The sequence below is a fragment of the Podarcis bocagei genome (assembly GCF_964188305.1).
Source record: "Podarcis bocagei genome assembly, chromosome: 2".
Classification (NCBI taxonomy): Eukaryota; Metazoa; Chordata; class Lepidosauria; order Squamata; family Lacertidae; genus Podarcis; species Podarcis bocagei.
Window position 1 is genome coordinate 24,181,389 of NC_138126.1, and position 113,024 is coordinate 24,294,412.

Consider the following 113,024-nt stretch of genomic DNA (forward strand, 5'->3'; position numbering starts at 1 on the left):
TGCAGGTTTGGCTCTTTCGCAGCTCTGCAAAGGGCTTCTTTCAGGCAAGGGTGACAACTCCTCCAGGTCTTCTTGCCCACCGATGGAAACAGCATCATATTCTCCTGACGTGCAACTCCCAGTTTCTGAGTTGCCTTTGGGGGAAGCAGCTGTGTGTTGGTTCCTTTGCGGGCCGCTGCAAGTTTCTACCTCCTTGCAGGCCTCTGGGGAGCTGGGTTCCCATCTTTGCATCTCCGCCATGTTCTGAAGAGATGCATTCTGGAGTTCATCTGCAGGTTTGGCTCTTTCGCAGCTCTGCAAAGGGCTTCTTTCAGGCAAGGGTGACAACTCCTCCAGGTCTTCTTGCCCACCGATGGAAACAGCATCATATTCTCCTGACGTGCAACTCCCAGTTTCTGAGTTGCCTTTGGGGGAAGCAGCTGTGTGTTGGTTCCTTTGCGGGCCGCTGCAAGTTTCTACCTCCTTGCAGGCCTCTGGGGAGCTGGGTTCCCATCTTTGCATCTCCGCCATGTTCTGAAGAGATGCATTCTGGAGTTCATCTGCAGGTTTGGCTCTTTCGCAGCTCTGCAAAGGGCTTCTTTCAGGCAAGGGTGACAACTCCTCCAGGTCTTCTTGCCCACCGATGGAAACAGCATCATATTCTCCTGACGTGCAACTCCCAGTTTCTGAGTTGCCTTTGGGGGAAGCAGCTGTGTGTTGGTTCCTTTGCGGGCCGCTGCAAGTTTCTACCTCCTTGCAGGCCTCTGGGGAGCTGGGTTCCCATCTTGGCATCTCCTCCATGTTCTGAAGAGACACATTCTGGAGTTCATCTGCAGCTTGGGTTCTTTCGCAGCTCTGCAAAGGGCTTCTTTCAGGCAACGGTGACAACTCCTCCAGGTCTTCTTGCCCAAAGATATCAAGGGCATCGTAGTTTACTGCCATGCTACTCCCAGAGTCTGAGTTGCCTTCGGGGGAAGCAGCTGTGTCTTCTTCCCCGCTGATGGAAACAGCATCATATTCTCCTGACGTGCAACTCTCAGTTTCTGAGTTGCCTTTGGATTCTCTTTCCAGCCCTTCCCTTGGCCCCTTCTTCAATGCAGCCGTGGTAAACATCTCTAGTGCAGCACTTCTGATAGTCTCTGGTTTGGATTTTGTGGAGAACGTTGTCTGGGATGGCAAGCAGAAGCTGTGTTCTGCTGGTTCGCAGCCCTTTGGGGAACCTCTGAGCAAACTGGAGGAAGCAGCTGTGTCTTGGTTACTTTGAGGGCCACTGCAGGTTTTTACCTTCTTGCAGGCCTGCAGGAGGCTGGGTTTCCTTCTTCTCCCTTCCTGCTGACAGAAGCAGGATCTGGCCTGCTTACCAACTAGCTTCATCTTCTGCTTAGATCTTCTTAACATCATGGCCTGTGATCTCAACTGCCACTTGACACAGGCTGTTTCCTGCTTGTTACCCTGGAGACGGGCCCTTTTGGAACAGTTTCTTTGATGAACCTGCTGACCTTTGTTGTGGTCGTCTTGCATGTAACGCACAATAACATGGTCTTTTCCTGATAGCTTTCTCTTAGATTCCACTGGCTGGCTGACAGAGACGTTCTCTTCTCTGCAGTTGTGTAAGGAGTTTTGCTGGGATTGTTCGGATAATTCCACTTGCACCTGAACATGCGTTCCTCCCTGCTCAGAAACACCCAGAATTTCCATGTCAGATGCTTCTGCTAACGCCAGAGACTGTGTGTTTTCTTCCTCAGTGTCCTGTAAAATGTTTCTTTCTACTGTGCTTGATGCTGTCGGTGGCTCAGTGTTTACGGGTAGCTCTCCCTGATTCTTCTCCTCAGGGTGGACGCCATTTGCAAAATTCAAAATGGCACCTTCCCCCTCAGCCCTGAGGAGCTTTTTATGGCATTTCTTGTTCAGCTGGGTTTTTTCATGTCTCTTCAGATGCCACATCTCAACAAACCCTTTCCCACACACACATTTGAAGGGCTTTTCTGCCAAGTGGGTCTTTTGATGCCTGGTGAGGTGATATTTGTAATCAAAGCGTTTCCCACATTTAAAGCATCGCCATAGTGCTTTCCTTCTGTGAGGATTCCCACGCTTCAGGGAGCGGGGATGGTCTGTGGTCACTTTTTGGGCAGCGTTTGAGCGTTTGGAGAGCTTTTTCCTCACATGGCCTCTCTGGTGGGAAGCAAGGTAGTTCTTCTGATAGAAGCTTTTCCCACACTCCAAACATTGGTAAGACTTCTTTTTTCTCCTGTGGATTCTCTCGTGATTGACGAGCAAACTTTTTGTTCTTGTGTGCTCCCCGCAGTACTGGCATTTGTAGACTTTGCCCTCCGTGTAGGTTTTTAGGTGCTTGGAAAGGCATAAGCTACGAGCCACGCTGCGAGTGACAACGCCGTCCCTCAGGTCTGTATGGGGCTGCAGTTCTGTGTGGATTCTTTCAGATACAGAGAGGCTACTCTTCAACCTGGGCCTTCCAACAGGTTTTTGTTTTTTGTGGGTTGCCTTGTGTTGAAGAAGGTTGTCCTTTCGAGAGAAACGTTTCCCACAGTAGGGGCATTTATAGGATTTCCCTCTTCTGTGGAGTTTCTCGTGGTTAGTGAGAGGACCCCTTCCACTCAGGCATTTCCCACAGTACTGGCATTTATAGACCCGTTCCCCGCCTGGAGTTCTTGGGTGCTGGGAAAGGTTAAAAGCATTTGTGACTTTCCCCCCGTCCGTCGGGACTGCAGAGAGATTTTCTGCCGTGTGGAAGATTCTGGAAGGAGAGGGGGTATAGTTGGCGTTCATTCTCACGGGGCGCTCGCAGGCTGCCTTCCTCCAGTGGGTCGCCTCATGCTGGAGAAAACTGTACTTATGAAGGAAGCTTTTCTGACACTGGGAACATTTGTAGGGCATCTCTTCCCTGTGGATTCTTTCGTGATCAACGAGCAAACTTTTGGTCCGCATACATCTCCCACAAAACTGGCACTTGTAGAGATTTTGGGGCGTCCCCTGCTGTCTATCAGCGCCAAGGCCCGATAAGAAAGTTCCCTCAGAGGCTGCAGGAGGTCTCTTCTCAGGAGCATCAGGGAAAATGGCCACCCTCTCTTCTCTCTCTCCCTTGGGAGGGCTGCCCTCCCTCTCCCTCATGTGGATTTTCTGGTGTCTGTCAAGGTTCTCCTTTCGGGTGAAGGCTTTCTCACATTCGGGGCATCGATAGGGCCGCTCTGCCGTATGGCTATTCAGGTGCGCTGTCAGGGTGCGCTTCCGCTGGAAGCACATCCCACACTCGGAGCATTTAAAAGGCCTTTCTCGCAGGTAGGCCTTGGGGTGCTTCCTTGGGCTGGGGTGTTTGTAACCCCTCTCTTCCGCGTGGCCTCTCTGGTGACTGGCAAAGGCCTTTTTGGCTGTGAACCTTTCCCCACAGCAAGAACATTTATAGGGGCACTCGCCAGAATGAGTTTTCTGGTGACTGAGGAGGGATGCTTTCGTTCTGAAGGCCTGGCCGCAGTCCAGGCAGGTCCTCTGAGGCTCCCGTCTGGAAGCCTTCTTTTTGGCTGTGGACGGAGCAACGTCGCCGACTTCTGTCGCGCTACACTTTATCTTCCCCAGCTGGGCTCGTGGGGGCTTCTTCAGCTGAGGCCTATTCTTGGAGGCTTCCGTTTGCCTCACGCCCTGGCATCCATTCCCCTTGAAGATATCCAGTATGCTTCTACGAAGGATCGTCAGCTTGCGACCTCCACGTGGCCGTTTCTGTTCTTCAGCTTCACTTTCCTGCTCATCCTCTGCAGGGAACAGAAGGGAGAAGGATATACAAAAATGGGATCGTTATGAGAGCAGAGAAAAAGCCATCCAGTCCAACAGCTGCCGCCACATCTCACGGCAGTCAATTTCACAAATTATGCACTGCGTGAAATAGTTTTGTGCGTCTCGATGACAACCCATTCCGTTGGGGGTCCCACGCATAAAAACACTATGTGCTAGTAAGGGGAGTGGGGAGAAAACACTCGCTATTCACTTCCTTTCCCCGCAGGCAGGCGGCCTGAAAAATCTCTAAAACTGCTCCTTTATTCCATCCAGTCAAGACTTCTTTCCTCCCTCCATTTCTGACTTATTCTTCCTGGCTTTTAAAATGCTTCTTCCCTTCTTTCTATGTAATTTGCAGAAAAGGCAATATTTTATTTGGTAAAAATATTTTTTTATTTTGCTTTCTTCTTTGGGGAAGAGAAGAAGTTTTTTTTCCAGCAGATGTCCAACAACAGAAGGGTAAGTTGCCAAACATATGGCAGTGTGGCGTAATGGTTAGAGTGTTGGGCTATGACCTGGGAGAGCAGGGTTCGAATCCCCAGTCAGCCAGGAAGCTCGCTGGATGACCTTGGGCCAATCACCATCTCTTAGCCTAACCCAACCTCACAGGGTTGTTGTGAGGATAAAACAGGGAAGGGAATCATGCATACCACCTTGAGCTCCTTGGAAGATAAAGGTGGTATATAAATGCAATTAATTAATGAATATGTGCATGTTTGTACAGAAAGGAATTACCGTATTTTTTGCTCTATAAGACTCACTTTTCCCCTCCTAAAAAGTAAGGGGAAATGTGTGTGCGTCTTATGGAGCGAATGCAGGCTGCGCAGCTATCCCAGAAGCCAGAACAGCAAGAGGGGGTTGCTGCTTTGACTGCGCAGCGATCCCTCTTAATGTTCTGGCTTCTGAGATTCAATTTTTTCCCCCTTGTTTTCCTCCTCCAAAAACTTGTGGTCTGGTGCGTCTTATAGAGCGAAAAATACAGTACTTTCACTTGCTATCCAAAGCAGTATCTGTTTTGGTCTCTTGCACTAAAAAAAAAATCCTCAGTATACTTATTTGAGAGTAGCCCTGCCAGATCCCGTGGGTTGTATTCAATGTAATATTAAGACAGGGCACAAGGATTTCAGCTAGCAGAATGGTACTTCTCCTACCCCGAATGTCCCCTATGTCTGTTCTAGGGGTATCGGGCCCCCGCCCAAACACTCCAGAATAGATTTGGGGAGGAGCACATTCAGGGCAAGGAAAGCGAGGAAGCCCCACTGTGCCAGCAGTAATGTTTATGTTAACAGACTGAGCAAGTGGAATACTTGAAAAACAAACAAGGACACAGGAACATAGACTAGGAATTACCATAATCTATCTGGGGAAAGTTTATTAAAACTATGCATGGTTGGGAGAAAGTGGATAGGACAAAGTCCTGCCCCCTCCCACCCAGGGCCAAATATAGGTTTGATGAGGCCCTAAGCTACTGAAGGTAACGGGGCCCTTTATATGTCCAGCTGTCCTTTGTCAACAACAAATTGGCGCTGTTTTTTTGTGTTGAATATATGCTATAGGGTAATTTATGGACCTAATAGGTATCTAAAACCATTTGTACATGTTGCCATGCAACCAGTTCATGCAGAATGTAGGCACCCTATATATAGAAATGAGCAAACCAGTGATATTTTAGGGAGCAGGCTAGCAGGCGGGGCCCATTACATACATCATAGGAGCCTACACAACACAAAACACTGTTGCTGTATGTAGGTCTTCTTTTATTTGTTTTTTATCTTATATTTTGGAAATGTATATCCAGTTTTTCCCCCTTTAATTTTTCCCTTTAAATTTTTTTTGGGGGCGCAAGAGAGTGGGGCCCTAAGCTATAGCTTGTTTAGCTTATACGTAAATCCGGCACTGGACGCAAGAGAAGTGCCTCTTTAGGACTCGCCATATTTTCATGGTTGTACATTGCTTTAAACTGTTTCCATCAAGATGGTGCTTAAATGGTTGTAACATGCCCCAGGAAGGCTGGATAATAAGTTGAAATAATAAAATCCATCCATGCCCCCTTAGGAAGAAATGGTGGGATTTGGAGCACGGCCAAATGGTGGTGGCCTCCCCTTCCTTGGAGGTTTTTAAGCAGAGGTCGGGTGGCCGTCTGCCATGGATGCTTTAGCTGAGATTCCTACATTGCAGGGGTCAGACTGGATGACCCTCAGGGTCCCCTTCCAAACTGACAGTTCTGGGATTCTATGGTGTTCCGTAGGAGCTGTCTAAACAAAGGGCTTCCCTACACCAGGGGTCAGCAACCTTTTTCAGCCGTGGGCCAGTCCACCGTCCCTCAGACCATCTGGTGGACCGGACTATATTGGGGGGTGAATGAATTCCTATGCCCCACAAATAACCCAGAGATGCATTTTAAATAAAAGCACACATTCTACTCATGTGAAAACACGCTGATTACTGGACCGTCCGCGGGCCAGATTGAGAAGGCGATTAGGCCACATCCAGCCCCCGGGCCTTAGGTTGCCTACCCCTGCTCTAGACAATCCTGACCTGAGCTTTCTGATGTACTGTTGTATTTCACTGGGCTTCTGTACAGATCCCACCACATCCCTGCCTTCGGCCATCGCTTCAGCGTCGGTTTCACCGGGCCTTCCTCTGCACTCTCCTCAGAGCTCTGGAGATCTGGGACCCAAGCGTCTTCCCCTCGATCCAGCCGGCTGAGCAGTTCGGACCCTTGGGCAGGGAATGTGCCTGAGGTGGGCACAAAGAGGAAGACGGAGTTGAGTTGAGCAGAGCACATGAGAAAGAGAGAGAGCGCGCAGGGGGACATTGGATTAAGGGCAAATAAAATACTGACAGCAGTATTTTAAGTCTGACAGCAAAAGTCTGACAGCAGCTCTACGGACCTGACTGCAGCCACTGCCTGAGGGACCTCCATCTCCCCTCCAGCTGCTGGATCTGTGGCCTCTACTGGCTCTCCAGACCAGGACCTGCTTGCAGTTGCGAAAGCAGCAGGGACCAGGACCCTGGCCAGGCAAACAGCACTGGAAACACCTGAAGCCCCAGCTAGGTGTGCATCAGTTGCTGGGGAAGCTCTATAAAGCCTGCAAACCCTGGCAGCAGGAACATCCCTTTGATGGTGGAACAAGGGTGTTGTAATAATACAACAAAACAACAACAAACTGGCTTATAAGTATAAAACCAAATTTACTAGAATAATAGCTAGAATAGAGGTAGACTTATAACCATTCAAACAAGAACCATCCTAAGGTGCCATGTGCAAAACAAAGCCTGGAGATACTGTAAACAGGGAGTGGATAAATGTACAACTCTATCTTAACAAGGGACGCGGGTGGCGCTGTGGGTTAAACCACAGAGCCTAGGGCTTGCCGATCAGAAGGTCGGTGGTTCAAATCCCTGTGACAGGGTGAGCTCCCGTTGCTCGGTCCCTGCTCCTGCCAACCTTGCAGTTTGAAAGCACGTCAAAGTGCAAGTAGATCAATAGGTACCGCTCCGGCGGGAAGGTAAACGGCGTTTCCGTGCGCTGCTCTGGTTCGCCAGAAGTGGCTTAGTCATGCTGGCCACATGACCCGGAAGCTGTATGCCGGCTCCCTCGGCCAATAAAGCAAGATGAGTACTGTAACCCCAGAGTCGGCCACGACTGGACCTAATGGTCAGGGGTCCCTTTACCTTTTTATCTTAACAAGTTACATGTGCAGTAAACGTTATACAGGCTGGATAAATGAACCGTTCAACAAATAGCGTAACTCCAATCACAGAACGGCAACCCCGTGCCGCCACAATGGCAAGGGTAGCACACTGGAGAATATGAAAACGTTTTTCAAAGCTGTTTTTCAAAGACTGAACTGGATGAGATGTTCTTCAACGGGTCTCGAGTTGGAAACACAAAGCCGTATGCATGTTGTATTATTATTACTGTCACCACATTTGATACTTTGTGTTTATACGGAACAAGAGTGTTGGCCAGGCCCCTATGGTTTTAATGGGGGTGGGGTTTTCACTTGGGTGGGTGTTGTTTATTTGGGGTGGGGCTGTTTCAAATTGGATTTCAGGTCTTTCCCAGCCCCAACCCTGGACACATTGGGGCAATGCCTGCTCCAGATTTTGGCAGTCTCTTGGGCAAGACTTCCTCCATGGGCTGCAGCTGCAGAGCTAGGGGACTCTTGTCGATGTTGACATTTCCATTCCACCTTAAGGAGCAGACGTGTGGAACTGTTGTGGGTCACATGTCTGTTTACATTCCAGCAAGGCTTGCTGGGAACTTCCGTTGTGTATAGCTTTTGCTTTTTCCTGTTCTCTCTGAGATGATGACGAGAGAGAGAGAGACATGTTTCTTTGTCCTGATTTATGATTAATAAATCTGTAGTTGTAGTATGCTTCCACAAGCCTCACGCCTATTCTGTGTGCGCAGTTTGATCTGCTGATAGTGTGCCCTGGCTCAGAAGCCCGGGTCGCTGATTTACGTTGGAGCTGAGGTGATGGTCTTCGCAGCAGGACAGCTGGAAGGAGACAGCCCAGCAAGGGCTAGCCAGCTTGCCTCCCGTCCCTCTGCATGCTATCAGTGGGGTGGGGCCCCTCAACAGCTGCCAACCTGTGATGCCAGCCCTGTGCCAGCAGGAACTCATTCTGGGATCTTTCACGTGCCATCATCAAACTCTGCGGCTGAGTGACTGCAGGTTTTGCCTACAGGCGAGAGGAAAAATGCTCAACAACCTCAAACTCCAGAACAATTTGAGAGACGAGCCGGTGACTCGTGCCACCATTATTTAATCTGGAGTGGACTGATTTTGTGACTTATATATTTGTTCAAGAATCCTTACCGAGGGAGGCCATAGAGCTACAGCTCTCCTGCAGGGCGTTCCTGCACAAGGCTCTCTGGCGACGGCCCGCAAGCAGACATGGCCCTTCGCTGGAGTGCACGGTCACCTCTACCAAGGCTTCAGGTACCTGGAACAGCAGGAATGAAAAAAAAAGAAAGACCCTCACTCTGAGTCTGCATGATAGCTTATGAGAGACAGTGTAGTGTAGTGGTTAGGGCAAGGTTCGGGGTGGATGGGAAATGGGTTCAAACCCTCATGTGGCCATGAAGCTCTTGGGCAATTGTGGTAGCAAAGGTATCGGTGGATCTTAAACTTATACAACAGAAAATAATATTTAGACTCCATTACATTTACATAGAAAAGAACAGTCAAATACAACTCTTTGTTGGAGATGTGATAAGGATAATGCCTCTTTGAAACAGATGTTCTTACAGTGTCCTGCTCTCACTAAGTTTTGGGAGAAAGTGTTAAACTGTATAAATTTGACAGTACAGAAAATTTTAAAAAAATTCAGAGGAAAGTATTATTTTGAATTATATACCTATTATATGGAAGTAGACAACTGAACAATGAAAATGGATTCTGTGCGCCCTAACTACAACCCAAAGACTGGTAATTGATAAACTGGAAGAACAAAAATATGCTCCCCTTTAATAATCAATGGACTGTAGACATGACAGCACTCACAACATATGAGTGGCTTGCTTATTGAGGCACACTTTGTCTGGATAAATATATTGATATGTGAAATGAGTTTATACAGATCACAGTAGATTATTAATAATCCTATATGTATTAGCGCATATAAGAATCATAAATATATATATATTTATATATGCACATACATGCATATATTACTTTTTCACTTCATTTTGTATAACTGAAAAAAACTTAAAATATTTAAAAAACAGATAATGCCAGGGTAATACTTCAAGATTAAATAACATAATGTAATAATAATTATAGGGCACACTTGTTCTTAAACTGTACCACATATATTTTTATTGGCTCAGGTAAAGATGCATACAGCATTTCATTTAACAAAACTCCCTGGCTTTTGCCAAAGGCAATACTGTCTCTCAACTGCAGGAGTGTAATACAACAAGGGTGGTCTGGAAATCTGAGTGATCTGCAGTAGATCAGCAAATATTCTGACTCCCTCTTTTTTATATATAACAATAGCAAACAACAAAAAGTCTCATCCCCCCTTCTGAATTATGCTCTCAAGATTTAAAAAATCTTTTTTGGGGGGGTGGGGGAGCACAGGAGTAGATCTTAATGTGAGAGGACTCAGAGCTGAAGACCAGGAAAAAGAAGTACAGAACATGTAACCAACCTTCAGAGTGGTAATGGGGAGTCAGCCCAGCCTACTTTTCAGGGTTGTTGTGAGAATGAAAAGGCACAGGGTGGAAGAAAGCCAAGTTAGACTTAGAATGCAACCATAACCAAACCAAGAACTCATTAGGGGACCATAGGCAAACCATTGTTTGCTCAGCATCCATTCCTTAACTTCAGAATATGGCAAATCACGCTGGCCCATCTTAAAGGAACATGGCATGAAGCATTTTAGTACCTGAGATACAATACAGTGCTGCTCTTCCCCTTAACACCTGAATCAATTTTGACCTGATACACTCTTGGCCTGGCCCCCACCCCCACTGTCACCACACCTGTCCCCAGGGCAAACTTTTTCTCTCCCCCCATCTTTCACCCGCCCCACCAGAAACCCCCAAATCTCCCCTACTTGAGCCATCTTCGCCATTTCTCTTCCTCCGCCAGGAGTTTGGGATGATCCCGAATCAAGCAAGAGCTGGCTGAGTCAAAAAATATTCTTTTCTTCTCCGCAGCCTGTGGAGAAGCAAGAAGGATAGTTTCAGAAAAGGCTTTCCTCCCTTGATGGTTCCAAGTGAGGAGACCCCATAAGTCAGATTTCTATCCCTCCTCCAAACACCATACTCTAAAATCTTGCTGGTTCAGGGTGTCGGTTATAATAATAATAATAATATTATAGCCAAGTGAAGTCCTTTGAAGGTGCTTTTTTGCATCTCAAGACCCAAGTAAAAGGCATCAGTTAAAATCTGCATAAGGGTGCACTAGCTACAAATCCAAATGCTTCCCTTCCCACACCCCCTCTCCCTTCAAACTCACCCTCCGGAGTTTCACCCATAAGGACGCTCTCCTAAATTGAACTAATTGATCTGGGCAGAGTTAGAATCATGGAATTGTAGGGTTTGAGTAAACACTTACAATTAAGGGGGAAAGTGTATAAATTAAGGAGCAATAAATGGGAAAACTACAAAAAAAATTGCAAGATGTAATTTGGAATGATATGGTATAAAAAGGATAAGAACAGAAGAATATTTAGCTGAAAGGTTTTTTAAACAAAATAAGCAGAAGGAGCAAATATTTAAAGAACCAGAAGAGGAGGTTGGGGGAAGTCAAGGGGTGGGGGTGGGAAGACTTGGATTTATTTATTTTTATTATTGGGCTGAATATAAAATTGTAAAACCTAATAAAAAATACTTTAAAAAAGAATCATGGAGTTGGAAGGGACCCCACAGGAATCTCAACTGAAGCATCCATGACAGATGGCCACCATCCAACCGCTGCTCAGAGAAGTTGGAGAGTTTCCTCTTTCTCTTTCTCTTTCTGCCTTTCGGTTTCCTTCTGGTTCCCATTATGGCCACCGCCATCAGAGTCACGGGCTCTCCCCTTCCTGGTTTGCTTACCTGGAGCCTCCAAACTCAGCTCAGGGACTCCCTGGCTCCAAGAGAAGTGGATCCACTTTCCAAGCCGGATGGAGATCTTCTCCAAATTCCCAACGATGCTGCGGACGAGCTGCAGTTGCTTTCATCCATGCCTCCTTCCCCAGGAGAGCGAAGTCCCGGAAGCAAGAGCGTCTGACCCAACAGTCCCAGGATGGCGGGGAAAGGAGGAGACAAAAAAAACCTCTCCCTCGCCCTCAAATGGCCAACTGAGGTTGCCATCTTTCCCTTCCGAGAATTGCTCCTGTGCTCTCAGCTGCTGCGGGCGGCAGGCTGAAATACACCGGGTGCAGTCCCCCCCCCCCAGGACCGCGGCGCCCCTACAGACAACTTTTTTCATTCCTTCGTTCTTTCCCCATTCCCCTTTTCAACCCAGAGTGGCTTCCCCTTTCCAAAAGCACCTGAGAACAACAATGGAACAATGGAAACGCCAAAAAAAAGGAATGATAGAAAGGGATATTGTGGTTGCAGGGAAGTGTGTTTGTTGCCTGTCTGGCAATCGCCTCTGGCGCCTGGAAGTTGATAACAAAGACCAGTTTTACTCTCTCTCTCTCTCTCTCTCTCTCTCTCCCCCCCCTCCCTCTCCGGAGGCAGGAAGACCTTTTATCAGAGGAGTGTGCCTCTAGGCACCTGCAGAGTGCAATGTTTTCTGATATGCGTGCCCAACCCCCAAGAGATAAAGGTCCCATTGGCATTATATTTAAAGCAGTACAGTCCCACTTGGAAAAAAGCTCCCCCCCCAAAAAAAAAAGTCATAAGAGGTGTAGTTTGTTGAGGGTGCTGAGAGTTGTTAAAGGTAAAGGGACCCCTGACCATTAGGTCCAATCGTGGCCGACTCTTGGGTTGCGGTGCTCATCTCGCTTTATTGGCCGAGAGAGCCGGCGTACAGCTTCCGGGTCATGTGGCCAGCATGACTAAGCCGCTTCTGGCGAACCAGAGCAGCGCATGGAAATGCTGTTTATCTACTTGTACTTTGACATGCTTTCAAACTGCTAGGTTGGCAGGAGCAGGGACTGAGCAACGGGAGCTCACCCAGTCACGGGGATTCGAACCGCCAACCTTCTGATCGGCAAGTCCTAGGCTCTGTGGTTTAACCCACAGCACCACCCGCTTTACAGTTACTTTCCTTCAATCCTAGGCACACTTACTTGAGAAAATGCTCTGTTCAATAATCCCGAGAAGGCTTCCTTCTGAGTAAATATTTTAATCAGCAAATGTGCAGTTGTATACAGTGATGGACCTAGATTTTGGGGGCCCTGAAATTATTTGGACTGTCCTGGGGGCCCCTTCGCAACCAGCTAGGAGGTTTGTAGTAACTTCTTCAATGGGGTTGTTCCACAACAGATCGCCACACCATTGCAACATCTGAGCTCCTGACTCTCAAACTTTGGGATTGTTGAAATATATACAACAAAAAAGCAATCAATTTGAGTCACACGACTCAAATAGGGTCTCCTAGACCAAGAAAAATAATTAAGCAATCGGGGCCCCTCTGGGATTCAGGGCCCTGTAGCTTAAGCTTCATAAGTTTTATAATAGATCCGCCCCTGGTCCTATACTTACTTGGGAGTAATTTCCACTGGACTTTGTTGAATATTTTCAGACTACTTCAGCAAGCATGTCAAGGTGCAAATGAGGACAACCACTTTCACACGACCTGTTTTACTCCGAAATGAAGTATGTCCCTTTTCTCTTAAAGGCCTGACTGCATTACCTCAAAAGGGAAATGAATTTTAAATTGTTGTTGTTGCTGTGGTTGTTAATTTGTATACCACCCTTCATCCATAGACCTCGGGGCAGTTCACAACATACAAATACAAGATAAAAACACAAAATATATAATAAAAACAAGAACAAAGAAACCCACAAACCAATAACTCCCTGCTTCCACAAACACATTTTAAAGGACATTGGATGTTAATCAGCCAAAGGCCTGGTTAAGAGGAATGGTTTTTTTGGGTGGTTTCTGGCACCTAAAGGTATATATTGAAGACACCGGACAAATCCCACTGGGGAGAGCATTCCACTCATGGGTGAGGCAGAACCAAGCGTTCTGTGACGCAATTGATGAGTTAGTTGTTTTTATTTATTTACTTGATTTGGGGGGCAGCTTCCCCCTCCCTGCATCCATGCACCTTCTGGACCTCTCATGAAGGCAGACAATGAAGGGCCTCAGAGGATGATATCGGAGTCTAAATAGGTTTATATGGAGAGAGGTGGTTGTTGAGGTATTGCTGTCCTGAGCCATTCAAGGCTTTATTTATAGGACAAAGTCAGCACTTTGAATTGGGCCCAGAAACTACGGTAATTGGCAGCCAGTGCAGTTGGGTCAGGATCGGTGCAATATGCTGAAACAGTCTTGCTCTGCATGCTTTCCAATGTTTCTCTGATGAAAATAGAGGTGTCAATTATTATCCTGCAACAGCAAAGCACCTCATAAAAAGAACATAGCCAGAAATACAGTATAGATTCTGCTCCTGAAGAAAGGCTTTCCATATAGGGTGCTTCATTCATTCCTGAATAGATCATGTTTGCATACCGTCCATCATTTCTTCAATGCCCCTTCCCCCTATCTGATTGGGTTGCTCCAGCCACTCTGGGCAGCTTCCAACATATATAAAAACATAACAAAACATTTAACATTTAAAAACCTCCCTGCCTTCAGGTGGCTGGGGGCGGGGGCAGAAAACTCCATACTCTCCAACATTTCTCCAGTGAAAATAGGGATGTCCTAAGGAAAAGTTGGACATTTTGGGGTCAAGTCAGAAACTGGGACTATTTCTTTAAATCCGGGACTGTCCCTGGGAAATAGGGGCACTTGGAAGACTCTGGTCCCTGTGAGTAACTTGGCCAAATTCTGCACCAACTGGACCTTCTGAACCATCTTCAGAGGTAATCCTATGTAGAACACATTGCAGTAATCTCACTTAGAGGTTACCAAAGCATAGACAGCAGTAGTTACATTATCCCTGGGCCACCAGCCCAAGCTGATAGAATAAACTCCTTAGTAAAGCTGTTCAGATCTTAGTAAATCTGCCTGCTGGTTTACAGGAGATAACCACCACAACCACCCGGAGAGATGAAGTTTGAAAATCCCCATTAGGGCAATGGAATGCTGTTTTAACTTGTGCACATTCATCTTGGCCAAAAATGTTTTAATTCAAAAGTGAGCTGGTGTCTGGAGAAAACCTCTTTGACAATGCCACCAGCCATTACACCCAATGGGTTTTGACTATACATAATTCTGGCTTTATAGTGTGGAAGCTTTTGAGTTCCTCAGAACTCTTTCTCTTTATTCACCATTTAGCTTGATGCTAAGCGTTCTGGAGAACCTGAAGGCTTGCACAGAATTTTGTGAGGATTATGACATTTTCCTTATGGGCCAACACAGCTACCTTTGTTCTCAACTCACTCTAGCTAGGAAGTAGAGATCCACTGGGCCAAGGGGTCTCTGAAATGTGGAAAGTGAATGCTGACAAACCCTGGTTCAAATCCCCACAGGCCAGTTTATGCAGTGATATATTTGCCTTAAAATGCCACCCTTTGGCTCAGGACTTTAGTATGTTAAATTTTATGTTGCACTTGACTTTTATGGAGCCTGGATAAACTCATTTGTAAGAAGGTTCTTTTCAAACAAGGTCTTAAATTTATTTTTAAGGAAGGTGATAATTGTAAACAGTTGTGTATGTGAAAAAATAAATAGCTGTTGTTCAATACAACTTCTACTTTTTGAACCGAACAAAAATAAACATAGGCAGTGTGTGGGCTTGGTGACAGGGTTCTAGAAGCTTCTACTGGGTAGCAGCTCATTCCATCTTCCGTTCACTTCTTTAAAGCCCTACCAGGAAATATGGCAGCTGTGGAAATTTAGGAAGACTGACTATGGCCTACTTTTGACTGAATACCCCAATGCGTATGTTGTCCGACTCTTCGTGACCCTATGGACCAGAGCACGCCAGGCACTCCTGTCTTCCACTGCCTCCCGCAGTTTGGTCAGACTCATGTTTGTAGCTTCGAGAACACTGTCCAACCATCTCGTCCTCTGTTGTCCCCTTCTCCTTGTGCCCTCCATCTTTCCCAACATCAGGGTCTTTTCCAGGGAGTCTTCTCTTCTCATGAGGTGGCCAAAGTATTGGAGCCTCAGCTTCACGATCTGTCCTTCCAGTGAGCACTCAGGGCTGATTTCCTTAAGAATGGATGTGTTTGATCTTCTTGCAGTCCATGGGACTCTCAAGAGTCTCCTCCAGCACCATAATTCAAAAGCATCAATTCTTCGGCGATCAGCCTTCTTTATGGTCCAGCTCTCACTTCCATACATCACTACTGGATCACTACCCAAATGCGTATGTTGAAGCTTATATATTTAGAGAGAAAATTACCTTCATGGCTTTAACATCCTCTCATGCTGCTAGGTGCACAAACTCCCACAGAGGAATTGGGAGGAAGCAGGATTGGGGCAGGAGACATATTATTGGAAATTTGTGAGGAAAGCCAGGTCCTACTTGTGATGCCCTGGCTTACTTCTGCGCTCACAAAGTAGCCATCCTGAGGGCACTCACAAGATTCTGCAGAAGACAGAACCAGGCACAAAACATGGAGGAGAAATCCAACCAGCCTCTGAGCTTTGAAAATGCTTGTTGGGCAACCAGTGATGGAAGCAGGCAGCTGATCTGAGGCATTTGGCACCCTCCTTGGCTCCCAAAATGCAGGTAAGATGGAAAACCTGGTTCTAGGTTAAACCACTTTATTGACAGGACCGCGGGTTCCTCCATACCAAAACACACAAGTCACAGACAAATGAGGAATGAAATGAAGGATGGTTGGAGGATGGATGGCGGCTAACGGATTGAGGTTGAATCCTGACAAGACAGAAGTACTCTTTTCGGGGGACACGGGGCGGAAGGGTATGGAGGAGTCCATGGTCCTGAATGGGGTAACTGTGCCCCTGAAGGACCAGGTGCGCAGCCTGGGAGTCATTTTGAACTCACAGCTGTCCATGCAGGTCAATTCTGCATCCAGGACAGCTGTCTACCAGCTCCATCTGGTACACAAGCTGAGACCCTACCTGCCCACGGACTGTCTCGCCAGAGTAGAGTAGTGCATGCTCTAGTTATCTCCCGCTTGGACTAGCAATGTGCTCTACGTGGGACTAAGATGACCTGGAAACTACAACTAATCCAGAATGTGGCAGCTAGACTGGTGACTGGGAGCGGCTGCCGAACCACATAACACCGGTATTGAAAGACCTACACTGGCTCCCAGTACGTTTCTGAACACAATTCAAAGTGTTGGTGCTGACCTTTAAAGCCCTAAACGGCCTCTCCACCCCCATCATTCAGCCCGGACACTGAGGTCCAGCTCAGAGGGCCTTCTGGTGGTTCCCTTGCTGCGAGAAGTGAGGTTACAGGGAACCAGGCAGAGGGCCTTCTCAGTAGTGGCACCCGCCCTGTGGAACGCCCTCCTGTCAGATGTGAAAGAGATACACAACTATCAGACATTTAGAAGACATCTGAAGGCAGCCCTATTTAGGGAAGTTTTTAATGACTGATGTTTTAATGTATTTTTAATCTTTGTTGGAAGCTGCCCAGAGTGGCTGGGGAAACCTGTTGTTGTTGTTTTCCCCTCCCAGTCTTTAACTAGGCAGACAAATCGCTTTCCTACACTCAAGATAATTTCCTTCTTTTGCCATCCAGCAGCCATGTCTTTTGACCCCACCCACCCCAAAATAAAATCCAGAAAACAGATACCAGTAAAAAAAAAAGCTTTTATGAAGAAAAAAAGAGTGTATATAATTCATCCTCAAAGTTTTAGGCTCCAGAGGAGTGTCTGCAAGAAGTAAGTAGCAGCTGCTCCTATAAAACACACACACACACACACAAACAAACACACACACACAAACAATATATATATCCAGGTGAAAAACAATAGTAAATTGGGATTCCTGCAAAAGATGGACTTTGTAGGGCAATTATCCTGAATGATCTTGGGCTTTCCAGTCACTGTAAATTGTAGAAATCTGTAGGTTTTAATTTTGTACCATATTTCAGTACTTGGTCCTCTTGCTATCACTGGTGCTTTCCCAGTTTTTCTGAGTTTGCACCTTACGGTACAACCAGGAGCAGGGAGATAGATGTGCAAAGAACTTCCCTGACAGAGTCCTGTTGAATAGCACATCTTGCTACGGAAAATATCTGCACACATATATTTTACCTGCCAGTCCCATGCTAAGACAATAACCTGAGATATAGCTGATGGAGAAAGGAAAGACCACCAAAACAATAACAGCAGCAGCAGCATGGCAAGGTGGTGATTAAACTTTGATTTCTATGGTGAGTGTGCGTAACATGCAGTGTGCATCAGAATACAAGACATTCAAAATCCAGTGTGCCTAAGAATACTCGGAATATTTTGCCTTTTCACAAGATTCATAAATTACCAAACAGTTCAGTTGCTATGCCTCTCCCTTAAAAAAATATCCTAGTAAAAACCTTCATGTTCCAGAAGATGAAAGAGGGGCTTTGAATTATTACTTTTATTTATTTATTGCATTTATATACCACCACCCCCCCAGGTGACACACATGGTGTTGGGAAAAAGCAGCAAAAGCCAGCTGCAGGTGGCTGGAATGCAGAACAGGATGTTGTTGTCTGGAACTGTACTGTTGGGAAAAAGGGGCAGTCTATTCTCTGTACTGAGCACCGGATGTTAGCTCAGAGTGTCATCTGACCTGTACTGGAAGTACAGGGGTGGAGTGGTGACTCTACTGCTGGAGTCTGGAGAGTGCAGTAACGTTTCTCTGTACTGCTGAAATGACAGGAATAAAAGACATGTAAATAGACTCCTGTCTGTCTCTTTCCCCTCCCTGGGGGAATGCAGGGAGGAGGGAGGAGGGTGTGTTCTTCTCACGTCTGAGGAGGATCTCCGATTTATGACCTTGCCTGTATCCTGCCGGGAGACGCAGACAGGAAGGCCAACAAGTATCTCAGTCGGTTGCCCGGAGAGGCCAGTTACCTCTGACTGCGAGCTGAGATACTGACACATGGTTCCCTTGCTCCTCTGTTAATTCCCACAATAACTCTGTGAGGAAGGTTAGGCTGAGAAGCAACGACTGGCTGAGGGTCACCCAGTGGCCAAATGGGGACTTGAACCCTGGTCCATCAGGTCTGCCCAAACTTGGGTCTCCAGATGTTTTGGGACTACAACTCCCATCATCCCTAGCTAGCAGGACCTGTGGTTAGGGACGATGGGAATTTTTTTAATGATTTTTTTAATTTTGCTTTAAACAAATACAGGTAAATTTAAGCAACCAAAATTACAAAAGAGAAATCCTTAATAATAATAATAGAAAGGGATACAAAACTACAAAAAAATATCAACATACATGGCATAAAACATGAGCCATTATGGGAAAGAAGAAAGAAAGAAGAAGGAGAAAAAGAAAGAAAAGAAAAAAAAGAGAGAGAGAAACGAGCCAAAACACAAGAAAGCTCGTCTATTGTACGCTTCCGTCAACGTCGCAACAGATTATTCTTATCAATTCTCTCTGTCTGCATTCCATAGAAACCCTCATCTTGGTATCAGGGAACATTTCCCTATGTGATATCATTCTAAACGATGGGAACTGTAGTCCAAAACCAGCTGGAGACCCAAGTTTGGGGAACTCTGCTCTAACCATTAGGCCACACTGGCTCAGACCAGGGTGTTAGAATTCAGACCAGTTCAACATCAAACTAAGCCATGCCCAACTGAACAATATTCTGCAGCTCTTGTTTTCTGACTAGGGAGTGGATGTTTTAAAATTAATAACTACACAGTTGTTTCTCCCCACACCTCTTCTTTTGGGAGAGTAGACTGGCCTCTTGGTTACCACTTCCTTCCTCCATCAAGTAGTACCCGTGTTTCCCCAGTCAGGTCCAGTAATTCAAAGCAACCAAAATATCTACGTATCACCAGCAGCACGAAAGGTTCATTCCCTGAGAAAAGGTACCTTGAAGCTGCACAAAGTAAAGTTGATTATGAGGTAGATTATGACCATTCCTTATACAGTATAGAGATTCTGGGTTACCTGAAGACACAGGCATGTTTCAGCACCAATGATCTTAAGTAAAACAGACCCACAGCAGCAGACCATATTAAGGATCCTCCCATTTCATTACGTCTTGGGAAAACATATTAAGTAGGCTTGCCACACATCAGGAAAATCACTGATACGTCCTGGTTTTGGGGTGCCAAAATGGCGTCGGGGGGGGGGGATATTGCCAAATCGGCAAAATGTCAGGGAAAACACGGATGTGTGGCAACGCGATGGAAAAAGCAGCGGAAACAGTTCCAAAAGCTTAAAATCACTATTTTGTGAGGGGAGGGGTCCCCCAAAGAAGCTCAACAATTTTGGGACCTTCCTAAAAAAAAAAAAAAAGCTGAGGCGTCAGGAATTTTACTTTTTGGAAATATGGCAACCCTGTGTTGAGAAACCTGATCTAGCTGGTCTAGCTCTAGGAGGAGTTTGTTTTCAAATGGGTCTTCAAATGCTTTTTAAGGGACCACGGGTTCGGGTAATCTTTGTCGCACTCTGTACATTTATACGGCCTCTCCCCTGTGTGAAGCCTGAGGTGATACCGAAGATTTGGGCCTGTTGTGACCCTCTTGCCACAATAAACACAGCAGTAGGGCTTCTCTCTGTGGGTCTTCAGATGCCTGTGAATGCAGGACCTTGTTCTGAAGCATTTCCCACATTCGTGGCACTGATTAGGCCTGAAATCTGTATGCATGAGCTGGTGCCTTGCTAGCATTTGAGGGTCCTGGAAGCGCTCCCCACAGGTTTGACATTGATAAGGTCTCGCCGAGGTGTCGGTTACCTGATGTCTAGTGAGGGAATATTTCTCCCCATAGGATTTCCCGCAGTTAAGGCATGTATGTCTTTCTTTGCCAGTGACAACTCCCTCATGACTCAAGTGAGTTGAATTGACCCCAATGGGATCCTGACCATCTAACCCATTAACAGAGTGTTCTTCTAAGTGGGTGCTCTGCTCTTCAGGCAGCAATGAGCCGCAGGTCCTCACACTCCCAGAACTCTCAGGAGGGTTATCTCCCAGAGGAGCTCCCTGAATCAGTCCAGAGTAGGCCGAATTGTCGGTCCACAGGCTGAAATGTCCTTCTGTATCGCCTGTTGGATTGTGAGCAAGCATGGAGCCATCCCCGGAAACAGTTTGGTCACCAGTAACAGGTTCTTCTTGTCCAGTAAGGTCTGAGTTGCCCATCGGCCCAGAGCAATCAGGTGAATTTCCTTCAGCGTGGACTCCCTGGTGCTTAGAGTTTATTGAATTTTCACACCCTGGGTTGACACTTTCGTCGGCATGTCTAGCTTGGTATTTGGGAAGCACTGAGCCATCTCTGAATGTGTTCTTATGTTCTTCTAACCCTTTGGCAGAATTTCCCTCCAAGTGGCTGTCCCAGGCAATACCGCCCACACTCTCAAAGCTCTCCTTCTCCTTGTAGATGTCCTCATGCCCAGAGACCATTGAACCATCAGGCAAGCCAATGGAATTTTCTTCTGTCGTGCTAGCTTCCTCTTCAGCTACGCCAGGACCTCCCCCGCCACTGGTCAGTTTGCCTGGACTTCCATTGGCATGCATGTCCTGGTGCCTATGGAGGGAATATTTTGTCCCGAAGGCTTTCTGGCAGGTAGAGCACTGGTAGGACCTTGTTTTCAAGTGGATGAGCCTGTGTCTACTGAGAGAATTACTGGTTGGGAAGGTTTTCGGGCAGAAAGTGCACTTGTGGAGCGGCCCTTGCGTGTGTATCTCCCGATGGCGAGCGAGGGCGTCTCTGTAGGCGAAGGCTTTCCCGCAAACGGCGCATTGGTAGCGCTTCTCCCCCATGTGCAGCTGCTGATGTCTATTGAGGCAGCTCCAGGTTCGGAATGCTTGGCTGCAAAATGAGCATATATGCAGACTGGGTTGCTCATCCTCGTGGGTTTCCTGATGTTGAGCGAGAGTGTATCTGTACGCAAAGGCTTTCCCACAAATGGAACATTTGTAAGGCTTGGCTTTTACAGTGGGTGGCAAGCATCCATGGAGCACACTTTTAGCGCCAAACCCTTTCGCGCAGCAAGAGCATTTGTGTAGGTCACTTTCTCCTTTGACACAGGCTTTCCGATTGTCAGGGAAGGACCACGCGCAGGAAAAACCTTCCCCACGGCTGGAACTTTTGGCGGGTCTGCATTCTGAGTGGATTCTCTGATGTCTCCTGAGGTTGTAGTGGGTCGTGTAGACTCTCTCGCAACGGGAGCATCTATAGGATCCTTTCTCCCGGGGGGTTTTCAGCTGGTCAGCCGCCAGCGCTCTTGCCTTGAGGTCTTCCCGATGTCCTCTTCTCTGATGGTTAGCATCAGTTTCATCCATTTCAAATTTGGGCTGCACAGGCAGCGTCGAGTTGGTGCAGAGGGGCTTTCCGCAGTCAAAGCACGCCTCGGATTCAAAATCCGCTTGGGTTTTCTGATTTCTAGTGAGTCGGGTTTCTTCCCTGAACGCACCTGCCTGTCCACGCTGCTGCTCTCTTGCATGCACCCTCCAGTGATTAGCCATGGGGCATTCGTGGCTATGCTCTTCTGCATCACTTTCCCTATTTGTGGGGTGGGGCGGCCTCTTTCCAAAGTGGATTTCACAGGGAAGGTATTTATGAGGGTTCCCCTTTTCGTGCATTCTCCAATGTCTGGCATCATCACCCAAACCTTCCTTGCATTCTGAGCATCTGCAAGAACGCTCCATTGTGGGGAGCTCTCCCTGTTTGATTAGAGGAGATTCCTCTACGACCCTTGTCCCATGGTCATGGCACCGGTAGCAGCTTCCTTCGGTGTCGCTCGTCGCTCGATGCAGAGCGAGATCTCTCTCTTTCGTAAAGCCTTTCCCACAGCCGGGGCATTCAAAGAGAGTCGCACCCGAGTGGGCCTTCGCCACATGGCGAACAAGGCGTCTCTCTGCCTCATAGCTTTTCCCACAGTCAGGGCACGAATAAGTTGGCTCATCAGTGTGGCTCGCCTGATGCTTGTTGAAAGAGGCTTTCGTAAAGAAGTCCTCCCCACACTCAGGGCATTCGTAGGGTTCCCTTCTCAAACGACGCTTTTTCGTATGTCCTTGTGTGTGGGCAATGAGTCGACATTTCTCAGTGAAACCTTTGCCACAGGTGGGACATATATAGGGTCTGCTGTGGAGTTTTAGGTGTCTTTTGAGAGTTGACTTCCTGCCATATTTTTTCCCACACTTGAAGCATACGTTCTGGTTCCCTTCTGCATCTATGCTTTGCTGGATGTTTTCGTTACCAACAAGGCCTCCATCTTTTTCGTCGGCAGGACTGTTACTGGCTGTTTGTCCCTGCAAGCGATTGTTCCCACTCTCCCAGGTTTCTTCCCCCATGGAACCAGCATTGGGTTTCCCCAACAGAGATGCCTGTGGTTTTGTGACTCTGGGACCTTCTTCGCTCTTCACGTTTTCATCTTCTTCCTCGCTCATCGGGTCATCATCTGCAAAGGAAAGGAAAAGAAAAATCCCTGAGAAGGCTTGGGAGAGGCTACCAAAAGGAGGCCAGAACATCCTCCCTATGAAAAATGAAATGAAAATAAAATGTGTGTTGCAGGGGGGAAGTGAGGAAATTATTATTATTATTATTATTATTATTATTATTATTATTATTATTATTATTATTATTATTCGGGCCATCTGACTGGGTTCCCCAGCCACTCTGGGTGGCTTCCAACAAATTATAGACATTAAGCACAGTAAAACATCAAACTTCCCTATACAAAATAAAAAAATTCCTTCCTGTAGCACCTTAAAGACCAACTAAGTTAGTTCTTGGTATGAGCTTTCGTGTGCATGCACACTTCTTCAGATACACTGAAGAACACATCCCTATACAGGGCTGCCTTCAGATGTCTTCTAAAACTCAGTTGTTTATTTCCTTGACATCTGCTGGGAGGGCGCTCCACAGGGCGGGCACCACTACCAGGAAGGCTCTCTGCCTGGTTCCCTGTAACCTCACTTCTCGCAGTGAGGGAACTGCCAGAAGGCCCTCGGAGCTGGACCCCTGTGTTGTCTGAATGACTGCAAAGAAGGTATCCTTTCTTGTAACACACAGGTGTTTAGGTAATTAATAATGTTACAATCTCCTAAGATTAATTTATACTTTTATGATCAACATTAGGAAGTGGAGACCACAATGACCATTTGCTGGATGGGATCCAATGATGATTAAGCCTCACTGAATAAGTTTGATAAAGTTGTAATAGTGTATATAAATGAAGATGTGGAATACTTAACATATTAGATTTCCATCGGTTGGGTATCATTGCGATTAGGTCTCTGTAAGAATATTTAATTTTAATTGCCTGAAGATATCAGTATGAAATGGCATTGCCAACAGGAACTGTACATTGTAATCATTGGACTTGACAATGTTTGGACTTGACTATCCTTGGCCTTTACAACAATAAAAACATATAGAAGGTTAATAGTACAGTGGTACCTCGGGTTAAGAACTTAATTCATTCCGGAGGTCTGTTCTTAACCTGAAACTGTTCTTAACCTGAAGCACCACTTTAGCTAATGGGGCCTCCCGCTGCTGCCACCGCGCCGCTGCTGCACAATTTTTGTTCTCATCCTGAAGCAAAGTTCTTAACCTGAGGTACTATTTCTGGGTTAGCGGAGTCTGTGACCTGAAGCGTCTGTAACCAGAGGTACCACTGTAATATGATATGTTATTGCCACCAGGAACTGTGCTTTGCAATTTTTTGATATGACGATTACAGTTTTATTATATATAATGTTATGTTACTTTACAGCCAGTTACGTGTGTGTTGTGGTATTCAGAATACCAGTTTCTGCAGCTGGGGGAAGGGTCTGTGGCCTTCATGTCCTTCTTGAGGAGTTCCTGATGCCCTTCAGAGGTTGTGGGGCTACAAATTCCAATACTGACACGCTGGCCGGGGCCGATGGGAGCTGTAGACATCTGGAACATGATAACTTAGCCACCTCTGATTTGGGGCTTGGAAGGTGATTTTTAGGCTTAAGCTTGAAGATGACAAGTACAATCCTTACCTGGACCAGATAGATCTGAACTATGGATGCTCGCAGGACACCGGTAGGAATTGCACCAAGTTGCTGCTTCTGGCACTTGTTCCGGCAATTGTTTAATCATCTTTTCATCTGCATCACGGCGGAAGCTCTGGAAATCTGGGGCCCAAGTGTTCTGCCCTTGTTCCAGATAGGCAAACAGTCCAGAGGCTTGGAAAGGAAGAGGAGAGAAAGAAAGAAAGAAAGAAAGAAAGAAAGAAAGAAAGAAAGAAAGAAAGAAAGAAAGAAGCAGATGAGTTGTGGATTCATTTCCCTGCTCGCTTTTTCAAGAAAGAGAAAAAGAAAGCCTGGAAGCGGACTCCCCAGTCAGCAAGAGTTCTCTGGGGGGAGGTTGCTGTTCAAGCAATCACTCGGCAGTAAAGTTTTTTAAAAAGAAAACTTGTGAAAACTACAGGTGACAAGCACCATCTAATTGGAAGCATCCCATCCTGTGAAAAGAGGGAAGGGGCAATGCCTCTTTTTAGATTATGCTTGTTAAGACACATGCATTGAACTTATAATCTAAATAACAAAGTCTGTTTCTCCCCCTTTTGGAGTATTGTATTGTTATGTGGAAAAGTTTAAATAGATCATTCATCTAAGGCTGCACTCCTTATGTAATAAGCCTTACTGAACACAGAGGAGGGCATTGCTTCTGAGTAAATATGAAAGGGATGCACTGTACATGTGACTGGTTTTCCTATAGTTGATTGACTGGATTTAAAAGGTTAGAAATATTTGAATGGATTAAAAAGGTAGCCCTGATTAACTAGGCATATCTCATTCTTTTAGCTGATTTTTAGAAAAACTAGGATTGTATATGTTGCCTTCTAATATAAAAAAAACTATCAAGGCAGCTTACATTAATAAAACAATTGAAATATTTGAAGAGACATTTCCCCCTCTTCTCCTTTGAAGTGTTTCCCAACCCATACGTAATACATTCTACTCCCAAATATGAAATAATAACTATTATTAGCCAGTTTAAGGCTGCAGTCCTTTGCACAGCTACTTTGCAGTAAGTCCCATTGAACACAAGTAAGTCCCATTGAACACAAGGGGACTTACTTCCAAGTAAACATGCATGGGCTTGCCTGTACATCCATGATGCAGAAGTGTCTGGCGAGTCCTTAGTTCTGCCTCTCTCACATGCAAACTCCATGGCTTTCATAGGAAACTTGTACGCAACAATTAAACAAAGTCCAGCTCAGTTTAAGTCTGCGGTGCTTAAAAAAACAACCCCCCAAAACGCCACCTCATAACTGGAAGGAACAGGGGGAAATAATCTCACCCATAAAGATGGTGCCGTAGCTCTCCTGCATGGCTTCTCTGTGGAAGCTTCCCTGGTCAGCATCCAGGAGATCCTGCTGGATCTGAAACAAACAGAAAACCCTCTCCTGCTTCGCTCTCAAATAAGAATGCAAGAAGAGCCCTGCTGGGTCAGGATGAAGGCCCAGTACAGTGGTACCTCGGGTTAAGTACTTAATTCGTTCCGGAGATCCATTCTTAACCTGAAACTGTTCTTAACCTGAAGCACCACTTTAGCTAATGGGGCCTGACGCTGCCGCCGGAGCCCAATTTTTGTTCTCATCCTGAAGCAAAGTTCTTAACCCGAGGTAATATTTCTGGGTTAGCGGAGTCTGTAACCTGAAGTGTCTGTAACCTGAGGTACCACTGTATCTTGCTCTCACAGTGGCCAGCAACACATGCCTCTGGGAAGCCCACGAGCAGGACCTGAGTGCGAAAGCTGCACTCTCCACTTGTAGTTCCCAGAAACTGACATTCAGAGCCATACTTCGGACAGCGGCGACAACAAATAGCTGCAGTAGCCAATGATAGCCTTAAGTAGGTTAAAGCGTGCCATGCACCCTAGGCCAACCCCAGCTTCTCTCACCACAAAAGGAACACAAGGAAACAGCAGAGAACCTGCACAAGCAACGCTGACACCAAACCCTACATATAGTAAGTAAAATAGAAACATCGCCACCCGACCCCACCCCCATTCATCTTCCCCGCCCCCCTCCACCTCTTTCCCCCTATTCTTCCTAATGTCTCAACAAATGAAACCAATTTGTAAAAAAAAAAAAAGAAAAAGGTTTTACATGGAGAAAACAATACGAGAGAGAGACATTGCACATACCTGTGTAAATCAAGAAAATCTTTAATAAAAGTACATTAAAAAAAAAGTGCCATTCAATGCAAGAGGGAATCCATGAACTATAGAAGGAGTAGGCAAACTAAGGCCCAGGGGCCAATCGCCTTCTCAATCCGACCCGCGGACAGTCCGGGAATCAGCGTATTTTCACATGAGTAGAATGTGTGCTTTTCTTTAAAATGCACCTCTGGGTTATTTGTGGGGCATAGGGATTCGTTCATTTTCTTTTTCAAAATATAGTCCGGCCCCCCACATGGTCTGAGGGATGGTGGACTGGCCCACAGCTGAAAAAGGTTGTTGACCCCTGAACTATAGCCAGGAGGAACCAAGGGGGTTGTGGGGCCCAGAGCAGTGTGTGTGTATGATAAAGAAACTATGCCTCATCTAGATCTTAAGAGATAGAACTTGCTCGCACTACATGCCTGAGATGCCCTCGAGATATGCTTTCAACCTGAGTGCAGCACTGTTCAAGTTCCACGGGCAATTCCAAGCAACAAGGACTCCATCTCCACCGCAGATTTAAAGCCCTGTCACACCACTGTGAACAGTCATGGCTCTCCTCCCCCCCCAAAAAAGAACCATGGGAACCATAGTTTGCTCAGGGTGCCGAAAGAGAGAAACCCCCCCTTCACAAAGCTACAATTCCCAGAGCTCTCTGAGAAGAGGGTTTGATTGTTAAGCCACTTTAGCTCTGGGAGAGGAACAGCGGTTCCCTAACCAATTCCAGCACCCTTAACAAACTACAGTTCCCAGAATTCTTTGGGAGAATGTTTAAAGTGATATACAGTGGTACCTTGGGTTAAGTACTTAATTCGTTCCGGAGGTCCGTACTTAACCTGAAACTGTTCTTAACCTGAAGCACCACTTTAGCTAGTGGGGCCTCCTGCTGCTGCCATGCCACTGGAGCACGATTTCTGTTCTCATCCTGAAGCAAAGTTCTTAACCTGAAGCACTATTTCTAGGTTAGCGGAGTGTGTAACCTGAAGCGTATGTAACCCGAGGTACCACTGTATGCTACTGTTTTAAATGTACCATGCAGATGGGACCCAGTAATTCTGAAGCATACCACCTTATCTTCCAAAGGCCTCAGGCCGAGCAGGAATTTCACATCCCCATCCCAGTCTGTCAGTGGTTATTTGCCTGATTGGACTCTGCTTTGGCAATTCTCTTCAAAAGCAGCTAGTCTTTGCATAGTCTTGAAGCAGGGCTGAGGGTCTTAATAAGGAACAGAGTGGATATTTTAACTTCCTGGAAAGGGACAAGGGACTGCTGCTACACTGTCACCACCTCCTCCCTCTCTCTAAGGGAACAAATCTATATTTGAAGCCTCTGGAGGAGAGCAGTTTTGTCAGAGAGGCCATCTTTCTCCTTCAGAAGGAGTTCCCAGCCTGCCCCTTTGGAAACCCTTAGCCTCCATCCCACCTCCATCCCACAGCCTTCCAGGTGTATAAATAGAAAGCAAAATAAGATGTGCTGGTTGATTCACAAGGAAAAAGGGAGGGGAAATCCAAAATCCACAGCTAGGAAAGTAGGACCAGCCAGAACAGCATAAAATAAGTTGGCATAAAATTCCAGAGTGTGGTACAGTCAGTGCCGGATTTACGTATAAGCTAAACAAGCTATGGCTTAGGGCCCCACTCTCTTGGGGGCCCCAAAAAGAATTAAAGGGGGGGACTGGGTGTACATTTCCAAAATATAAGATGAAAAACAAATAAAATAAAACCTACATACAGCAACAGTGTTTTGTGTTGTGTAGGCTCCTATGATGTAAGTAATGGGCCCCACATGCTAGCCTGCTCCCTAAAATATCACCGGTTTGCTCATTTCTATATATAGGGTAAAGGGTAAAGGGACCCCTGACCATTAGGTCCACTTGCGGACGACTCTGGGGTTGCGCGCTCATCTCGCTCTATAGGCCAAGGTGCCGACCTTTGTCCACAGACAGTTTTTCCGGGTCATGTGGCCAGCATGACTAAGACACTTCTGGCAAACCAGAGCAGCGCACGGAAACACCATTTACTTTCCCTATTTATCTACTTGCACTTTGACGTGCTTTCGAACTGGTAGGTGGACAGGAGGTGGGACCGAGCAATGGGAGCTCACCCCGTCCATCATGGGGATTCGAACCGCCAACTTTCTGATTGGCAAGCCACAATCTGTTGTTGACAAAGGACAGCTGGACATATAAAGGGCCCCATTACCTTCAGTACCTTAAAGGTAAAGGGACCCCTGACCATTAGGTACAGTCGTGACAGACTCTGGGGCTGCGGCGCTCATCTCGCTTTACTGGCCGAGGGAGCCGGCGTACAGCTTCCGGGTCATGTGGCCTGCATGACTAAGCCGCTTCTGGCAAACCAGAGCAGTGCACGGAAATGGCGTTTACCTTCCCACCACAGTGGTACCTATTTATCTACTTGCACTTTGACGTTCTTTCGAACTGCTAGGTTGGCAGGAGCAGGGACCTAGCAACGGGAGCTCACCCTGTCGTGGGGATTCGAACCGCCGACCTTCTGATCAGCAAGCCACAATTTGTTGTTGACAAAGGACAGCTGGACATATAAAGGGCCCCATGACCTTCAGTAGCTTAGGGTCTCACCAAACCTAAGCTACATGAGTTAACCAAACCCTGAGCTACATGAGTTAATGCTCTGACTCAGGCATAAGACACCTTCCCCTGCTCCTAACCTCAATCCAGCTTTTTTCTTTTCCCCACATTGCTTCGCATTCAGTCTGAGGATGTCACAAACTCTACATTCAGCTCCAGTCTTAAGAAGGGAGTGTAAGGTTGAGAGATGGCCTAGAAGTCCTACAGTGCTCAATGGAACTTACCCACAAGCTATAGGACTGCAGCCCTAGTTGGGGAGCAGTGTGGCGTAGTGGTTAGAGCGTCAAACGAGGAATGGGGAGACCCAGTTTCAAACCCCTTCTTTCAACAGTGAAGCTCGCTGCATGTGACCTTGGGACACTCACCTATTTCTTAACCCAAGGATTAAGAAATAACCCAAGGATCTGCCTGTGGCCAGGCAGATATTTATTTCATTCATATCCTAGAAGTGCGGATTTGCAAGGGACCACGAGGGTCATCTAGTCCAACCCCCTGGCAGTGCAAGACTCTTTTGTCCAACAAACCCACAGCCCTGAGATTAAGAGTCTCCTGCTTTACCAACTGAGCTATCCCAGGTCAGTTTATTGCATTTATATACCATCCTTCCCCCAATAAACTCAAAGCGGCCCCACTCCATTTTATCATCACAATAACCCTGTGAGGTAGACTAACATATGTGTGAGTGGCTAACTCAAAAGTCAGAGTGGGATCTGAACTCTGGTCTCCAGGATCCTAGTCTAGCACTGGAACCATGACACTAATCTGGCTCTCAACATCTGGCCATTGAGTTACTTGAAGGGAAAGTGGGACACGAAAACTGGGTAACTGCTGGATGATTTATTTTCAAAAAGGGACCAGCAATCACCCCCCCCTTTTCCTAGGTGCAACCTGAAGCCTGCAGAACACCTAGTAATCTTCACCCAGTTACGATCACTATCTCCTGGTATACTCCATGTTAAGCTCATGGCTAGATCCTAGTCTTGTGGTTACAACATCATTAGAGCTTCTGCACCCCCTTTGCTTAACATCAGGCCACTAGGAGTTCTGGAGAGCCTAAAAGCTGGCTGAATATTGGGCAACATCCTAGCAAAATTCTGCACAGTATTCGCTTAACCTGCACCGAGTCGCTGTTACGTTCTCTCGCTTTTTTATTATTTTATTGTCTCTCTTCTTCCCCGCTCCCCCCCCCCGCCGCCTAATCTGCTTGAGGCAGGAACCTGCATTTTACTTCATGCAAAACACATGCAGAAAAATAGGAATTCGTTTGCTAATAAAAAACTAACAAACCTCAGCCACACCGTTCACAAGGAGCGCCGTGGAACAGTTCTCCTTCCCACACCACAACCAAGCACAAGCAATTATTATTATTATTATTATTTCGAACTAAGGTTCTCTGCCTGGACTATCACAGGAGTGCATCTGAGCACGTGCAAAGTCCCGCCGGAGGAGAGCCACGCCGCAGCGCAGCCCCACAAGAGTTCCCGTGTTAGAAATCAAGGCCTCTGCTGACGCTTATCTAGAGCAAGAGGCGAACGCAACAAAATCCTTTAAAACAAACAAACAAAAAACCCACGTGGAGGAAAGATAACTCAATTGTACTGGGGATGGAGATTAAGGGGTCTGTTTTTAGGTAGCCCCTCTCCTACGATGGATCAGTGGAACCCCCGCTATCTCTATTTTTATTATTATTATTATTTTGTGCAATGAATGACTTATCCCATAATAGTTGGCAGCATCCTGGGAGAATGAGGAAGGCAGCTGAGCCGCTGGGGCAGTCTTTGGTTTGTCCTTTGCAAAACCGCTTTTCATTTATTGATTTGATTTGTGAGCCGCTCTTCCTCGGAGGATCCCAGGGCGCTTCAGGTCAGAGCAGAAACGAATCGTTAAAACCAAAACAATAACCATTGCTCGCTACTACCTCCCTACCCCGTTGCTGCCCGCGGTCCGATCCGAAGATTCCCCCTCTCCCGTCTCTCTTTTGCAGCCCCCCCTCCCCCGGCATGTATCTCCCGGATTCATTTTACCTGGGAACTGCAGGCGACAGGAGAGTCCTTTTCCCGCACCTTTAACTTCTGCTGGCTCCCATCGCAGGAGGCAAGGGGCCAAGAGAGCAAATCTTCCTCTGTTTAGAAAGAAGAACGAAATCCAGCTGGAACCAGGAGAAAGAGCAGCAGCGAGACGCCTGGCCGCAATAGGGGTCAGAGGCATCTATAGTTCTTTAAAAGCTCTCCCCCACAACGGGGGGAGGCCGGCTGTACAAGCGGCAGCCCCTGCCTTAGGGGTCAGCAGAGACCTCTGGTGGCAAAAGAAACCACCACTTGCCTCCAAGTCCAACGTAGGAAATAACACAGAACACAGAATCATAGTATTGTTCAGTCGGAAGGGACACCAAGGGTCATCCAGACCAACCCCCTGCAATGAGGAATCTCCACTAGAGCGTCCATGACAGATGGCCATCCAACCTCTGCTTAAAAACCTTCGAGGAAAGGAGAGTTCACAACCTCCCGAGGGAGACAGTTCCACTGTCGAACAGCGCTCAGAAAGTTCTTCCTGATGTTTAGCCTGAATCGCCTTTCTTGTAACTTAGAATCATAGAATCATAGAATCATAGAGTTGGAAGAGACCACAAGGGCCATTGAGTCCAACCCCCTGCCAAGCAGGAAACACCTTCAGAGCACTCCTGACATATGGTTTTCAAGCCTCTGCTTAAAGACCTCCAAAGAAGGAGACTCCACCACACTCCTTGGCAGCAATTGCTCGGGTGGCGGTAGGCATTGGTAAGAAGGGGTTAAGAGGATGTGGGGGGGGGAGGAACGCCATCACCTCCCCCCAGTGAGCGAAGGGTGGTCCATTAAAGGACTTCGGGGGGCGTGGCCCTGTCCGAAGCCGCTGGAGCCGGATAGTCGTTAGGACCAATGCCTAAGCCAATGCCTCTCATTCCTGAATTCAATAAAGTTGTGGCCTAATTCGCCCAATTAACCTTATATTATGGTGTCTCGTGTCTTTATTTATCCTGGTGGGGGGCGGGAACTCGCCACGCAAATTCCACTGTCGAACAGCTCTTACTGTCAGGAAGTTCTTCCTAATGTTTAGGTGGAATCTTCTTTCTTGTAGTTTGGATCCATTGCTCCGTGTCCGCTTCTCTGGAGCAGCAGAAAACAACCTTTCTCCCTCCTCTATGTGACATCCTTTTATATATTTGAACATGGCTATCATATCACCCCTTAACCTCCTCTTCTCCAGGCTAAACATGCCCAGCTCCCTTAACCGTTCCTCATAAGGCATCGTTTCCAGACCTTTGACCATTTTGGTTGCCCTCCTCTGGACACGTTCCAGTTTGTCAGTGTCCTTCTTGAATTGTGGTGCCCAGAACTGGACACAGTACTCCAGGTGAGGTCTGACCAGAGCAGAATACAGTGGCACTATTACTTCCCTTGATCTAGATGCTATACTCCTATTGATGCAGCCCAGAATTGCATTGGCTTTTTTAGCTGCCGCGTCACACTGTTGGCTCATGTCAAGTTTGTGGTCAACCAAGACTCCTAGATCCTTTTCACATGTACTGCTCTCAAGCCAGGTGTCACCCATCTTGTATTTGTGCCTCTCATTTTTTTTGCCCAAGTGCAATACTTTACATTTCTCCCTGTTAAAGTTCATCTTGTTTGTTTTGGCCCAGTTCTCTAATCTGTCAAGGTCGTTTTGAAGTGTGATCCTGTCCTCTGGGGTGTTAGCCACCCCTCCCAGTTTGGTGTCATCTGCAAATTTGATCAGGATGCCCTTGAGTCCATCATCCAGGTCGTTGATAAAGATGTTGAATAAGACCGGGCCCAAGACAGAACCCTGTGGCACCCCACTAGTCACTCTTCTCCAGGATGAAGAGGAACCATTGATGAGCACCCTTTGGGTTCGGCCAGTCAGCCAGTTACAAATCCACTGAGTGGTAGCAGAGTCAAGACCGCATTTTACCAGCTTCTTTACTTGACGCCGTTGGTTTGAGTCCTACCTTCTGGGACAGGAGAAAACAAGCATGTTCCACCTGACAGCCCCTGAGATATTTGAAGATGGCTATCACATCTCCTCTTTTCCAGGCTAAACATACCCAACTCCCTCAACCATTCCTCATCAGGCTGGGTTTCCAGACCCCTGAAAACATGCAAACGCAGGCGTCATGTGTGACGGTTCATCACTGATGAGCACGTTTCATCAATGGCTGCACATGCCATTGGAAGTCATTGTATTATAGGTCTCTGTTGTGTTTCTCCATGACATGCACACCAAGTGAGGGCTTCCGTAGAGGTGGAAGAGGTAGCCAACTAGCCTTGTGGCACCTAGAAGATGACCCAATTTGCTGTGGCATAAGTTTGGGACGCGGGTGGCGCTGTGGGTTAAACCACAGAGCCTAGGGCTTGCCGATCAGGTGGTCGGCGGTCCGAATCCCTGCGACGGGGTGAGCTCCCATTGCTCGGTCCCTGCTCCTGCCCACCTAGCATTTCGAAAGGACGTCAAAGTACAAGTAGATAAATAGGTACCACTCTGGTGGAAAGGTAAACAGCGTTTCCGTGTGCTGCTCTGGTTCGCCAGAAGCGGCTTAGTCATGCTGGCCACATGACCCGGAAGCTGTATGCCGGCTCCCTCGGCCAATAAAGTGAGATGAGCACCACAACCCCACAGTCATCTGCGACTGGACCTAACAGTCAGGGGTCCCTTTACCTTTAAGTTTGCATTGGCTAGTGTTTGTCTCCTTGGATTTCAGATGCAGGCAGCAGATGAGCTTCCTCATGCATCTGATGAAGTGCACTTGAATCCACAAATAATAGAACCTGTTAAAAAAACGAAGATCATGGCCACTGGTCCCATCACCTCCTGGCAAATAGAAGGGGAAGAAATGGAGGCAGTGAGAGATTTTACTTTCTTGGGCTCCATGATCACTGCAGATGGTGACAGCAGTCATGAAATTAAAAGACGCCTGCTCCTTGGGAGAAAGGCGATGGCAAACCTAGACAGCATCTTAAAAAGCAGGGACATCACCTTGCCAACAAAGGCCCGTACTGTATAGTTAAAGCTATGGTTTCCCCAGTAGTGATGTATGGAAGTGAGAGCTGGACCATAAAGAAGGCTGATTGCCGAAGAATGGATGCTTTTGAATTCTGGTGCTGGAGGAGACTCTTGAGAGTCCCATGGACTGCAAGAAGATCAAACCTATCCATTCTTAATCAGCCCTGAGTGCTCACTGGAAGGATAGATCATGAAGCTGAGGCTCCAATACTTTGGCCACCTCATGAGAACAGAAGACTCCCTGGAAAAGACCCTGATGCTGGGAAAGATGGAGGGCACAAGGAGAAGGGGACGACAGAGGACGAGATGGCTGGACAGCGTCCTCGAAGCTACCAGCATGAGTCTGACCAAACTGCGGGAGGCAGTGGAAGACAGGAGTGCCTGGCTTGCTCTGGTCCATGGGGTCACAAAGAGTTGGACATGACTAAACAACTAAACAACAACACAGGAGCTCTGCTTTCCTTTGCATCCCATCACACCCCTTACATGGTTAGGATATTATTATTATTTAAATAATTTAGTCAGCATAATCTGGCTAGAACAGAACTGATCCAGAACAGCAATTGTTAGAATCATAGAATCATAGAGTTGGAAGAGACCACAAGGGCCATCGAGTCCAACCCCCTGCCAAGCAGGAAACACCATCAGAGCACTCCTGACATATGGTTGTCAAGCCTCTGCTTAAAGACCTCCAAAGAAGGAGACTCCACCACACTCCTTGGCAGCAAATTCCACTGTCAAACAGTTCTTACTGTCAGGAAGTTCTTCCTAATGTTTGTTGTTTCTTTCTCTCTTGGGTTTCAAACTTCCTACCCTCCAGGAGCCTTTTGCCCTACTGATTTGTCTACTGAGGATCCTTCCTGCTTGCCTAAAAAACAGGCTCAAAATGGAAATGAGCACCATAACCGCAAATTGGTGCATAACAAAGGAGAAATGCCCAGCATTCACCAACAATGCAGGAATCTCTTGGCAGAGACAATAAACTGTGATGCTTCCACTATTTGGATTAACTTCGGAGAAGCTGCCTTCTAACTTCATTGTTGAGTCCAAAATAGAATTTGGGAACTTCTGCGTGCAGAGCAAATGCTCACTCTCTGAGCTACATTCCTTTCCCAAGCATGCAAGCTTGCTTTAAAAATTAAATAAATTGATACTTATTCAAAGATATACCAAAAATACATACCCATTACAAAGTATCTTTTTTATAATATACTGAGATAAAACAGCTACTTAGTCTAAAAGAGAACAAAGTCAGAAGGAAGGAGAGGAAAGGAGAGGAAAGGAGAAACCAGAAGAAAAAGTGAGAGAAAAGGAAAAGAAAGAAAAAAACAAAGAAAGAAAGAAAGAAAGAAAGAAAGAAAGAAAGAAAGAAAGAAAGAAAGAAAGAAAGATAAAAAGGTTAAATAAAAGGAATTCAGATTCTCTGTCCTGCAGCTACATGATAGTCATCCCTTAAGATCCAACCATTCTATTATTATTATTATTATTAGTAGTAGTAGTAGTAGTAGTAGTAGTAGTAGTAGTATTATATCTTCTATAAACCAGTATTTTTGTAATCTTAAAATCCAGAAATCACAAGATCATTCTTTCTTGTATTCCCACTCTGGGAATTGTAGCTCTGCAAGCCGAATCAGCAACGTGTCCTGCTCCAGACATGAAAGGAGTGTTAGAATCGTAGAATTCTAGAGCTGGAAGGGACCCCGGGGGTCATCTAGTCCAACCCCCTGAAACGCAGCAACATTTTTGCCCTACATGGGGTTTGAACCCACAACTTTGAGATTAAGAGTCTCATGCTCTACTGACCAATATACACGCAAGAGGTAAATGCGCCTCCACTTTTCAGTGTGAGCAGAAAGCAGCCAGGAGGTGTCTTTTGAAATGTGTTCTGTTAAGAGATTTACAGTATATACCACCTTTCCAGCACAGCTTTTTTGCAGCTGCTGAGATTCTTTGTGCGCCTGCCTCTCTGTGCATCCTCTCTCTGGGGAGCATCACAGACAAGAGAGAGGGAAGAAGCCCACGCATGCGTGTGCAGAGATACCTTGAGGTTGCTGCAAGAGGCCTGGGGCAAAAGGAACACAAATCTAAATACAGTGGTACCTCAGGTTACAGACGCTTCAGGTTGTTTTGGTTTTTTTCAAATTTTTATTAAGTACAAATGAGAAAACATACATGTTTACAACAAAAGAAAATACAAAAGAAAAAGAAAATACATATGACCAAGGAAAAAAATTAGAGAATACTTTGTCTCTTTTCATATTTACAGTTATTTATATCTCTATAAAATGCTATTCACAATAAAGGAGTGAAATGAAAGATAAGGTATCAGAAAAAAGAAGAAAGAAAAAAGAGGTAAAAGAAAAAGATCATAGGTGAAAAATTTTAAAAGTAGATAAGTATTCACTATACATAGCCGTTCCCCATCTATATTTATATTCAATTGTATAATTTCATCTTGTCCTTATCTACCTTAAATAAAGTGTTGTGTTTTTTTTAAAAGACTTCCACCGTTTGCCTCATGCGTTTTTAATAATCCGTTCGTCAGATCCTCTGTTCTTCATATTTTCCCTTTGGATTTCCTTAAAGTCTCACTTTGTATTTTTTATATTATGCAGAAGATTATTCTAAACACAACCAGATTCCTCCCTCCCTGTACAGTGGTACCTTGGGTTACAGACGCTTAAGGTTACAGACTCCGCTAACCTAGAAATAGTACCTCGGGTTACGAACTTTGCCCCAGGATGAGAACAGAAATCGTGCGGCGGCAGCGGGAGGCCCCATTAGCTAAAGTGGTACCTCAGGTTAAGAACAGTTTCAGGTTAAGAACGGACCTCCAGAACGAATTAAGTTCTTAACCCGAGGTACCACTGTATGGACTAACCATTCTTATTTTTCGAAACGTTATTGGGAGAAGCAGACAAGAGTCTTAAGCAGACAGCAAGGCAAACACTTTTGTATGGTGCTGCCGCTCAGATGCGATCAGACTGCTCTGCCAACAACAGTGTTGATTTCTCCGGCTCTGCTTGTCTTCCTGATAGCTAGCCCAGGTGGTAGAACTGCCTGTCAGCTCCCTCCTCCTGAGCCTGTTTCCCCCTTGAAGAAATCAGCAGGGAGGAGGATGGGGACACAAGTCGTTGGCTCTGCTGGACACTGGCTCTGGCGCCACCTACTGTTCAGCTCCAGCCATCTGCCTTACCAGCCCTCACAGGCACTAGTATCCACAATTAGTGTGTATATGGGGGGGGGTGTTTCCCTCCTCCTATCACCCACTCTGCAAAGGCACCAGTTCCCAGCAGCTTGCAAACCTACCAAGCCACTCCTCCCAATTATTATTATTATTTTAAATACCCCCACGCAGTCCAAACGAAAATAGTTTTTCAGTTTAAGCTGTCCCCCTGTACCTCCAAGAGCAGTTGTAGAATCATTGAGCTGGAAGGGGCCCTCTATTCCAACCCTCTGCAATGCAGCTGTCCCAAGCGGGAATTGAACCTGCAACCTTGGTGTTATCAGCGCCACGCTCTAACCATTCAGGCTACCCTAAGTGCTTGTACAGGCAGAGGGCCTTCTCGGTAGTGGCACCCACCCTGTGGAACCCTCTGAAGGCAGCCCTGTGAAGGGAAGTTGTCAATGTTTGATGTTTTATTATGCTTTTACAGTGGTACATGCTTTTACAGGGTTACATACGCTTCAGGTTACAGACTCCGCTAACCCAGAAATAGTACCTCGGGTTAAGAACTTTGCTTCAGGATGAGAACAGAAATCATGCTCTGGCGGCGCGGCGGCAGCAGGAGGCCCCATTAGCTAAAGTGGTGCTTCAGGTTAAGAACAGTTTCAGGTTAAGAACGGACCTCCGGAACGAATTAAGTACTTAACCAGAGGTACCACTGTATACTTGTTGGAAGCTGCCTAGTGCGGCTGGGACAACACAGTCAGATGGCTGGGGTACAAATAATAAAAGATTATTATTATTATTATTATTATTATTATTATTATTATTATTATTATTATTATAGAATATAGTTGGATTATTATAGAATATAGAATATAGTTATTATTATAGAATATAGTTGGAAGAGACCACAAGGGCCATCGAGTCCAACCCCCTGCCAAGCAGGAAACACCATCAGAGCACTCCTGACATATGGTTGTCAAGCCTCTGCTTAAAGACCTCCAAAGAAGGAGACGCCACCACACTCCTTGGCAGCAAATTCCACTGTCAAACAGCTCTTACTGTCAGGAAGTTCTTCCTAATGTTCAGGTGGAATCTTCTTTCTTGTAGTTTGGATCCATTGCTCCGTGTCCGCTTCTCTGGAGCAGCAGAAAACAACCTTTCTCCCTCCTCTATGTGACATCCTTTTACATATTTGAACATGGCTATCATATCACCCCTTAACCTCCTCTTCTTCTCCAGGCTAAACATGCCCAGCTCCCTTAGCCGTTCCTCATAAGGCATCATTTCCAGGCCTTTGACCATTTTGGTTGCCCTCCTCTGGACACGTTCCAGTTTGTCAGTGTCCTTCTTGAACTGTGGTGCCCAGCACTGGACACAGTACTCCAGGTGAGGTCTGACCAGAGCAGAATACAGTGGCACTATTACTTCCCTTGATCTAGATGCTATACTCCTATTGATGCAGCCCAGAATTGCATTGGCTTTTTTAGCTGCCGCGTCACACTGTTGGCTCATGTCAAGTTTGTGGTCAACCAAGACTCCTAGATCCTTTTCACATGTACTGCTCTCAAGCCAGGTGTCACCCATCTTGTATTTGTGCCTCTCATTTTTTTTTTTGCCCAAGTGCAATACTTTACATTTCTCCCTGTTAAAGTTCATCTTGTTTGTTTTGGCCCAGTTCTCTAATCTGTCAAAGTCGTTTTGAAGTGTGATCCTGTCCTCTGGGGTGTTAGCCACCCCTCCCAGTTTGGTGTCATCTGCAAATTTGATCAGGTTCAGCAATATCAGAAGGGACCCCTTGGCTCTAGAACAGGGTTTCCCAAACTGGGCTCTCCAGCTGGTTTTGGACCACAACTCCCATCATCCCTAGCTATCAGGTCCACTGGTCCAGGGATGATGGGAAATGTAGTCCAAAACCATCTGGAAACACAAGTTTGGGGTCGCGTTCTTTTGGGTCCTTTCCTGGCCCCTCCCTTCAGTCCTGGCTGCGTGCCCATCAATCTCTCGCTCCCCATCGCTGTCTTTCCCCCAAACTCCCCCGGGAGATCAACCCACTCGGATGGTCCCGGCCAGGATCCCGGCTGCAGCGGCGGCCATGGCTGCTGGCTCGGACGGCACACGAAAGCGCTTCGGGCAAAGGAGCGACTGGGCTCCGCCTGGCAGCTGCTTCCGCGGCGCTCCACGTTGAGGCAAAGCGGAGAAGGAGGGAAGCAGCCCAACGAGAAGCGGGATAGGAGGAAGGCGGCGCCACGATGCCTGGATCCCCCTCGCCAGCTGCCGGCCGAGCAGCGCGACGCCTCCCGGGCCGCGGCGCCGCATCCTTTGGCGAGGGAAACAGGAAGAGGCTGGCCGGAGCCACAGCTGGGAAGGGTGGAGCTGCCACCGGCAGCAGGGATGGCGGGGGGGCGGGCTGTTAAAAAAAGCAAGCAAGCCCCGCAGTCAGGGATGGGTAGGATTCTGCCTGCAGGGCGAAGTCGCGATCGCTGCAGCCGCGCTGTACGAGGTGTTCCTCGGAAGGGCATATTCATACGTAGAAGCTGAACAAGCTATAGCTTAGGGCTCCACTCTCTTGGGGGACCCCCCAAAAAATTAAAGGATAAAAAACTGGGTGTACATTTCCAAAATATAAGATGAAAAATAAAATAAAACGTACATACAGCAACAGTGCTTTGTGTTGTGTAGGCTCCTAGGATGTAAGTCTTGGGCTCCGCCTGCTAACCTGATCCCTAAAATATCACTGGTTTGCTCATTTCTATATACAGTCATACCTCGGGATAAATATGCTTCAGGTTGAGCACTTTCGGGTTGCACTCCGTGGCGACCCGGAAGTAACGGAGGGTGTTACTTCTGGGTTTTGCCGCTCGCGCATGCGCAGGTGGTCAAAATTGACATCACGCGCATGCGCGGAAGCGGAGAAACACGACCCGTGCACGCACAGACGTGCTGTCACGTCTTACGTTCTGTTTGGGATGCGAATGGGGCTCCAGAACGGATCCCGTTCTCATCCCTACATTCTGCATGGACTGGTTGCATGGCAACATGTGTAAATGGCTTTAGATACCTATCAGGTCCATAAATTACCATATAGCATATATTCAACACAAAAAATAGCGACAATTTGTTGTTGACAAAGGGCAGCTGGACATATAAAGGGCCCCATTACCTTCAGTAGCTCAGGGCTTCATCAAACCTAAATCTGGCCCTGTTCACACCCACCACCAACCACAAAAAGCTATCGCTAGTCTAGGCTGTATCAACAGAAGCCTAGTGTCCAGACTGAGGAAAGTGATAATATTCTGCCTTGGTCAGAGCAGCCCTGGAATACTGAGCCCTCCAATTCTTGGGCTCCACAATTTAAGAAGGATGTCAACAAGCTGGAGTGTGCCCAGAGGAGGGCAACAAATAAGATCAAGGGTCTGGAAACCAAGCCTTGCGACGAATGGTTGAAGGAGCTGCGTATGTTTAGCTTGGAAAAGAGGAGACTGAGAGGAGATGCTATAGCCATTTTCAGATTTCTAAAGGGCTGTCACGTGGACGATGGAGCAAGCTTGTTTTCTGCTGCTCTGGGGGTTAGGACCCCGAACCAAATGGGGATAAGGGAGCAGCTGCCCACCTCCAAATCCAGTAAATCAATACAAAAACTGAGGTTCTGCGCCCACTAACATAAAGCCTGCCCTCCCCCATAAATTGCATGATGGCCCCATGAGGGTTGCTTTAGTTGAGATTCCTGCAATGCCAGATGACCCGCAGGGTCCCTTCGAACTCTGCAATTCTATTATTCTGTGTCATTTCCTACGTCGGAACTGAAGGCAAGTAAGTGAACTGAGTTGAGTGGTTTCACTTTCTTTTGCCACCAGGGGTCCCTGGTTACAAATGATTCTATGAATTAGCAGGTCCACCCACCCTCTTTTTTTGAGATCAGGTTTTACAGTTTCAAATGAAGCACAGGTAAATGCACCTGTATGGCTAATGCTCCAAAGTAGCTGCTGCTGCTGCATTTATTTGTGGAAGTGCAACGTCCGAGTCCACGTGTTAGATGACTGATGTTTGAGGGGAGTGTTTTTATACTCTGCTCCAATAAGGCCTCGCAATAGAGCGGACTTCTCATGTTGTCCACTGTAATGTTGAATATGTAAGTCCACCACCACAACCATGGGAAGCCTTAAGTTACAGGGAGCATGTTTTTATATTAATGGTGAAGGCATTATATAGGCACACATCATATAAGCACCTTAGATTACACTTTGGAGTGGTCCATTCAACATGAGCAGGAAGTCCTGGTTCAGAATGTGGTCCATTTACTTGCTCATTTCCCCCTCTATATTTTATGTTTAAATTGTGATGGAACCAGGCCTTTTTTTTCTTAGAAAAAGAGGTGTTGATGAACTTTTTTTTTAGGGGTAGCAACCAGCCAAAGTTATAAGCTTGCCATCAGGTATGTGTATATAGACGAATCCATTTTACAGCGTTCTCAAAATGTATGTGGTTCCGCATTTTCTTGCTTTTGGTTACACCAATAACAATAGACTCCATCTTTAAAGAAAACAACTATTAAGAGGTCTGCTGTTATGTACTGAGTTGAATAGGATCCAAACTGCAGCAGTCTGATTGGTCCTAGAACAATAGGATTCAGAATGCAGCAGTCTGATTGGTCCTAGAACAATGCAGCAGTATGATTGGTTGGCAGGAACCACCCAATCCTGCTCCAGATAGAAGTGAATCCACAACCTGATTGGCTTACAGTAGAATTCCGGAATTAGCCAATCATGTGCAGCCCATTGTGTAAATAATGTATATAAAGTAGATACTGTGAGGGGACTTTCATCCATTTCTCTTCACCACTATGAGCTGAATAAAGAGCATGAAATCACTTTGCGACTCTGAGTATCTTTCACTGGTGATGAGGATGGGATCCCGCTGAGCTGACTGCCACACACAGCACCGCAGCACCGCCACCTGCCGGCACCGCTGCCTCGCACCGTGTATCCAGGCTTCAGCTCTGGGACACAAGGAACTCAGAATGGCAGCCAACAGCAGCTTCTCGCCATTCAACCCAGCATCTGGAGACTGGGAAGCGTACGCCTCCCGTTTCACCTTCCTCCTAGAAGCCAAAGGGGTCACCGATGAAGAAGACGCCAAGAAGAGGGCGATATTCTTCAGCGTCTGCGGAGAGGAGACGTTTGAAGTCGCCCGGGCTCTCCTTGCGCCTGAAGACGTTGCTACTGTTCCATACAAAACAATAATGGAACAGCTGAAGGGGCACTTTTCGCCGCAGCTCTCAGTGGTGGCTCGTCGAAATGCCTTCTACGCAAAGCGGCAAGCCCCTGGGGAAACCATAACTGGGTTTGTGACCTCTCTCCGCCAAGCCGCCCGGTTCTGCAACTTCTCAGAGCTGGAGAACATGCTTCACGACCGCCTCGTCGGTGGCCTGAAGGATGAGAAGCTGGAACGACGCCTCTACGCTAAGAAGGACCTAACGTTCCAGGTCGCTCTGGCGGAGGCCCTGGCAACGGAAGCTGCTGAGAGGTCGACGCAAGAGGCACGGCCGAGCCTGCCATCCCAACCGAGGGTCCACCACGAAGACCTCACTGACGACTCAGGATCCAACAGGGAGGAGGTGCACCGAGTACAGCAGCGCACTCAAGCAGCGCACAGACCACAGCTGCCTCGACGAGAAGGAGGAAACTGCGCAAGCTGCGGGGAGAGTCACGAGAGGAGGACCTGCCGTTTCCGCAACGCAGAGTGCAGGCAGTGCAGAAAATCGGGACACATTGCCCGGGTGTGTCGGGCTCGGCCCACCCGACACCAGGCATCAGATGACCAATCCAAGAGCCCCAGGTCCCGGGGCCCAACACTCCAAGGCAACTCGACGGAGCTCACGGACTGCCGGGTATACCAGTTGCCCCACCCCAACGTAGAGAAAATTTATGTAGAGGTACAGATAGAGGGGGGCCCATGCCACATGGAGCTTGACACGGGTTCAACTCTATCCATAATCTCGTCAAGGACCTTAAGGAAACTGTGTCCTACTGGGGGTCCCAAACTCAGGCCGGCCCCATTCACCCTACGGGACTTCCAGAAACGTAAGGTCCTCACAGTGGGGGTGGGGACCTTCAGGGTGCAATACCGAGGGCGGACGCGGCAACTGGACTTGCTTGTGGTCAAGGGCCCCTACATTAGCTTACTGGGATTGGCATGGTTTGGACCACTGGGGCTAGCTGTCACCGGGGTGAACCACACTAGCTTACAAGTGGACGTGGACGCCATATGCAAGGAATTTCCAGGGGGTTTTGACGGGAAATTGGGACAGTATACGGGCCCCCCCATTGCACTACAGCTTGACCCCGCAGTACAACCGGTCAGGCTCAAGGCCCGCCGGGTCCCGTTCGCCTTGAAACCCCGTATAGACGAGGAATTGGACCGACTCATGGAGCAAGGAGTGCTGGAGCCGGTGCCTAATGCCCCCTGGGAAACCCCAATCGTCACACCCGTCCAGCCTAATGGTTTGGTCCGCATCTGCGCAGACTACAAATGTACCATAAACAAGGCCCTCACGGCCCACGCATACCCAGTGCCAGTGGTCAGCCATGTCCTTGCCACCCTGGCTGGGTCGAAAATTTTTGGCAAGCTGGACTTGGCCCAAGCATATCAACAGCTGCCAGTAGATGAGGCCACAGCAGAGGCACAGACGATTGTGACGCACAGAGGAGCGTTCAGGGTAAAGCGGCTGCAATTCGGGGTCAGCGTGGCACCAGGCATATTCCAGAATCTAATGGACTCTCTCCTTAAAGGGATTCCTGGCGTCACCCCCTTCTTCAATGATGTGTTGATTGCCGGGCCCACACCAGAGGAGTTTGAGGACCGCCTCCGCACCGTTCTGCACCGTTTCCAGACGGCGGGTCTCAAGGTGAAGTGGGAAAAATGTCTACTAGGAGTGCCTCAGGTGGACTTTCTGGGATTTATGGTGGATGCAGAAGGGGTCCACCCGACTGGGGACAAGGTATGGGCCATTTGTGATGCCCCAGCGCCCAAGAGCAAGACTGAACTTCAGGCCTTATTGGGACTATTGAACTTTTACCATTCCTTCCTTCCCCACAAAGCGGTGGTAGCGGAGCCCCTACACAGACTCCTGGACAAGCGGGCCCCTTGGGTGTGGGGCCAGCGCCAGGAGGCCGCATTCCAGGCAGTCAAGGACTTGCTTGTCTCAAACTCAGTCTTGGCACACTTCAATGAGAGGCTGCCAGTGGTGCTAGCATGCGACGCCTCACCCTATGGCATTGGCACTGTCCTGGGGCACCAACTCCCGGATGGAAGAGAGGTACCGGTGGCGTACTTTTCCCAGACACTCAACGCAACCGAGAGGAACTACTCACAAATCGACAAGGAGGGGCTGGCAATCGTGAAGGGAGTGAAAAAATTCCATGATTTCTTGTACAGGCGGCCCTTCACCGTGGTGACTGACCACAAGCCGTTGCTTGGCTTGTTTGCCCCCGAAAAGCAGACCCCCCAAGTGCTGTCTCCTCGCGTCCTCAGGTGGTCAATCTTCCTTGCCAGCTACCAGTATGCACTGATTCACCAACCTGGGAAGGCGATGGGCCATGCGGACGCCCTCAGCAGGCTACTACTACCGGAAACAGGCCCTGACCCAGCACCTGCACAAGAGGTTATGAGCCTGGAGCTGCTTCCCGACCGCCCCATTCAGGCACAAGAAGTTGCACACCATTCCAAGAAAGATAGGGTCATCTCCCGGGTCCTGGACTGGGTGTGGAGGGGATGGCCCAGCAGCAGCCCCGGGCCAGAATTCGCCGGCTACACAACCCACAAACATAAACTGTCGGCCCACAAGGGGTGCCTGTTATGGGGAAGCAGAGTCGTTGTTCCCCAGCCCCTCCGCAAAAGGGTCCTCACAGCCCTACACGAGACACATCCAGGGGTAGTAAGAATGAAGGCCCTTGCCAGGAGTTATGTGTGGTGGCCGGGGATCAATGGAGAGATAGAGGCCTGGGTCAAACACTGACAGGCCTGCCAAGAATCCCGCCCAGATCCCCCAAGGGCCCCAGTCCAGTCCTGGGAGTCCGCCCGAGCACCATGGTCACGCCTGCATGTGGATTTCGCTGGCCCCTTTCAGGGGAAAACATTCTTCATAGTGGTGGACTCCTACACCAAATGGCTGGAAGTCACACTGGTACCGTCCACTTCCACGTCCACAGCCATCCGGGTACTACGCAGGCTGTTTGCAACCCACGGGCTCCCTGACACTCTCGTCTCAGACAACGGGACTGCATTTACGTCAGGAGAATTCCAAACCTTCACAGCGCAGAACGCCATCCGCCACATCCGTTCGGCGCCTTTCCACCCTGCCGCCAATGGCCAAGCAGAACGCATGGTGCGGACCACCAAGGACACCCTTCGCCGCATGACGCAAGGGGACTGGGAGTACCGCCTTGCCACATTCCTTCTAGCACAGCACAGCACCCCCAGCTCAACGACTGGCCGGAGCCCCACTGAACTACTAATGGGTTGGCGCCTTGCAATCAGATTGGACCGCCTTCACCCTATAGAGCTCAGGATGAGGTAGTGGTGGGGGAAGGCAGGAACCCCTGGACCTTCGAGGCCCAGTACCCAGTGTACGCAAAGAATTTTGGGGCAGGCCCAGCATGGGTACCCGCCACAGTCACCAGGGTCACTGGCCCAGTGTCGTACAAGGTGCTAACGGATGGGGGGCAATGCTGGCACTGCCACTGCAACCAGATACGGTGACGATTCCCGGGAGAAACCCAGGAGGAGCACAGGTCAGAGGAGTCCCAAGGGAACAGCGGGGCAGTGAGGCCCATAGAGCAGGAGGGTCCAGCAGGAGAGGCAGAATCAGTAAATACAGAGAGGACCCGTGAGGCCGAAAGGACACCGGAACCAGAACCACGACTGAGCGAGCCGGTTGCACCAGACCAAACAGCCCCATCACAGCCAGCATCCTTGGAACACGAGCCAGAACCTGGAGCCCGGACCAGGGAACACCCCAGGCCGCAACGCACACGTAGGCCACTGGCATACCTTGAGGACTATGAATGCGACCTCCCGGGCAGGACTGGAACTTAGAGGGGAGGGGTGTTATGTACTGAGTTGAATAGGATCCAAACTGCAGCAGTCTGATTGGTCCTAGAACAATAGGATTCAGAATGCAGCAGTCTGATTGGTCCTAGAACAATGCAGCAGTATGATTGGTTGGCAGGAACCACCCAATCCTGCTCCAGATAGAAGTGAATCCACAACCAGATTGGCTGACAGTAGAATTCCGGAATTAGCCAATCATGTGCAGCCCATTGTGTAAATAATGTATATAAAGTAGATACTGTGAGGGGACTTTCATCCATTCCTCCTCACCACTATGAGCTGAATAAAGAGCATGAAATCACTTTGCGACTCTGAGTATCTTTCATCTGCCTTCCCTTACTTTAATTATAGGGTTATTGTTCGGACCACTTCCCCATGCCCTTAGTCTCGTAATATCAGATACTCCAGTATCCGACTGCTAGTATTTCCCCCGGTTATACCTGGTTAACATACAAGCTGTGGTTAACGATGGGTTACCGTTTCCCTCTCTTCCAGTAAGCGTAGATCTTTTTACATAGTTGAATTTTCTCCTCTCCTAGCTAGTGACTTTCCACTTTGTAGTCCAGCAGGGCCCAGAAGGAGTGGCTGCCATTTTTTGATATCATCACTGTCACCCTGGGGCCACACGAGGTGCTGCAGGTTCCCTCCCAGAAACCGTCTTCGCTAAGAGTCAGTCGGCGAGAATTTCCGCATTCGACAGACACCTCATCTACGCCAGGCAGTTTGAGCTTAAATGTCACATCGCGGTTGGCCGGCAAGACCCCGGCAACTGGTGCCACCAGCTCAAAGGCATCCTCCCAGTTGGTATAACTCTGTGGAAAAACCGGCCACAACACACTCTTGTTTGGGCAGGAGAGGAGGTAGCTGAGGGCGCAGTGACTGTTGCCCGGATCGGATGCTTTCTTTGCCCAGATGTGAAGAGCAAAGGTCCCTGCGTGAGGGAGCTGTATCTTCAACTCAACATGGGCATCTTGGCGAGTGGTCCAGATGTGACGCCTCCGCAAGTCCTCCGACGTGCTGCTGGCCTCAGAGTCCAGGGTGGCAAAGAGATCCAGGTCTCTACTTCGAGTGAAGGTGACAACGCAGCGTCCGTCATCAGTGTGGACAATCGGACTGGCAGGCGAGGCTCCCAGGATACCCTTCTCCTCCGACTGCCAGCTGGGCCCCACAGGCTGGATGAGCAGCTTGGGCAAGCAGAAGCTCTTGTCCACAGATGGGCACACCAGGGAGTATTCCACCACGTGGCTGTAGTTCTCCTCCTTGCTCCTGGAAGGTTTGGCGAAGATGTCCAAACTATGAGTCCCCACCTCCTGAGGATACACTTCCAGGGTCATCCCGTTCCTCTGCAGGTTCATAAAGCAGTGTTCGTTTGCCCCGTTGAGCTTGCAGAGGAAGAGCGTCGGAGAATGACTCTCAATGAAAACAGTTGCCTTGCCGTTTTCTGTGAAAGAAAAGCAAAGGTTTTTTGATGTCGACATGTTTTTGTATGCAACAGGAATTGATTAAAAAAGTTGGAAGGGGCAAAAAGTAATGGTTTTTCTGTACTTGTTAATACAGTGGTACCTCAGGTTAAGTACTTAATTCGTTCCGGAGGTCCGTACTTAACCTGAAACTGTTCTTAACCTGAAGCACCACTTTAGCTAATGGGGCCTCCTGCTGCCACCGCGCCGCCAGAGCATGATTTCTGTTCTCATCCTGAAGCAAAGTTCTTAACCTGAAGCACTATTTCTGGGTTAGCGGAGTCTGTAATCTGAAGCATATGTAACCTGAAGCGTATGTAAACTGAGGTACCACTGTATTTCTATTTTAAATCCCCATGAATGGGTTTTCCCCTATGGATTTTCTGCCACCTTGCTGTGAGAAATAGGGTTACACCCATATATGAGTAGACCCATTGAAATTAAAGGTAAAGGGACCCCTGACCATTAGGTCCAGTCGTGACCGACTCTGGGGTTGCGGCGCTCATGTCACTTTATTGGCCGAGGGAGCCAACGTACAGCTTCCGGGTCATGTGGCCAGCATGACTAAGCCCCTTCTGGCGAACAAGAGCAGCGCATGGAAACGCCGTTTACCTTCCCGCCGGAGCGGTACCTATTTATCTACTTGCACTTTAACGTGCTTTCGAACTGCTAGGTTGGCAGGAGCAGGGACTGAGCAACGGGAGCTCACCCCGTCGCGGGGATTCGAACCATCGACCTTCTGATCGGCAAGTGCTAGGCGAATAACCCACAGTGCCACCCTTGCCCCTTGTAGATGGGAAACAGGCAATCTGTTCTTCCCTCAATGACCCGTCCTTGAGCAACTAACCACCTGTAGGTTGTTTCTCCCCTCAGGCTTTACTTTATCTTGATTGTTATTTTTAATTAACCTGACAACTCCATGAAGGCCACAGAATGGCCTTGTTTGCCAGGAGTAATATAATGAACAGGGATAATCAAAACAGACCAAGGACAATTCAGCTGCCTCATAATCATCTGTACCTAACAATTCCGAGAAAGATAACAGATTTCCTGAGCCTCCTTCACATCTTGGAAGACCCACTGAGTTCTGTGTCTGCTTGATTAGGGGTGAGGAACCTGTGTGGCCTTCTTGCTGTTGTGGGACTCCAACTAGCACGACCAATTGTCAGTGATGATGGGGGTTGTAGTCTAGCAACCTCAGGTTCCCCATCCCTGCCTTAGCATCTTAAAAGGACATGAGACTCATTGTCAGCGTAACTGTGACTGCCAAAAGCAACAAGACAGATGCTTCTGATTGACTTTACCTGTTTCGATGACTGACGTTGCCGTGGATGTGCCTGTCAGTCCTACTGAATAAAAGGCAGACTTATACCATACGTTTCGTTCAAACTGCTGCAGTGATAATGTCCGTTTCAGAAGCTGCCAGCTGTGGTCTTCTGGGAAGTGATCGTTAATAAACAGAGCAGGATGGGTAAGGAAGTAAAACTCATTGTACCTGCAGAAGGAGGAAGCGCAATTGTGCAGTCTTTCGTGAAATCTCAGCACCAGGGTCAAACAGAGAAAGCTATCTAAAAATGATTGTGGAATACTTCTAGGCCTTGTTCAGATATGAAGTGAAACCATAGCTTAGCATGTTGGGAATGAAACATAGCAAGCCTCATTCCAACTCCCTCCCCCACAACCACACAGGTGAACAGTTTGGAAACCAGATCCTTGAATAGACACAGCCTGTTTTCTCACCCAAATCTGTGCCAGTGTGGCATAGTGGTTAAGAGCGGTGGACTCGTAATGTGGGGAACCGAGTTTGCGTCTCCGCTCCTCCACATGCAGCTGCTGGGCGACCTTGGGCCAGTCACACTTCTCTGAAGTCTCTCAGCCCCACTCACCTCACAGAATGTTTGTTGCGGGGGAGGAAGGGAAAGGAGATTGTTAGCCGCTTTGAGACTCCTTCGGGTAGTGATAAAGCGGGATATCAAATCCAAACTCTTCTTCTTCTTCCTCTTCTTAATGACAACAATGCTTTATTTGACAAGCATGTCCATAGTTAACACTAGCCACTGTTTAGGAACTGAATGATCTACTCATCCAGCCTTCCCCAGTCTGATTCCCTCCACGTTTGACTGAACTCTATGACCCATCAACCACAGCCAATGTGGCCCAATGTCAGGGACCGTGCTGCGGAGGGCTGCACTGAGAGGAATGGGGACAGCCTCCCCCGCCCAGTGGCGTAGCTTGGGGGTGCAGGGGGGGTTGGCCGCACCGGGCGCAACATCTGGGGGGGCCGCGCTCGCACTCGCAGCTCTCTGCCCCATGGGTTAGGGGGCGCAAATTACTTGCCTTGCCCCGGGTGCTGACAACCCACGCTACGCCACTGCCCCCGCCCCCTGCTCCTGCTCAGGATCCTGAATCTTCCCAGGAGCAGTGGAGCAGTATAGATTTGGAACAGTGGTTTGCAGAGGGACATAGTTCAGAAGACCAAAGTTGGGAAGAACTGGGTGGTGAACAGCTGGGAGAGAGAGAGTGAACAGACTCCATTTCGCGGGAAAGCATCCATCCACTCAGCCCAAGGTCAAGGGGAGCAGATAAGGTTGCTGCACGGAAAGCACAGTAGTTGCGAGATCAGGTTGCAAGATGCAGAAGTGAAGTGGGCGACTAGGGAGGAAGTGGGTGGAACCCTTAATTGGGAGCACCTTCGTTCCTAGAAATTGATTCTTTGTTCTCTGGCTATGGTCATTAAAAATCCGGTAAGGGACTCCTTTCGCTTTGTTTTGCTTATCTGCTGCCAAAGGGCGGGAGGGTGGGAGGAAGCTGAGTCCCTGAAGCCTGAGACCCAATAGTTAGTGACAATGGGAGTGGTAGTCTAAAACCGTTGGAGGGCACCTGGTAGAGAAAGGCTGCTGTGTTGCAATGACCCAGCCTCCAGGATCCCCAAATCCTACACATGTAGGATAAGCATAATACCCTAGAACAGCCTTCCTCAACCTATGGGTCCCCAGATGATGTTGAACTACAACTCCCATCACCCCTAGCTAGCAAGGCCAGAGCTCAGGGATGATGGGAGTTGTAGTCCAACAACATCTGGGGACCCACAGGTTGAGAAAGGCTGATCTAGAACCTATTAATTGTCCCACCACTACCACAACACTCCATGCTGATGCCCTGTGGCTATCAAATCACCCATTCTGACTTGTGGTCCAAGCGAACCAAACAAAAATCTGAAAACAAAGGAAGTTCACTATACCCTTGTTGTGTCCCACACTCTGAGTAGGCTTTCTGTTGCCTAACAACATACCTGAAAGTGAACTTGCTACAAGAGTCATCCACACAGCCGCTGCCCCATGTGTTGTCTAAAAGATGCCACCTTCCTTCAAGATAAACAGCATTCCAGACATGATTAGTCTTCCCCTCAAATACTTTTCCTGGTTTGTATTGGAACCCTTTGGCAAAGCCGGACAGCTGCTTGCATTGTATCCCTGCAAGACTGAGGGGGAAAGAAAGGGATTCAAGAACAGCATTGTGAACAAGGCACTGTGGTTGCAATCAATGCTTTTTTGGATTAGAATGGGCATCCTTCATTTTGCTCTGTTTTCAGGGAGAAGCCAAACCACAGCTGGCATTTTAGGCTTTTTCCTATATTGTCCAATCTTGCCCCTTAAGGATGTGCAATTTTGCCCCTTAAGGATGGGATTTTGAGGGAGGAAACAGAAGTATGCTAAATGCCACCTAGGACTGCTACTTTACTCTGAATAAATGTCAGGCTCAGTAGTGCTAAAAGTCCAATTGTGGCAGCAGCCTGCCTCATTTAACTACATATTGCAGGTTTCAAGAACTTTTGGTCCTCCTGATGTTGCTGACCTACAGCTTCCATCATTCCTGGATGTTGGTCAAGCTTGCTAAGGCTGATGAGAGATGTAGTTGAACAACATCTGGAAGGCCCAAGATCCCCCAGTTTTGCATTGTGTTGCATGTTGCACTGGTACAAAAACTGTTGTTAAAGCCAATTATTTTGGGGGACAGGAGGCGGGCAGGTGTGGGGGATTCCTTGGTCCTGAATGGGGTAACTGTGCCCCTGAAGGACCAGGTGCTCAGCCTGGAAGTCATTTTGGACTCACAGCTGTCCATGGAGGCACAGGTCAATTCTGTGTCCAGGGCAGCTGTTTATCAGCTCCATCTGGTACGCAGGCTAAGACCCTACCTGCCCACAGACTGTCTCGCCAGAGTGGTGCATGCTCTAGTTATCTCCCGCTTGGACTACTGCAATGCACTCTACGTGGGGCTACCTTTGAAGGTGACTCGGAAACTACAAATAATCCAGAATGCGGGAGCTAGACTGGTGACTGGGAGCAGCCGCCAAGACCACATAACACCGGTTTTGAAAGTCCTACACTGGCTCCCAGTACGTTTCCGAGCACAATTCAAAGTGTTCGTGCTGACCTTTAAAGCCCTAAATGGCCTCGGTCCAGTATACTTGAAGGAGCATGTCCACCCCCATCATTCTACCTGGACACTGAGGTCCAGTGCCGAGGGCCTTCTGGCGGTTCCCTCACTGCAAGTTACAGGGAACCAGGCAGAGGGCCTTCTTGGTAGTGGCACCTGCCCTGTGGAACACCCTCCCATCAGATGTCAAAGAGAACAACAACTACCAGACTTTTAGAAGACATCTGAAGGCAGCCCTGTTCAGGGAAGCTTTTAATGTTTAATAGACTATTGTATTTTAATATTGTGTTGGAAGCTGCCCAGAGTGGCTGGGGAAACCAAGCCAGATGGGCGGGGTATAAATATTGATGGGCGGGGTTTATTATTATTATTATTATTATTATTATTATTATTATTATTAATCGGACAGCCTGAGAATCTCAGCTTGCATGTTGAAGAGAGAGAGAGAATGGAATCTAGCACAAGCTTTCAAGGCAGCACAGAAGGGCTTTAAAAGGTACAAGAAGTTTTTGTTGAAGGAAGCATGGTGGGGAGGGGCCAAGCAGGATTTCCAGTGACTGTAGCGGGACTCAAGTTTGTCTCCATAATGATATGTTGAAAGTCGCCTGTATAGAGCAGGTGTGGGGGACGTGTGGCTCTCCAGCACTCTGGGGCCCAATAGGAATTACCTGCACATTTCTTCAAAGAGGCCAGCATATCCCCCACAAGCGCTTTTTCCCGACTGAAGAGCATCAGTTGCCTCAGAAGGCACCTTGTTATGGTATCCTTCCACATCGTATTCTGGAGGAATAAAGACATTTATGGACAGTCACCTCAAAGTCTGCAATGCACAACCAATAAAGGACTGCAGCAACCTCACCTACACCAGAAACTTTTAGCAGAAGATACGAGCAACTAATCAGTTCAATTAGGGGTATCTGCGGGTGGTGCTGTGGGTTAAACCACAGAGCCTAGGGCTTGCCGATCAGAAGGTCGGCAGTTCAAATCCCCGTGACGGGGTGAGCTCCAGTTGCTCGATCCCAGCTCCTGCCAACCTAGCACTTCGAAAGCACGTCAAAGTGCAAGTAGTTAAATAGGTACCGCTCTGGCGGGAAGGTAAACGCCGGCTCCCTCAGCCAATACAGTGGTACCTCGGGTTACATACGCTTCAGGTTACAGACTCTGCTAACCCAGAAATATTACCTCAGGTTAAGAACTTTGCTTCAGGATGAGAACAGAACTCGTGCTCCCGTGGCGCAGTGGCAGCAGGAGGCCCCATTAGCTAAAGTGGTGTTTCAGGTTAAGAACAGTTTCAGATTATGAACAGACCTCCGAAACGAATTAAGTACTTAACCTGCGGTACCACTGTAAAGCGAGTTGAGCGCTGCAACCCTAGAGTCGGCCACGACTGGACCTAATGGCCAGGGGTCCCTTTACCTTTACTATTTCGTTCACAAAACAACAGTTAATCACCTTCAAAGGCTCTGCTTTAATCCGATGCTATATAAAGGAGCTTTCCTATAACACCACTAGAAGAGTTGTTCTGTTGTCTGGAGGGATCGCCTACCTATATGATGGCACGTCCACATCCAAATGGCTCGGACTTTCTCCAGGTCACTGTGGGCTTTTTGGAGCAAGACATTCACCAGTTTTTTCACGTTGTTCTTGACATTCACCTGTTTCAGGAAAGGTAAATACTGTAGAAGATAACATGGAGGAGCAGTACCCAGTTCCTTTCTGCTGTCTAAAGAAAACTTAGGGTGCCTGCCATCCTACATGCACTAAAAAGAGTCTTGCAGAACTCAATGGAGCTTACTTCTGCGTAAAACTGCTCAGGAATACACAGTTAGCTGAGTAAGTGTATGCATCCTAGTTGATCAATCTATCAAATTTTATCCCCGAGTAAAATTGTTCTGAAGGATGAAGCATGCTTAGCCTTTCTTTTTTCTTTACACAGGCATGCTATTTCCACAATCTTCAGTGGTGAGCCAAATCCCCTTTGTGTAAGGCTTGGGGTGGGTTTTGAATCATAATGTTTCCCACTGTGAACTTCCATGTGGACAGAAGAAGTTGCTTCGTATAAGGAAAGGACACTTAAAGGTACTGTCATAGAATCATAGAATTGTAGAGTTGGAATGGATCCTTAGGGTCCAATTCCAAATCCACATTTTTTTAAAAAAAAAACACCTCTCAGCATCCTAGAAGATTCTTTACAGGACTATTATTCCATGTGGATCATATCGCCGTAAGAGACAGTATACCGTTGATGCATGGTCATCTAGTTCCTTAAACTGCGTCAAGTCCATTGGTATTGACTTCAGGCTGGATTTATCCCATGGGTAATCTGGGAACAAACATGGAAAAGTCATTCTAGAACCAGCGCAAGTTCAGTAGAATAAGGCAAGAAGAGAAATGGAGGAGGACCTACAATGGGACTGAAATGGCCGAACTGCAGCAAATTTAAAAGGCCACAGATATCGGGCATTTTCTACTCCCCAAGTAAAACCCAGAGTGGAGGTTTTTACACATTTACCAGTGTTTCTCTGCTAACATGGCCATAGAGAAAGAGAACCAGTGAGACAGCGCTGGAGCAGATTTTGATCTGCCTTCACACAAGACAATTTTAGACGATTCTATTTCTTGGACCGTAGTTGACAAATATGGTGAACGGAATAGCAAGCTTTGCACTGTGGCGATCACACAGGGCCCCCGGACGTTTCACCGTCCATTGATCCCTGTGCCACCACTTTATTTCTCGCTGCCACCACCCAGGCCCTACCTGGTACAATACTGAGTCCAGTCAGGGTTAAATTGGAACATAAACTTCTGTTTATTTATTGCAGTTTAACAAGAGTGTGGTTTCATAAACGGTATCGGTCAATTACAATCATGGGCTGCCTACCCAGACCTATAACTTCCTCTACCTGCCCTCCCTCACTAAACCACCTCTCAGATATTTACTTGTCTTCCTAGCCCTTAACTCAGCTTATTTCGCTACCCTAACTCAACCTACCCACAGACTCTATCCCAATTCACTCCCACTCCAACCAACCACCCAACTCCCAACGAACTCCCTTCACCCCTTCCAGAGCTTGTTTTATAGTCCCTCTGACTCCACCCCCCTGGGTTCTGATTGGGTAACTTGTTTAACTATTTCACCTCCAGCACTCTCATATGTTAACTTCACATGCACCTCCCACTGGAACAATTGGTACCTCCTTAGGGAAGTCCTCTTTACACTGAAGCCTCTGGTTTTGCACACGGGCTGGTTCAGATGATGGACAAGTGTACCGGCTGACCCACCCACACGCCACACTCTTTCTTTCTTTCTTTCTTTCTTTCTTTCTTTCTTTCTTTCTTTCTTTTTACATACCCCGCCCATCTCATTCCATTTACAGAAGCTAAACACAGGTGATGGGACACCACACCTGAGGAGAGCAGGCTGTGAGATGTTACATCACTGTAGCAGTCAAGTACAACATTTCCTGTTTGCCCAGAGTGGACACACAGGGGAATGTTGCTCCAGCCAGGAGGACTTCCTGTCACACCTGGTCTGGAGCATCCTCCCCCTGCGTGTGACCAGGTAGATGGGCTTTACCCTGGCAGACCCTTTAAAGGGGCTAGTCATGCAGCCATCTTCTCCTGACTCTCTTGTTGCTCTCTTTTTGCCATTTCTTCTCTTGATGCTGTTCTCTTGGTCCTTTTGCTGTCTGCTGGCTCTCAGTCAGCAGCACATGGGCTCAATCCCCATATGGGATGAACTCACACTCTCTTCTGTAACTACAAGCTAAAGCCTGCCTTCAGGATCATACTGTGAACTGAATGTAAGTAAACTTCTTATCATTACTTTTAAAGAAGACTGTTGTGTCCTTATTGTTTTAAGAGGGAATAAAGGGCAATTCACCAGGAATAACCTGATCTGGACAAGCCAGACTGGATTGCTTAACTCAAGAAATTTGAACGAATCTACCAACTAGCTTCCTGAAATACACAGAGGAATGTACTCTGTGACCAGCTCACTAGCGTGAGGAAGGACAATATTTACCGTACTTTTCCTTGTATAAGACTGTTTTTTTCTTTAAAAACCATGCTAAAAATTGGGGGCCATCTTACACTTAGGTAATGCATAGGGTGGATGTTTGATTGGTTGCTGCTGCAGCTGTCAGCGGCTATTGTGCGTGTTATTGGTTGCTGCATCAATGGGTAGTGTTGATTGGCCGACGCTCTGGCAGTTAGGCGGGCAATTGGTAGCTTCTGCCGGTGATGGGACAGACGGGAGGCGGATTTTGCAATGCGTGCGTGTGAGCGATTTTTGACAACCCCCCCCCAATAAAAGCTCAACAACTCTGTGCCATCTCCCCCCATTTTCTTAAATTAGAGTCCCCCAAAATAGGGGGCGTCTAATACATGGGGATGCAGGTGGCGCTGTGGGTTAAACCACAGAGCCCAGGACTTGCCGATCAGAAGGTCGGTGGTTCAAATCCCCGCGATGGGGTGAGCTCCCGTTGCTCAGCCCTGCTCCTGCCAACCTAGCAGTTCAAAAGCATGTCAAAGTGCAAGTAGATAAATAGGTAGGGAAGGTAGACAGCATTTCTGTGCGCTGCTCTGGTTCACCAGAAGCGGCTCAGTCATGCTGGTCACATGACCCGGAAGCTGTACGCCGGCTCCCTCGGCCAATAAAGCGAGATGAGCACCGCAACCCCAGAGTCGGTCACAACTGGACCTAATGATCAGGCATCCCTTTACCTTTAATACATGGGGGCTTCTTATAGACAGAAAAGTACGGTAATCAATATATCCTCTCCTACCATCGACAACATTCCCACACAGGCCAATGGAGAAGGTGCAAAGCAGGCTGCACAGCATGCAGAGATCTGCCCTCTGATCCGCCACTGCCTGTTCCCCCTTCTCCTGATGAGCATCTGGTGCCAGACATGCCCCCCTCCCACTCTGCCTAAATATAGGGCCAGTCCTGGAGGCAAGGGTGCAGTGCAGCTAATATTTACCATGCAAGCCATGTTCCCAGAATATCTCATGACGTGTGTATGGTGGATGCACACATGGGCACATGCTTTCTCTACTATGACACACAGGAGGTGTGGGGATGTTTGGCCCTCCAGATGCTGCTGAACTACAACTCCCATCATCCTTTGCCACTGGCCATGCTTCCAGGGCCAGATGGGAGTTGTCATCCAACAACATCTGGAGGGCGAAAGGTTCCCTATGGTTGAGATACAGGTCCGTAGTCATATATAACAAATAATTTGCATTTACCATACAGATCTTGTCTCTGAGACAGCGTTGATCCTTGTTCTCCGTCATCCTGATAACCTATGAAATTGGTATTGTTGGGGTGAGACAATACAGTCATACCTCATGTTACATTTGCTTCATGTTACGTTCTTTCAGGTTACGTCCCGCGGCAACCCGGAAATACCAGAAAGGGTTACTTCCAGCTTTCGCTGCTCCCACATGTGCAGAAGCGCTAAATCGTGCTTTGCGCATGCGCACAAGCGCCAAATCGCACTGCGCACCTGCACAGATACGGCGCTTCAGGTTGCGCTCTTTTCATGTTGCGGACGGGCCTCTGGAACGGATCCTGTTCACAACCAGAGGTACCACTGTATCGTTATGAGTTGGGGGGAGCTAGATCCCCCAAAATGTGTTATGCTTTATTCAAAGTTAGAATTAATCAAGGCTTGATTAAACTTTGCCAAACATGGAACCCACCTGGATTTAGTTAGGCTAGTAAGCCAAGCCACCTCTGAGCAGAGCTTGCTGGAAGGGCCATTAGCAGGGGACAAAGGCCAGCGATGGCCCAACTAGGAAACCATTATAGGGCAAGAGTGGCAGGCCAAGGGGACTGAGTGTTTGTGGGCAGAGGCAAAGGCAAGGTTTAGGGTTACAGCTTTGAATGTCCTAGGCTGGGAGGAGGTTCACAGAGAGAAGCAGAATGAGGGGCAGAAGTCCAAGTGAGCTGGGGACGACAGGCTGAAACAAAGAGAGGCAGAGGAGGGATTTTTGCTGCCCTTTGAATCCAATCCTGATAGGATGTGAATGCTCCATAATCCCTCCATTTAGGTGCAATTTGTACAGTGGTGCCTTGCAAGACGAAAAGAATCCGTTCTGTGATTCTCTTCGTCTAGTGTTTTTTTCGTCTTGCGAAGCAAGCCCATTGACGGATTAGCGGACTAGCGCTATTAGCGGCTTTTAGCGGCTTATCGGCTTATCGGATCAGCTGATAAGCGGCTTAGCGGCTTAGAAAAAGGGGGGGGAACCTGCAGGAACTCGCAAGACATTGTCATCTTGTGAAGCAAGCCCATAGGAGATTCGTTTTGCGAAGCACCTCCAAAACGGAAAACTCTTTCGTCTAGCGAGTTTTCTGTCTTGCAAGGCGTTCGTCTTGCGGGGCACCACTGTATATAGGTGCAAATAAACCATATATCATAAAGACACCAGTCTTTGTTGGGGCTCATTGTCCCCAAAGAAAACACAGACCCGGGTGACCATGCCTGCAACCCCTAAAATATTGCACCACTCATGGAGATTGGGGTGGCAGGTGTCAATATGTACATTAAAAACATATATTGCAACTCCCATCATCTCTGACCATGGGCCATGCTTGCTGGGGCTGCTGGAAATTCAACAACTAAACTGAAAGCACCACTTTCTCTCATCCTGGTGCTGGTCTTTAGACTGCTGGTCTTCTCTTTTTTTTAAAAAAAATATATTTTTATTAAGATTTTCTTGGTTTACAAAAGTATGTGCATTGTCGCTTTTTTCAGGTTGTAAATTCTTTTCTACAGATTACATTTGATATAAGACATTAGTGTTGTATTCAGTATAAGGTCGGGGAAGAAGTGGGGGCAGAGGAGAGGTGGTGTGATGAAGATTGTCCGTCTTTTATGGCTCCTTATAATAATAATAATAATGATTTAATATTTATACCCCGCCCGTCTGGCTGGGTTTCCCCACCACTCTGGGCAGCTCTCAACAGAATATTAAACATCAAACATTAAAACATCCCCAAACTTTAGATATAAAAAGAGAAATTGGGGCAGTTGCGGGGGAGATCAGCGGACTGAGCATCATCATGTCGTAGACTGAGTCTCCATCCCAGTACAATGGTACCTCGGGTTACAGCCGCTTCAGGTTACAGCCACTTCAGGTTACAGACTCCAGAAGTAGTAATTCAGGTTAAGAACTTTACCTCAGGATGAGAAAAGAAATTGTGTGGCGGCGGCAGCGGGAGGCCCCATTAGCTAAAGTGGTACCTCAGGTTAAGAACAGTTTCAGGTTAAGAACGGACCTCCAGAACGAATTAAGTTCTTAACCTAAGGTACCACTGTATAAGGCAGCCTCCTATGCTGTTCTCGTTTGCCCGCAACGCTTTAGTCCAAAATTGTGCCTTGGGCTCATCTACAACCGCTGTGCCTATCCCAAATGTATGGCCATACGGAGGAGGCCTTACCTTCATTGTCCTGCCTCATCCGGTGGGGAAATATCTGGAGTCCTGCAGCGCCAGGAACATACACACACAGAGAACGAGTTACTGAAGAATCCATAGGAACACAAAGTCATAGGACCAGAGGGTGGGGGGTAGCCTGGATGTCATATTCGGGTCCTTTCCATGCCTGTGGTTTTATATCTCTAAGGTGACATTCTAAAGAAAGGGAGGCAGCTAGCAAGTCTCTTGGTCAAGCTCATGGCTGTGAAGCATTTCTGAGCAGGTCTAAAAAGCACAGGTGACTACTTGCTGCAGATGCTCAGAGGACCAGCCTTCCCTCCCCCTCCCCTGGCTGGAGGTGATGTCATCAGTGAGTGTAAGAGAACAATAGACTTGGGGCAGTCTCATCTAGAGCAGGGAAAACACAGAGGCCCTCTGGGACAGTTCCAAAGCTGTAGCTTTGGGGATCCCCCTTGAAACCCAATGGGAGAACAAGACTTGATGGAGTGTTAATGAGGTGAGCTCTTCCATCTTATACTCAATCTACATATATGTAACTAAAACCATGGGGCAGTATCTCAAGGTGGGGGACAGGTCATGTTCCTTCTGGGGCTCTTCCTGCCTACGTGTAGACCCTTATGTTTGTCCCTACTAAAATTCACCTTGTTATTTTGGGCCCAGGTCTCCAATCTATTAAGGTCATCTTGAATCCTCATTCTGTCTTCTGCGGCATTGGCTACCCATCCCAGTTTGGTGTCATCGGCTGATCTGATAAGCACCCCCTCAATAAAAGCTGCCGTTAATAAATTTGTTGCTATTTCCTTCCCTTCAAGTAAGGCTATAACTTGTTTATGTGGCCAAACTTATTTATTATTTATTTAGAGCATTTCTTTCTTATTTATGGTATTTATTTATACCCTGGCCTTTTTCCCTGACTGGACTCAAGCCACTTGTACCCTGCTCTTCAATAAAAAAAGGCTCCCAGAACAGATTGTTGTTGTTGTTGTTTAATCATTTAGTCATGTCCGATTCTTCGTGACCCCATGGACCAGAGCACGCCAGGCACTCCTGTCTTCCACTGCCTCCTGCAGTTTGGTCAAATTCATGTTCGTAGCTTTGAGAACACTGTCCAACCATCTCATCCTCTGTCTTCCCCTTCTCCTTGTGCCCTCCATCTTTCCCAACATCAGGTTCTTTTCCAGGGAGTCTTCTCTTCTCATGAGGTGGCCAAAGTATTGGAGCCTCAGCTTCACGATCTGTCCTTCCAGTGAGCACTCAGGACTGATTTCCTTCAGAATGGATAGGTTTGATCTTCTTGCAGTTCATGGGACTCTCAAGAGACTCCTCCAGCACCATAATTCAAAAGCATCAATTCTTTGGCGATCAGCCTTCTTTATGGTCCAGCTCTCACTTCCATACATCACTACTGGGAAAACCATAGCTTTAACTATACGGACCTTTGTTGGCAAGGTGATGTCTCTACTTTTTAAGATGCTGTCTAGGTTTGTCACTGCTTATCTCCCAAGAAGAACAGATTACATGCAATCAAAACAAGACAATCACTATCCATGGGCTTACAATCTTTTTTAAAAAATAAAAAAACATCCAAGGGAAAATGGACAGTGAGGGAATATAAAAATCAAAACTTTGGTGCCAATTTGTAAACAGTTGTTCCCATAATGACCATTGAAATGTAGGTGGGTTCCACGAGGCAAGACACAGTGATAACAGCAAGAAACTTTATTGAACTACATAACTGGGAAACGGGCAAAGCAACTGCTTATATACATTCCTGAAAGCCTGGGCCATTCCCATTCCTGTGATTGGCAGTTTAAACTTCCAAGCTGCGAATCACAACTCAGAGTTCAAGGGCCAATGGCAGAGGCCCAAATCCTGAAATGTTCTGTGATTGGACATCATGTATCAAATCAGAACACAGGAGCTCAGAATCCTTAGCTCAGGCAAACACAGACCACTGAATACATTACAACCATCTGCCATAGTTCAGGGGCAGGAGGTTCCTTGAAAGACGTGGACTTCCAGTGAAGCTGATGAAATGAGCCCTGCTTCCGATATCCCCCACTGAGGCAGCCCCCAAACGACAGTTGAGGGAGGAGGCGGCCTTGTGGAGCTTCCCTGCCACAACAGTAGATGGAGCGATCTGTGGTTCACAACTCTCCCACTGCGTCTGTCTCCAAGCTAGTGACTTTCCACTTTGTACTCCAACAGGGACCAGAAGGTATTACTGCCACCTTTTGCCATTCTCACTGTCACTGTGGAGCCACCTGAGGTGCTGCAGGTTCCCTCCCAGAAACCGTCTTCACTCAGCCTCAGTGGGCGAGACTTTCCGCATTCGACAGACACCCCGTCTGCACCAGGCAGCTTGAGTTTGAACGTTACATCACGGTTGGCCGGCAGGACCCCGGCGAGAGGTGCCACCAGCTCAAAGGCATCCTCCCAGTTCGTGTAGCTTTGTGGGAAAACCGGCCACGTCACCTTCTTATTTGGGCAGGAGATGAGGTAGCTGAGGGCGCAGTGACTGCTGCCCGGGTCAGATGCTTTCTTTGCCCAGATGTGAAGAGCAAAGGCCCCTGCGTGAGGGAGATGTACCTTCAACTCAACCTTAGTGCCCCAGCGAGTTGTCCAGATGTGACGCCTCCGTACGGCCTCTGGCGTGCGGCTGGTATCCGAGTCCAGGGTGACAAAGAAGTCCAGGTCACTCGTCTGAGTGAAAGTGACAACACAGCGGCCGTCATCGGTGTGTATGATGGGGCTTTCGGGCAAAGCCTCCAGGATTCCCTTTTCCTCTGATGACCAGCTGGGCCCCACAGGATAGATGAGCGCTTTGGGCAAGCGGAAGCTCTTGTCCACAGATCGGCACACCAGGGAGTAGTTTAGAACGTGGCTGTAGTCCTCCTTGCTCTTGGAAGGTTTGGCGAAGATGTCCAAACTATGAGTTCCCACCTCCTGAGGATACACTTCCACGGTCATCCCGTTCCTCTGCAGGGTCATGAAGCACTGCTCTTTTGCCCCATTGAGCTTGCAGAGGAAGAGGGTTGGAGAACGACTCTCAATGGAAACAGTTGCCTTGCCGTTTTCTGTGAAAGAAAAGTGAAAAGTTTCGAATTGTTGTTAATACTTGCTTAAAAGAGAAACACTCATGAGGACTGCAGGGGAGAGGAGGGGAAAGTTCTGTTGTGCAAGTGAGAGTTTGTTGTGCTGGTTTATGTTTATTTATTCTGTCATTCAGTAGGTCTTAGCAGAGTTTTATAATAATAATAATATTAATAATTTTTATTTATACCCAGCCCTCTCCAGCCAAGGCCGGGCTCAGGGCGGCTAACAAGCAATAATAAAAACAAGTTGAATGAATACAACTTAAAAACAAGATTAAAATACAACATTAAAGTATTGAAACATTAAAATATTAAAATGCAGCCTCATCACAGGAGGAGAAAAAAAGAAAGAAAGAGGGGGAGGGAATCAAATTGGCTCCAAGCCAAAGGCCAGGCGGAACAACTCTGTCTTACAGGCCCTGCAGAAAGAAATCAGATCCCGCAGGCCCCTGGTCTCATGAGACAGAGCGTTCCACCAGGCCGGAGCCAGTGTTGAAAAGGCCCTGGCTCTGGTTGAAGCTAATCTAACTTCCTTAGGGCCCGGGACCACTAGGGTGTTGCTATTTATGGACCTTGAGGCTCTCCGTGGGGCATACCGGGAGAGGCGGTCCCGTAGGTATGAGGATCCTAGGCTCTGCTAAAATATATATCAATATGTAATGCATGGGGATTGTCCAGATAGACCAGACACAATCCAGCTGCCTCACAATTGTTGCGTGAGGAACCTATGTGGCCCTCCAGCTGTTGTGAGACTCCAGCTCCCATCAGCCCCTGTTAGCATGGCCAATCGTCAGGGATGATGGGAGTTGTAGTCCAGCGACCTCTGGAGGTTCTCCGATCCACAGGTTCCCTCATCTCTGCTTCATAATAATGCAGTAGCGACTCATGTCACAGTGCAGTTCGCCTTTGAAAAAACATGAGACGGATTGTCAGCGTAACTGTCAAAAACAACAAGACGGGTGCTTCTGATTGACTTTACCTGTTTCGATGACTGACGTTGCCGTGGAGGTGCCTATCAGTCCCACTGAATAAAACGCAGGCTTATACCACACATCGCGTTCAAACTGCTGCAGTGATAATGTCCGTTTCAGGAGCTGCCAGCTGTGGTCTTCTGGGAAGTGATCGTTAATAAACAGAGCCGGATGGGTAAGGAAGTAAAACTCATTGTACCTGCAAAAGGAGAAGGCAGAATTGTGCAGCATTTCATAAAATTGCCTCAGTCATCACCAGAGTCAAACTGGGAAAGTTACCTAAAGCTTAGTGTGGAATAATATCGGCCCAGTTTGTGTGTATAGCCAGGATTTAGATGAGGGGGGGGGCAGAATTGAGCTATCTAGTTAAGTATTTTGATTTATTTACTTGATGGGGGTGCAGCTGCTCCCCCTGCCTCCCCCCCCCCCCTTGGCTATGCCCATGGCGCAGTTCCGATGTCAGGTTTAGCATGTCAAAAATGAGCCAAAGCCAGCCTCACATTCACACACTGCTGTGAAGAAACTAGATCCTGGTTCAGATAAATCAGTTTGTCTCACCCAAATCCATGCTTAATGTTAACAGCGGTTTGTTTGACAAGCCATGGCTTATCCAGTTAGTTTGTTTAAACCAGCTTTCGTTAACATTGGGCACAGCTTGAGGCTTTGCACACTGTGCTAAACAAGCCTTCCCCAATCTGATTCCTTCCAGATGTTGCTGAACTCTACGTCCCATCAACCCCAGCTAGCATGAAGGATGATGGGAATTGTGGTCCAAAACAGCTGGAGGGCACTGGGTTGACAGAGACTGTTATGTTGCAACAACCTAGCTTCCATCATCACCAGGATAAGCATAAAACTCTAGAACCACTCAAGGAAATAAATGAATGGTTGGTGGAGTTTCCATAATTTCCCCCATCACCATCGGCTTGGTTCTCATTGCAAATGGTCAGCCCTGTGGCCATCAAATCGCAAACAGACAAAATAAAAAGCCTTCTAAAAGCAGCAGAAGTAAACTATACCTTCGCTGAGTCCCACACTGTCTTCAGGCTTTCTTTTGCCTAACAGCATACCTGAAAGTGAAGCTCTTCTTGTCAACATCCGCGTAGCCACTTCCCCACGTACTGTCCAAAAGGTGCCAGCTTCCATCCAGATGGACAACATTCCAAGCATGATTACTCGCTCCCTTAAAGACTTTTCCTGGTTTGTACCCAGCCCCTTTGGCGTGCCCTGACAACTTCTTGCACTGTATCCCTGCAATACTGAGGGGGGAAAGAAAGGTATTCAGGAACGCCATTTCACTGTTCTTTTGGGCTGGAATTGTCATTCATCCTTTTTGTTCTGTTTTCAGGGAGAAGCCAAACAACATTATTTCAAGCCCAATGCATTTCAGATTGCATTTCATGCATTGACATAGAAGCTGTCGTCAGAAGCAAAATCTGGCAGCCTGAGAATCTCAGCTTACATTCTGAAGACAGACGGACAGAGAAATTTAGCTTAAGTTTTTAAGGTAGCACAGAGGGGCTTTAATACATGCAGGCAGTGAGAGTTTTGGATTTGATATCCCGCCTTTCACTCCCTTTAAGGAGTCTCAAAGCGGCTAACATTCTTCTTTCCCTTCCTCCCCCACAACAAACACTCTGTGAGGTGAGTGGGGCTGAGAGACTTCAAAGAAGTGTGACTGGCCCAAGGTCACCCAGCAGCTGCATGTGGAGGAGCGGAGACGCGAACCCGGTTCCCCAGATTACGAGACTACCGCTCTTAACCACTACACCACACTGGGTGAAGGATGCTTGTTAGGGAGGGTGTGAAGCATAGGCGGGTTCCCACGAGGCAAGACACAGTGATAACAGCAAGAACCTTTGTTGAACTAACAGAACTGGACAACAGGGGCAAAGCAACTGCTTATGTGCATTTCTGAAGGCCTGGGCCACTCCCACTCCCAACGTGATTGGCTGTCTAAACTTCCAAGCTGCAAATCATAAGTCAGAGTTTAAATGCCAATGTAAAAAGGTAAAGGACCCCTGACAGTTAAGTCCTGTCGCGAACAACTCTGGGGTTGTGGCGCTCATCTTGCTTTACTGGCCGAGGGAGCCGACGTTTGTCTGCAGACAGTTTTTCCGGGTCATGTGGCCGGCATGACTAAGCCACTTCTGGTGAAACCAGAGCAGTGCACGGAAACACCGTTTACCTTCCCGCTGGAGTGATACCTATTTATCTACTTGCACTTTGATGTGCTTTCAAACTGCTAGGTTGGCAGGAGCCGGGACCGAGCAATGGGAGCTCACCCCGTCACGGGGATTCGAACCACCGACCTTTCAATCAGCAAGCCCTAGGCTCTGTGGTTTAGAACACAGCCCCACCCACGTCCCATGGCAGAAGCCGAAATCCTGAAATGATCTGTGATTGGATATCATGTATCAAATCAGAACACAGGGGTCAGAATCCTTAGTCCAGATTCAAGCTCAGGCAAACTGAATACATAACAGGGTGCGTACAAGATTTCCAGCACGCCTGTGTTTTGGTCCTTCTTTCCATAATAGTGCATTAGAATATAAAATGCAAACTAAGTGAATATGGGCTGAATACCACTGAAAACAAGTTAATCATGAATTGATTTCAATGGACCTACCTCAATTACAATGCAAGCCTATATATCAAAATTTGCTTCAGGAGCATTCATAGTTTGGTGCTGGGTTAGGGAACCCGTGGCTCACCATACCTCCCATCATCCTTGCCAAGTAACAACCGTTTGTCATGGAGACTGGGGCCAATAGGAATTACCTGCACATTTCTTCAAAGAGTCCAGAATATCCAGCGCAAATGCCTTTTCCTGATCGAAGGACATCAGCTGCCTCACAAGACACCTTGTCAAGGTTATGGTAGCCTTCCACATCGTATTCTGGAGAAAAAAAGACATTTGTGAAATACCACCCCAAAGCATGAAATGCACAGTGAATAAGGGGACTGCAACAGTTTTACTCGGAATGCAAACTTTGAGCAGAAGATCAGAGTGATTGATCAATTAAATGAAAATATTGTTACATGGGACACGGGTGGCGCTGTGGTTTAAACCACTGAGCCTCTTGGGCTTGCCGATTGGAACGTCGGCGGTTCAAATCCCCGCAACGGGGAGAGCTCCCATCGCTCGGTCCCTGCTCTTCCCAACCTAGCAGTTCGAAAGCATGCCAGTGCAAGTAGATAAATAGGTACTGCTGCGGCAGGAAGGTAAATAGTGTTTCTGTGCGCTCTGGTTTCCGTCATAGTGTCCCACTGCACCAGACGTGGTTTAGTCCTGCTGGCCACATGACCTGGAAAGCTGTCTGTGGACAAACACCGGCTCCATCGGCCTGAAAGCGAGATGAGCGCTGCAACCCCATAGTCGCCTTTGACTGGACTTAACCGTCCAGGGGTCCTTTACCTTTACCTGTTTACCTATTGTTACATGCCACCCCACCTTTAATGCACATTCGAGGCACATTCTTTCCCTCAAATAATTCTGGACACTGTAGAATACGCCTCACGGTTACAATTCCCAGCGACACTCAACACACCACAGTGCCCAGACTTCTTTGAGGAAAAGAATGTGCTTTGACTGTACCTCAACTGACTCTGCAGTCAGTTCTAAAGGAAAGCAACAACCAGCAGCACAAAGACTTCCAGCTCCTCTCACAGCATGCCAGCATGACCAGTGCTCAGGAATGATGGGAGTTGTAGTCTAACATTATGGCCACAGGTTCCCCACCCTGTTCCATAGTTTTCTCCCTCCTGTGGGGCATCCACGCATCTATCAGCTGCAAGGCAGGCAGCACTTCCAAAGGAAAATCTCCCCTAGTATGGATGGAGATGCAGGGCTAGGGGAAAGCTTTACCTGTGGAATGCCTGTCCGTTGTGATGTTGTCAGAAGCAAAGGGGCACAAGCATACAAAAAGTTGTCACTGCCACCTACCTATGTGGCGGCAAATCCACATCCAAATGGCTCGGACTTTCTCCAGGTCACTGTGGGCTTTTTGGAGCAAGGCACTTACCAGGTTTGCCACGCTATTTCTGATGTTTACCTGTTTCACAAAAGGGAATAGATTCAGTAGCTTTTGATATGGGAAAGGGGTACCCAGTTCCATTTTTCTATCTAAGGCAACTACCTGTTTAAATAAAGCCTAGGGTGCAATCCTACATGCACTGACAAGGGTGTCAGTCTTTTTTCATTTCTTTTTTTACATTTCAAGGTCATCCTATTTAATTTGCGCTTTCCGAAATGATAAACAAACTGAAACATAGCAATCTTTCAAAATCTGCCCTGCTCTGGATGTTGCAGTACAGCTCTCCAGATAGGAATGTCTGCAAAAACGTGTGTACATGTAATAAATATGCATGCAAGGTAATATGTGCACAAGAACACATTGTATTAGGGAAAACGCTTTGCAAAATTCAGTACATTAGGAGGAATTTGCATTAGAACGCTGATGAATTTTCCGAGCGGGTGTCGGTCTTTTTGAACTCAGTGGAGCTTACTTCTGAGTAAAACTGCACAGAACTGCACATTAAGAATTGTTCTGAAGGGAGAAGCATGCATAATCTTTTCCAGGGCACACGGGCATGCCATTCCCACAATCTTTCACTGAAATTCAAATCCCCTTTGTGCCGGGCAATGGGTGGTGGTCTTGGATTTGGCAGAAGTGCTGACTTCTACTGGTGGAGAGAGATGCCAGTCTCCATCCACCAGTACAGAGCAACCTGTTCCACCTGTGGGTGGGCAAAACTACAGCCAGCATGGCATTCTGAGAGCCAGGGCCGTCTTACCCATGGGCGCAAGGGTGCGGGGCGCCTGGGCGCCAGGCTCTCAGGGGCGCCAGGCCAAGAGTCAGGGGCCCAAGAGTTGAGTCCGGAGAACAGCCTGCCCATTGGTCGGAGTGCCACGGTGGGCTCTTCTACTGTGGGGGGCTCTGTGCTGTGAGTTTGGGGGTGACCGAGCCAGTGAGACGCTGAGGCAGCCGACTGGCTCCTCCCTCCTACTCTCCTGGGACTGGGCAACCGGGGGGGGGCACCGGGCAGATCTTTGCACCCCGGCACCGCATATGCTTAAGACAGCCCTGCTGAGAGCAGGGAGGGCGAGGGGCTGAAGCAGCCCAGGATCCAGAGCCGGCCCTACTGTTGTCACCGGGCAGAAGTGTGAAACCTGGGGTGGACTGCTGTGCCACCACCAAGAATACACATTGATTGTACACCAGTTTAATTGTCATGAGTTCCTTCAGAGATTTCTCACATCAGCACTGATAATTGCTTGTTAATGACTGCTAGCCAGAGTTCTCTGAGGAGAGGGAATGGCTGCTAAACTGTGGTTCTTGACTCTAATCTTATTTGACTTTTGATTTATCTCTTGAATTTTAATAGCAAAGGAGCAGCCAAGGTAATGCCATCCCAAAATAGCTAAGTATGAAACGTTTAAAGCACATCTCTCCGCCCAAAAAAAGAATCCTAGGAACAGTGGTTTGTTACAGGTTCTGGGAATTGCAGCTCTGTGGGGTTATGATAGTTTCCACAATACTTTGATGTATTTGTATGGTGCGTATAAAAGGTAAAAGGTAAAGGACCCCTGGACGGTTATGTCCTGTCAAAGGTGACTGTGGGGTTGCAGCTCTCATCTCGCTTTCAGGCGGAGGGAGCCAGCATTTGTTCACAGAAAGCTTTCCGTGTCATGCGGCTAGGAGGACTAAACCGCTTCTGGCACAACGGGACACTGTGACAGAAACCAGAGCGCACAGAAACGCTGTTTACCTTCCCGCCCCAGCAGTACCTGTTTATCTACTTGCACTGGTATGCTTTCGAACTGCTAGGTTGGCACAAGCTGAGACAGAGCAACGGGAGCTCACCCTGTCGCAGTGATTTGAACCACCGACCTTCTGATGGGTAAGCCCAAGAGGCTCAGTGGTTTAGACCACAGTGCCACCCACATCCCCATAGTCACCTTTGACTAGACTTAACTGTCCAGGGGTCCTTTTCCTATGGTGCATATGCAGCCTACATAAATAGGCGCTCTGTTGTGTCTGTCCATCATGTGGGAAACAGGAGCTGGGTCTTGCGACTCATGATGTTTCCCATTGGGAACGGAGGGTTTCCTCCTATCAGGAGAACACATGTGAAGGCACTCTCAGATTCCAAATCCACATGGAAAAGGATCTCTGCATCCCAGCAAATTCCATACAGGACTATTATTCCACCCTGTAAAAAAGATTGCATACCTTTGATGCATAGGCATCCAGTTCCTTAAACTGTGTCAAGTCGATTGGTATTGTTTTCAGACTGGATTTATCCCACGGGTAATCTAGGAACAAACATGGAAAAGCTCTACCTCTCTTTCAAATCAGAACCAGTGAAGGTGGTGAATGTCCTGTGTGAGTGCCTGGAGGCAGTTGGAGGATGGATGGCGGCTAATGGATTGAGCTTGAATCCTGACTAGACAGAAGTACTGTTCTTGGGGAATAGGGGGTGGGCTAGTGTGGAGGACTCCCTGGTCCTGAATTGGGTAACTGTGCCCCTGAAGAACCAGGTGTGCAGCCTGGGAATCATTTTGGACTCACAGCTGTCTATGGAGGAACAGGTCAATTGTGTGTCCAGGGCAGCTGTTTATCAGCACCATCTGGTACGCAGGCTGAGACCCTACCTGCCCGCGGACTGTCTCGCCAGAGTGGTGCATGCTCTAGTTATCTCCCGCTTGGACTACTGCAATGCGCTCTATGTGGGGCTACCTTTGAAGGTGACCTGGAAACTACATGTAAACAGGACAGGAAAATTGGCTTCCAGGTGGAGAAATCAAAACTAGAAACAGAACTGTTAGAACCCAATACTAATAATTTGTCAAGAATGTATAACTTGTTGCTGAAATGGAATACACAAGATGAAACAGTTAAATCAGCCATGATTAAGTGGGCACAAGACATTGGTCATAATATTATGTTTGCTGACTGGGAACAGTTGTGGACCACCGGTATAAAATTTACGGCATGTAATGCCTTAAGAGAGAATATTATGAAAATGATTTACAGGTGGTACATGACCCCAGTCAAGCTAGCAAAAATCTACCATTTGCCTGATAATAAGTGTTGGAAACGTAAAGAAACTGAAGGTACTTTTTATCACCTTTGGTGGACGTGCCCGAAGATTAAGGCTTTCTGGGAAATGATATATAATGAAATGAAAAAGGTACTTAAATGTACTTTTTCCAAGAAACCAGAAGCCTTTCTCTTGGGCATTGTCAGCCAATTGGTGTCAAAGAAAGACAGAACTTTTTTTATGTATGCCACTACAGCAGCAAGAATTCTCATCGCAAAGTATTGGAAGACACAAGATCTACCCACTCTGGAAGAATGGCAGATGAAGGTGATTGACTACATGGGACTGGCTGAAATGACTGGCAGAATCCGTGACCAGGGGAAAGAGACGGCGGATGAAGACTGGAAGAAATTTAAAATATAGCTCAAGAAATATTGTAAAATTAATGAATGCTAAAATGTTGAGGTTTTAGAAAAAAGGGGGATTACAGCTGTAAAAGATTAAGTAAAGGAAAAGAATAAGGGAAAATTTGATAAAATCAAGGGGCAGGATTTGCTGAAACAAATTTGGAAATTGGGATGCAGAAAGGGGAGGTATGGGGAAGTCGGTGAAGTAAGGTTTAAGAAAAAAGAATTCGAAATTATACGTGTTTGTTTATGTGTTTGTTTGTTTTTATTGTGTAATGTTTGTGTTTATAAAAATTGTGAAAAACCAATAAAAAATTTATTTTTTAAAAAAAGAAACTTGCTTCACACCAAAACCTCTGTCTTTTAACCCTAGCAGGTAGCGTAACAGTGACACAAACAGGACTGCATGAAGTAATGGACAAAATGTACCCACCCACCCACATGCCACATATAATAGAAACGCCATTCCGCTTGCCAGAACCAAACACTGGTGATGAGACAGAATGCTCCACCGTACCTGAGGAGAGCAGGCTAACAGAGGAAGCAGGCTGCATTAGCATGTACAGAGATGCCCAATGACATCTCACTCATTCTTCCCATTCCCAAGCATCTGATGCCTGAGGCGGCACCTTGCTCTGTCTAATGGTAGGGTCGGCCTTGGTGGCCAAGGTACAGTGTGGTTAATATTTCCCATGCAAACCTTGTTCCTAGAAGACCTCAAGTGGTTGTGGATGGGCTCAGCTAAGATATATAAGAAGTGTGGGGGAACTTTGGCCTGCCAGAAGCTGCTGAACTACAACTACCATCATTCCATGGCCACTGGCCACCCTTTTGGGGGCTGATGGGAATCGTAGTCTAATAACACCTGGCGAGCTAAAGACTCCCCACACCAAATACAGTGGTACCTCGCATTATGAACAGTCCTGCTTACGAACGCTTCTGGTTACGAACTCCACAAACCCAGAAGTAGGTATTCCGGGTTGCGAACTTTGCCCTGGAATACAAACACAATCTGCTTCCGGGGCCGCAGGAGGCCTATGTAAGGAATGCACGCTTCGGGTTAAGACCGCTTCAGGTTAAGAACGGACTTCCAGAACGAATTAAGTTTGTAACCTGAGGAACCACTGTATACAGGATACAGGCCAGCAGGCAAATATAACAAACAACTTATAAAAGGCAAAAGATTTATGCGATCTGAAGAGAAAACATTCTTACAGGAAGAGAATATTCTTACAGGAAGAATTAGAAATCAGGAAGAGGAGGTCTTTAATAAAGAATGGGGAAGGTTTATAATTTATTTGAAAAGCTATTGTAAACAATTACGGTACATATATCGGTAGGATTGACAGAAAACTTGTGTAAAAATTTGAACTATGGATTGAGAAACGATTTATAAAAATAGAGTTATGAAAGAGATAGAGGGGGAAATCATTACATTAAGATCCACAATGGGGGGGAGGAGTCAAAATTGATTATATGTTTATGTACTTAATTCATTTGTTTATGTAAACTAGAAAATGCAAAAATAAAATTTATATATATAAATAAAAACAACTTATATTTACCATACAGAACTTGTCCCTTAGACAGCTTTGATCCCTTTTCTCCATCATCCTGAAACCCTGCAAAATGGTTATTACTGGGATGAGACAATATGTACATTCGAACGTATTTTGCAACATTCATCATTCCTGGCCATTAGTCATGCTGGCCGGGAAACAATGGGAGCCCAACAACATGCATACAGCCACAGATACCTCGATATATTGCTCTTAAAAGGTAAAGGGACCCCTGACCATTAGGTCCAGTTGTGACCGATTCTGGGGTTGCGGCGCTCATCTCGCTTTATTGGCCGAGGGAGCCGGCGTACAGCTTCCGGGTCATGTGGCCAGCATGGCTAAGCCGCTTCTGGTGAACCAGAGCAGCGCACAGAAATGCCATTTACCTTCCCGCCGGAGAGGTACCTATTTATCTACTTGAACTTTGACGTGCTTTCGAACTGCTAGGTGGGCAGGAGCAGGGACTGAACAACGGGAGCTCACCCCGTCATGGGGATTTGAACCGCCGACCTTCTGATCAGCAAGTCCTAGGCTCTGTGGTTTAACCCACAGCGCCACCCGTTGTCAGTGTAATTTTCATAGCTGCCCATAAAGCAGGGGTCAGCAAGGTTCATCTTGCCTGGGCCGGATCGGTCCTGACAAGATCCCTTCGTGGGCTGTATATCGCGCGTATGTGAGAGCGTACGCCTGTGATTTTCAGCGTCTGTGCATGCGCTGACACGATTTCCAGCATCTGCGTCTGCACAGACGCGATTTCCGGCGCCGCGGAAGCGAGGCCCCGCACCGCGCTGTGTCGGGTTAGCGCAGGGCGCAAGCAGGCAACTCATTTCGGGGGCGGCTTGTGGGCCAGTCAAACGACCTCCGCAGGCTGCTTCCGGCCCATGGGCCTTAGGTTGCTGACCCCTGCCTTAAAGCAATGATGCAGAAGCTGCTGCCCCCTAGAGGCTGCTAGGTTACTAACTCCCACCAAACCCAGCCAAAATGGGGGAAGGCAGTCTTCCAGTTTGGATGTTCATGAGTTCTAGTGTTAAGGGAGATGGAGGGAAAACACAGCCAAAGGGGACTCGCTCCACCCCTTTGATTCAGTACAATCACTGCTCTGAATTCTGCCTTTAGGGAGTGGGCCATAGCTCACTGCTGGAGCAAGCAGAAAGGCCCTGGTTCAAACTCAAACATCTCCTGGAAGTGCTATGAATGTCTCCCACCTGAAATGCCGGGAGGCTGTTTGCTGGTCAGTATCAACAATACCTAGTCTAGATGAACCAGTGATCTGACTGAGGGCTCATTTGCATTTCCACTTGTCCCATGGCTGTAAAGCATGGGTCTGAGCGGTCTCCCACTTTTCCATTGCTTTTGAGGCACGGCTCTGAGCAGTTTTCTGTTTGCCCTATCACTTTTCCCAGGAAAACCTGCTCTTTAGTGCTGAATCGGAGCAAACATCAATCTGTAGAAAAGCCTGTTGATGTTTGCTCTAATTCAGTGGTAAAAAATGGGTTTCCCATGGAAAGTGGCGGGGGCAAACAGAAGTGTGAACAACCCTAGCTATTATTATTATTATTATTTATTTTATTTTATTTTGACAAAGAAATAATCATAAATAAATAATAAAAATGTGCACCCCACCACCAAGACCATTCCATTGTAACTATCCAACCTCCCAAAATTTCAACACCTCTTGCGATGGTTTGACCCCTTTCCATTTTAACAGTCCAAATTCTACAAACACCTTCCATATTTCCTCATAATCATTTCTCCTGCATATTCCTTGTCTTACCTTAATGGCACATGTTAATTTATCATTAATAGCTATATCTCACACCTCTTTATACCATTCTTCCATTTTATATTCTGTTTGCCCCTTCCATCTCCTAGCTACCATAATTCGTGCAGCTGTCAATAAATATGTAAGCAAGTCCTTCATAGCCTGTGAACCTTCTACCCCATCGTAAACTAATAATAATGCTACCTCTGGACTTTTGGTCAGCTTTAACCCAGTGATTTCTGTTATCTCCTTAAACACCCTTTGCCAGAAACATTGTCCATATTTACACCCCCACCACATGTGAACCTAAGTCCCATTTGGAGCCCTTACCTTCATTGTCCTTCCCTGTCCACTCAGGAAATACCTGGATTCCTGCAACACCAGGAGCACACATGCACACAAAGAATGAGTTACAAAAAAATAAATAAATCCATAGGAACACAAGGTGGAATAATACATTATAGGATTGGGGGTTATTTTGCAATTTAATCTCTATTAATTTTTCAATATTAAGTCCCTTCACCACATAGACAAAAACAGATGCCATCAAATACAAAGAAAATGTTACATATAAAATAAAATTATCCCATATGTTGAGACTTCCATCGTCCTTAGTATGGGTCCTTCATTTCCTTGTTGACTGCATATTTCTATACTCTTTAACTTAACACAAATTATCCATGATCTTTGTAGCATATTACATTGCAGAAGTTAATCAAAGCATGTCGAAGATTTCGTATGAGAACAATGTTCTGTTAAATATAATCTCAATAAATCCAATAAATATAATCAATAAATCCCATTTTTTGTTAAACTGTTGGTTTGTCTTGTTCCTAATTTTTCCTGTCGTCTTTCCCAATTCTACATATTCAAGTACTTTCACCTGCCCTCCATTTTAGTTGGTATTTTATCTGCCTTCCACCATTTAGCTATTAAGATTCTTGCAGCGGCGGTTGCATACATGAATACGTTTCTCAGCTCTTTAGGAATATCGGGGGGGGGGGGCATGTATTTTAGATGTCCATCTTTGGGTCCTCTGCCTGCCTGTGGTTTTATATCTTTAAAATGAGATTCTAAGGACAGGGAGGATGCGATCAAGTCTCTTGGTTAAGCTCATAGCTCTAGCCAAACCTGTTTAGCATTCCTGTGCATGTCTAAAAAGTACGGGTCACTTCTAGCTTCCAGAAGGTTACAGAATATGCAGCACTTACGAATATGTCATCCTCAGCGTTCTTTGATCTGCTACACTCACTACAGCATCCTTTAATTCACATTAAAGCAACTCAGGTCGGAGGAAGCTGAAACATTTCCCATAAATAATAATAATAATAATAATCTGTTTTCTTATGCATTGTAACATAGAAACGGACCTACCTTTTCTGAAGGAGAAATTCTTTTTGCTCCGCGATGTGCTGTGTCTCGGATGTATTTCCACAGTGATTTGATCTGGAGAAAAACAAACAAAGAGAACTTGCAAACAGAGGTATCAAGTCAACTACACAGTAAAAACATGCAAAAGTGGTAGGAAAATGAATGTCCCTCTTGCTGCTTTTAAGGTTGGTGGGGTGGGAAACTTGCTTTGTACCGGATGAAATGGTTTGCTCTTTCTTATGGGTTTTGAAATAATCGAATATTCATTTTTAAGAGGTAGCATGTTAACCCTCTGGGTTTCGGATTAGGAATCCCTTGCGCAGGCTCCATATCACATATCAAAGGTGACATAAGCAAAATAAATCCAGATTGCAGAAAAGTAGCCCTGAAGAACCAACAGTCAGGAAATGATGGTGCCAGAGAATACTGAAAAATCAGAAGCTGAAAATATTCAATGCACACCCTTTAAAAAGGTGTCATGTACTGAGTTGAATAGGATCCAAAATGCAGCAGTCTGACTGGTCCTAGAACAATAGGGTCCAAAATGCAACAGTCCGATTGGTCCTAGAACAATAGGATTCAGAATGCAGCAGTCTGATTGGTCCTAGAACAATGCAGCAGTATGATTGGTCTGCAGGAGCCACCCAATCCAGCTCCAGATGGAAGTGAATCCACAACCTGATTGGCCTACAGGAGAATTTCGGAATTAGCCAATCATGTGTAGCCCATTGTGTAAATAATGTGTAAACTTAGGGGGAAATTTCATTCCTCCTCACCACTATGAGCTGAATAAAGAGCATGAAATCCACTCTCAACTCCGAGTATATTTCAAAAAGATTTGTTGTTGTTGTTACTACAATTGGGCTTTTCTTTCAAACCAAGCTCCTTAGCAAGATTTCCTCGGCAAGATCACTATTACAGCCATTGCAGTTAATGTTATCAACATTCACCGGCTCACATACTTTGTTTAGGCTCATAGGTAACACCCGGCAGATGATCCTCATTGTGCGTTTCAGCTGCCTGGCCTGTTTAAAGAACAAAGAGAGCATCTCAGAGACTGGAAAAAAAAAATTTTTTAAGCATATGTTGCATAATTTATATCATAAAATTTACACACAGTTTCATTACCGCATTTATGCAAATCTAATGCGCCATCAAATCTAATGCGCACCCTAATTTTCACAACAAAGTTTGGCCAAAAAAAGGTGTACATTACATTTGAGTAAATACGATATAAATAAATAAAACCATTCAAAGTGGCGTATACCTGAAAAGGAACCCACAAGGGATCTCATCAAATGCTCTGAGCCTAAAGCAGATCCAAATATTCAGGAAATCTGAAAGTTAAGTGCAGCCCCTGGGCTAATAGGGCTGGATTTGCAGACTGAAATCTGCATACATAGCTGTCAACTTTTCCCTTTTCTTGCGAGGAATCCTATTTGGAATAAGGGAATTTCCCTTAAAAAAAGGGAAATGTTGACAGCTATGGTGGAAGGTGCTCCTTCGGGTTTACTGAACACACGTAGTTGCTTCTACTTGAATCCTTAATGGTGCTCCAAGCGAGGCCTCCCCATAAGATCTCAACAAGTGAGAGGGGACCCCTTATTTAGTTAGTTATTTAGTAAGTACACGCATGTGCCAAATGCACACCTTTCATTCCTCCCGGAACTCGAGGCACCATACATAGGGAATTCCTGGGAAGCCTCCCGCCCAGGCCTGACTGGACCCAAACCTGCTTGGCTTCAGCAAAGGTGGCTACGTCATTGGTCTTCCCAACCTGCCCTGGCATCTGAGGGAAAGGCTCTCAGGTCATCAGACATGCACAGCTACAACATGGAGTCACGGTAGACAATTTGCCCCCCAAAGAAGGCTTTACAGTTGATGGTTAAACAGCAAACCACTCTCACCTGTGATTCTGGGATTCTCGCTTATTTCTTGACCCGTTCCTTCTTCGGCTCGAGCTGTTGGAAATATGACCCGCCATGATCAATACCATACCTGAAGCATGCAACCAAGTCCATGTCCATACAGTGGTGCCCCGCAAGACGAATGCCTCGCAAGACGGAAAACTCGCTAGACGAAAGAGTTTTCCGTTTTGGAGGTGCTTCGCAAAACGAATTTCCTATGGGCTTGCTTCGCAAGACGACAATGTCTTGCGAGTTCCTGCTGGTTTTTTCCCTCCCCCCCCCTTTTTCTAAGCCGCTAAGCCGCTTATCAGCTGATCCGATCAGCAGATAAGCCGCTAATAGCGCTAATAGCGCTAATCCGCTAATCCGTCAATGGGCTTGCTTCGCAAGACGAAAAAACCACTAGACGAAGAGAATCACAGAACGGATTCTTTTCGTCTTGTGAGGCACCACTGTATGTTAGCTCAGAGTACCTCACCAGCCGCAGCACTAAAGTCTGCGGAGGTTATTTTGGGGGAGATCATTTCATATGTTTATCCCACTAAGTCCAGGATGGGGAACCTGCAGCCCTCCAGATGTTGCACTGCAACTCTTATAATCTCTGACCATGCTAGCCAGAACTGATGAGTACTGGATGCCCAACAACACCTGGAGGGTCACAGGTTCCTCACCCCTGCTCTTTGCTTCCCAAAAATTGTCTGCAAACACCCCCACTGGACATGGAAGAGGAGTGGCCTAGGGAGGCTGCACGACCTTCTATTATTTTTAACCCCCAACAGTGCATACTGGACGCTTCCTGGTAAGGGTGTGAGCCCAATCATAGTCCATATACTTCTTTCACTACTTCCCATTTCCTCCGAGGGAAATTGAGAAAACCATATGCAAGTCAGCCTGCCCACTGCTTATAGTTTAGTTGGTGGTACCTCGGGTTACATACGCTTCATGTTACAGCCTCCGCTAACCCAGAAATATTAGCTCGGGTTAAGAACTTTGATTCAGGATGAGAACAGAAATTGTGCTCCGGCGGCGCGGCAGCAGCGGGAGGCCCGGTTAGCTAAAGTGGTGCTTCAGGTTAAGAACAGTTTCAGGTTAAGAACGGACCTCCAGAACGAATTAAGTACTTAACCCGAGGTACCACTGTATATTCCTGCAGATCCTGCCATCTTCCATTGTATGGACATGGTAAAGGTAAAGGACCCCTGGACAGTTAAGTCCAGTCAAAGGCGACTATGGGGCTGGAGCGCACATCTCGCTTCAGGCCAAGGGAGCCGGCGTTTGTCCACAGACAGCCTTCCAGGTCATGTGGCCAGCAGGACTAAACTGCTTCTGGTGCAACAAGAGACCATGTTGGAAGCCAGAGCGCACGGAAATGCTGTTTACCTTCCCACCACAGTGGTACCTATTTATCTACTTGCACTGACTGCTAGGTTGGCAGGAGCTGGAACAGAGCAATGGGAACTCCCCCCGTCGCGGGGATTCGAACCACCAACCTTTCAATCGGCAAGCCCAAGAGGCTCGGTGGTATAGACCACAGCACCACCTGCATCCCTGGTTGTGGACATGGCCAAGGCAGCATAGACATTGCTGAGACAGGAGTGCAAACAAGCTGGGAACGTGGGTTTGGGAGAGCACAACTTTCCTGGTGACTCTCCTGCCATGGGATGCCCAAAATCTTCCTGACGCAGTGCACGAGGAGAAAAACTCTCCAGCAAGATCTAGGCCATTACACATGCACAGACATAACAAGGAACTAACTGTGGCATCACGGGGCAAAACTGGCCAACTAAATTGACCCATTTCTCTCACCAGCTAATCTGCGCTGTCTGTTTGATTGCTGCACCGCCCCTTCTTCTACTTGATCTGTTGGAAAAATACAATTCATCATTACTGCTCTGGCTTGTATTGTGCCTGTCTTTCTCACATGTGTGGGGGGGGGCAGGGGAAAAGGGAAGCTTTCGTTGGGGAAATTGTTGGAATTCTTGCTCCATGATTGCAGTCATGGGATTTTTGTCTTTCACATGACGGTATATGTTTTGACTCCACAGAGTGGGAAGTGACAGAGACAGGATGTTTGTGTTACTGTGTTCCATGAAGTGGGACTGTTGTCCTTTGCTCTTTTTCTCTTTGCTGTCTGATGCTAGAGAGAGAGGGAGCCATGTTGCAGTGCTCCGTGTGTGCTTATATGTAAATAAAGTAGATTAGCCAAAATGCCGAGTTGCTGAGGTCTGTTACGCAACTGCGCAAACTCTGCGGATCCCTAAGTGTGCCAGTGTCGGTTGGCATTGCGCTGTGATGTTCGGGCTGAAGAAAGCTTTTGAAGCTCCCGAACGATCGACCAGGAGGGAGAGAACATGCCAGTCGGGCATGTGTCTCTGCCAGGGTCCTACTCGAGTGTAGGCTGAACTCCTGACAGAAATGACACCTGAATTTGGGAATAACTTATGACTGAATCCCAAAAGCTAGCATGCCCCTAGGGGTCCATCCTCTCTGCCACCTCCACCACCGGTGGAGAAGCTGTAGCGGCAGCAGCTTCTGGAAAGTTCTAGCGAGATCTCGCTGGAACCTGCTGCTGCTTTGCAGCTGCTGCCATACAACCCAGGTAAGGGAGGCTTTGGTGAGGGTCTTCAGCTGCAGGGCAGTGGGACCAGATAGGCTGAGATCACTCCCTCACTCTTCAGAGATAATTGAGTAAAAACTGGTTCACATAGAGTCTGAGACCTCAGAGGTGTGTGTTCAACTTTTACATCCAGCTCCAATATTCCACCCACTCAGCTGCAACCATTAGATAGAACCTTATACAGTGGTACCTCAGTTTTCGAATGAATCTGTTGACGAACATTTCGGTTTACAAATGCCGTAAACCCAGAGGTAAATGCTTCGGTTTTTTAACATGCCTCGGAAGTCGAACATGCCACGCGGCTTCCGCTGGGTGCAAGATCCAGAGGTCTAGCTGTTGACCATTGAGTTTTTGTTTTTCGAACGTTTCAGAACTCAAACGTTCAAAAACCGGGGTTGTTGTTTAGTCGTTTAGTCGCGTCCGACTCTTCGTGACCCCGTGGATCAGAGCACGCCAGGCACTTCTGTCTTCCACTGCCTCCTGCAGTTTGGTCAAACTCATGCTGGTAGCTTCGAGCACACTGTCCAACCATCTCGTCCTCTGTCGTCCCCTTCTCCTTGTGCCCTCCATCTTTCCCAACATCAGGGTCTTTTCCAGGGAGTCTTCTCTTCTCATGAGGTGGCCAAAGTATTGGAGCCTCAGCTTCAGGATCTGTCCTTCCAGTGAGCACTCAGGGCTGATTTCCTTCAGAATGGATAGGTTTGATCTTCTTGCAGTCCATGGGACTCTCAAGAGTCTCATCCAGGACCATAATTCAAAAGCATAATTCAAAAGCATAATTCAAAACCGAGGTACCACTGTACAAGTTAGACCACAGGCTGTTACCCATGTTAGTCTATGAACATCTTACATCAAATTTGGTTAACAATCGGTGAATAGAAATGAAGGCCCAAGGATGCAAGTGGTTCTCCCAGCAGCAGTGTTTACACTGATCCAAAGTATGACAAGAAATAAACGGAATAGGATTTTGATATTCACTCACCAAGGGAGTCAGGCTGCCCTTTATCCTCTTCACTCGTTGCAAAGCCTACAGAAATATCATTATTACAAAAAGACACATAGGAAACAAGCCTGACGGTCAATAGCTCTCTTCTTCAGGTCTACCTTCTCCTTCTGTCCTAATTCCCTCCCAGAGGAGGGTTGGAAATGATGTTATCTGGATTGGAGTGAGTGAAAGGCAGCAATTCCAAAACAAAGGACTGGCATAGAAGCAGCAAACGTCCCTTGCTTTGCATTCTTGGGTATTCTTGAATAATTTGGCAGCGGTTTTACGAGGAGTGATTCTGAGGCAAAAGGTGTGCTGCAAGTCTGGAAACCGACACACAACCTAAGCACAAATTATATAAATATATAGGCTTAAATGTCTGTCTGTATGTCTATAACAAATATATATTATCTTGCTAAATGATAAGGTTGTAAGAACAATGTCACTCTGTTTTCATCGGCTGTTTTCCAACGCAGAGACAGGGTGAGGTTGCTCTGAGAAAACAATGTGGGAATTTTAGTTCTCTGGTGATGATAGTGGTGGTATATATATATATACCACTATTCGTAAAACTTATCAGAGTGTTTACAACAATTACACGTAAAACCATACAATGAAGACCATATAAAATGTTAAAACCAGTCACCGGCTACTATGCATTTTACTTACAGGTGAGTGGCCTCATAGAACTAAAGGCGGAATTCTTGAATTAAATCTCCATTTCCTCTTGGCTGCGCTTTAGACAACAACTTCCTCAGAGAAGGACCTGTTTTGTTGTGCAACTCTACAGGTTCAGAAGTAATTCTCACTGAGTTCACTGAGGTATGGAGTAAGGTGTGTAAGACTTTCTCCTGTGTACGTGGGTTATTAACGCTCAAGTTACACTTCCTACTTACACAAGTAGCAGAGATAGAAGGGCAGCAGCGGGAAGCAGAAGATTGCCAGCAGGATCTGCTGAGTGCGAGATAAACCATCATGAAAGGCCATTCTTTCTTTGGATGTTCAGCTGAAAGAAATAGCAGTGAAATCTATTTCTTTACCAAAATATTTACAAATTGACAGTTGACATCCTGGCACTGCAGACCTCATGATATTAGACTGGCGGGATACAGATATTAGACAGGTGGAATACAGACGGACAGATAGACATGGTTGTTCTCTTCAAATGACATCTGAAGGGCTGCCATGCAGATTTCATGCCAAAAATATGTTGTGAGTGGAAATGGCAGGGAAACAGTTTTCGGCTAAGCATCAGGAGAAGTGTCCTAATGGTAATACAGTGGTGCCTTGGTTCTCAAATGCCTTGGTTCTCAAACGCCAAAAACCTGGAAGTAAGTGTTCCGGTTTTCAAACGTTTTTCAGAAGCCGAACGTCAGATGCGGTTATCAGCTATTGTTTCCAGGGCGCCTGCACCAATCAGAAGCTGCGCCTCGGTTTTCAAACATTTCGAAAGTCAAACGGGCTTCCGGAACGGATTATGTTTGGCACTTTTGTTTTTGCTATTTTGTGTTTTTGAGGCTTTTTCGGTTACCGGTAATTTGTTTTTGTGACTGTGTAGAACCCAGTTCAGCTACTGATTGATTGATTGATTGATTGATTGAGTGAGTGAGTGACTGGAAATGGATAAAAGCCCTCCCATCCAAACAATGACTATCATCAGTGCAGGTAAGAAAAATAATTGAATTCAATTTTTATCATCTACAATACTGTCTTATTTATTGTATAGTACAGTACATTGATTATTGTTTTCATTTTATGGATCAGTGATCTCGTTAGATAGTAACATTCATGTTAAATTGCTGTTTTAGGGGTTGTTTTTAAAAGTCTGGAACAGATTAATCCATTTTGCATTACTTTCTATGGAAAAGCACGCCTTGGTTTTGGAACGCTTTGGTTTTGGAACAGACCTCCGGAAAGGATTAAGTTTGAGAACTAAGGTACCACTGTAGCTGTTTGACAGTGGAACAGATGGACTTGGGAAGCTAAGCAGAAACTGAATCACAATTTGCCAGGGATGCTGTAGTTACATTCTGCCTTCCAGATCTTGAATTGAGCTTTTTTATAAGTATGTCTGGTACTCACAAAAGTATTGCCCCATGCAACTAAGGGGCCCTATGCCTGGTTTCCCCCATTTCGCCTCAGCCTGCTTGTTATGTATTCAGTGGTCTGTGCTTGCCTGAGCTTGAGTCTGGACTAAGGATTCTGAGCTCCTGTATTCTGATTCAATACATGTTGTCCAATCACAGAACATTTCAGGATTTGGGCCGCTGCCATTGGCCCTTGAACTCTAGAGTCACGATTTGCAATTTGGAAATGTAGACAGCCAATCACGTTGGGAATGGGAGTGGCACAAGCCTTCAGAAATGTATATAAGTAGTTGCTTTGCCTCTGTTTCCCAGTTATGCAGTTCAAGAAAGGTTCTTGCTGTTATCGCTGTGTCTTGCCTCGTGGGAACCCACCTACACTTCACTGCTGGCCAGGGCAAACACAATGTCCTGCAGGCTGATCATTACCACGACAGATAGCACACAGAACCTTTTCCCTAGCGGGTGCAAGTTTTCTCCCTGCGGGGAGACTGGGTCACTTTGGGGACCCTCTCCCTAGGCAAAGCAGATATGACTCACGATTCCCACCCTGTCTGGTCTGCAGCTGCCCAGCCTCAAGCCAGAAAGGCTCTTCTGATTCTGCTGCGTACCGCTGGAAAGGCAGACCTGCACTGAGTGAGCCCTGTCAGGCAGCAAGATTGGCACCCGGAACACATGGGGGAGGGGATGAGCCTGATAAGAGAGTTTCCCCATCATATCAGGAGGCACACAGAACCAAAACCAAAACTTATTGTTTATTTTTCTTATAAAGGTAAGGTAAGGTAAAGGGACCCCTGACCATTAGGTCCAGTTGTGGCCGACTCTGGGGTTGCGGCACTCATCTCGCTCTATAGACCGAGGGAGCCGGCATTTGTCCACAGACAGCTTCCGGTTCATGTGGGCAGCATGACTAAGCTGCTTCTGGTGAACCAGAGCAGCGCACGGAAATGCCGTTTACCTTCCTGCCGGAGCGGTACCTATTTATCTACTTGCACTGGTGTACTTTCGAACTGCTAGGTTGGCAGGAGCAGGGACTGAGCAACGGGAGCTCACCCCGTCGCAGGGATTTGAACCACCGACCTTCTGATCGGCAAGCCCAAGAGGCTCAATGGTTTAGACTACAGCGCCACCCGCGTCCCCCCATAATAATGCTGTACCTTATAAAGGTACTGCATTATTATTATTATTATTATTATTATTATTATTATTATTATTATTAAATTTGTGTACCGCCTTCATCCATAGATCTCAGGCCAGTTCACAACATAAAAATACAATACAAAAAAACACAAGATACATAACAAAAACAAGAACAAAAACCCCCCCCACAAATCAATAACACCCCCTCCCACAAACACTTTTAAAAGGGGTATAAGGTGTTAATCAGCCAAAGGCCTTGTTGAAGAGGAGTGTTTTTGCCTGGTGCCTAAAGGTGTATGTAATGAGTATGGGTTGCTCGTGCGTAAGTTGCCGCCTCTCCTGGCTATGTTGCCTGGTTAAACTTTTCTGTCTGGACAGCCCTTCACTTCGTGGCTGCCTCAGTCGCTAGCAGAATCCGTCAGTGGGCGTTTCTTAAACCTTTTCCAACAAAAGTTGTTTGACGCCAAGTCTCCTCCTCTCCCTGTGCGGAAGTCTTCTGCGCAGGGAGGGTGTGGGTAGCGGAGGACCCGTGCTCTCCCCGCTGGTGTCCGGTGAAGAGTCCTGGAGCCCTCTCGCCGATTCCCCCATCAGCCCCTCTATATCCCTGGTGTTGCGCTGATTTGCTTCCCCATCTGTTGAGCTGCCTCTCTCCCTGTGGGGCCCTTCTCCAGCATCATTTGAGAGCCTTCCCTCCACCTCTAGCTCTGATGTCAGTTCCCTGACAGTGTATGATGAAGGTGCCAGCCAAGCATTCCACAAACAGGGAGCCACTGCAGATAAGGCCCAGTCTTGTGTTGCCACCTTTTGGCCCTCTCGTGGCACACAAAGAAGGGCCTCTGAGGTTTGATTCAGGGTCCGGGTAGGTTCACATGGTGAGAGATCCTTCACGTCTTTGCTTTAGGAAAGAGGTACATGGAGACCCCCTCAGCTCAGTTCCAGCATTTTTGATTATTGTGGTTATAGGTTAAAAAAAAGGCCACTGTCCTGAAAATGCAGTGGGGCCTATTGTAGCTTTGCAATTCAGCCCACAAGTGAGGTGGGAGGGAACTTTGATCTTTCAAATTTCAGCGGCGCTCTGTGCAAGGTCAAAATCCAGCAGCTCCCTGCCTCACCTTCCGCTCTGCTCAATTCACTACATCATAGTTGCGACACCCTGCAGTGTCCCCCTTGGCCTGATGCCCAGTGTGGCAGAACCGGCTGCACTGCCCTAGATCATAGCTGTCAACTTACAGATTTGAAAATAAGGGACCAGCAGCCTCAAAAATAAGGGATTTTCCGAACACAGGTATGTTCAACTTCTGAGCCCCTCCGAGCCGAAGGCAGAAAGCCCAGCCAGCAGCCAAACAAAGCCTCAAGCGGTGGTTCCCACAGCGCAGCAACCCGGAAAGGGGATGCAGCAAGGAAAACCACCGTCACCTCTCCGCTGGGAAGCGCTGAGCAAAGGCAAGTCCCCAGGCAACACAGCCGACTTGATCGGCACAAGGCATGCAAGCTCCACCCCCCAGTTGTTCTTAGACTCCTTACTGGGTGAGCAACGCAGCCAAGCAACACAGTTGGAGCCTCCCTTCTCCCTGGCCAGCAGGCAGGGAGGGAGAGGAGCTGCTTCCTTTGAAACCCGGGAAATATAAGGGACATCATCAATAAGGGACAGCAGCGGGGCACAGCGCTGGGATAAGGGACTTTCCCGCCAAATAAGGGACGCTTGACAGCTATGCCCTAGATCTGCCTCTGCCACAAGTTACTAGTCCTCAACATTTCACTTGCTCACACTGACCTCCTTTAGGTACCCATGTCCTTGTTTTATATCTACCTATCATCTATCTATCATCTATCTATCTATATCTATCTCTATCTATCATCTATCTATCTATCTATCTATCTATCTATCTATCTATCATCTATCTACCTATCTACCTATCTACCTATCTACCTATCTACCTATCTCTATCATCTATCTAGCTATCTAGCTATCTATTCAGTGCTTTTTTTCTTTAAAATGTTTAAGGGTACTCTCATTTTCTTACTCATATTTAAATACTGCCCCTCAATGAGGCCAAACTTAGATTCACAAAATGTTTAGGGGTATGCATCCCCCTGCGTCCCCCCCCCCTGAAAAAAAGCTCTCTGTCTCTCTCATCTATCTATATCTATCTATCTATCTGTATTTCTTTCAGTAGAAGCGGAAAGTACTGTAAGAGGAAAAAAGATAACCTATGTGATATATTAAGTCAGCTTTTAAATCCATTGTATTTTCAGACACAGTCAGGTTTATTAAGGTGAATGAATAGGGCCTGCCAAAAGGGCCCGAGAGCATAAACTCACCACTGCCCTTACCTGCTTTTCTTGCCATTCCCATCCATCCCTCACCGTTCATTTGTATAAAACTGGAGAGAAACACTCTGGAGAATTCACTGAACTGTTATTCTGTGACCTGAAAAGTTCCCTCCAGGGGCTGGGGCTGGAATGAGCTTCTGCCTGCTAACTCTCCTAGGATTCCAGTCTGCCAGGCTTACCAGTTCCTGGTAAATAGACACTCCATGGACCAGTCCGTTGCTTCATTTCACAAACCCTGCTTTTGTAAGAGGCCCAAACAAATCAAGATGCTCTGGTTACCTTTTCGGCATAGATGCTCAGCAGGGACGTCCAGGTAATGATTCTTCTCCTTTGGAGAAAAAGTTATACCTGCAGGAAAGACTGTTTGTTTCTCGGCGCACCTTGGAGAAACAGGTAAGTTGTTTCATTTCCTTGTTGGAGAAAGGCTGAACTTTGTCTCTCTCTAGCAATGCAAATGCAAGCAATCATATTATTTATAGAGGTTGCTTAGGGAAAAGACATTTATACAGCCAAGGTGTGTCACCATCACGACGGCATAGCAGTGTGAATTTGGAGAGTAACGGGGAACTCTGCATTTGTGTAATCAAGGAATAAAGTCCCAAAGGGGAGGAGTGAGGGAGGAACATGGCTTGAACTCAGTCAGGAGGATAGATCACCCAGATGTGGCCTGCATATTGTCCTACCCAGTGCTTTTTTCTGGGGGGAACGTGAGGGCCATACGCATACCCCTAAACATTTTGTGAATCTACATTTGGCCTCATTGAGGGACAGTATTTCAGTATGCGTAGGAAAATGAGAGTACCCCTAAACATTTTTTTGGGGGGAAAGCACTGGCCGTACCCATGCACGTTCTTTCTGTATTGTCGCCCCAAAATTTTTCACTGCTTAGGACAGTGGTTCCCAGAGTGGGCACAGGCTGTGGGATTAACCAGAGGGTGCTAGGAGGCAAGAGAACAGCAGGGGCACTGGGGGTATAACTATCAGAATTTGAAAAGCTGGTATCACTTGATCAAGTTAATCGATTTTACTGAATTAATTGAACTACGGTAAATAGTTTTAACTGGATTTGGAATAAATGTGCAATTGATTGTTGCCGTTTTGAATTTTATTGCGTTGTTATCTTCCTTAGTCGGTCATGCAAACCACTATTCTGAATACCGTCGTACCTCTGCTTCCGAACGTCTTGGGAGTCGAACATTCTTTTGGAAGCCGAACGTCCAATGGCTTCCACGGCTTCTGATTGGCTGCAGGAGCTTCCTGAGGCCAGTCAGAAGCCGCACTTTGGTTTCTGAATGTTTCAGAAGTTGAATGGACTTCTGGAACGGACTCCGTTCGACTTCCAAGGTACAACTGTACAGTGGAACCTTGGTTGTCGAACATAATCTGTTCCAGAAGACTGTTCGACTTCCGAAACGTTTGATAACCGAGGATCAATTGCCGGTCGGCAAATTCTTTTTAAAAAATGGACTTCCGTTCCACTTCCGAGGCACGTTCAAAAATGGAAGCAATTGCTTCCGGGTTGTCGGCGTTCGCATTCTGAATTGTTCGGCTTCTGAAATATTCAACACCCGAGGTTGCACTGTGATGCTTTTTATAGAATGGGACTGTAGGAAGCACTGAGGATGAGTCTATGGAACCAAGTGGGCAGCAGCCCCAGGAAATTTGGGAACCACTGGCTTAGAAGTCCAGAGTATGGTACAGGCAATCCTCATTTTGCGTAAGGGTTTCGTTCCGGACCTCTGTGCAGGTCGGCAGACCACATGTGTTATGTATTCAGATTGGATGCAGTTCTCACTCTGGGCCACCAGTATGCAAATGAAGGACTGAGAGTTGCTTTCGCTGATTAGTTGGAATTTGTTACTGTTACAAGTTATTGAGCATTATATAAGGCAACCACTGTTGTTCAGAGTGACTTAGAGCAGTGCTAACTGCTATAATAAAGAGCTGTTGCTTAAAAGAGCTGTGTCTTTCGCCCATCTTTCCCACAATACATGTAAGCCTTTTCACTCCTTTTTGTGACGTTTTAGGGCTATTTCTGGGTTTGGTGCCCTGCATGTGAGTAATGTGAGGAACAAAATCAGATGAGCTTATGACAATAAAGCTCATGAGAGTTTAGCATATTATGCTTGTCACAAATACACACACACAACAAATGAAAAGAAAAAGCCATATGTTTTAACTTTATTCTCTTCTTTGAGGTTCTTAGAAGAGTTTGGAAGAAGAGTTTGGATTTGATATCCCGCCTTTCACTCCCCTTCAGGAGTCTCAAAGCGGCTAACATTCTCCTTTCCCTTCCTCCCCCACAACAAACACTCTGTGAGGTGAGTGGGGCTGAGAGACTTCAGAGAAGTGTGACTGGCCCAAGGTCACCCAGCAGCTGCAGGTGGAGGAGCGGAGACGCGAACCCGGTTACCCAGATTACGTGACTACCGCTCTTTACCACTACACCACACTGGCTCTCAGAAATGTGATGAGATGCTACTTGAAATGTGTTTTACATGCAGTATTTCTTTTGATCAACATAACACCACAATGTGCAACTAGCATAAATGTGTTGTCACGTGTGTCATTTAAACCTCTTTTTAGGACTGCCATAATTACTTCCCTGGCTTTACCTCACTAGATTGCCAAAAACACAAGTTGGCCCTCGTGCGTCTGCTTCATTAGGGTTGCCAACTTACTAAAACTATGTTTTAAAAATACAATATACATTTAAACGTGACATTCTCGCTTTTGGGTTAAGAAACTTTATTTGAAAAGCCATCACTCATGATTACAATTAGATGGTATAGCAATAACTGCAGAAATCAGTTTCTTGCAGTTTCTTCTCTCTAATGTATCGATTCATGATTACTCAGTTTGTGTTAGTAGCAGAAAGAATGCTGAACTCACTCTCTGGTTATCCCAGGTTTCCTCAACCTCTGCCCTTCAGATGTTTTGAGACTACGATTCCCATCATCCCTGACCACTGGTCCTGCTAGCTAGGGATCATGGGAGTTGTAGGCCAAAAAACATCTGGAGGGCTGAGGTTGAGGAAACCTGGGATAACCAGAGAGTGAGTTCAGCATTCTTTCTGCTACTAACACAAACTGAGTAATCATGAATTGATACATTAGAGAGAAGTGGTTATTTTTGAAGGACATCAAATTACATACTAGGTATATTATATTCAAGCTGCTTCAGGTGTCGATTTCTGCTTCAGCAGCTGCCACTCATCCTCATCAGGGAAGTGATTCTTTCTAAACAGAGCAGGACTGGTGAGGAAGTAAAACTCCTTATAGCTGCAAAAGGAGAAGGTGGAATAGTGACATATTTCAAAACATTTCCTAAATCAGCATCAGGGTGAAAAAGGCAAAGCTATCTAAGGATGAAGCTGGAATAATTCTAGGGCCAGTCAAGCAAAATCATAGTTTATCATGCTGAGAATGAGCCATAGCAAGCGTCAGCTTCACACCCACCCTACCGTTGTTCATCATTTATTGTGCTTGACTAAAAGCCCTTACATGGGATGCGGGTGGCACTGTGGGTTAAACCATAGAGCCTAGGACTTGCCAATCAGAAGGTCGGCAGTTTGAATCCCCGCGATGGGGTGAGCTCCTGTTGCTCGGTCCCTGCTCCTGCCAACCTAGCAGTTTGAAAGCACACCAGTGCAAGTAGATAAATAGGTACCGCTGCGGCAGGAAGGTAAATGGCATTTCTGTGCACTCTGGTTTCCATCACGGTGTCCCATTGTGCCAGAGGTGGTTTAGCCCTGCTGGCCACATGACCTGGAAGGCTCTCTGTGGACAAATGATGGCTCCCTCGGCCTGAAAGCGAGATGAGCGCCACAACCCCGTAGTTGCCTTTGACTGGACCATCCAGGGTCCTTTACCTTTTTTTTTTTTAACACATCTGTAGCCTAGGATAAGCATTATACAGTGGTACCTCTGGATGTGAACAGGATCCGTTCCGGAGCCCTGTTCGCATCCAGAAGCGAATGCAACCCACTTCCATGCATGTGCATGACGTCATTTTGAGCGTCTGCGCAAGTGGTGAAACCCGGAAGAAACGCGCTCCGTTACTTCCGGGTCACCGCGGAGCGCAACCCGAAAATATTCATCCCGAAGCTACTTCAACCCGAGGTATGACTGTACTCCAGAACCATTCAAAAAGATAAATAGACCGTTGGTGTTTACTTTATTTTGCTGCCCCCAAGACACTCCGATGCCAATGGCTTAATTCTTATTATCATCAGTCCCCTTGCCATCAAATAAAACATTCTAAAACATGATCAATGAAAAAACCAACCTGTGAAGGCAAGGGAAGCAAACTATACTTGTGTCCCACACTCTTGGCTGGGCCTTCTGTTGCCTAACAACATACCTGAAGGTGAACTTGCTATAGGAGTAATCCACATAACCGCTTGCCCATGTGCAGTCTAGAAGATGCCACTTTCCATCAAGATAAACAGCATTCCAGGCATGGCAGCTCTTCCCTTTAAAGTTGTCATTTCTGCAGCGGCCTACCAAATATTTGCATTGTATCCCTGCAATTCTGAGGGATAAAGAAAGACACTCAGGAACCCCATAGTTGTCATAGTTTGAAAGCGTAATGCTCAACAAAAGAGGTTTGAAGACTCTCTCAAGGCAAATCTATAAAAATGTAGTATAAACACTGACAACCGGGAAACACTGGCCTGTGAGAGCTCCAGTTGGAGGACAGCCTTTACCAAAGGTGTCATGGGCTTTGAAGATGCTCAAACTTGGGACACCAGGGAGAAACATGCTAAGAGGAAGGCACGCTTGGCAAATCCACACCGTGATCAACTCCCACCCGGAAACCAATGTTCCCACTGTGGAAGGACGTGTGGATCCAGAATTGGCCTGCACAGTCACTTACAGACTCACTGTTAAAACCGTGTTTATGGAAGACAATCTTACTCAGCTATGAGCGATTGAAGAAGAAGAAGAAGAAGAAGAAGAAGAAGAAGAAGAAGAAGAAGAAGAAGTCAAGGGATTGTGGTTGCTTTCACTACTTTTTTGACTGAAATTATTAGTATTAGTATTAGTATTAGTATTTATTAATATTATTAGCATTAGTATTATTATCCCACTAACTCATGTGTGGAAGAGACCCATTAAAATCAAGTTTGTCATTCTCCATTGAATTCAATGAATCTACTCCAACTTGATACAACTGTACATATGCATTTTTACTTCAGCATTCATAATATAAAATAGCGGGAGCAGGGACCTGTGGTTCTCTAGATCAGGCTTCCTCAATCTCGACCCTCCAGAAGTTTTGGGCCTACAACTCCCATGATCCCTAGCTAGCAGGACCAGTGGTTAGGGATGATGGGAATTGTAGTCTCAAAACATCTGGAGGGCTGAGTTTGAGGAAGCATACTCTAAGATCTCCCATCATCCTTGCCAAGTAAAAGCTGCTTCCCATGATGGCTGGGGTAATAGGATTTACCTGCACATTTCTTCAAAGAGTCGAGCATATCCACAACAAATAGCCTTTCTTGACTGAAGGACATCGGCTGGCTTATAAATCGCCTTATCTCTGTTATGGTAGCCTTCCACATCATATTCTGGAGAAATAAAGACACTTGTGAAATGTCGCCCTTGAGTCTGCAATGCACAGTGAATGAGGGGCTGCAACAGCCTCACACAAAAGGCTACAGTGGTACCTCAGGTTACATACGCTTCAGGTTACATACGCTTCAGGTTACAGACTCCGCTAACTCAGAAATAGTGGTTCAGGATAAGAACAGAAATCGTGCTCTGGTGGCGCGGCGGCAGCAGGAGGCCCCATTAGCTAAAGTGGCGCTTCAGGTTAAGAACAGTTTCAGGTTAAGAACGGACCTCCAGAACGAATTAAGTACTTAACCCGAGGTACCACTGTATTCCATTCCACACTTCTGCTTGTCCTATCCCATACCTAGGAAGCATGGATCCGAATGGTTTTCTGTTTCCCCCGCCATTTTCCCTGGGAAAGCCCACACTTTAACACTGAATCAGAGCAAACATCAATCCGCAGAAAACCCGACGGGTGTTTGTTCTGATTCAGTAAAAATTGGGTTTTCCTGGGGGAAAACAGCAGGACAAGTGAAAGTCTTGATGCATCTTCCTTGGTTGGCCATCAAAGCCCAATGTGTTACTGGATATCTGCTAGAGAACTCTGTTAGAGATCTGGATTCATGGGGGCAGGACTGTGATCAGTGCTGGATTTATGTATAAGCTAAACAAGCTACAGTGGTACCTCAGGATAAGAACTTAATTCATTCTGGAGGTCTGTTCTTAACCTGAAACTGTTCTTAATCTCCCGCTGCTGCCAACATGCCACCGGCGGCAGACGATTTCTGTTCTCTTTTTTATATATATAATAATTTTTATTGAATTTTCCACTATACAAATTTACCATATCACAAATTTTCACAAATTTCAACTTTTTAGACTTCCATCAGCTTCTCTGCAAATCATCCATATTTTTTACATACTTTATGCATTCCCTATATATAATATTGCCTTTTAGCATACCCTTACTATCCTGTTTCTTTTTAACAATATTCCTCTAGCTTTCACAAAACTTCTTTAAATCCCACTAGCGTTGTTTGTTCATCACATATACTTTTCAGATATTCTGTTAATTTTCCCCAGTCCTCAATGAACTTGTGATCCCGTTGGTATCTAATCTTCCCAGTTAATTTGTCCATCTCTGCATAGTCCATAAGCTTCATTCTCCACTCTTCAAGGGTCGGTAGTTCCTCCTGTTTCCATTTCTGGGCCATTAATATTCTTGCTGCCGTTACTGCGTATTGAAAGAGTTTATAGTCCCTTCTATTTATCTCACTTCCTGTTATTCCTAACAGAAAGGCTTCTGGTTTCTTTACAAATGTATATTTCAACATCTTTTTTAACTCATTATATATCATCTCCCACTTAACCTGAAACTGTTCTTAACCTGAAGCACCACTTTAGCTAATGGGGCCTCCTGCTGCCGCCGCACCGCCGGAGCACGATTTCTGTTCTCATCCTGAAGCAAAGTTCTTAACCCGATGTACTATTTCTGGGTTAGCGGAGTCTGTAACCTGAGGCGTCTGTAACATGAAGCGTCTGTAACCTGAGGTACCACTGTATAACTTAGCACCCCACTCTCTTGGGGGGCCCAAAAAAAATTAAAGGAAAAACACAATTGGATGCATATTTCCAAATTATAAGATAAAAAACAAATAAAATAAAACCTACATACAGCCACAGTGTTTTGTGTTGTGTAGGCTCCTATGATGTAAGTAATGGGCCCCGCCTGCTAGCCTGCTCCCTAAAATATCACTGGTTTGTTCATTTCTATATCTAGGGTGCCTACATTCTGCTATTTATAATTATTAGATTATAAGTCTTTGTAAATTGTGTTTCTAAAGGAACTTTTGTTATTGCCAAATGCCAATGTGTTTGCATTATTAAGTTTGTTATGAATAAAAAATCATTTTAAGTTAGAGCTGAATAATTATTTCACTATTAATATACTTCTTCTTAATTGTATTTCACTATTAATATACTTCTTCTTAATTGTATTTCAGTTCAACAATTACTTTGATAAATTACATATTTTGTTATGTGCAAATGGCTTTAGATACCTATTAGGTCCATAAATTGCCATATAGCATATATTCAACACAAAAAGCAGCAACAATTTGTTGTTGACAAAGGACAGCTGGACATATAAAGGGCCCCATTACCTTCAGTAGCTTAGGGCCTCATGAAACCTGAATCCGGCCCTGACTGTGATACAGGCTGATCTTTAAATTCTGGGAGCTGTTTAGAGACAAGGGGACCCCAACATGCAAAAGGTGGCACCCCCCCACCTACCAATATGATGGCAAATCCACATCCAAATGGCTCGCACTTTCTCCAGGTCACTGTGGGCTTTCTCGTGCAAGACACTCACCAGGTTTTCCACATTATCCTTGAAATTCACCTGTTTCACAAAAGGAAAATAGATTCAGGAGCTGTTGACATGAATAAGGAGTACCCAGTTCCTTTTTTCTGTCTAAGCCTGACACTTGTTTAAAGAAAATGTGGGGTGCATTTTTACAGGCACTTACAAGAGGGTCAGTCTTGCTGAACTCAGTGGGGCTACACAGTGAGTAAAACCGCACAGCTGGTCAATCAAATGTATGTGTTTTAGCTGATTGATCAATTAATGTCTTAAATTCGACCAAAACTTGCCCCTGGGTAAAAAGTATTCTGAAAGATGCTTAAGCTTTCCTTTTTCTTGGGTACATAGGTGTACACCTGAAAACAGGTGCTCTATTGTGTTAGAACATGTGGAAGACAGGAGCATGTTCTTTTGTGACTCACAATGTTCCCCATTGCCTCCTATCAGAAGAGCACACTTGAAGGTACAGTGGAACCTTGGTTGACGAACAAATCAGAACCCGAACGCCGCAAACCCAGAAGTTAAATGCTTTGGTTTGCAAACTTTCTTCAGAAGCCGAATGTCTGATGTGGCTGTCGACTATTGTTTCCAGGGTGCCTGCACCAATTGGAAGCCGCGCCTTGGTTTTCGAACGTTTTGGAAGTCGAATGGACTTCTGGAACGGATTACGTTCAAGAACCAACGTACCGCTGTACTATCAAATTCCAAATCCACATGAAAAAAAACCTCAGCATTCTAGCAGATTCCTTAGGTAAAGGTAAAGGGACACCTGATCATTAGGTCCAGTCATGGCTGACTCTGGGGTTGCGGCGCTCATCTCGCTTTATTGGCCGAGGGAGCCAGCGTACAGCTTCCAGGTCATGTGGCCAGCATGACTAAGCCGCTTCTGGCAAACCAGAGCAGCACACGGAAACGTCGTTTACCTTCCCGCCGGAGTGGTACCTATTTATCTACTTGCACTTTGACGTGCTTTTGAACTGCTAGGTTGGCAGGAACAGGGACCGAGCAACGGGAGCTCACCCCGTTGCGGGGATTTGAACCGCCAACCTTCTCATCGGCAAGTCCTAGGCTCTGTGCTTTAACCCACAGCGCCACCCGCGTCCCTTTACCACCCGCATCCCTTTAAGCAGATTCCTTAGGTAAAGGTAAAGGGACCCCTGACCATTAGGTCCAGTCGTGACCAACACTGGGGTTGCGGTGCTCATCTCGCTTTATTGGCCGAGGGAGCCGGCGTACAGCTTCCGGGTCATGTGGCCAGCATGACTAAGCCGCTTCTGGCGAACCAGAGCAGCGCACAGAAATGCCATTTACCTTCCCGCCGGAGTGGTACCTATTTATCTACTTGCACTTTGACGTGCTTTTGAACTGCTAGGTTGGCAGGAGCAGGGACCGAGCAATGGGAGCTCACCCCGTCGCGGGAATTTGAACCACCGACCTTCTGATCAGCAAGTCCTGGGCTCTGTGGTTTAACACACAGCGCCACCCGCGTCCCTTTACCACCCGCATCCCTTTAAGCAGATTCCTTAGGTAAAAGTAAAGGGACCCCAGTCGTGACCAACACTGGGGTTGCGGTGCTCATCTCGCTTTATTGGCCGAGGGAGCCGGCGTACAGCTTCCGGGTCATGTGGCCAGCATGACTAAGCCGCTTCTGGCGAACCAGAGCAGCACACGGAAACGCCATTTACCTTCCCGCCGGAGTGGTACCTATTTATCTACTTGCACTTTGACGTGCTTTTGAACTGCTAGGTTGGCAGGAGCAGGGACCGAACAACGGGAGCTCACCCTGTCGCGGGGATTCGAACCGGCGACCTTCTGATCGGCAAGTCCTAGGCTCTGTGGTTTAACCAACAGCGCCACCTGCATCCCTAAGCAGATTCCTTACAGGACTATAATTCCACACTGTTTATATCACAATAAGAGATAGCATACCTTCAATGCATGGGCATCCAGTTCCTTAAACTCCATCAAGTCCATCAGTAACGATTTCCCATCAGATTGTTTCTGGGACAGAGTTGATCCTTGTTCTCCTTTCATCTTGAAAGGCTACAAAATGGTTATTCTTGGGATGAGACAATATGTACATTGAAACATATAATGCAACAGCCACCATCCCTGACCCTTAGCCATGCTGGCTGAGACTGATGGGAGGTGTCAGAGCTGCTTGAAGATCCTAGCTCACAGAGGATCACGCTAGCCAGCGATCATTAAGTAAAAGTCTTTATTGAATTACAGTTTCCATTCTCACGCTGCTGCGCGCAAACTCTACGTCTAGTAGCTAGATCGGCGAAGCTCCGTCTGAATCTCCGCCCCTTGTGCACCAACTTAATATCCTAGCCTTGCTCCACCTTTTCCGCCTGACTGTCCTCCTCTGGGTCCCTCTACCCCCCGGGGCTTCTTCCTTCCGGGATTCTTCTGACGCTGACCCGGACCCTCCTGCCTCCTTGCGCCGGGCTTTAGGACCTGGTTCCCTTTCGGGGCTGCTTACTGCGCCGCCTTCCTCTGCATTTGAACTTGGCGCGCGCGCCCAACCTTCCACCTTCCTCTTAACCGTCTCTTCGCTCCCCGATGGAGGTGTGGCCACTCCTGACTCATGCCCTCCCTCCTGTGGCGAGCTGCCAGCGCTTCCCCCCTGGCTCCCTTCCTCTTCCCTGCTTCCTGGCGGTGACGCTGGTCCCGATTTCCAGCTGCTCCCCCCTGAGTCCCTTCTGGCTCTATCTTCCTGGGGTGCCCCCCTTGACTCCCCCCTTGCCCTGGCCACTGGTGCTCCTTTCTGTGAATCCTCTGATTCACTGGAAAGACTAGGAGATCTCGGGTCGTCGTCATCACTCATCTTTTCTTCTGCTTCCTCCCCTTCGCTCTCTGTTTCCTCCCTTGCCCGTGCCTCTGCTCCTAAACCCCTGACATCCATCCCCCCCTCGAAGCCCCCCATTCCCCCCTCCCCTCCTTCCGGTGCTGGAGCTGGGGGCTGCTGTTGCAAAGGGACGAACGTCGGATATCGGTCGCTTCCCGTGGCGGGCCTCCATCTGAAGTCTTCCGGTTCTTCCTCCCTGCTCTCGTCGACGACAGTCACCTCCGCTTCCATCTCTGTGCCGCCGTGCTCGAAACCAGGGTCGTCCCCGAAAATGTCCATGTCCGTCTCTCCCTCACTTCCTCCTGGCGGCGTTGCTCGTCCTGGACCCTCCAGCCACTTCCTGCGCCACTGCTCCTCTGGTCTATCGTCCCACCAATACGAGGGTTCTGAGGCAGATCCCGAGGGTGACCCCTCCGGGGAACGGACGTCTCGTGTCGGTTCCTCGTCCGAGTCGAACCCCCGGAACGTGCTGGCCGAAAGCGTGGGTGTGAAAAGCCAGTCGTCGAAAAAGTCTGCTGGCATAGGTCTATGTGGGAAGAGGGCCTGAAACTCATCTTTGAGCAGAGGTTCGTCTAAGGCGTAGCCCGGCACCCAGCTGTTCGCACTGGCCGGGGTGCCCTCCTTGGCGAGAAAGTATTCTACCCCCTCTTCCCCCCATCTGGAGTCCAAAATCTCCGTGACTTCGTTGATGCGCTCCTTCTGTGCCACTCCCGCGTGCCCTGTTCTGTCTCTGGCCGGACTCGGCGCCGTTCCGGGTTCCTGGAACCTGTGCGGTGCCTTGTAGGGAGTCTGGAACCCTCCGGAAGTGCCAGTCTGAAAGCTACCGGGTTGACCTGCTCTTCGACTTGGTAGGGCCCCAGTTGCTTATGCCCTAGTTTCTTCTTGGCCAACGACCTGGCCGGCACTGCGTGGGCTGCTAACCAAACCCAGTCTCCCACGTGGAGCTCTTCTCCAACCCTTCTGTGCTTGTCTGCTTGTACCTTGTATGCATGCTTGGCCAGCTCCAGGTGGCGCCTCAGCTGATCGTGGACTTCCTGCAGCTCCGACGCGAACGCATCTGCTGTCTGCGGCTCCCCCTCCCCCATTCTTTCCAGTCCCGGGAAGGTTCTGGGGTGCCTCCCGTTGTTGGCGAAGAACGGCGTGACCCCCGTGGACACGTGCTTCGTGTTGTTGTAGGCGAACTCGGCAAGCGGCAGGTAATCCACCCACGTCGCAGGCTGTTGATTTGCATAACATCTCAGGTACTGCTGCATGATGGCATTGACCCGCTCCGCTTGCCCGTTGGTCTGCGGGTGTCTCGCCGACGCCAGGTTGATCTTGACGTTCAGGAAACCCATCAGCTTCTGCCAGAAATTCGAGATGAACTGCCGCCCCCGGTCGGACAGAATAGACCGTGGCAGACCGTGAACCTTGAACACATGGTCTATGAACAGTTTGGCGGTTTGCTCCGCCGTGGCCACCTTAGCACACGGAATGAAATGGGCCATCTTGGAAAACAGGTCCACCACCACCAGCACTGCCGTCTTGCCCCTTGAGCTGGGCAGATCCGTGACAAAGTCCAGGGCCACCCTTTCCCAAGGTTCGACCGGAGTTTGCAGCGGTTCCAACAGTCCGGCCGGCGGTTTGTGCACTGGCTTGGCCCTCTGGCAGGTGTCACACCTCGCCACGTAGTCTGCGACCTCCCCTCTCATTCCAGGCCACCAGAAATCCCTGGCTACTAATTCCACCGTCTTCTCCTTGCCAAAGTGCCCTGCCGTGGGCGCGTCGTGCAGCTGCTGCAGCACCTTGGCTCGAAGTTCGTCTCCCGGCACGTAGATGGCCCCTTTACGGATGAGCAATCCATCTCTCAGCTGGAAACCGTCGGCCGCTGCCTTGCCCCTTTGCACCTCTGCCATCTTTGCTTGTGCGAAGGAGTCCCCCTGCAACGCTCGTCGCACCGCCTCTAGGTCCACGGTCGCCGCGGCGCACGCCCACACTGTCGGTGCGAAGATGTGCATGGCGGCCGCTGGTGTTGCGTCCTCCAGATACTGTGGCTTGCGGGAGAGAGCGTCTGCCATGATGTTGGTGTCCCCCGGGACATACTCTATTCGGAAGTCGAAGTTCGCAAAGAACTCAGCCCAACGTATCTGCCTCTGGTTCAGGAACTGTGCCGTGCGCCAGTGCTCTAGATTCTTGTGGTCCGTGCAAACCTGCACCGTGTGCTTGGCGCCGATTAGAAAGTGCCTCCACGCCTTGAACGCTGCGTGAATGGCCAGCAACTCCCTGTCCCATATGGTGTAGTTCTGCTCGGACTTGCTGAGCTTCCTGGAGTAAAACGCTCCCGGTCGCCACACCCCCTGCGGGTCTTTCTGCAGCAGGACCGCCCCCACGGCTCTGTCCGAAGCGTCTGTCTCCACCCTCATCGGCTTGCTGGGGTTGACATGAAGCAGCTGCTCTTCCGACGCGAAGAGACGCTTGAGTGCCTGGAAGGACTGCTCCGCCTGCTCTGTCCAAATGAACTTCTTTTTCTTGGAGCTAAGCGTGTCAGTGATGGCCGCCGTCTGCATCGCGAAGCCCTTGATGAACTTGCGATAGAAGTTCGCAAAGCCGACAAACCGTTGGACCTCCTTCCGGTTGCGCGGGCTCTTCCAATCCAACACCGCTCGAACCTTGGCGCTGTCCATGGCGAGCCCCTTGTCAGACAGCTTGTAGCCCAGAAAATCCACCTCCGTCACGTCGAATTGGCACTTCTCCAGCTTGGCGTAGAGCCTATGTTGCTTTAGCCTGCTCAGCACTTCCTTGACGTGTTTGTCATGCTCCTGCTGCGACTCCGAAAAGATCAGGATGTCATCTAAGAAACAGACGCACGTCTTGTAGAGAAGTCCCGCCAACACGTGATGCATAAATGCTTGAAAAACGTGGGAGCCATTTTGCAATCCAAAAGGCATAACTCTATATTCGTAGGTCCCCAGTGGCGTGAACATGGCTGTCTTCCACTCATCACCTTCCCGCATGCGAATGAGGTTGTACGCCCCCCGCAGGTCCAACTTGGTGAACACTCTGCCCTTCCGTACCTTTGCGAGGAGGTCGTCAATTCGGGGCATGGGGAAGTCCGATGGCCTAGTCACACTGTTCAAAATCCTGTAATCCACTACGAGTCTCTTTTGGGGCGTGTCCCGCTTCTTAACAAAGAATACGGGACTGCCCCCCACTGCCTTGGACTCCCGGATGAAGCCGCGCTGCAAATTATGATCAATGAACTCCTTGAGTTCTTGCAGTTCGTCCTCTGACATGGAATACAGTCTCCCTTTAGGCAGCGCCGCCCCCGGCAGCAGGTCAATTTTGCAGTCATATGGTCTGTGAGGGGGTAGCCTGTCTGCCTCCTTCTCGCAGAAAACTTCCAAAAATTCAGCGTACTTGTGGGGAATCGCTTGCAGCGTGCCTAGCAGCAGCTGTGACTCCTCTTCCTCTCCTTCCTGCCTGGGCACAATGCAGTGTTCAGCACAAAAGGAAGAGCCGAAGGTCAGCTGCCTCTGGTACCAAGCCATCGTTGGGCTGTGCTTGTCCAGCCAACTCATGCCCAATACAACGGGCGTGTCAGATAGTTGAGTGACGTTGAAGCTGATGATTTCTCTGTGATTCCCAAGTCGCATCACCATTGGTGGCGTCTGCTTCACCACTTGCCCCCCGAGCAGCTCCCTGCCATCCACCGTGACAACCTGCAGGGGCAGTGTGGCCGGCAGCAACTGCACAGCGTGCCTGTCGACAAAGTCCTGCCCTATAAAGTCCGCATTGCTGCCTGAGTCAATGGTGATTGGCACGTCTATGGTGATTCCATTGGGCAGCTGGAGAGATGCTGTGAGCCTCACTACTGGTTTGGGCGGGAGGGGGTTCACGGGCTGTAAAATCTCTGGGGACTGCGTCACTAACACGTCTGGCTGGGCCCCAGTGCCTCTTCCTCCAGCCAGACTGCGTCGTTTCCCTGCTGTGGTCCTCCTTGCTGCGTTGCTGCAGTCACCATTGCTGAGGCTGCAGTGAGCTTGTGGGGCCTCTGGGGACACTCTTTTGCCATATGCCCTGGTTCCTCACAGACGTAACACTTCCTGTTCCCTCTAGGAGGCTTCGCTTTCACTGCTGCCGGTGCTAGGGCTCTGGTTGCTGACTGAGCCTTTGCACCTCCAACCTCCATAGGTTCGGCTCCTCCTCCTGGCGGAGGCGTGGATTGCGCCCGCGCTGCTTCTCTGGGAAGGAAGGAGGGGCCCCCGGCTGGTTCGCGCCCTCCACGCCCTTCGTCCTTGCTCCACGGACGTCCTTCCAGCCTCACCCCCACTGCCAGTGCCCTCTGAACGACCTCCTGGGTGGTTCGGGGTCTCTCCCCCCTCGCGATCTCATCTTTAATCGAGTTGTGCAGCCCCTCCCAAAAGAGGTCTCTTACAGGAGCCGAATCTCTGTCCCATTCCAGGGCACTGACCAAGGCGAAAAAGCGGGCATGATACTGCCTGACGCTGGCCCTCCCTTGTCTCAGCCCATGCACCTCCTTCCGTGCCAGATCCACGTCAATACTTGAATAAAAGCACCCATCCATCGCTTTAATAAAGGCATCCGCATTCTGGAGCGCCGGATCCTTATCTCTCCATAAATTACGTAGCCATGCTTTCGCATCCCCATGCAGATGGGACATGATGAACCCCACTCTCTCTTGTTCATCTCTAAAGTCTTTATGCAGCAGTTGCAGTGCGCACAGTACGTCGGCTCTAAAGTTGGGATACTGTTGCAGGTTCCCATCGAAGTGAGAGACCAGCCCGCCTGTCCGTCTCGCCAACCCAATTCCCTCCTGCCGGGGTGTCTGCTTTGTCAGCACGTCTAACCTGACCTGGAGATCCCTGCAGGCGGCAGCTGCCTCCTCCTCTCTCTTCCTGGATGCGAGAACCTCGGCGTTCAGTTGTGCCACTGCTTTTCTGAGGTCCTCTATCTGCTGCTCAGCCGTCATGTCGTCTGCCGTTCGTGAGCTCGCTAGTAGGCACCTGTTTCTCTCCCCTCCTCGAGGCTGTAGATGCCCACAATGGTCAGACGGAGCTTACTGTCAGAGCTGCTTGAAGATCCTAGCTCACAGAGGATCACGCTAGCCAGCGATCATTAAGTAAAAGTCTTTATTGAATTACAGTTTCCATTCTCACGCTGCTGCGCGCAAACTCTACGTCTAGTAGCTAGATCGGCGAAGCTCCGTCTGAATCTCCGCCCCTTGTGCACCAACTTAATATCCTAGCCTTGCTCCACCTTTTCCGCCTGACTGTCCTCCTCTGGGTCCCTCTACCCCCCGGGGCTTCTTCCTTCCGGGATTCTTCTGACGCTGACCCGGACCCTCCTGCCTCCTTGCGCCGGGCTTTAGGACCTGGTTCCCTTTCGGGGCTGCTTACTGCGCCGCCTTCCTCTGCATTTGAACTTGGCGCGCGCGCCCAACCTTCCACCTTCCTCTTAACCGTCTCTTCGCTCCCCGATGGAGGTGTGGCCACTCCTGACTCATGCCCTCCCTCCTGTGGCGAGCTGCCAGCGCTTCCCCCCTGGCTCCCTTCCTCTTCCCTGCTTCCTGGCGGTGACGCTGGTCCCGATTTCCAGCTGCTCCCCCCTGAGTCCCTTCTGGCTCTATCTTCCTGGGGTGCCCCCCTTGACTCCCCCCTTGCCCTGGCCACTGGTGCTCCTTTCTGTGAATCCTCTGATTCACTGGAAAGACTAGGAGATCTCGGGTCGTCGTCATCACTCATCTTTTCTTCTGCTTCCTCCCCTTCGCTCTCTGTTTCCTCCCTTGCCCGTGCCTCTGCTCCTAAACCCCTGACAGGAGGGCAATACCATCTGTATGGCCACAGATTGCCCATCCCTGATATTTTATTTTTATGTCAGTGTGACTGCCATAGCTGCCCTTATAGCAGTGGTGGGGAACCTGGGGCCCTCCAGAGATTGCTGGACTCCTATCAGGCCCAGCAAACTTGGCAAAGGGATGATGGGAGTTGCAGTCCAATAACCTCTGGAGGGTGACAGGTTCCCCATCCTCATCTTAGTGAATGGTGGGAATTGTAATTTGTCAGGGGTGCTAAATGCCTCTGTTGGAGATTCCGAGCCGCCTTCAAAGAACTACAGTGGTACCTCGGATTACATACGTTCAGGTTACATACGCTTCAGGTTACAGACTCCGCTAACCCAGAAATCGTGCTTCAGGTTAAGAACTTTGCTTCAGGATGAGAACAGAAATCGTGCTCTGGCAGCGTGGTGGCAGCAGGAGTTAAGAACTTAATTCGTTCTGGAGGTCTGCTCTTAACCTGAAACTGTTCTTAACCTGAATCACCACTTTAGCTAATGGGGCCTCCTGCTGCTGCCGCGCCGCCGGAGCACGATTTCTGTTCTCATCCTGAAGCAAAGTTCTTAACCTGAGGTACTATTTCTGGGTTAGCAGAGTCTGAAACCTGAAGCGTCTGTTACCCGAGGTACCACTGTATTTGCTGTTTTAAAAGAGTGACCTTAACAACGCATCAATCGGATGGCAACTCTGGCTTTGATGTTCAAGCTACCAGCAAATGTTAGAGAACAACAATAGCTTTCTCCCCCCTGTGGGAATTTCTTTCCAATGTAGGGATTTAAGGAAGAGTGTCACATGATCAGAGAGGTGGAAGTACTGACATCTATCCCACTTTTTGCATTTGGTTCCTGGTTGGAAACCACAGGGAGGGACAGTGCACTTGTCCTCAAATCCTGCTTACTGGTTTTCCACACACATCTGCTCACTTACGGTGAGAACAGGATGCTTGAATAGTTGGGCCATTGGCCTGATCCTGCAGGCTTTTTTTATGTTCTTATGTTAGAGGCATGCTTCCTTTGTGCCTGGCTGTTCCACTTACCTCTCATCTTCAAGCCACAATAAACGAGTGAGTGCCTGAGCATGTGCAGAGCGCCACCCTCCCTCAGTGGTGAAATAAATAATCACTGCTTTTACTTGGAGCCCTGATGGCCATCGCACCCAGCAGTTCTGGTATGTTTCGTGCACGCAATAGAGCACCCTTGATGGATCAAGACCCATGACACAATGCCACGTTCCATTGAAGTTGCTTCAACTTTCGTGCACGCAATTGCTGCTTTCGGTGGAGACCTTGGCATTCTGATAAGAGTAACAGGAACAGCACTTACGGCTCCAAAACAAAAGTGAAAGCAGAACAAGTTTGGGCAAAACAGCAGGGCGGTGTGTCAAAGTTCCCTGGAGTCCCAATTGCACATTTCCTCCCCTGCCAGGGAGATTCCAGCAATTCATAGTCTATGTTTTATGTGGAACTGCCCACATGAACAGTATAATTAATGGAAAGGTCCATCTCCTGTTCCAATTGCTGATTGATATAAGAGGTGTGCTCAGTTTTTTTTTAGGGAATCCTTCTTTTTGCAGGAAATGGGATGTTGTATTTTTTGGTATTAATACAAAAAAATACTATACTATCTTCTTAATAATGATAATAATAATGATAATAATAATTTATTACTCATACCCTGCCCATCTGCCTGGGTTGCCCCAGCCACTCTGGGAGGCTTCCAACAAAATACAATAAAGCATCAAACATTAAAAACTTCCCTAAACAGGGCTGCCTTCAGGTATCTTCTAAAAGTATAAGTTATCTATCATTCATAATTCCACTTCATATCATTTTCATATAATTGAATAGTGATATTATGTTTTCAATACAGTGGTACCTTGGTTCTCGAACTTAATCCGTTCCAGGAGTCCGTTCACCTCCCAAAACCATTCGAAAACCAAGGCGCAGCTTCCGATTGGCTGCAGGAGCTTCCTGCACTCAAGCGGAAGCTGCGTCAGACATTCGCCTTCCGAAAAACATTTGCAAACTGGAACACTCACTTCCGGGTTTGCGGCGTTCGGGAGCTGATTTGTTTGGGAGCCAAGCCATTTGACTACCAAGGTACAACTGTAAGTCTAGTTGAATTTGGTGGGGCTTACTCTCAGGCAAGTGGATTTAGAATTGCAGCCTAAAGCAGCTTTGGAGGCTGGCTGTGTCCACACTATGAACGTAGGACTTGCCTGCACCAGAGCAGAATTTGCAGTCTAATAATAATAATAATAATAATAATAATAATAATAATAATAATAATAATTTATTGTTTGTACCCCGCCCACCTGGCTGGGTTTCCCCAGCCACTCTGGGCGGCTTCCATAGAAACCAAAAAACACTAAAATATCACACATTAAAAACTTCCCTGAACAGGGCTGCCTTAAGATGTCTTCTGAATGTCAGGTAGTTGTTTATCGCTTTGACATCTGATGGGAGGGCGTTCCACAAGGCGGGCGCCACTACTGAGAAGGCCCTCTGCCTGGTTCCCTGTAGCTTTGCTTCTCGCAATGAGGGAACCGCCAGAAGGCCCTCGGCGCTGGACCTCAGTGTCCGGGCTGAACGATGGGGGTGGAGACGCTCCTTCAGGTATACTGGACCAAGGCCGTTTAGGGCTTTAAAGGTCAACACCAGCACTTTGAATTGTGCTCAGAAACGTACTGGGAGCCAAAGTAGATCTTTCAAGACCGGTGTTATGTGGTCTCGGCGGCCGCCCCCAGTCACCAGTCTAGCTGCCGCATTCTGGATTAGTTGTAGTTTCCGAGTCACCTTCAAAGGTAGCCCCACATAGAGCGCATTGTAGTGGTCCAAGCGGGAGATAACTAGAGCATGCACCACTCTGGCGAGACAGTCTGTGGGCAGGTAGGGTCTCAGCCTGCGTACCAGGTGGTGCTGATAAACAGCTGCCCTGGACACAGAATTGACCTGCGCCTACATGGACAGCTGTGAGTCCAAAATGACTCCCAGGCTGTGCACCTGGTCCTTCAGGCGCACAGTTACCCCATTCAGGACCAGGAAGTCTAGAGTAGATTTGCATCACCCTGTCTCCCCATGAATATATGGGCCTTCAGATGTGATACTTCCCACCCCATTGTTCTCCTGGATCTTTTGCCCTTTAAATTCAGGGTTTTTCAGTCCTCAGAAAGTCCAAAATGGGCATGATCGAGAAACCCCTTTGCACATAGTACAATAAACATGTATTAGGGCTGAGCCCCAGAATAAATTTCCCCCACCGTATTTGGGAGACAGATAGAACTATAGCAAAAGATTATTATTTATTTTTCTTACAGTGGAACAGCACAATTCTATGTGTCTTTGCTTTAGGAAAGACCTCTAGGAATTTCTGGTTACAAATCAGAACTTAGCCACCATCCTGAAAATACTGAAGGGCATACCCTAGCTTTGCAAATAAGCCCACAAGTTACTAGCCCTCAACATTTCACTTGTTCACCTTGACCTCATTAAGTAGAGAAGTGTGCTGTCATTTTGTGACAGAGAAGTTTCCTCCAAGGCAACTGTCCTAGAATGCCATTCTGCAAAACTTGCCAGTCGCCATTAAGTAGATATCTCATTCACAAAGTCAGTTGTTTCATTTCACAGATGCTGTTTTTGTAAGAGACCCAAACAAATCAGGATGCTCTGCTTACCTTTTGGCGTCAAGGCTCAGTGAGGACGTCCAGGTGATGACTGTTCAGCTTTGAAAATTGGGTATTGCTGCAAGAGTCTCTGTTTCTTTCGAGGTAAATGATGTCTTAAGCTATTACATTATTTCTAGAGGGTGAAGGAAATGCTTGCGCTTTCGGTTTAGAAAATGAGGGGGAATTCCGGGTTTCCGGGAATTCAAGCAAAGAATGAAAAGAGAGGTTTGTGGGTTGAGTACCTAATCTCAGTCCAAACAGATCAGCCATATGTTTACAAGCCACCCTAGCCCTGGTACCCCATCTCCCTGAATTTCTGCTCCAGAACTTTTCATTGCTTAGAAATGTTGTTGTTGTTGTTTAGTCGTTTAGTCGTGTCCGACTCTTTGTGACCCCATGGACCAGAGCACGCCAGGCATTCCTGTCTTCCACTGCCTCCCGCAGTTTGGTCAGACTCATGTTCATAGCTTCGAGAACACTGTCCAACCATCTCGTCCTCTGTCGCCCCCTTCTCCTTGTGCCCTCAATCTTTCCCAACATCAGGGTCTTCTCCAGGGAGTCTTGTCTTCTCATGAGGAGGCTAAAGTCTTGGAGCCTCAGCTTCAGGATCTGTCCTTCCAGTGAGCACTCAGGGCTGATTTCCTTCAGAATGGAGAGGTTTGATCTTCTTGCAGTCCAGGGGACTCTCAAGAGTCTCCTCCAGCACCGTAATTCAAAAGCATCAATTCTTCGGTTTAGAAATGTAGGACACAATATTGGATTGTCGGAGGGGTTGGACTGCTATTGGATTGGTTAGTCTAGGCTTAGCAGAGTGAGCAGTGCAGGCAGCCGCTAGTATACAAGCAGTGCTGTATTTACATATAAGCTAAACAAGCTATAGTTTAGGGCCCCATTCTATTGGGGCCCAAAAAAAAATTTGAAGGAAAAAAAACCTGGATGTACATTTCCAAAATATAAGATAAATAACCAATAAAATAAAACCTACATCCAGCAACAGTGTTTTGTGTTGTGTAGGGACGCGGGTGGCGCTGTAGTCTAAACCACAGAGCCTAGGACTTGCCGATCAGAAGGTCGGCACTTTGAATCCCCACGACGGCGTTGCTCGGTCCCTGCTCCTGCCCACCTAGCAGTTCAAAAGCATGTCAAAGTGCAAGTAGATAAATAGGTACCGCTCTGTTGGGAAGGTAAACGGCGTTTCTGTGCACTGCTCTGGTTCGCCAGAAGTGGCTTAGTCATGCTGGCCACATGACCCGGAAGCTGTAACCTGGCTCCCTTGGCCAGTAAAGTGAGATGAGCGCCGCAACCCCAGAGTCGTCCGCGACTGGACCTAACAGTCAGGGGTACCTTTACCTTTTATGGACCTATTAGGTCAGGGGTCAGCAACCTTTTCCAGCAGGGGGCCGGTCCACTGTCCCTCAGACCTTGTGGGGGGCCGGACTATATTTTTTGGGGGGAATGAACAAATTCCTATGCCCCACAAATAACCCAGAGATCCATTTTAAATAAAAGCACACATTCTAGTCATGTAAAAACACGCTGATTCCCAGACCGTCCATGGGCCGGATTTAGAAGGCGATTGGGCTGAATCTGGCCCCCGGGCCTTAGTTTGCCTACCCATGTATTAGGTCCATAAATTACCATATAGCATATATTCAACACAAAAAACAGCAACAGTTTGTTGACAAAGGGCAGCTGGACATATAAAGGGCCCCATTACCTTCAGTAGCTTAGGGCCTCATCAAACCTAAATCCGGCCCTGTATACAGGCTAGGACTGTCCTGAGTTACAAGGACAGAGAGAATAGTGTGCTTGTCGATTTCCCAGAGGCATCTGGTTAGGCCACCATAGAAAACACAATGTTAGCCCTGACAGGTTTTTGCTCTCTGATCCAGTCCGATTCTGGATGGAGGCGAAGAGACAGATGTGGGGCAATGGAAGACTGGAAAGGAGAAAAATTTAACTGTACAGTGGTACCTCGGGTTACATACGCTTCAGGTTACAGACTTCGCTAACCCAGAAATAGTGCTTCAGGTTAAGAACTTTGCTTTAGGATAAGAACAGAAATCGGGCTCCAGCAGCACAGCAGCAGCAGGAGGCCCCATTAGCTAAAGTGGTGCTTCAGGTTAAGAACAGTTTCAGGTTAAGAACGGACCTCCAGAACGAATTAAGTACTTAACCCGAGGTCCCACTGTAACTGGTGAACACGTGTTCCTTACACTTCCCATACGTGCACCAAAAATGGCGAGTTTGCATACACCCTCCTCCTTGGGGTTTATTTCCAAACTGTTTTGACTGCAAGGTTCAGGCCTGGAATGTGTAAACATAGGAACTGCCTTGCTGCATCAGACTAGCTCAGCGTTTTCTATCCAACAGTCCCTAGTGGTCTGCCTCTCAGCTTTTGTGAGCAGAGGCTCAGAGGTCTGGCATCTACCCCACACTTTGCCTTTTGTGCCTTGTGTTTAGAGGTACCACGCGTGGAGCTTCCACTTAGCTCTCATGTTCCATTGATAGTAAACAAGCGAGTGCCTGAGCATGTGCAGTGTGCCACCCTCCCTCAGCAGTGAAATATATATAATACGTTTAATCTGGCCCCTGCGAGGCCCACATAGCTATCCTGGGCAAGCAGACACAGTATGTCTCATAAACACAGTAGAACAGCCTTGATGGATCAAGATAGACGACGGAAAGCGACATCTGCTTCTGTTTTGCAGAAGCTGCTTCGCCCTTCATGCACATATTTAGATAAGGGAGACTTTGGCACTATGATAAGAGCTATGGGAAAAGCACCCAGGAGGACAAAACAAAAATGAAAGCAAAACATGTTTTGGCAAAACAACATTGGAATGTGCAGACGTTCTTGGGGGAACCACAGTCACAGATGTTAAAGTTGTTCTCCTCCATCTCCTCCTCTTCCAGATAGATTATAGGATAATTACATGAAAAAGGCGACCGACAAACTCATTTTCCATACATAGTTAACATGTTCTGTATATATATATTTAAATCTAATATCCCAAAGTTTCATTATCTGGCTACAGCTTTTCAAAATGGCATTTTACACTCGAGTAAAACAATCAGGACTGTGACGTGGGAAATGACTTGGAATTGCTCTATCCATCCCTGCCCCCCCTAAAATTCAGCTAAAGCCCTCCCCAAGCAAACAGAGAATAGTTTAATGACCTTTAACTGTATTCATAGTTCAGCTTTCTCGTTTGGTGAGCTGACAAATGGAATATTCTGTTAGGAACAAAATCAGATGAGCTTAGAACAATGAAACTTACGTTAACTATGTGTAACTATTAGCAGTTATATGTTTTTTTTTAGGTTACTCAACCTTGGTATGGTTTAGAAAAGGGCAGAATTTATATTTCTCTACTAGGCCTCCAAGGGACACGGGTGGCGCTGTGGGTTAAACCACAGAGCCTAGGGCTTGCCGATCAGAAGGTCAGCGGTTCAAATCCCCGTGATGGGGTGAGCTCCCGTTGCTCGGTCCCTGCTCCTGCCAACCTAGCAGTTTGAAAGCACATCAAAGTGCAAGTAGATAAATAGGTACCGCTCCGGCAGGAAGGTAAATGGTGTTCCGTGCGCTGCTCTGGTTCGCCAGAAGCGGCTTAGTCATGCTGGCCACATGACCCGGAGCTCACCCCGTCGCGGGGATTCGAACCACCAGCCTTCTGTTTCGCATGTCCTAGGCTCTGTGGTTTAACCCACAGTGCCAAGCCCCACCGTTACCTACACCCAAATGTAGGGTGGATGGCTATGGCTTGTCCAAAACAGCCTCACAGACCAAACGAGAAACCCTGGGGTGGGTCCCCGATCTAGAGATACAAAAATTCACCTCTGAAGGTTGTCAGGATTTTGTAAAATCCTGTGATATGCTAATTATCAATTTGGATGGTTCTGTTTGAATTTGGACTGTTTCCTTGTGGGGTCTTTGGCAGGGGGCAGATGAAGGCCAACTTAGGTTCGTAGGTAGATGAGGTTTCTGGGAAGTATCAGAGCTTCTGAGAATTTGTCTCGTGTATTAACTGCCAGCTGCCTGGGGATTTACAGTTCCTTATCTTGAGGCTTGTACCGGAGGCTGAAGGACACCTGCCCAATGCTAATTAGGAACATCTTGCAGCTGGGCCTGTCATGGCTTCTTGTCTGCTGATTAGTTAAAATAACAAAGTCCAAGTAAAGACTCTTGATTTTATCAGATCATCAGGTATTAGTTCCAGATTTACTAGGCTTGTGTCTTGAAAATGATGGTTTTGCTAGTCATGAAGAAATGCCAAATTGCCTTTGAATTTAATCATGTGTAAGGTGCCTTACACATGGGTGACGCTGTGGGTTAAACCACAGAGCCTAGGACAGTTCGAAAGCACACCAAAGTACAAATAGATAAATAGGTACCGCTCCGGTGGGAAGGTAAACGGCGTTTCTGTGCGCTGCTCTGGTTCGCCAGAAGCGGCTTAGTCATGCTGGCCACATGACCCGGAAGCTGTACGCCGGCTCCCTCGGCCAATAAAGCGAGATGAGCGCCGCAACCCCAGAGTCGTCCGCAGCTGAACCTAACGGTCAGGGGTCCCTTTACCTTTTAACCATCACGAATAATACTGCTTTCTCTCAAAGTTGACACCTTTCACGAAAACTGATAAATTACCTGTTGTAGGGAATCATTTCTCCTCTTTTCTTAATCTAACTCACACTTTTAAGCCACTTACTTAAGCAAACTTAGACAAATGCTTTTCAAAGAATAACAAGGGTTGAGAGGAGGGCTGGATGTTACCTGGTTTTCAAAATCGTGATAGATCACCAGCAATATACCAATATATCACCCTGTCTGAAATCAGGATGGAGCTATGTAGAGGCACTAGCTGGCTTCACAGTTTTTCCCAAGTGGTGATTTTTGCATAGAGCGCACACACTTACTTTAAGGCTGGGCAATGTATCAATACATTTGGGGGTGGTGAAATAAGTTTGAAGTCCACATCGTGGAAACAGTGTCATGTTAATCATGGTGATACATTACAATGTGTGTGAGTGCTGTGTAAAAAAACCGTGATTTGGGAAAAACCGTGAAGCCAGTCATCGCTTCTCTCATCGTTCCTTCTGTCCCTGTTGCTCTGTGCTATAAAATAACAGTTGTAACAACGTGTTAAAGCTAAGTAAAAATGTATCGGTTTTGGACCATGAAATATACTCGGAGTCGAGAGTGGATTCCATGCTCTTTATTCAGCTCATAGTGGTAAGGAGGAATGGAAGTTCCCCCAGAATGTCTGCTTTATATACATTATTTACACAATGGGCCCCACGTGATTGGCTAATTCCGGGATTCACCTGTAGGCCAATCAGGTTGCGGATTCACTTCCACCTGGAGCTGGATTGGGTGGCTCCTGTAGACCAATCAGACTGCTGCATTCTGGACCCTATTGTTCTAGGACCAATCAGACTGCTGCATTCTGGACCCTATTGTTCTCGGAACAATCAGACTGCTGCCTTTTGGATCCTATTCAAATCAGTACATAACAGACCCCTAAGTAGCAGCAGTTTCCAGGACATTACCCCCTTCACCTCTATATAGAGAACCCC

The 113,024-nt window shown here is 47.5% G+C and overlaps 5 protein-coding genes and 1 long non-coding RNA gene across 8 annotated transcripts in view; 1 reads left to right on the forward strand and 5 right to left on the reverse strand.

The window, feature by feature from the left end:
- LOC308579693 (uncharacterized protein) overlaps nucleotides 1–11,390 on the reverse strand; it is a 15,944-nt gene extending 4,554 nt beyond the window's left edge. Inside the window, exons 1-5 of the mRNA XM_081180629.1 lie at nucleotides 11,324–11,390; nucleotides 10,339–10,442; nucleotides 8,595–8,721; nucleotides 6,304–6,504; nucleotides 1–3,743 (exon numbers count right to left, since the gene is read on the reverse strand). The exon at nucleotides 1–3,743 is cut by the window's left edge and continues 4,554 nt beyond it. Coding sequence (XP_081036755.1) covers nucleotides 1–3,743; nucleotides 6,304–6,504; nucleotides 8,595–8,721; nucleotides 10,339–10,356 — 4,089 coding nt within the window. The 5' untranslated portion in view covers nucleotides 10,357–10,442; nucleotides 11,324–11,390. The remainder of the gene's footprint in view (nucleotides 3,744–6,303; nucleotides 6,505–8,594; nucleotides 8,722–10,338; nucleotides 10,443–11,323) is intronic.
- A 7,498-nt stretch (nucleotides 11,391–18,888) lies between these two features.
- On the reverse strand, nucleotides 18,889–39,768 carry LOC308579694 (uncharacterized protein; the record flags this gene model as incomplete). Its single annotated transcript, XM_081180630.1, has 4 exons — nucleotides 18,889–22,877; nucleotides 24,451–24,636; nucleotides 25,757–25,838; nucleotides 39,505–39,768. The coding sequence occupies 4 exons, from the start codon at nucleotides 39,766–39,768 to the stop codon at nucleotides 19,852–19,854; spliced, it is 3,558 nt and encodes a 1,185-aa protein (XP_081036756.1). The 3' UTR covers nucleotides 18,889–19,851.
- A 7,112-nt stretch (nucleotides 39,769–46,880) lies between these two features.
- Nucleotides 46,881–60,193, reverse strand: LOC308580653 (kyphoscoliosis peptidase-like). The gene is made up of 8 exons (XM_081182617.1): nucleotides 59,908–60,193; nucleotides 57,711–57,767; nucleotides 54,698–54,780; nucleotides 54,004–54,112; nucleotides 53,126–53,237; nucleotides 51,313–51,501; nucleotides 49,325–49,515; nucleotides 46,881–48,001 (listed from the first exon to the last, which is right to left on the reverse strand). The coding sequence occupies exons 1-8, from the start codon at nucleotides 59,999–60,001 to the stop codon at nucleotides 47,100–47,102; spliced, it is 1,737 nt and encodes a 578-aa protein (XP_081038743.1). The 5' UTR covers nucleotides 60,002–60,193; the 3' UTR covers nucleotides 46,881–47,099.
- A 76-nt stretch (nucleotides 60,194–60,269) lies between these two features.
- LOC308581324 lies at nucleotides 60,270–60,715 on the forward strand. The gene is made up of 2 exons (XR_014004970.1): nucleotides 60,270–60,400; nucleotides 60,565–60,715. It is a non-coding gene; the product is annotated as an uncharacterized lncRNA (long non-coding RNA).
- Nucleotides 60,716–61,608: 893 nt separating this feature from the next.
- LOC308580538 (kyphoscoliosis peptidase-like) lies at nucleotides 61,609–87,599 on the reverse strand. 2 transcript variants are annotated; one of them, XM_081182329.1, is made up of 15 exons: nucleotides 87,463–87,599; nucleotides 82,522–82,631; nucleotides 81,623–81,667; nucleotides 79,830–79,883; nucleotides 78,024–78,077; nucleotides 77,079–77,141; nucleotides 76,120–76,191; nucleotides 75,076–75,117; nucleotides 72,990–73,046; nucleotides 70,207–70,289; nucleotides 67,917–68,025; nucleotides 66,752–66,869; nucleotides 65,041–65,229; nucleotides 63,979–64,169; nucleotides 61,609–62,981 (listed from the first exon to the last, which is right to left on the reverse strand). In XM_081182329.1, the coding sequence occupies exons 2-15, from the start codon at nucleotides 82,610–82,612 to the stop codon at nucleotides 62,083–62,085; spliced, it is 2,067 nt and encodes a 688-aa protein (XP_081038455.1). In that variant the 5' UTR covers nucleotides 82,613–82,631; nucleotides 87,463–87,599; the 3' UTR covers nucleotides 61,609–62,082. The 2 variants fall into 2 exon arrangements, with proteins under 2 accessions (XP_081038455.1, XP_081038456.1); XM_081182330.1 differs by having other exon boundaries at nucleotides 87,184–87,599.
- A 2,414-nt stretch (nucleotides 87,600–90,013) lies between these two features.
- On the reverse strand, nucleotides 90,014–107,583 carry LOC308581149 (kyphoscoliosis peptidase-like). Of its 2 annotated transcripts, none has more exons than XM_081183651.1 (6): nucleotides 107,460–107,583; nucleotides 97,033–97,146; nucleotides 95,034–95,142; nucleotides 92,638–92,755; nucleotides 91,546–91,716; nucleotides 90,014–90,464 (listed from the first exon to the last, which is right to left on the reverse strand). In XM_081183651.1, the coding sequence occupies exons 2-6, from the start codon at nucleotides 97,135–97,137 to the stop codon at nucleotides 90,353–90,355; spliced, it is 615 nt and encodes a 204-aa protein (XP_081039777.1). In that variant the 5' UTR covers nucleotides 97,138–97,146; nucleotides 107,460–107,583; the 3' UTR covers nucleotides 90,014–90,352. The 2 variants fall into 2 exon arrangements, with proteins under 2 accessions (XP_081039777.1, XP_081039778.1); XM_081183652.1 differs by having other exon boundaries at nucleotides 97,033–97,162.
- Between the last annotated feature and the right edge of the window lie 5,441 nt (nucleotides 107,584–113,024).

Bases quoted from the DNA above. Each gene is read 5' to 3' on its own strand.
- LOC308580538 (XM_081182329.1), bottom strand. From the start codon at position 82,612: ATGGCCTTTCATGATGGTTTATCTCGCACTCAGCAGATCCTGCTGGCA. The intron at 77,142-78,023 runs GTGAGAGTGGTT...TTCTTTAAACAG, and splicing joins CGAGAATCCCAGAATCACAG to GCCAGGCAGCTGAAACGCAC. The intron at 70,290-72,989 runs GTAAATATAAGT...GTTTGTTCCTAG, and splicing joins TAAGGGACAAGTTCTGTATG to ATTACCCGTGGGATAAATCC.
- LOC308581149 (XM_081183651.1), bottom strand. From the start codon at position 97,137: ATGAAAGGAGAACAAGGATCAACTCTGTCCCAGAAACAATCTGATGGG. The intron at 95,143-97,032 runs GTATGCTATCTC...TTTGTGAAACAG, and splicing joins TGGATGCCCATGCATTGAAG to GTGAATTTCAAGGATAATGT. The intron at 90,465-91,545 runs GTATGTTGTTAG...CTCCTTTTGCAG, and splicing joins TATAGCAAGTTCACCTTCAG to CTATAAGGAGTTTTACTTCC.
- LOC308580653 (XM_081182617.1), bottom strand. From the start codon at position 60,001: ATGGATTCTTCAGTAACTCGTTCTCTGTGTGTGTATGTTCCTGGCGCT. The intron at 54,781-57,710 runs GTAAATGCAAAT...GTTTGTTCCCAG, and splicing joins TCAGAGACAAGATCTGTATG to ATTACCCATGGGATAAATCC. The intron at 51,502-53,125 runs GTAATTCCTATT...TTTCCCCCTCAG, and splicing joins CTCTTTGAAGAAATGTGCAG to TCTTGCAGGGATACAATGCA.